Raw genomic sequence first — 108,383 nt, forward strand, 5'->3', positions numbered from 1 at the left:
TATGTTTAAGTGGTTTTAGCGGACACCAGCCGTGATCATATGTAGGGATTCATTGTCAGTTTCATGACACCTAAGAGTACCAGATTCAACCTTAGCTAAAGCAGCTATGGCGACGACCAACAAAACAATGATCGTGCTATTGATAGATTGCATATGTTTACGCGCGTAAGGCATTATTATTATATTAACATACCCTTGGGAAATATAAGTAAAACATCCCAACCATAACCCGCGCACCGACGGGGTCTGCGCCAACTTCGCACCGACGGGGGGGGGGGGGGGGCGGATGACCGCCCCCCTGAGATCTCGAGAACGAAGCAAGATAACGACAAGCGGTAAACGGCATCGGATACGCACGGACAAGGTCTACAATTTTTACAAAGGTCATTTTCAGGTCAGGTCAAACATGACGTCACAGGGGTCGAAAAAGTCAAAATGGCGGCGCTAGATATGGAGAGAGTTTTTCTCAAATTACTTTCGAATTAGTCAAGATAGGAACAAACTAAGGGCATCATCGTGATCCTCTCGTCAATCCGCATCGAATGATATATATGTTGACCTCGAAAGGTCAAGGTCAAAGGTTGACCTCAGGTCACGTGACCTCGAGGTCATCATGTATATAATTCGATGCGTCTTGACGAGCTGAACACAATGAGACCATCCGCGCGGCTGTATCTTGTTCCTGTACGGAGTTATTAGCAAAAAAACCTTTGGTGACCTTTGATGACGTCACATGACCTTACAGCTGCCCAACAGCAAAACAGACCTCAAGGTAGTGAAGGTTGATCATATATGAAGTCATGTATGGTATATGGGGCCATTCCGACCCGTTTTAGTGGTGAAAACAGGGAGTTGATTTTTCCCCCCATTGCATTGACTTATAATGGGGAGGTCGCGAAATTGACTTGACCTTAGGTCACCGATATCAAAATTCCGAGATGAACAAATTGTAGATACTAATGACCTTATAACATCCTGCGACTTTCAAAGGCCTCCGACATCTATTGTAGCTCTGGCACGGTGACAAAGTTGCAAAAAAGTGACTTGAGGTTGAGTCATTCAAAGTGACCTGGTGACCTGACCTTTAAAGTTTGGAGGTTCAAACTTGCACACCATGTGTAAAATTGGTGAGAAAATAGTCGTACCAAATTTGGCGGCGCTACGCGCCGCGGTTTTCCCGCTATCCGCGAAAAACCTCAGGGGGGGGGGCGGATATCCGCCCCCCCCGTCGGTGCGCGGGATAACATGTCTTGGGAGCTCAGGTCACTGGTCACTGGTCAGTTGTCAATAGTCTGCATAATATGATTGAAGTGTTTTGTTTGTGATTATTTCTTGTTTACTGTTCAGTCACCAATCGATCGATGCATAACTTTGAATGAAATAATAGTATGAATTAATCGTATAAAACAATAGTAGTAGTATAGGTAATATCAGTAAAAAATAATGAGCTAGTAACAAAAGGGGTTACCAGCTAGTCAGGTGCTGTTTCAATATAAACGGTAAGTACAATTCATCAGCCATTACAATACATTGGTAACGATGGCCGTTATTAGACCAATAATTAACCCTAGTGCATTTTATCATTTTCGCAACAGTTGCCACAGACTTCAGAAGCGGTGAACATTATGTCATGACGTCATCTGTGTAACGTCTTCTCGGATCTCAACACCACTCACGAGAGTTGCACCGCAAAAGTCAATAGTCGCACAACGCATTCAGTCACAAATGCCACAAATGAGCCACTGAGCCAGCGTAGTGGCATCAGCGAGACATAGACTTACTCAAAGATAGAACGAGATTCACTTTCGAATGCGACAATAACGTTCCAATGTGAGATGTACGATCGAGTTTCGATGACTCCCAAGATTAGGCGAGACTACTTTTACTTTTGCTGAGCTTTATACGGACGCGACATCATATTGTAACATAATATCTCGTAATATACCATTTTTGTGATTCAAACCGTTGTGAAATTCACGCGAAACTGGTTTTCACAACGCAGTTACCTCTAGCTAGCTAAGGACACACTCGGGCACAGTGTGCTTTGCATTGGACACCACACAGACTGCTGATCTCGATACCTCTCCATTGTAACGTCTCTGCCTCTCCATCACGCGTCTCACATCACCAGCCGTCGGTGAGATGGACCTGCTGGTGGCCTAGTTGAAGAAGTGGTCCTCCTCCTCCGTCAGTTGCGGCCGCGACGCGCTGTGCTGGTGGGTGACGACGCCGCCGAAGTTTCGGAGGGCCTTCTTCAGCTGCACCTGCTTGGCGTGGTCCTGGCGATTCTTCAGCTTGTCTCGCAGCTCGTTTAGGTGCTTTTGTCTGTGGGTGCACAAGATGAAGACACGCTAGGGTTAGAGGGCGATTTCATGCGAAAGTATACGCCCAGGGATGTCTTTGTATGTGAGCCTTTTCTTTCCTGTACAATGAACACAAACACGGACTAGGAATTCAACGTGAGCGAGCTCTGAGCACTGATTTGGAAATGTTAGCTTATAGCTACTCCACTTCTCAATGTATTCCTATTTGTTCAGTTAGATATAACTTGATAGTTGATTTAGTTTCAAAGATGGTATCTAGAAGCAGCAAGAGAGCTCAGCAAGAGAGAACTGTCAAACTATAAACGCTTTAAAGGGTTGGCAGAGCTACCACAGAACGATATTTCTGGTCACGTTTCTGTCCACAATGCAAAAGTCACAGCTTACAAATGAGCGTTTTACAGCACAGTGTGGTTCATGATTTCTTTTCAACAAAGCCTCAGGAGAATTGGGTGCAGAATCGCGTGCATAGTTTCAGCACTGACTGGGTGGTGGTTATTCATCATAAAGAACAGTTTTGAAGGCGTACAAATTCCCTAATCATGTCAACTTCAGGCTTACGGTGGCCGGTGGCGATTAACAAACTATCGCAAGTTGACAAATAGCTCACGTACCGTTTATCGAGGGCCGAGTCGATTTTCTTCTCTAGCTGCTCTCCCTTCTCCTCGATGCGTTTTTGTTTCGCCTCCTCGATGTGCTGCTGCTTCATCGCGATTCTCCTTACCCTCTCCTCTTCCGCGGCCTGAAGGTGTCGGGGTAACACACAAACGTTAGAGACGGAATACCAACTCGCAGAGGCCGATAGATGAGTTAAAAACACCAACAAGGATGAAAGGCGTCGAGATATCAATAAATACGACATACCTTCGAACATTACGCGCACGGAGCTTTTACAATGAATCAGGTTTTTATTTACATATGTAGTCATAAGGTTACGTTCAGAGAAAGTTGATAATTCTAATTATGGAAAAGGGTGGTGGAAATCTACATTGCCAGAAGGGGTCTGAATGTTGGCATATCCTATAGAGGTCGATATAACTATCAGTCATATGGGCAGCTACCTATATACGCAGAATCACGGAGCCTGTATCAACATATCCAAGGTCAGTGTATATTGACCCAATTGACCCAGTAATGACATATCCGTGGGTGGCGGTCTCAGGTCACCCATGTCGTGTCACCCGATAAGGAAGATAATCTCACCCCGGCCTCGGTGCCTGCTAGTTCTTACCACCGGCCCGATCCACGGACGGGGGTGATACCGTCAGCGGCATTGGCATGCAAGGTCGCCGGTGTCACGTGCCCCACTGGACGGGTGAGGGGGCAGGGGAGGGGATGGGGAGGGATCAATACCCCGTCTGTCCACCTTCCGAATGACCGCCCGGGCAACCAAAGCACCGGTACCGGCCGTACCTCGCTCCGACCGTCTGAAGGACGCGCCCGAATTACCCCCCCCCCCCTCCCGACCTTCCGCGCCGCCCCCTAATGGCCTTTGACCCATGGGACCCCTGCAGCGCCGGAACTGCGTAGGAAGGCTGCGGTTACCTTGTGTGGTGTTTTAATAGCGAAGTGAATAGACGAGATTAATTACAGGAGTGGTGGCTGGGGCTCCTGTGTGAAAATGGGGCTTTTACGCTGATGTTGTTTTATAATAGTGGAGCCTTAGCAGATGCAGTGATATACGCGCTTGCAGTTCTGCAATTCGTGTAAGACGTTCGATTTGTCATTCACGCTTTTCTGCTTGCATTATGCCCTTAAAGCCTTAAAGGTGAAAAGTCTACTGCGCAGTGTCTCTTGGAAAAAGTTCATTCATTGCCGTTGGCCTTTAGTCATGTTATACCTACCAAGGCAATGCCTATTTTTGTTGGGTTTGCAAAGGAAATATTAGACATTGGACTTTGGGAACATTCATGCATTCCAACGCTACCGTACGTTAGTTTTCCATGAAATAGAATTCCGCACCGCTTACAAACCGGCCGGGCGTTGATACTGTGCCGCCGCACACGACTGCTAGCCGGAACAGCCTACCTATCATACGGCTCGTCAGGCGAGGCCGAGCGAGCCTTGCTGCATTCCAGACACTCCAGACAGCACTAAGCACTGAGCAGTGAGCACAGTGTTCACTGTTCAGTGTTCAGTTTACTATGATACATCCAGCTGATGCAAGTATCAGTTTTCAGCTAGACTAGCATCAAACTTCTAGCAACATTAGGTCCTGTCCTGTCGGCTGTGACATTTCTTGCTCGTAAGGCTAATGTTGTATTATATCTCTACTGTGCCTAATGCCTATGACCCCATTATCTACCTTCATTCGCGTTTCTTGCTTGCATCATTGGCATTCGAAGTGATCAGTCTGTCGTTTTTATGCCTTACCTATTGCTCAGTGTTAAGCCTTCCAAATCAAACGGCATTATAGGCCACCTAAAACGTTGGACACATGTCCTTTATGTAGACATTCTGCGTGTGAAACTTCATGTTCAGAGTCAAACAGACGAAGAACAATAACTTCAAGAAAAATCGCATGCCATCGCCGTTTAACCACACATTTCCCATCAACCCCCATACTTTTTCTCGTGTGTGTCCTCCCGTCCTCCCATCCACGCACCTTCCTCCTCTCCAGTTTCTCCCGCTGGTCGGCGTCCGGGTCGAGTTTCTTCTGATGTGCCTGTCGCCTCGCCTCCAGATTCTGTAGCTGGATGGCCGGCAGCCGGTCCTGGACGGCCGACGGACCGCGACGCTGCACCCCATCCGTCTCCTTGATGTCCACGATATCAAAACTGGCGATGGACAGAAGAAGGGAGGTTAACACGTGTGCTATCAGATAGGAGTTTAGTTATTTGTCGACGACTTCAAAATTAAACATAGGGCGATGGGCGAACACATGAGCTACATAAAGAGAGGGTGTAGCCATGTGATATGTCTTGATCCAATAAGTACACTGAATTTCACTCAAACAGAGTGCATTAAGATGACATCCGAATAACGACGAAAGTTTTCGAAGTTCAGCATAACATCTAACTTAAGCCTCGTAAAAGCCACTACATAGTATCTGTTCGGTGGACCAAAACACAGTTTCGCGTTCGTCCAGCTCGCGTAGCCGGGCCCGCCGCGGTCGTCAATGGCCAGGTTTGTGCGCTGTATCGGCGCCCGGGCAGCCAGCGTCGTGGATACCAGCGACAACCGAGCCCGAATCCGGTATCGACCCTCCCCGTAAAGACTAAGGGCCACGGGCCCGCTCAGCGACACACCGAGCGACACAATGGAGCAGATTCAAACTGCACATTTAGCTGCATTTTTAGTGCATTTAATGTGCATTTTTACTTTTTAGTATCTGTGGGTAGTAGGCTTATCACTATCTTTGGTCTCCAAGATTACATGCAGCTATAGGCACTGATCTGAGACCGTTGTTGGTTTTGGATTAGAAGCTTACAGGCAGCTGTAGGCACTGACCTAAGACCGTTGGTGGCTTTGCCTTTGGGCAGCTATAGGCATTAGGCACTGACCTGAGACCGTTGGTGGCTTTTGATTACAGGCAGCTATAGGCATTGACCTGAGACCGTTGGTGGTTTCGGCTGTGGATAGCTATAGGCACTGACCTGAGACCGTTTGTGGCTTTGCCTTTGGGCATAGCGATCAGCCCCTCCTCCCTGAGTGACTGCAGGATTTGTTTCTCCTCCATCCTGTTCTTCTGGTAGCCGGAGAGCAGACGGGGCACCGCCTTGCCCACCACCTCCAACTCTGAAATAATGCCCAGTCAGATGCCGGTTGCACACACATTCATGAGAACACAACAGGGAGAGAAGATCGCGTGCTTTTTGGGAGAAACTTGCAATATTGGTGTTTATATGAGCACTGCTTAACCATCTGAACTTGCAACAGCTGCAACAAGAGTAACAAGACAGCATTTTCAGAATGAGAACCGAACAAGTAGCGCTTTGCATGCAAGCCGGTAAAACTAGTGACTAAAAATGAATGTGTTGTAAAGAACTACGTAATGGTGAGTGCATCTTAACTCGAAAGTGGAATGGAAACCGACACAGGTGCCGGTTTTATTTGCGAATCGGGGATCAGGAATTTGACCGAGAGGCACTCAGACTCATTGAAAATCGTCAATTGATGGCGGTTTACTGCAGGACAAAGTGCAAACTACATTCGTATATCATGTTGCATGAGCCTTACAAATTTTGCAGTGGCCATTGTTCCTTTGATGCTCCTTTACCTCGACACGACCGCGAATATACGACTCAATCTAACAACACGCAAGCACTGCATCGCCTAACAAAGTGGGCATGCACACACTAATCCGTGGGTATATGACCCCCTCCCCATCACCGTTCCTTCTAGTCCAGGTGCGGCCTCTAGACTAGACGCGCCTTGACCTTTACGGCTTGTGCGACGGTGCACCTAATAGGAGGTCGTGCACATTGATCGTTGCACAATGCACGGTGCACACGCGCCGACGAATCGACCCGTGGAGCTAATAGTCAGGGTGCAAGGATCGCTCACCGAGGGCTCACTTACAAGTTACAAGGACTGTTGCATGAGTTTTTTTCGAGGACTTACTTGCAAGGGTTCTTGCGTGAGTTTTCCCCTTTTGGCTGTATAGCAGCTAGAGGGATTACTCTCCTCTCCTTTGAGCAGCGCTGGTCTAATCAATTCTCACGCTTATATAGCTCGTAAGTCGTAGGTAGGGCGGCTGATAGGACCGCTCACCTAGCTCAAAAAGCGGCTAAACGAGACGCTCTATTTCATCCACAGTACGACTAAAAGTACTGCTCGCCTGGTTCGTAGGCCGTCTCTCAGGACCGCACATCTAACTCGTAGGAAGACTCCAAAGAATGCTCACCTGGCTCCTAGGGCGATTTGAAGGACACCTCACCTAGCTCGTTAAAGACCACTCACCTAGCTCATAAAGCAGCTTGAAGGACCGCTCACCAAGCTCGTAGGGCGACTTGATTGACCGCTCACCTAGCTCACATGCGAAGTCCGAACTGGAGTGACTGCTCAGTACTCACTTAGCTCGTAGGGTGGCTTGGAAGACCGCTCACCTAGCTCGTAGGGCGGCTTGAAGGAGCGCTCCACCTCTGCGATGACATCTGCCGGCGAGTGTTCGGTGATGACGTGGCTGTAAGTCTCGTCCAGATCGTAGATACCGCTGTCGGCACTCTCTTGTGACATGGCCGAGTGCGATTTGGCAGAGCCGAACAGCAGCGTGCCGTTCCGCGCGTCCAGTGACTCCTGTGGACGGGGACGGAGAGATGGAAGGTCAGAGATGGACTATAGGACAGATATGGAGACAAAGGGTTAGAGACAAGAAGCGAAAGGTCAGAGACGATAGGCAAGGGACGAGAGACCAGAGGGGGAGACGGGAGGTCAGAGAATAAAGGTCAGATGAGAAGGTGAGAGAGGGAACGAGAGGTCAGATACGAAAGGTCAGATAAGGGGATGAGTGATCAGAAGAAGCGAGAGTAACAGATAAGAAATGCGAGATCAGAGCCAAAGACGCCGGAGGTAGCGGGGCAGGTCTTGTGTAAAGAATGGCACAAGTAGTGTGTTTGAGAAAATGTGACCTTTCTAACAGCACACATGCGAACTACGAGTTCGATAGAGGACGAACGACAGCTAAAGTGAAGGGGCAGACAAATCAAGAGAATAACGGGAAGTCATTCGCTATCCGATCGTTGATCGGTCAATGGTGCTGTTCCGATGCGCAGCTGGTCGAGTCAAAGACCAGGAAACCTTTTCCGCTGGACAGAATCCATAAACCGAAGGTCATGCGCGCATGCACACGTGTGATCACCGCTGGCTGACTGAGGGCGTATGTCGTGACTGTCACCCTGTCAGCTGGCAGTAGTCACGCTCGGAGATATCTCCATAAGCTACTGAGTACTGACGTATACTGTCACAACAGTCATGACAGGGAAGGCGGTCGGGTCTGACCGATAGCCTTATTATCTAAAGCAGTGGTCGGCAGGCCCTCCGGGGTCGTGCCCCCTTTTCGGGCGCCAGGCAGGGCCATTACCCCCATCCTACCAGACACCATTGCATACACAACCGAGATCACTGAAATGTCATACCTTTCCGTGACTCTTTGGGTATTTCGGGTGTTATTATGTAAAAACGTCGGATCACGACACAATTTTACCCTCGAGCCGATCATTTTTTTTTATCTGCCATAAAGCATGTCATACGTTGACAGAAATAACTGTTGACTTGTTAGGCAGTTGTTTCTTGAGATCATGGTGGAAGGTCATAAAATTTCAATTCTAGGAGGTACAGTGGGTTCTGATCTACTACACAATTGTCATTGACCCTTTGAAAGTCTTAAGTCACCTCATGGCCAAGGAAGTTAACCGTCACCCGTATTGGTGTTTTGCCAGCCGCTTATTTATGGGGGGAGAAATTCGTGGGACCCCTCTTTGTCGTTCGGCCCCTGATCAAGCTTCGCGGAAAAAACGAGCGTGTTGCCCGTGACGAGAGGAAGCTGATGATACGCGATTTTAAGGTCCTAGGTCATTAATTGACCTTCCAGGTCGGCTCAATGACCCAAAAAGTCGGAAAATCGAGACATGTCAATGGGGTGAAACTTTGACATCACCATTGGGGTCCCAAACGTCCAAGGGGGCCTCCATTTAGTGGGGGCCTCCAAGCAATTAGGGGCCTCCAATTGCGGAAGCGGTAATTTACGAACCACGTCAGGGCCTCCTCTAAGAAATTTTCACTGGGGGACCAGAGGCTCAGAAGCCAAACCTAGGGTACCCCCAAATCCAGTTTTCTCATTGGATTTAGGCCACTTATTTTTCGTCACAGCCCGGGTGCCATGATTTTTTTTTTTAATATTAATAAAGAAATGGTAGGTCACCTGACCTTACTCATGGATCCAGGCCAGCAGGATGACATTGTATGTAAATATCCCCCGCGTCGACCGAAATCGACGAAAATTTCTGGCTCTTTCACTTTAATAAAAAAAAAAATTAACGGCACAGCATTGCGCAAGAAATCTAACCGACCCCAGAAAGTGTGAGGGTTAACCCTAGCCCGCACCTGGAGGGAGGGTTGCCACCCCCAAGTTAGTTTTTCTGCTCTACACCGAACATTTTTTAACCCTCGCCCTGGCAGGGCATTTTTCATAACACGGCCTGGCAGGGGGGGTCGATGCGACCCCCCCCTCGCGATTGGCTCCTATGGCACCTAGAAACACCAAATTTGGTAGGTAGATGGGCCCCCTGGAGTTCTCACCCCTGTGCAAATTTGGTTGCTCTAGGTTATTATTTAGGGGGGTTTTGGGGGGTATAAATGTAAAAATTTCGCTAAAAACAGGTCAAACGTTTTTCGCTTATAACTTTTGATCTAATTAAGATAGAGCAAAAAGAAAAGCACCAGTGAACTCAGCACGTCAAGGCGCGTCGAATGATATACTTTTTACCTTGCTTAAGTGTACTTAAATTAATAAATTAAGTTCAAGTTAACCAAATTGCGTCATATCGTATATCATTCGATTCGGCTGATCACCAGGAACACAATGATACCATTTTTTAAGCTCTAGCGTCATTATGTGCCAAGTTATTGGCAAAAACGTCATTTGACTTCAGTTGACCTCATTTGACCTGACCCATGGATAAGTACACCAAACAAAGAAGCACCAAGTGACCTGCTGTTAAGTACTGTGGTTTCAAAGCACAAAAATGATAGAACGAAGTGGATATCTCCAGTATTTTCCGAATTCAGTATTTTCCCATAGGCTTAACATTACGACGTAATGACCTCTAACTGACCTCAGGTCAGTGACCTCAAAAAACCCGAACTAAATGTTATACAACTCGGTGAACTTAGCACATCCTGAAAGTTTGAAGGAAATCAGTGAAAAACTGTGAGTTGGACAGGTGCAAAAAGAAAATTGAAATTTGACCATGACCTTGTACCGGTTTTTCTGACTTGGTGACCTGACCCAAGGTCACCCGGATCTGAAATTTTCAGGTCATATGTAAAAAGGTTGCCCCATAGGTTGTGCCAAATTTGGCGGCGCTGCGCGCCGCCGTTTTTACGCTATCTTCGAAAAACCTTAGGGGGGGGGGGTCGCATCGACCCCCCCTGCCAGGGCGAGGGTTAAGCTAGAAATCTGATTTTTGGATAGCTGCTTTTCTATCTTTTCTAAGCGTCCATTGACAATTTCAAGTTTCTGTGGCTTTTGGGTTTGGAGATATGATCTTGTTCTTCAGGTCATGTCATGACCTAAATGACGGATACCCAATATCTTGCGTTGACTATGGGCCTTGTGAGCTTTTGAGGCACCTTGATGTCGTTTTTTTTTTTTGCCAACCTTACCTCCCACCTATCATTGAACATGTTCTGCCGTCTGCGATGTACAGATGTCAGGGTCAGGGTACATCAGTACATACACAGACATACACAGACAAACACATATCATTGACCTTGACCTAACTTGACGTGAAATGACCACAGCCAGCAAATTAGTCGGATAGTGTGACAAAGAGCTGTTCTAGCTGGCTTGGCACCAATACGGCAGCGTCATCGGTATATGATGGGTTGGCCCGCTGCTTGTGTAGGTATTTTATTCGACATAACCACAATTTATTCAAACAAAATTTTAAGCTTCGCAGTCAAGAGCAACATATTCTTTGGGAAGAGACAAATCCAATGATACCAAATTTTACCTCATCAGGCAGTCATTGACCTTCCAGGTCAGGTCAAACTAAAGAACGTTGCTGTTTGGGGTCACCGTTGCCCGTTGGAATATCACGTGCGCTGCTCATCATAAACCGATGACGCTGCCGTATTGTGGTGCCAAGCCAGCTAGAACCTCTTTGTCACACTATCCGACTAGGTTTTTGCTGGCTGTGGTCATTTCAGGTCAAGTAAGGTCAAGGTCAATGATATGTGTTTGTATGTCTGTGTGTGTGTGTGTGTGTGTGTGTGTGACTGTGTGTGTACTGATGTGTGCACCGATTATGAATGTGTCCCTATAGCATGAGATCATGAACTGAGAAGCTTTTACCAAATATACAGTCAAATAAACTTCACGAAAGTAAATTCAGCTCGCCTAAAACGCAAAATTTTTAGATGACCTAGGCTGACCTTGACCCTGTCCCTAGCGTCTGTACATCATCGAACAACATGTTCCATGATAGGTGGGAGGTAAGACTTGCAAAAAAGGCCGAAATCAAGGTGTCAAAAGCTCATAAGACCCATAGCCAACGCAAGATATTGGGTATTTGTCACTTGGGTTATGACATCACCTGAAGAATAAGGTCATATCTCCGAAACCAAAACCACAGAAACTTGGAATTTTCAATGGACGCTAAGAAAGGATAGAGAAGCAGCTATAGCTATACGAAACATCCGGCTTCTAGCAATCAAAATGTTGAGTGCAGAACAGAAAAAAACCCTGGGGGGGGGGGGGTGGCAACCACTGCCCCCATGTGCGGGCGAGGATTAAATAATTTGAATATCAGGAAAACAATTTATTCAAACAGGTATTCCAACAGAGTCCCGCTTTTTTATAGGTGACCTCCGATTTGTGTACCTAGCCTCTAAGTTGCCCAGGGGGCCTCCATATTTGTAGATACATACAGTACAGAGAGCCTCCTACTTCGACTACTTGCACAGAGAGCCTCCTTCTTGTACAGGTCACCGCTGAAGTAATGTGGGGTATCCGTAGTGGTCAGGCGCGGATACAAGGGGGGGGGGCCATGGGGGCCATGGCCCCCCCCCTTGGCCGATTTTTTTCAAAAATAAAATAAAAAGTTAAAAAGTTAAAAAGCTGAAAAGGGGGCCTCCTGAAAATAAAGTGGCCGAAATCCGATGAGTTTTTTTTTTTTAACCTACCCACTTAGTTATTTCTTAGAAGACTAGCTGAGAAGACTTCTTTGTTAGAAGATTGGTAAAGCTTTTCATAACTTGGAGGTCTCTTATACTCGCAGAGATGACCACTTTTACAGGGCCTCCTAACCTGCACAGAGGGCCTCCAAGCCTGCACAGATGTTGAGATGTTGCCTGAACAGCTAGATAAGCTCAATAGACGCAGTTTTTTTTTGGGGGGGGGGGGCCCAACAAGTGGGAAGATGGGGCCTCCAACAGGTGGGATTATGGGGAGGGGCCTCCTGGTTTCTAATGGCCCCTCCCTTGGAGATTTTCTGGATCCGCCCCTGGTAGTGGTTAGAGTTTGCATCTGTATATTGGGAACCATTTGTCAAATTATCATGAAACTTGGAATGTAGCCTACATGTGCCATCATCATTGCAGCTGTAAGCTCGTATTATTTCACCTACCTTTAGATCACTCCGTATTTAAAAATCGTCGGTCAGAGCCATCTATTGGTGAGATTGGTAACTAAATTCCTGATTACGCCCAAGGCTATAGAACTCCATTACGCCACTGATGCCCCAACCACGTGACTCTGCAGCAAACCAATCACCGTGTTCGGAGGCAGCATGAATGGCGCCAGATGCCCCTGCGTCGAGGCTGGCGCCTCTCGGTTGTGGCGTGAATGACCGAGAGTCTGGTCGCGGAGCGAGGTCAGTGGGGTCAGCCTCGCCAACCGCCTCCGGGCTAGCGGAGCGCTGGGCAGTGCGGGTCTGTAAGGTTGGCATACCCTCCGCGGCACCGAGCGTGCCGATAGTTCTTTCTAGGAAAATGCGGAATGTGTTCGTGGCTGAACTAGTCACAATGCCGTTTACATGATCAGGGCAGGTTGCATAGTCACCGCAGCCAATGGACTTGTCTGTCCTTTTAACAACCTTCAAAATGGTCCTGACGAGGTCACATTTCTAGCAACTCACTTGCCAGTGCAATGACGTCAAGTGAGTTATATGATGATAAAGTGAGTCAGCTACTTTTTGCGAATTAGAAAAGAGATATTTCCATACACAAACATATAATCGGCTAATATCTTATGACCGAACAAGAGTTAACGAATGTCGATTGTATTCATAGTGCTCGTGAGGTCATAACCTCAAAAGATATATCTGTTACGGGCCAAGTGCGAAGGCTAGTCCGTTTGCGAACGGACTAGTCCATTCGCGAATGGACTAGGCCGTTTGCGAATGGCGGTCCGTTCGCAAACGGACTAGTCCGTTTGCGAATGGCCGGCCATTCGCGAATGGCCTAGGCCGTTTGCGAACGGACGGGTTTGTGGCGTTGCACTTAGCCGCCGGAAGCATGGATCCTCGGATTGGGGTACGATTCCGAATGAATGGGGGACCGCTGGTCGATGCAGGGGCGTCGCCGACGGGGGGGGGGGGGGGTCGGAGGGGTCCGGACCCCCTCCCCACACACACACATTCTTGAAAATATGCCGGTCCGACGCCCCCCCCTCCCCCCCCACACACACTTTTGGCCACAAAAATCGATCAAGAATAAAATAAAATATTTTAAAAACGATTTTGGTGCATTCTCAAAATAAAATTGTCTAAATCCGAGGAGTTTTCAGTATTTGGTGGGGATTACTTTGACTGACCGTCCGACCAGATCCCCTAGTCGAAAATCCGTGGCGACGCCACTGCGTCTATATGTTTAGTTTGTTCTCCGGAGCAGATATGCGAGCTGGCGCAACTCTGGGTTAAGGTCTCCACACACCTGGTCCATTCGGGATGCGACTTTCCGCTGAACCCTGCACAACGCGGAAATTATAGCAACGTGTTGCCGCTGGCCAGGCTTCGGCCACCGATCTGGATCTGGGGAGGTCAAATATCCCCGTGACCTTCGAACAGCGGAGAGTCGCGTGGTGTGCGGAGACCATTAGTACCGTGCTCCGGGCTCCCCGCTGATGACCCGACCTGACCATGGTCGAGTTTGTGGCGCTCGATTCATTCTGCTCTGGTGTGGTGTACCGGGACGGTGCGGCTTGTGTGTGGTGAGTGCGGTGCGGTGAGTGTTCGAAAAAACTGTTGTGTTGCATTGCATTGAACAATACGCGCACTGCAGGGGGGGTTGCTTTCAACCCCCCTGTGGTTTTTCACAGATCACGAGAAAACGGCGGCGCGCAGCAAAGCTAAATTTTGTATACCTTTTCTCCCATATTCTGCGCACATTGTGTGAAAATGCTGACTCCAGATGACCTAAGGTCAGGTCACCAGGCCAGGTTAAGTGACGCCGGTTGAGTTACCAATACTTTGCACGCATCATTTCACACGGGACTTTGCACATGCGAAGTTGACTTGCCAAGTTGACGTCACTTTGCTGGATATTTCGCACTTGGCCTGACTTCGCACTTGGACTGGGAGCATAAACGCCCGTCCATTCGCAAACGGCCTAGGCCAACTGCAATAACGCACATGGACTAGTCCATTCGCAAACGGCCTAGTCCAAGTGCGTTATCGCACTTGGACTAGGCCATTCGCGAATGGACTAGCCTTCGCACTTGGCCCGCAACATATCCATCTCGCCTGAGCCGGCCAGAACCAGTCTGTGGAAAACGGACAACCCCGGCGCGGACCGAACCCGCGACCCCGCGAGCTATAGCCTAACGCTTAACCGCTCCGCCACGACGTTTCTGGTGTCACGGCTGTCTGCACAGTAGCCGCGATGTGGTGAGTGATTAACCCTATTAGTGGCAGGCTCCTGGCTACCCCATATTAGTGGCGGGGGGGGGGGGCTGTTTACGACCCCCCCTTGATATCTCGAGATCTAACCGGCCGATTTTCAAAATTCAAACGGCATTCGATTTGGCTCAACGAGATCTACATTTCTAAAAAAAAAAAAAAAAAATGTCAATAGGGGGGTAGAGGGGGGGTAAAAATGGGCAAATTGCAGATACATTTTAGACTGTTTATCAGGGGCGTAACTTTGTATACTTTTGGGGAGGCAGGTGCCCCCCCAACTTGAAATTTTGCCACCCCAACATTCCGTTTGCCCCCCCAACCTTGGTGGGCGCCCCCAGGCCCGAAAGGCGCCCTCACGGGCCAGCGGCGTCATAGGAGCGCGTGCGCCATCTTTCAAGGGGGCGCCATCGCCTATATGGAAATGGGATGCGTGAGAGGGGAACCTCTGAGGCCGTGGGGGCGCCTGCATGCGAAAGAGGGGCGCCCATGAAGTCCTCAGGGGCGCCTCAATGCAAAACACGGGCGCCTGAGATGGCCACAGGGGCGCCTGCATGCGAAAGAGGGGCACCTTATTGGCCTCTGAGGCCCTTCGGGGTGCCTCTGAGGTCTATAGTATAGGGGGCGCCCACATGAAAAAGGGGCGCCCATTAAGGCCATAATGGCGCCCCAATACAAAAGAGGGGAGACGGCATGCCAAATGGGGGCGCCTCCGAGGCCCATAGAAAGAGGAGCTCCAGTTGAAGCCCAAAGGGGCGCCTCAATGGGAATTAGAGACGCCTGTGAGGTCTATAGGGGCACCTCTGATGCCCATGTCGAGAGAGTCGTCAGTCGTTTGTGTAACGTTCCTCAGGGATGGTGCGCCGCTTGCGGCAAGTAAAAACTTAGCTAAATAGCGTGCCCCATTGGTTAAAAAGCGCCCCTCGAGCCAAAGTGGTGCCCCTCTGACAACACGCACGTCTTATGTCATCTGTTTTGCTAATAACTAATGCCCCCGCATGCAGAGCGGCGCCCCATCCGTTTATCAATGTGACCCTTCAGGTGGATGAAGCGCCCCTCTGGCCAATACCTTATCATCATTGTTGCTAGAACAGCGCCCCCAGTCCGTAGACTGCCCCATTGGCTCCTGAAGGCGCCCCTCGTGCCCGTTTTGGCGCCCCTCTGCACTGAGTAATGAAATGTATGTGGCCTACCAATTCTTAAGGGCGCTCCTTGAGTCATAATCATCGCTCCTCGGGGAGGGGGGGGGGGGAGGCTAGAGGGCCTAGATACCATAGCACGCTATAGTGTGTTATGGCATCCCTGCTGCTAAAACGGCACACTTAGCTAGGTTAGCGCCTCAACGGTTTATACAAGCGCCCCTCGAGCCGAAGTTCGCGCTCCTCTGACTTACATAATTTCCTTGCTAAGTACGACGCCCCTCGCTGGGCATGGGGTGGCGCCCCACCAGTTTACCAACGCGCCCCTTTAGCCACATGAAGCGCTCCTCTGGTCAATGCGGTCAATACCTTATTTCATCACTGCAGCTAGAGCGGCGCCCCTATTTCGGTGGCTGTTCCATCGGTTCCTGAAGGCACCCCTCGAGACAGTTTGGAGGCCATCTGCAGTGAGTATTAAAATTGATGTGGTTAACTGGTTAAGAATGGCGCCCTCTGCACGGTGTCGCACCGATTCTAAAGGGCGCCCCTTGAGTCAATGTAATCGTCCCACAGGGCCTTGTGTGTTATGGTATCCCTGCTGTTAAAGCGCCACTCTTGCTTGGCGTAGCGTCCCAACGGTTCATAGCACCCATCGAGCCAATGTTAGCGCTCCTCTGACTATACTGGTATCCTACATCATCTTTTTTGTTCAAAGGGTGGCAAAATGTGGACCCGAGGACCCGGTCAAAAGAACCGGTCCGGACCCATATGGGTCCGGACCGGTTTCTGGAAATTTTCTGGCGGGTCCAACCGGGTCCTACCATAAACCATACATAGTGGACACTACATATGATTGCAAAATATGAAGTGAATGGAAAGAAAACATTTGCTCATGTATGTTCCTTTGCACACTGTAGTTCATAAGTATTATCAGTGGGAAAAGGGCTGTTTTACACGATCAATTAATGATTTCTACAAACGGTTTGTATTAGGTAATTGACTTTTGGGGAACGGGTCCAACTGGTTCCGATTCCAACTTAGACCGGGTCCGACTGGTTCCAGAAATGTCCAGCCGGGTCTGGTTCGAGTCTGGTTCCCAAAATTTTCACGTTTTGCCACCTCTAGATCAAAGCAGGAGTAATTTGTACCTATCATTTCGTGATAACTTGATATCACCTGGTGAGCCACAGATCTCTGCATGTCTCGGTATACAGAGGTATATGGGTGACCTAAGCTTGAACGCTCTCAGCCTGGGATTAACCCGCGCCGGGCTGGTGCTCCGCGACTTCCGCGCCGGGCGGTGAGGGGGGTGTCTGGTCTAACTCGGCTCCTGGGCCACGTAGCGACACGCAGTAAGCATCATTCGAAAGAGCGTCAAAAATAATGACGGAAACACTTCGGTCATTTTTTGGGTCAGGTCAAAGGTCAGGTCGCCTGAGGTCATCGAAGGTCAAATGTAGGCCATTTCAACAATTTTGGAAACTGCAACGGCTAACTCGGGACCAATAGAGCTACAGCGCCGCGGAAAAGCGCATTCGATAGCCCTTTTACAGACCTTTCTGACCATTGTTCTCAGATTTGACCTAAGGTCAACGGTTTAGCCTCCAAAGGGCAAAAACTGTAAAATAGCAGTTTTCACGAAAACTGTTTTTCGGCAATAACTTTTGACTTAAGAGTGCCACGACATTACTTTTGGCAGCATCATGTTCCTCTCGTCGAGACGCGTCGAATGAACAATTTTTTGACCTTGAAAGGTCATTTTTAAAATTTGACCTCAGGTCAAGGTCATAACCTGACCGAAAAGGGTCATGTTGCATATCAGTCGATCCGTATCGTCGAGCTGAATACATCTGAAGTGTTTTCATCGCTCTAGCACGCCTTTATCAAAAGTTACAGCCAAAAAACTGGTGGTGACCGTCTATGACCTGAGATGACCTCAAGGGCACACAGAGGGGTCACAGGTGCATTTTTTCCGATTCAGTGTATCATGTTTACCTATGAAACGATGTTTGAGAGGGTTCTAAATACCATTCGTCCAAAAAAGGCTCATTTCAATTTTCTCCCATTGACTTATAATGGAGAGGTCGCAAAATTGACCTGACCATAGGTCACTGATATCAAAATTCCGAGATAAACATTTTAGACATACTGTTACTCTTATCAATCGCTGAAAGTTTCAAGGCGATCGTTCAGTCGGTGTAGCTATGACGAGGATTGCAACTTTTTTCTGAGGTGAGGTCTTTTGACGTGACCTGGTGACCTGACCTTGAGAGCTCTGGGTCTGAAATTTGCACATGTGTAAAAAAAAAATGCATGAACAGGTGTGCCAAAAACGGCGGCGCGGAGTTTTGAGATATCTGCGAAAAACCGCAGGGGAGGTGTTCACTCCCCCCCGGCCCGGCGCGGGCGGGGGGGGGGGGGCAATTTTTTATTTTTTTTCGATGAGGGCAAATTTTTGCCACTGGTTTGCTTCTAGAACACGTGCGGAAAAGATGCAGTATGAAGTGTGTTCTTAACTTAAAAGGGGAGGCGTAAAAACGTCCCTTGCTTCTGCGTGGGGTGAAGTTCTACAGATTTGTTTCTTTAATCTCGCCTTTTTATCAGTTGTTTTTTTCTTTTCTTTTTGTCAATTCATCAGTTCGTCTCGTTTCTTTAGAAGAACTACCATATGCGTTGTTTAATAAGGCGTCACTACCCTGGTCCCCAATTCCACTACCCGCCCCCGGTCTCTGGTCCCCAAAGTGCTTTCAAAATGTATTTGGTTACAAAATAATTCCGCGCTTTTGGCGCGCTATTTCAGAAAAAAAAACTGCAACATAACGTGCCAAAACACGACGGCACAAAAACAACGTGCTATGGTAAAAAAAAATGCTGCCGTAAACTGAAATAAGACTTATTTCTAGACAGTCACGGGGAGGCGCCCCCATGCCCTTAAAAAGGCGCCCCTGACAGCGTTGCCCCCCCAACGAAAACCAAAAAGTTACGCCCCAAGGCCAGGTTTCTGAACCAAGCTTAACGCAACTTTTGCCGATCGATAGAGAATGAACCAGGAATTCACATGGATCCTAAAAATATGCATTTTCAAAAATCATAGGCGGATACAGATCATTGAGATTGGGGGTACACAAAAAGTATAGTAAATAAGGTTTTTGTTGGTACTGTTTCTAAAAAGGGTGGCAATGGTCTTGTTATGTTACAATTTTCTTATGAGAGAACGACTAAAATTGTATTGGTCATGCATAGGCGGTGTCAGGGCACCTATGTTGGGAGGTAAAAAATAACCCCCCTTTTTGGACGCCTGGATCCGCCTATTATAGCAAAAACGTGTCAAAAGAGGATGCACAATAACTTTGTATATGTCATCACATGATACCTTTCATTCACTGTTCGTAAAACTGGTGCAGCATCGTGATCTTCGCCCAAATGACTCGCTTCTCGAATAGGACCCCCCAATTCCCAGTGCTCTGGAGCCGCCCCTGGTAAAGTTATGAACTTGAAATTTTCAGGGAATGTGCCCAATTTAGTTTTAGGAAAAGTCAGAAAATTTCAGCATCGTAGCTTCAGCGGTTTCGGAGATATTCCCGAAAAACCTGAGGGGTGGATAAAAACAACCCCCCCTGCCACTAATAGGGTTAAAGCAGCATGGCATGACGCCTACCGCGCTCCGGGTCAGTCGGCTGGGCCTCCGGCGAGGCCAATCACGTGACCAGTCGGCGGTGAGGGACGGACCCCGTCCTGTAAATAAAGGGGAGGGGTCGAGGAGAGAGGGGGAGGTGGTCGCCGCCCTTTAAGATGACAATAAACGTTTGGTCAACGGAAGCCGTCCTACTTGCAAAACAGTTGTTTTTTATCGCAAAGCGGAAAAATTCAAACTCATCGGCACATGGGTGGCGCAATTCACCCAGGTATTTCAATTATTTATCCCGATAGCTTCAGATCGTGTACGGAATGATCACCAATTCATATTGCAATCGCTAAAAAAAAAAAAAATACCAGTGTGACTGCAATTACATCGCATCCTTCCATAAATATAAATTTAAAAAAGTATTGGCTCGCTTAGTAGTCAATTAGTCATATGCTTCAACGTTATTTTTCTCTTCGTCTTTTTTTATGAAAACGAGTGAACGTTGAAAGAAATGTTATGCTATTCATCCTCTGACCATTTTATTTTAGAAACTTATTTGTATGTCGAATTTCTCCCCCCACCCCATTAACTGGCAACGCCGTCCAGAAGGCCTCTTCCAAGTATAGGGTTATGGCGGTATCGTGCTTCGCTGTGATCTCACACGCAGCACGCACACTGAACTGACTGTGATTGGCGCTCACTGAGACAAACCAATGAGCCAATGAGCGCACTGTTGAGTATCCGCCGGGGGCGGTGGACGGGGTCAAGGGTGATTGATACGAGCATGACCTCTGGCCGGCCTCCACCTGCCTCGACCCAGTTGTTGGGCGCCCGTGCCTTTGTCATACAGCATTTCTACTCATACAGCTAGCGTAGGATTTTGCTACAGCGTAAATCTTGTAATACAGGTCATGTCGATGAGGCCCTCAATGAACAAAAAAGTTCGGCGGACAACCGAAGCCAATGCAAAAATATTTTACAGAATTAGACTATACAGGTGGTTAAAATTTAAGGTATTCTGATCGGCTATTGCAAAACATCAATTCATTCAAATATTTTAAATAAAATAAATGGTAAATCTGATATTGTAGTAAGTTACAACTGCTCATTACGAACATCTTCTCTCATATGCTGCTTTTTTCTATCTTCAAAACCGTAGCCTTGATAGTTATTTCAGTCAAAGCTCCCACGTGAATCCGTGACACGCTGGCTGCTTCACAAAATGGCATCGGGCATCGCTTTCGCACGCCTCGGGTCAAAGCTCACTGTTGCCCTGAGGCTGGTGTCCCTGTCACCCTACCTCCACCCACCCCTCCCACTGCACCGGCCGGTTGCCCCGCGGTCAACCCCTCCCCACCTCAGACCCTCCCCCTCCTCGCCTGTCAGAGAGCAGCTCCTATCGGCCGATGCTGTTGTCCGGATCATCAATGGCAGGGCTACTCTCTACTGGAGGGTCCAGCAATGACTCCTTACTATTGCGTAGTACGCACGCGCGTAGGTTTACAACTCTGTGTTCAGTGGCGGTCACAGAAACATGACTCCGGGGTGCTCCAAGGGGCTCGATATTTCAGTTTTTCGATGATAACGAGCATGCTGTGGCAGGTAGAATGGTGACACATTAGAGAAAGTTGTCAATCTGAAATACGAAGCTGTGCGATCCTCGCTTTTGACGATATATCTTACCGTCAAGGAATGGCGCTATGTTTTGTTCGATCACAGTAGAACCCCACATTACTTTAGCGGTGACCTGTACATACAGCTAAGCTTCTACAGGTCGAGCGCCGGCCTCCTATTTGTACGTACAGAGAGCCTCCTACTGTTACAGAGGGCCTCCTATTTGTCTAGGGGGCCTCCTATAGGTTAATGGTGCCTCCTATTTGTCCAAGTGGCCTCCTATTCGTCTAGGGGGCCCCATGTTTGTCCAGGAGGCCTCCTGTTTGTCCAGAAGGTCTCCTATTTATCCAGGGGGCATCTATTTTCCAGGGGGCCTCCTCTTTATCCAGGGGGCTTCCTACGTGTTCAGGGGCCTCCTATTTGTCCAGGGGCCTCCTATTTATCCAGGGGTCTTCTATTCGACCAGGGGTCTCATAATTGTGCAGGGGCCTCTTATTTGTCCAGGGGTCTCCTACTTGGGCCAGGGGAGGCCCTCCTTTTTTGAAGGGCCTCCTTTTTGTTAAGGGAGCCTTCTAATTGTTCAGGGGCCTCCTATTCGTACAGAGGGCCTCTAGCTCCTACTTGTCCATGGGGGCTCCTATTTGTTCAAGAGGCCCCCTATTTGTACAGGGGGCCTCCTATTTGTCCAGGGGGCCTCCTATTTGTCCAAGCGGCTGTTATTTTCCTAGGGGGCCTCCTATTTGCCCAAGAGCCCTCCTATTTGTCCAGCGGGCCTCCTACTTGTTCAGGGGGCCTCCTATTTGTCCAGGGGGCCTCCTATTGGTAAAAGTAGCCTCCTATTTATCCAGAGGGCTCCTATTTTAGGGGACCTCCTCTTTATCCAGGGGGCCTCCTTGTTCAGAGAGCCTCCTATTTATCCAGGGGCCTTCTATTCGTCCAGGGGGCCTCCTATTTGTCCAGGGGGCTCCTAATTGTCCAGGGGGCCTCCTTTTGTGAAAGGGGCCTCCTGTTTGTCTAGGTCTAGGGCCTCCTATTTGTCCAGGCCCAGGGGGCCTCCTATTCGTACAGAGGGGGCCTCGCCGCCTCCTATGTCCAATACTTGTCCATGGGGCCTCCTACTTGTTTAGGGGGCCTCGTACTTGCTCAGGGGGCCTCCTATTTGTCCAGGGAGCCTCCCATTTGTCCAACAGGGCCTCCGATTTGTCCAAGGGGCCTCCTATTTGTACAGAGAACCTTCTATATGAACATCGGACCTCCGTTTGTAAAGTAGCTGGTGCGTCTCGGGGGCCTCCACTATTGGGGTCCCAAAATGACAATTGGGGTCCCAAATGTTCGCACTGGGGTCCCACATGGGACCTCGAAAGTATACAAAGTTACACCCATGGACTCAGAACTTCGTAAAGTGAGGATGTTGTGAAGTTTGTCGGGGTACTGATCACGAATTTTATCTAAGTTTTGATCACAGATGTCTTCGTGCATTTAGGCCAGGTCGGGTCAGGTCAGGTCAACCAATAGGCGTCCTGTCGGGTATTTATAGTAGGCATCAACAACCACTGACAGCTTCGTAACATGTTACGAAGGCACCAAAATTACTTGGTATATGTTCAAATGGTTGCGAAATTCTAGGTACAATGTATAGAATTGATAAACCTGTACTGAAAATGTCATCGCGATCGGCCGCTTTTTGCGCGAGTTATTCGCGAAAACCCGAGAAAAAGGGGGGGTCCCCTATAAGTGCGAAGGTTAAAATTGGGTAGCAGCGTCTTCCTATCGTCACGGGTAGCACGTTCATTTTTCTACCGCAAAGCTCCAGATCAGATTTCAGAGGCCGAGAGGCTGGGGTCCGACCGGCCCCTCCCCGTTTACGTTAGCTGTTATGAAAACGCCAATAGAGGGGCAACGGTTAGCGTTCGATCTTTGAACCCTGAGACCAAACAGGCGTGATGTCTGTCCCATCAAGGGAGACATTAATTCTAAGATAAGGCTTTCTCAGAGGCCCCCATTACCCCCCGCCGAGGGGCTCCATTACCCCCAAAGGGGGCATGCCCCACCATTTGCCGACCCCTGATCTAAAGAACCTCCGTGGATATCGGCATAAGACCGGACACACACGGCAGCGACCCTGACTACCAGCCAGCGTCCATTATTGGGCACTGAGGTCAAACACTCACCCCGAGGTCACAGTTGGGAATGTCGAGGTCATCCTCCACCACCAGCTGACCGGACAGGGCCGGCGGCGCGCTGCCCGTGGACCTGCCGGAGACTCCAGAGACCCCTGACCGCGGCTTGGTCAGGTCCACGGCCTCCTCTGTCGGGTCACCGCGCCCGGCCGGACGAGCGGTGGTCACCTTTATCTTGGTGCGTGCTGGTTTACTCTCCCCGCAGCCCATGGCTGGCTATTGACTGAGGCCGGCTCCGGGCCGAGCCTTCAGACGAAGACGGCGCGCTGGTCTGAGGTTGGGGCCACCGGACGGTCCGGCAGGGTGTTAGGGGGTATGGCGATCACTGGTGTTCAGAGAATGGGGGTGACCGGTGGCGTGACCGTTAGAATGGACCGTCCCTGGAACAGAAACGGAAAAAAGGTCAATTAGCGGCACGAAAGAAACGTAGACAAACATTCTCACACGCACATAACAGCTTAGATCCATCCATTTATTCGTTCGAGGAAGGAGTAGAAGCATGCCTATACTGATTGACTTCAGGCTTTTGGAGGCAAGCGTTTATAGTATTATGTACATATATGTATGTCCTCGTTCTTAATTTATAAAGCATTTTAATGACTTTATTTAGCTCTAATACAAACACATCAACATAGCTAAGCTAAGCTCTTCACAAAAGAAGCCGTGCATTTCGCAGAATCTAGGGTAATCAAATAATGCCTTACTCGGAAATCAATGCCGCTGTACGGACTTATTAGCCATGCAGCGCAACGCAATATCCGGATCGGCCCAGACTAGCTACAGTCAGGGCTAAAACATTCAGGGATCCAGGCTGACAATCGAAACAATCGAGAACGTCTCAGTAGGTATCGATTTGGATGAATGAAGCATTAGCAGTGACCAGTGCCACTTCATTACAAACTAGCGATTGGAACATTCTGGGACAACGCAGTTTACTATATGAGGTTGTCGCTTGCAAGGGTGACACATTCCGTGACACATTCGTTCTAGAATGTACCTTAGTAATCATTTAAAACCTCTGAAGAAATCCAAAATAGGTTCGATCGTTAAAAGTAACCAGCAGAAAATTCCGTACGTATATAGATAACGCCATAACGAAACTACTGGTAAAGTAATTTGGATAACGCTAAATGAAACAAAGCCCTGCAGCCCGCGTTTTAACCCTCGCATGTGTGCGGCGTTTGCCAGCTTCTAATGTGTAGGGGGGGGGTCGGTTGGACCCCCCCTTGCCGTTTGGCCCCTGATTGAGCTAGAGCTTCGCGGAAAAAACGAGCGTGTTGCCCGTGACGAGAGGAAGCCGACGATACCCAATTTTAAGGTCCCAGGTCATTGGTTGACCTTCCAGGTCAGGTCAATGACCCGAAAACCGGGAAAATCGGGACCTGTTAGAAAGTCGTAAAGTGTGGCTGCTAAGGGGTTTTTCGGGGTGCTGATCACGAAAATCGTGTTAGTTTTGATCACAGATGATGTCTTGAAGCATTTAGACCAGGTCGGGTCAGGTCAGGTCAGGTCAACCAGTAGGCGTCGTGACGGGTATTCGTAGTACGTGTCAACCGCCTCTGACAGCTTCGTAACATGTTACGAAGTCACCAAAACTACTTCGTAAATGTTCAAATGGTTGCTAAATTCGAATTCAGCTCCAAAAACTAGCCTAGAAACATGTAAAACTCGAAAAAGTGACCCGAGGTCACCCGAGGTCACCAAAGGTCAATGACCTGACCTGACCTTCAGGTGACCTTGACACACACGGGAGTAACATCAAATCACATGTTTGAACGTTTGAAACCACGAAAAGCTTGCAAACACGCGGCTAGTGCGAGCCGACATACGCGAAATCGCGATTCCGGCCAAACATGGTCTCGGAAAAGAGGTCACAGGTCAAAGGTCATTTGGGTCAGGGTCATGAAATTTTCAGGGTAGGTGTAAAATTGATCAATGCGAGGGTACTGAAAGTTTCGTCGCGATCGGCCGCTTTTTACGCGAGTTATTCGCGAAAAACCATGGGGGGGGGTCCATCCGACCCCCCCCCCCTACACATGCGAGGGTTAAGTTCCCTGGGAGGGTAGGCTGTACCGCACGCCAGGCGTGTCGTGCGGAACAGTCTACGCGCCAGTGTCCACGCTACATTAGATGCGTGCAAAAACGGGCGAGAGTCCTAATACACCAAGGGGCAAGGGCTGATATAGGCATTCATAACTGGATATTTTAATTAAGGCTCTGTCTTACGCGCCTCTGCTGTTGAATTGTGCGCCTATGTGCGTTAGTGTTGCATGAACTCTTTACCAGCGATGGACCGCATTCTTTGAATGTAGGGAACTGTGCAAAGGCTTATTACACCCTACAGGGGGAATGCACGCTTAGTTTCGATCGACGTATTACTTAGAAAGAAACGAAGATACTGATAGGCGATTGCCGCTTGTAGATACAATAACCGAATGCATGTTTTTTTTTTCTTTGAGCACTGAGCAGTGTGGAAAGCTCACTGATCCGAGGGGCCGCGCCAAGGGTGCTAAGGGATGATACGACAGCCGGGACAGCCGCCAAATTGTATAGTCGGGTGCTGTTATATATCAAGTTAATGGTATTCCTGTGCTCTGCGCACTCAGGGCAGTCAGACTCAGTAATGCACACAGTCTAATAACGTCATGTTAGCCGTGTTACCCAAATACACTTTAAGCACACAGTAGTGGCGGAACACCCTCAATTAAGGGGGGGGGGGGTGGGGCACTGCCGACTTTTGGTCCCATGCTTTCCATGCAACGCCCATAGGGCTAATGTTAAAATGCCAAAATCAAAGAAAAGCACAGTGACCCGGTGCCCTCCCCGTTCCGCCGCCTATGTAAGGACATTTAAATGTGATATATTTCGTACTAATAGTTCTTATTTTATTCGGCCGTTTTTGACAACAGTCGACACCAGCAGAGTAATGCTCCAACCTACCTTCCCGGCTGTCCGTGGAATCCTCGTCTCTCTCCTGTCGATCAGCAGCACACTCTCACTGCGGTGCCGGTCCACGTCCTGCTCACTGACTCCGACTCCGACTCTGACTCTGACCCGGTCCCGTCCGTTCGCTGTTTACCCACAGTGTTTAGGACGATTGACATGGCAACCGGCCCGCCCCCCGCACGGGGTCGATGGGAGTGACGTCACTACCAGCGGCGGACCGATCGGTCGGACCGCAGGTTCACACCACGCCGGAGCGGACCGGAACGGAATCGGGTGAAATCACAGCAAATCAAATCTGAAAAAGATTTGTAGATAAATGCGTGCTTTAGCACTGGTAAGAAGAATGATTATGCAGATGGAATATTTGTCTGACAGCCAGTGGCGGCGCCACGAATTTTCGCCAGTGGGGGCAAGCTTGAGGTGACCCGACTGTTGTCTGATACCCCGATCTGCAAAATCCATGAGCACCTTGTTCCTAGATGTTGCCAATTAAAAATTATTATGGTTTCAGGTTTCATGCATATTGCATACGTATTAACCCTCGCGGGCCCGGAACAGGGGGGGGGGAGCGTTTTCTGCCTCCCCTGGCGAATATTTGCGATACCTCATGAACGCTTATAAGTAGAAAGACGAAACTTGCTGTACCTTATCCCCCATAAATTTGAAATCTTTTGAAGCAAAACAAATTGGACCTGGCCTTCTTGATAACGTCTCAGGGCCGATTTTTCTAGACTCCTGCACGGCAAACTTTGGTGTGACAGACGCGAACTTCAACCAGCTGCCAAAAACAGAGTCTTGGAGATAAAGATAAATAACGAGCACGGTCGTGTAGCATTTGACCTAGAAAAATACTTAAGTAACTTTGGTGACCTGAGGTCAGAGGTCAGGTCAACGACCCCGAGCTGAGGCTTGAGTTTTTTTTCGCAAATAACGTCAATAAAATGGTCATAGAGCTACGGCAGCGGTACCTTCGCAATTCGCATTCGTCTGGTCGAGACGCGTCGAATAACATATATATGGTTTGGAAAAGGTCAAGTCTTATGTTGACTTCACGTGACCTCGAATGACGTTTGGTTGACTTTGACACATGAAAGGTTGTTTGTGACGATTTCGTAGCCGCTGATCACGATTCTGGCATTCATTTTGCTCTAAGCATTAATTTAGAGCCTCAGGATGGCAAAACATGTCTTAATTATTATGCCTGACTTAAATAAGTGAAATAGCCTCTAGCAAGGATACTCTCTTGTGACTTTAACCTTCTAGCAGCCTGGTATCGTAAGCTAAAGCACAAATAGGGGCCCGCTAAGCTTCAAAACATTTCAAAACATCTCGGAATTTAGCATACAAGATATAAGAAAAGTGCGAAGTTTGTGGTAAATTTTGATCACGACCGTGACCTTGACTTTGAATGTTATGCACATCATCGGAATCCTCAGACTCTCTCCTTTCGTTTAGCATCCATTTTAGCCGGTTTTATGCACCATGCCGTCCTCTGGAACACGTACTTTGAGACCACTACAAAAGAGCCGGTTTTTGCCTTTGACCCTGACTTTTGACCTTGAAAATTGACCTAAGGTCAAAAAGTTAAGGTGCTATAGAATCTTCTCGTAGTTACCTTTCGTTTGGTACAGTCCACAGCAGAAGTAATGTGCGGTTTCAGTCATGGGTATGTTCTGCTTCTGAAGCTTAGGAACGATTAGCCAGACTGCAACGAGACTTTAACTGTAGCTTACATGTATCTTCACCCTTGCAGCTACAACTTTGTCTATTGACGTCTTCTTTTCAATCAGTCCGCATTTAAAAATCGTCGGTCAAGGCCAGCCGTTGAGATTGGTAAAACCACACATTACTTTAGCGGTGGGCTGTACCATTTTTGGTTCCGTAGCTGCCTTATTTACGGAGTTAGACAGGGGGAGGGCTACCCCCGGGCTGCGGTGGGTGGGATTACCCCCCTGGGCCCGGGCGAGTCGCGAGCAAATAAAACTATAAAACTAGATTGCGAGACACAAACCTGTGAAAATGTTATGTTGAGATGTAAAATGGTGCATTCCTCAAAACAATAATCAGTACCTAGTTCTCTTTTTTACCGTAGTGCGTATATGTGCGATTCTCTCACACACGATTGATACCAGAATAAGCTCTATTAGGGCGATTCACATACATTTCCAGCTAAATCGGATATACATGCCTACCTATCACATTTTGTCACACCTCCCTGAACTCAGTCTCAGTGACAGTCTAAGGGTCCCCAAAAGAGGATGATCTCTTCTCTGGGCGATTTTGACAAACTGCCTCTCAACCTTCTCGAGGTCAAGCTCGAGGGCAGCCTTCTGGTGAACGAAAATGAGTAGGAGAATGAGTGGGAGTACGAGATATGCGACAGACGATCCGAGAACGAACGTTCTGCTGATGCACTTGATACGGGGACCGTCAAAAACAGGCGTACAACTATAACCGCCTATCATGAATGTTGCACCGGTCTTCTGTTCCCATTTCAACATCAGCCAAATTTTGTGGGGGCAAAAACATAGTCTTGCCCCCACGGCCTCCTGCCAGTGGGGGCAGTCTGCCCCCACTGCCCCCACGGTGGCGCCGCCCTTGCTGACAGCGCATCTGCAGAATGAACGTTCTCAGTCAGTCAGGCGTCGACCATCGCGATTACCGTGTGCGGCTCAGAAAGGAATGCATCTCTATAGTACCTACAGCTATATAAAATTCGTTCAGGTCCGGCTGATCCCATTGACGACTCAGAGAAACTACGGGCAAGAAAGTGAAACGCAGTGGTCATTGAAGGTGAATAAATGCACCTTTGCTGCTCATACGCCATCGAAACGTTTCCTTTTTAGAAATTATTTTTACTTTTGTATTTCGTTAATTTTTTACTTTCATGTCCCAAAAGACCTTAAAACTACGAACCATTGCTGACAAACATTTCAGACATCATTTCACCTTTTTTAGTCAGAAATATAGGGACTATGAAGGTGGGGAAAATTAGGCTTAGGGATAGGGTAACTGTGGGGAAAACGCACCCCTGGGTTAAACGCCTCCCCTAAAAAAATCGTATTTCTTATCGACGGATAGGTGTTTTATCCTGTCTTTCAGAACAGTCAGCTGCTTGTTTACGTAGGTCCCTATTTCCGGTTCTGCGTCTTGAGGAGCAGCGTGGGTAGGTGCTGATGTTGGTTTTGGGTGTTATTTTTGTTGTTTTTACAGAAGATTCCTAAGATTTTGATGCCCTCTTTATATCACAAAACTTGCTATTGTGCACATCACTAAAAACTGCGTTTTATTGCCATTCTGGTGAATTTATTATGCTGCGGCGTTAGTGGCGCGTTTTTTGTCAATATTTTGTTGACCGGAAATGGAGTGGATGGGGAAAGACGCCTACTCGATGCATGGGGCAAGACGCCCCCAGTTTTCTGAAAGGGGGGCGTTTTGCACGGTGGTGAGAGTGCAGGGTAGCGCCCTGTAGGTGGGTGCCGAAAAGGCCTCTCCCTGTCCTTTTTTGCTGATATATCCTAAACGACTGCAGATATTGTCACCAAACTTTCAGGGCTCCTCCGGGCATCCATTTTACACATTGCAACACAATTTTATTCCAAAGGCTATGATAGGTTGACCACAAATGACGTCAGAATGACGTCAAGTTCTGCCATGTTTATCATTTTCTGTTGATGGATGGGGTGGGGGCGCTTTGCACATGGGTGTGGGCGTATTACCCAGGGTATGGGGCAAAACGCCCTTTTGTAAGGGTATGCGAAAACCTTTTTGGGGGGTTAACTACCACACGCAGGTGTCTTTTTTTGGTCTCAAAGCGTAGTAAAAAGAATGAGCTACATGATGGTGCCCAAAGGTTTGAGTAATCTGTGTTGGGTTGAGTGTCAGAAGGTTTCGCGCTTACTGGGGGCGTTTTTGACCTATTCACCCTAAGTTTAATATTTTCACGTAACATGTAAGGAAACGATTTCACCGATAGGATGATCTCAGCTGAAGTTAATGGTGACATGAGGGAGCCATCGCCGGCTTGAGGCCTGAGCGAGCCAATTCAGCTGTTTGAGAACAGCTCGGGCTGATCCGAGAGGAACCGTATATAAGAGTGCAAACTCAATATCACTGGCGGATCCAAGGAAGGAGGGAGCTCAGCAATTAGGATTCCAAAGTAGCACATTTCAATCTCTGAATCAACAAAGGGACATCGAAACATCTACCTAAGGCTCTGTTGAGTTGTGATGTGACAATTATTTCATAAATTGATGCGATATAGGCTGCAACAAAAATTACCCGACGTTTCGTTTATTTTAACCTTTTCAAGGGTAATGACTCTTTGAAAAAGTTATAATAAACGAAACGTCGGGTAATTTTTGTTGGAATATCTTGCATATTTATGAAATCTATGACTCCATTGCTGTTTCGGACTCTTGATTTGGTTTATACTTTTCAACCGGATGCGCTATGTGAGAGGGCGAATTTCAGAGGTTGAAGTATTCGTGCAAATGCAATTAAATACCTAACATCCACATTGCACAGGCTCTGACCAGCTTTATATAATCGTACGAAACTCTGGACGAAGCGGGTGAATAACATGCCCCAAATTTGTAAGGTATGCAACAGTACAAGAAGTAACGCTGGCCTTAGCACCGTCTCCACTCCATCCCGTCTATACAATATAACAAGATCAGTTGTACTGATTGAGACAATTTCTATCAGTGTGAATGGTGAACAAGTATCTATCATCAAGGCAAAACGCCAGGGGTGTAGGATCGCAAAATAGGTTGGGGGGGGGGGGGCTGAGCCACGGACGCCGGTGGGGGCGGCGACGAAAGCTGCTCACCGGGGGGGGGGGAGGGAAAAACCAGCAGTGGAAAAGGTGTTGATCAGGGGGGGGGGGGGGGGAGCGTGGACCGTGGTGGTGAAAAGCGGGTCTATGACTTGAGTGATATGACTTAAGCTCTCCCCTGGATCCAAGTTCAGGCTTATAAAATAAGGCGTAGGTATTTATATTCCGGTTCAACGTTTTACAAACACATGTCCACATTTATGCAGTGTATGTTTCCACTCTTCAAATGCAAAGTGATGCCACTAAAACAGTATATGTATGCTCTTCTTATACTTTATAATCCTCGCCCCGCTGCGGGGTCAATTTGCCCCCCTGTGGTTTTTCCTGAATAACAAGAAAACGGCTGCGCGCAGCGCCGCCAAATTTTTAGTACCTTACCGGGCATCAATTTGACACCATCACACAAAATTTCAAGTATTAGATCACCTTAGGTCCGGAGTTATTGAGGTCAAACTGAGGTCATATTCGAACAAAAATGAGCAAAAAACATGAAATGTTGAAAGGCTCACAAAGCTAAGCAATTTCAAAGTTCTTTATATGGTCATGTAGAAAAAAGACTGGCTACAAAACTGCTATCTCGGATTTTAAAAATTGTGGAATTTTGACCCCAAAATTAAAAAAGTTGATTTTTTTAGACAAACGCAAAAAAATCCCAAAAGTTTTTTTGACTTTCGAACAAACCGGAATATATGTAATATTCCCAGCGCTCTTCTGTCCACATACCAATTTTAGATCGATACCTCTTTTTTTGGCCGAGTTATAGCGAAAACACTGTTCAAAATTGATGACGTCAAATTTTTGAACTCAATTTTTGGCAATTCTAGAGCACGTAGCGCAAAACAAAGACCACCATTGAACTCCCCGTGACGAGCTGCATCGCATAATACCTATTTTATGCAAAAATATCAACTTTTAAATTTGACCTAATTTGACCTGATCTTGACCTAACCTTGACCAGAACATAATCTAAACTGACCTCAAAGGCTGCCTGACCCACAAAATCGCATTTGGCATATAAAATGGACCACAAAACATGCATCACATGATATTTTCATATTGTGACCCTCAGTGACCTGACCTCTGTGACCTGACCTGGTATCAGTGACATTAGATAGCAAAATATGTGTTTGACAAACAATACCCCATCGATGATTTTCAATAAAATGCACTTAACTCGATTTTACAACGCATTTCTTGAAATGCCTGTAAAAGGTGAAAATCCGACATTTGACCTGACCTGTGACGTCATCGGTTTGAATATAGGTCAATGAAATTGGGTCACAAGGTAGTTCCCTGTTGGGGCTATTCAAAGCCTTTTGCTGCTTGTCGCTAGGTTGCGTGGTTCTCGAGATCTTTGGGGGAGGGGGCAAATTACCCCCCCCCCCCCATCCAGCAGGGCGCGTTGCTCGGCAGACCCCAACGGGGCGCGGGTTAAGGCTGATGAGAGATTCACTTTATTGATTCATTCAGTATTTAGATTCCTATCCCCTAGTTTGGCAAACTGTTTAAGGGGCTCCTTAGAGGGACCCTCACTTTCCTAAAATCTAGGTACTCATTTTTCACCAATCACCCACTTCATTTCGGAAGAGTCAAATTTTTGTGTACATAAAGATTGTAGACTGTTAAATGGCTCTCTTTTGGCTGTTTCAGGGACCACCTCGACTACTTCTAGGGCCACGATAGCGGTACCGACAAAGTAGGCGATCGTGATCGGTAAAGCTGCAGGACCGTCACAGAACAGTTTCTGTTGTAGTATTTTGCAAAACCCCCGCATTCTGCATATCATCGGAAGCATAATTTTATTTTTAAAGTTGTAGGTCGTGTAGCCACACGAATACTCCCAAAATGCAAGAAACAATTGCAGGCACATACCTAGGATTTGGCCAGGAGGGCGGAGGATCCCGGGAGGCCTCCTCTCTACAGGGGGCCTCCTCTCTACAGAGGGCAAGGGAGCATCTAGGCGAAAGTTTTTTTTTGTGTTTGTGGGGGTGGGGGGTGGGGTTACAGGTCGGCCGACATGCCGGGGCTGATGGATGAATTCTGACGACCGGGGGAGGGGGAGCGAGTATGTCGAGATCAAAAGGCGTTTTGTCTTCGTCGTTTCGAAGATGAAGCTTTATCCGTTATAAGTCACTCGGCTCAGTAGTTTTAGTTAAATTCACCTATACAAGTGCGTCGCCACGGATTTCTCACTGGGGGGTTGGGGGGGGGGCGTATCGACCGACTTAAAAACCCTGAAGTTGATATTGTTACCGCACTTTTAGCCTAATTCATTAGAAGCATAGAGTAGCGATCTCTCTTATTAATACCTGATTATGAATCGGCGGCGCGAAGCGCGGCGAAAATTTGCAAAAAAAAATAGTTGTCAAAAGTTAAAACACAGCTCTAAAACACAAATTTTATGACCCTTTTAGCATGCTAGTACAAGCCGGAGTTCCTTAACAGTACACATATGAATTTTGGATTCAATTTGACATTGTTGGTTGTATTACAGTCACGATATTTCTTATTGTAAGAATCGGAGGCGCGGAGCACCGAGAAAATTTGCAAGAGCATTTGTCAAAACAAAGCTCCAAATCACACATTTTACAACTCTTTTAGCATGGTAGTACAAGCCGGAGTTCCTTCACACTCCACAGTACACATATGAATTCCGATTCAATTTGACACGGTTGGTGTAATTGCAGTCACGGTCTCGTGTTGACCTGTGCGTACAATTTGAAAAAAAAAAAACAAAAAAAAAACAAAGAGGGGCCTCCTCTCTACAGAGGACCACCGCTGTACTGTGGGCCTCCTCTTTTCACAGGGCCTCTCAACTACAGAAGACCTCCTCTCTACAGAGGATTGCTCTCTACTGAGGGTCTATCCCTTTCAGAGGGCATCCTTTCTTCAGAGGGCCTCCTCTCTAGTCTTTACAGGGGGCCTCCTCTCTACAGAGGACCTCATCTCTGCAAAGGCCTTCGGCCTCCGGCTTGCTAAAACCACAGTTGATTTGTATGTGTGTGTACCTTCCTGGTTTTGTTTTTCTAGTATGTTCTTTCTTATGACTCGAAAGTCATTTTATAAATTAAATTTACTCCCTCCATTGCAATGCACATTTTCAAGGCCACCAGTTACTTTTAAAGGAAATAGTTCACTTTCATGAAATTATTTTTTTTGCAACGATTTATGATTTTTTATGTTCAAAATAATCAGCAAAGAAAATAAAACCTTTTTATAACAAAATATTTTTTTTCTATATTTTGATATAGGAAGAACTTTTCAGTTTCTGTAAGGCACACGCGATCCAGTATGAAAAGAGCATGGGTCCCGAAAATTCTTCAGAAACAGAGAAATTATCGCAGCCACCGGCATTTGGGCGATCTGCTCGATCTGATAATGTTCCCCTGAATGTCCTAATTGATCAGTACGAGAATTTCTCTAGAGTTCTCGTAGATAATTTCTCTAGTTTCTGAAGAATTTTCGGGACCCATGCTCTTTTCATACTGGATGGAAATATATGCAAGGCACACATCCTCAACGCAAGACACCTTTTTCGGGACGAGAAATAGAATATCTTTGCCTAGGGTGATCGTTGGGCTGTAAAAGCTCCTGATTTATGCTCGTCTCAGCCCAAGCTACGGAACTGCTATTCCAGTTCAAAACCCATGTTAAAAAGTGAACTATTTCCTTTAAGGCCAAAATTGGGTAGTCGTAAAGCAGAGAGGCGCTATACCCAGACTCCAAAGATGCTTTATAATCGGACCAAACCAAACCAAACCTAACCAAACCTGACCTAACTTCACCTACAACCTACAACCAAAAACCTGCAACCTACAACTTAAAACCTACCACCTAAAACCTTCAACCTACAGCCTAACCTACAGCGTCTCAATGGTTGCAAAAAGAAGTATGACGCCTGCTTTACTACTACCCCAAGTCGTACCATTTAACCTTGCCAAGTTGAGCTTTCTTTGATTTGTCCATATTTTAAAATGTTGGGGGGGCTGACTGGCAAGTTGGGGGGGCTGACCAGCCAGTTGGGGGGGCTGAAGCCCCCCCAACTGTATAGGATCCTACGCCCCTGCAAAACGCTTCGAATCTGTCTCGGACTCTCGAGCACGTTGCACGCCACCGGTCGCCTTACGGTCGTCTGACGCATTTGGCTAGCAAGTGAGCTTCATATTTGGGATTTTAGAGACTAAATATACAATATTCGCCAGACTAATCGGTTTTCCGTTTCATGCCATCCGGATCTGGTCCCCCTAAAAAAAAACACACACACACACACACACACACACACACACAAACAACCAGGCCGGCTACCCCTGGTTGTTTACCGGGGTGAGCTTCACCGTTTCATTCATTCTTATTTAATTAAAAACTTCGCGAAAAAATGAGTGTTAGCCGTTACCTACGAGATGCAGTGGATGACCCCTACCCAATTTAAAGGTTTCAGGTCACACTGATTACCGTGGCTAATTAGCTGAATAGCAACCGTTTTAGGACCGTGCCGATATCCACGTTCAATTTAGGTACAAGGTCGTATGCTATGGCACACCTACGAATGTCTGCAGTCAGATTTCACTGTCTGACTGCAGTCAGACAACGAAGTGAGCTACCTACCTACCTGAAAATGAAATAGATGACGGACCGTTTATCACCGTGACAGAAAGTCGCCACCGCTCAGATGATCAAAGGTCTGAGATTGTCAAGCCAAAATTCAGCTCTCTCTTTACGTACATCTCCAAAAGATTCAGAGCAATCGCAAAAACACGTCATGGTTAGGTATCACCAAACCGGAACACTCCTCGTCCATTGCGAGCTGCGCGAATTAAATTAGCCTACGATAAAGCCTTGATCACACAGATCCACACTACTTATGAAGTTCTGTATGTTGGAGACGGAGTACCTGTGCCCATCGGCATCGTCAATGGTAGTGCCGCCTTAAAACTTTTCTCGTTTCCCTACTCCGCCGGTTGTCAATAGTCGAGTTCTAGGAATCAATCGATGGCACCATAAACAGTCACGCGACAAACGCGTCAGCTGCCGCCAGACTTCACCAGGCGCTCCTCGAGCTGGCATCATTCCGATGCACGGGCACCACCGCGATTGGCTGCAGGGTGTGACGTCATACCATTCACCGCCTCTGATTGGCCAAACGGCTATGACGACACAACGACCGCGCGCTTCTAGTGGACTGGGTGTGACGTCACCCTTATTACGCAACACATTCTCGAGCCTCGTCGAAAGCTCTGGCCAAACGCGAACCGAGCAAACAGAACTACTATAAAAGCTGAGCACACTCCGTCGAACAAACTTCCTGAACGAGGACGGGTCGACTTTCCGGCGGAAGAATCATCGCAGTATGGCGCTGCGGCTACAACAGCTGCGGGGCCCAGCACTGGTGCGGCCAGCGCTGAAGGTCCGTCCCGCCAGCACCAGCTCCAGCACCAGCACCAGCGACCAGTCGTCACCAGGCCCGCGCCGGTACCGTCTGACCGTGGACGCCGTCTCGGTGCGTCTCTACCCCCGGTCTTTGTTCTGGGACCCGCTACCCAGCGCCCTGAGTTGGTGGAGCAGCCCCCTCAGTCTGATTAGCGGCCCCCGCTGGCCGCTGGGGTTCGGAGGGGTGGCGCTGAGACCCGGCTGGTTACTGGAGCAGGTGGTGCTGAGCGGTGTGCTCTCACCTAGACCGGAAGGACAGAAGACGCAGCAAGAGGGATCAACCCCTAAGGGACAGGAGCTGCATACATCTGCAGGATCAGAGGCGAAATCTTCTGATACGCCGCAAGGAAAGTCAAACGGAAAAGCGAATCCTACAGCAGTTGGCGAGGCAACCAAACCCAACACCACAGCTTCTGAGGACAGCAACAGTCGCGACTCAAACTCCTCACCGAGTCAAAGCGGCGCCTCTGACTCCGACTCCTCATCCGGAGTCACCGACTCTCGGTCCGGAGTCACCGACTCTCAGTCCGGACTCCCCACCTCCACCGACCCGGCGTTTCGAATGAAGACAGACGTGGAGGGGTTTTCTGATGACGAGGTTAAAGTGACGGTGGCGGACGGAGCTGTGACGGTTCAGGCAGAGCAGGAGAGGACCACCGATGGAGGGAGGTTCAGCAGGAGGGTCTACAGGAGGGTCACTCTGCCTCCCGGAGTGGAGGAGGGCCAGGTCACTGTTAGGAGGGAGGGGGGTGCTGTGATCGTGGAGGCGCCACTGCCCCAGTGAGGCGGGGTTTGGAGAGAGGGCGGAGGGGAGGAGAGAGGGTGGGATAACATCGGCTGGGATGGTGGACAGTGACAGTAGCGTTGGCGGTAGTCTTGCGAACACTCGTTCATACGTATCTCGGGCATTCGATCGTGTGAGTGAAAACCACGAGCGGATAATGCAGAAATAAAACAAAAGATAAAATGATAAATCGACTCTTATTAGAAAGACAAAACAAAGATGATCACAACCGAGGCCTCCCGCTGACTGCGGCGAAAAACAATAAATAGAAAACTACATAGCAGAGCACGATGTTCGATGAATACACAAAAAGACAAATATAAAGCTCGACAGCTGAGCAGAGATTCTGCGTGGCAAACAAAACACTATCACTCTGCCACACATTCTATTTGTGACGACACACGACTTCGCATAGTTTTATCACAGACACAACATGCACAGACTCGTTTGTTTTGATTCTACGGGTTGTCCGTCATACGGACTTTGGAGGCAGCTAGCACACAGACTAGCACAACACGGCTACCATACGACCATCCTATAAAACTATTGCCACCGCTTTATTTGTACACAGATCCGGGCTGGAAGAAACTGAGGGCTCGTCACCGCTACCGACGCTGCCGACGACGCTACCGGCCGCGCACCAGCACACCCCGCGCTCTCTACCTCTGGAAGCAGCTAATGTCCGGCCTGGGCGCCGCGCCGCGGGCGGACACTCCGCGCTACACTCCGCTGACGGCGGACGCTCCGCTGGCGCGTCTCACTACTACACGGCGCCGCCGTTCTCGCCGCCGCCGCCTGTAGATGGCAGCACGACCGCGTCAGACTCGGCCAGGTGGCGCCACTCGCCGGCGCCGCCGCCGCCCGACCAGGCGGACGCGGCCTTCTGGTCCTGAGCGGCCCAGGCGGCGCCACTGCAGCGTCCAGAGTGCACGTGACTCGACATGTGGTGCTTGTGCGTGAACTTGCGGCCGCAGCCGGAGCACGAGAAGCGCGGCTCGACGCCGCACTCGTACTCGCGGTGCCGGCGTAGGTTGCCGCGAGTACTGTAGAGCCGGCCGCAGCGCTGGCACTGGGGAGGCGCCGAGTTGCCGCCGCCGCTGCCGCCGGTACCGCCTCCTCCTCCGCCGGCCGCACCGCCGCCCTCTCCGGCCAAGAAGTGCCGCAGCGTCGACAGGAACTTGTCTGTAACACAGTAGTCAATGAGCGCCGGTGTGAGACATTGTGAGGACGCACAGTACGTCGGGCGAAGGTTAAAGATCGCCGAGTATTTCAGGTGATACCTACCTGGCAGCTTAAAAGGGGTAGGAATAATGGTTCACGGATCGGTTGGAATTTACACAGTCGACATGGCGAGAGGACATAGCGATATGAAATTACGGTCATCTACACCAGGGTATACCTACACTTGCATCATCTACACATGCAGTTGCCACCGCTATTATCATCTCTAAAGGTCTTCTCCCCGAAGCGCTCCCGACTGCTGAGCTAGTCACTCTATTCATTGGCCCAGCTAACAGTATCCTTTCGATATCATGAGTTGAGTTTCACCATCGCCCAGGCGACGAACCCAGGAGCTTCATCGGTCTGCCCCTACAACTAACTAATAATCATCGTCCCTCAGATTCCAAGCTCTCCCTACGATTCACAGCCACCCCATCTCAGTCAGTACCACAGCCGTCTCACCAAACGCTCCGGCAGGGATTTGACTTTATTGTTGTATTTCTATGTTACATTATTTCCGGCAGCACGCCGCCCCTTCACCGACACCTACTGGAAGACTAACGGCCGCTCAGCAGACGACTCGCGCTCCCTGCGCTCTCCCTGCGCGCCCGCTGAAAGGGCGGCCGGGGTTCGAACCTCGAGCCGTCTTCCAGGGCGAGCTCAGGGTGTAGAACGTGATGGCTCAGCAGACACGAGTGCACACCCGGTATCGACGGCACTCTGTCCGCTCAGATACAGATACACGGCGGCGGACAGGGTGCGCAGGATGACGCCAGTTCCGCCGCGGACACGGAGGCGGCACAGGCGCCGAGTCGTTGAAACGTCACAAGGCGACAGGCGGCGGCCGGCCGGCGGGACCGCACCGCTCACAACGCAAACATGGCAGGCAGGCACCTTTTGATTTGGACACTTCACCACCCCTCCCTCCCCACTCTGCCGACCCGACTATCTACAGTACAGCGGCGGCACCACGGCGGTCACTGTCCCTCCCTCCCTCTACCCATCTGACCCGTCACAATCCACGGCCACAGGCCTCGGCACCAATTCTCTCTCACTCTCTCTCCCCTCAGGTAGACTATTTCAGCCCTCAAACAACGGCAGACGCCGACGTAAAATTACCAACGCTTCAATCACCTCATCACACCCGCGTACCAGTACATAGTAAAACACGTCATCGCTCGGGTGGTTATCTCTGAACACGGCTTTACACCTGTGCCCCATACACGCATGGTTTCCTGAGTGGGTTGATTGGGAGTGGGCTGGGGTAGTGGAGAGTGTAGAGCACCGAACTCTATAAAGGTGTAGAGTGACTACTCTAGTGGACGGGGCGGGGTGGCCGGGGCCACCTCTGATCAGTCGGGCAAGCGAGGGTTTGTACTAAGGCGATCAGGCCAGGGGCAGGCCAGCGTGCGCCCCAGGCGGGCCGTCGCCAGCTGCTGAGGTCGACATTGCAGGAACAGTCCACCAGACGGACTAAACGGGAACAAAACCTGAGACGTTATCAATATGACAAACGGGGCAACATTTCCTGAGACACGTTTCGCACGCGGCAAACAATGCCGTCATTCCTGAGACAATAGGTAATCAAAGTTCATCGAAGTCCCTGAGCCAATCAGCTACCGACAATAGTCGATATTCCTGAGACAAAACAAACACAATCGGACACAATCCGTCATCGCGCGAACGAACACACAGAGCACACAAACAGTTCTACAATCTAATACAAAATTTGCACCGGCACGCTTCCCTGAGGCGAATAAGGCCGAATACATTGGATATCCCTGAGACAACTCGAGAACACCCGAAGTCGCCGCTCTCACGCCGCGCCGGCCGGCTGTGCGGGGAGACTGAGGCGCCGGGCCGGGCGGGAGTCAGCCGCAGGGCCTCACCGCCACAGGGCAGCCCGGACTCTACGACTGACTCTGACCCGTCCGGCCCGGAGACCGCCGTCCTGCGTCAGCCGGCCGGCGCAGCGACAGCTAATCTCGCGACGCAACTCATCCCGGCGCCGGCCGCGGCGGCGCGCCGTCAAAATCTACAGAATCTAAAATAAATGCAATTAAAATCCCTGCTGGTAAGTAACCGTATGTCGCTAGTGGGCTTCTTGATTGGCTTGCGAGTGCCCTGCGCGGGGCGCGCCCGCAGAAGAGTCCGTTTTGCACTAAAACAACAACACTGTCGTGGTCTCCTGTGAAGGGCAGACCACACCACAGTCCGCCAGGCTCCGCGGGGTGTCCGTAGTGGCGGAGACCGGCGCCTTTCCGGCCTTTCTCCGCCGGCGATGGCAGCGCTTTCAGAGCACCCGCTATGTACTTGCATATTCCCTGAGGTGGTTGAACCAGCCCAGCCGGTCGCCAGCAGCGCGGCGACTCAGCGCGTCTCGTCCCGCTACATCAGATACTCCTTGATCAACTCCGGGTTTTCCGACTTGTGCGTGGACACCACGTGAATCTTGACCGAGTGCCGGTGCTGGAACTTCTTCTTGCAGACGGGGCACTGGAACTGGGGTTCGACGCCGCACTCGTATTTGACATGCCGCTTCAGGTTGCCGCTGGAGGCGTACTGCCGGCCGCACTTTTCACAGGCGTACTGTTTGCACGGTGATGTGGGCGACTCGCGTCTGAGCAGGAGCGGCAGGCCCATGGGCCCGGGACCGGGGCCGGGGCCGGGGCCGGGGGGCGGCGCGGCGCCGTGCGCCAGCAGCTGGTCGTAGCGCTGCTGCTGCAGCAGCTGCTGGAAGCGCACGTTCAGGGCGCGGTGCAGGAACGCATCTGCAACGAGCCAGGAGAACACAAACGTAAGCCGAACGCAACGCAGCAACCGAGAGAGAGAAAAGAGCAGAGCAGAGCAGAGCGGAGCGAGAGAGAGAAAACAAATCATAACGTCAGCGGCTGCACAGTGATCGAATCGAACACAAAAACGGGTGGCAGGGCGGTCTCAGAGCCGGACCAACTACGGCCCAGCTACGGCCAAACTACGGCCGCTACGGCCTAAACCTACGGCACGGCGGCAGCAACTGAACGCAGCAGCGCCAAAAACAAAACATACCGCCGTCTACGGCACTACGGCTGCGTAGGGTTCATCCCAGCGAGGCAACTGGGGAGGGGCTCGACTAGGCTAGGGCACCGCTAGGGGCTGGTCATGCAGCAGGCAGGCAGGTTGGGGTGGGGTGGGGTAACATGCGGCGGTTCATCAGCGCAGGGTGAGCCGGTGCCGGTCGGCGGTCAGTCGTACATGCGGCGGTCTACAGGTCGGCTCGGCGGCGGCTCGGGGACGTAGGGTGCTGACCGGACGTTCGGGAGAGGCAGAGAGTGTGACGGAGAGGACGGCGGTTGGTCGAGGAGGGCGGCCGCGCTGCTCCACGCCGCGTGGCACCTCGCTGTCTTCGGCCGCTCGTCCGGCGCCCGTCCTCTGCTGAAGTGCAGCACACAGACGCACACACACACCCGGCGGGCGTTGATCGCGACCGGCATACACAGGGGGAGCTCCGACGGCGGGCGGGCGGCCACATATCGGCGTCATACGCACCCCACACAACCGGCACACGCAGCGGAGAGAAGTGCGCCCGGAGCGGGCGGCAGAGGTGGTGTCACACCCATCGCCAGTGCTCCGAGTGAGACAACACGCAGTGAGAGTTGCAGCAGAGCACACCGTGAGTTGAGAGTGGGGGACAGAGTTAGAGAGGGAGGGGCGAGCTGCGGCGGCCACCCGATACGTGGCGCCACCTACAGCGGTGGTGGCGACGGCATCCTCCACCAAAACCTCATGACACCCAATGTGTTACACACACAGCCAGCACCCAGTGGAACCCATGCAGTGCAGCACACACCCGCCAGCACCCAGTGGACACCCGGTGCACCCATCACCGTGCTCAAACACCCACTCAGTCGCGCAGGGAGGGGAGGGGAGGGATGAGGGCGCTGGGGGGCACTGCCGCCACAGGAGCGCCATGGGAGGTGGGGTTTTGATTGGCAATTTGCCGGGGCCAGCTCCGGGGGACGGCCAGTCAGCAGCGCTGCTGCTGTTGTATTGTGTTCCAGACAGTTCCGGGAAATCGACACAGAAAATTGGCTGTCGAGCGAATTCGCGCAATGTCCCAGTAGAGTTCTGGGATGGTGAGGTTCTATGGGTATCGTACACACTATCCAGTACTGGTGGTTATGTTCCAGACAAGACAAAAATGGTTATCTACTATTACTCCCGTGCTTCTGCAAGAACTTTAAACTCTTATCTAAGTAGTCATGCGCACGACAATTGTTAGTCATAACCCAGAGTGTGTGAAGAATACTTCCCCGCACGTTGTGTTTAAATTGTTGAAAAAAAAAACACAAACAGGGAAGGAAAAGTGTTACTGACAAGCACTGTGTCGAAACAACTAAATCTTATTTCTGTCTATTTCAGGACAAAAAGAGAGAGCCAAACATCAATATCCTGCGGCCGTTTTCGACCTGGACTGAATCAATTGTCCGCCCCACTGGCATCTATTTCCACACCACTCCAATTTCAATTTGTGGCGTGCCCGGTCTTCCGACCTGCCCCCATTCCACTGGTCCCCACAGTCGGACCCGTGCGGCGCCGAGCCTGCACGTGAGCGGCGAGCAGGGCCGCGGCGCCGTCATCCCGCCCTGCCGGCGGCGGCGGCGGAGGCCGCGGTGAAGCCATTACCATGGCGATGGCGGCAGGGCGGCTTCTGCCAAGGCCGTCGGGTGCCGCGGCGGCAGGGCAGGGCAGCGCGCAGTGGCAGGACGCGCCCCGCGGCCGGCTGCGTGAGCCGATACCGGCCGGGACCGACCGGCCGGCCGCCCCTGTCACCGGCCGCTAACGCAGGGACCGGAGGCCGCGGCCATAGTAACCGCGCGGCAGGGCACGACACGGAGTGCCATGAAGCTGAACCGTACCCATCAGAAAAAGCGCACCCTCTATAGTCTAGACACTGATTTTGTGCCAGACCAAAAATTATTTCGGTGAAAGATGTTTTTTTTTTTTTAGAAATTGACAACTGAAAACTGCATCATATTTCACCATTGGATGGAAGCTACACAACTCGAAAAACTGTAGACCGCGCTCAAGATTAACTCCGGAAAGTCTAGCTAAAAGTTAATGAAAGTAAGGCATACAAGCTCTAACAAATAACCATTGTATCTAGTCCGACCAATGTGTACAGATGTTTTACAGCCCAAATCAGAGCCTGAGGAAACAGCTTGAGATGTTTCACAAGCGATAAACTGACCGGGTACGAGCAAAAAACAACCCCGCGGCGCTAACCATGCGCCCGATCAAATAAGCGACCGCAAAAACACCAACCCAAACCCAGCCTACAAAACCATTACGGTAAACATTGGTTATAAATAAGCTTCTTTTCTGGGGAACGTTTTCCAGCTGGGTGCGGCTGCGGCACCTGACTCAGTATCGCTACCTTATTCATACGACCCCATGCCGGTACGACTGTTGACGGTAAATAATAAATAGGCCGCTGCAGACGGCCCAGCTGTGTCTCGGCCGTGGGCGGTCGGGGCAGCACATGTGGTGTCCACGGCTGTGTGAGTACTGAGGTAGCCTGTGTACGGGGCGGGGCAGTGTGGGTGTGTGGGGCCACGGCGCGGTGACGGCACGCTACCTTGGGGTCCGCCGGCGTCCGTGGTCGGGATGAAGGGCACGTCCACGCCGCCGCTGTCGCCGCCACCCATCTGCCAGTTCATGTAACCTGTCGGCGGAGACGGTCCCGGTTAGAGCCTGTCAGCGCGGCTCACACGGCCGCCGGAAACGGCGGGCGGGGGGGGGGGGGGAGGGGGCACAGAGGGGCTGGGCGCCAGTAGGGTACACGACTGGGTCACTGTGGGGCGTGGAAGCTAATGCTATATGGGTAAACAGATTGGCACTGGATCGCAAGAGGTGCCACTTGGCACACCGATAAATAAGCCACACATATCCCCACTCGCGCTCCAAGGTCGTAGGGTATAAACGCGCAATAAGAACCAGACAAGCAGCCACACGAACGGATTAATTCAGCACCTACAAAACCGGATAGCCAGCACAGGCGAAACGAATATTTCGCCACGGGCGGTCGCGCACGGCGATTAAATCGCCATCAAATTCGGCCAACAACCGGGTGGCGCCGGCAGGTTCGGTCTCCCGACCGATTTCAGTAACGGTACCTCTCGCATTTCGGCCACTCCGTGCACGAGCAGCGGCGATTTAATGATACAAATGTGTGAATCCAATTTCGAGCGGGCCATCGTATCGTTCGGTACCGTTCCTCCACGGGCTCTCATCCTCAGACCATGACTTTAGCAGTCGAGTCACTTGTCGGCTAGACTGAAGGCACAGCCAGGTAACGCATGTGGTGGAACATTTCACTTCCGTAGTGCCACAAAGCAGGCGATGCCTGCCACAAGTAACTGTAGAGGGTCCCATTTGACACGCTTCGAGGTGGATATTTTGACATAAACAGTGTGTAAATCATAAATGCTGTGATAATTCCCAACAATTATGTTAATCTCGTTCGAAAGTGCAATGTCTTTGGTGACTGCCACTGTAACATCACGAGCCACGACACCCAGTTTTGTTCAAACACATCCAAAAAGACCTTTGGCTCCCCCCAAAAAAAAACTTCCCTCAAGCCTACAGACTGGCGAAAGCGCTAAAGATGCTGGTAGTTAACCAGCCTTTGGCTAAATCACGCCAAAGATATGCATCCGCAGACTACCGTAGACAAAAGGCTCCAACCACCCCAAAGACTGCCGCTCACATCACATACCGCGGCGTTTAATCGACAGTAGCCGCTACTCCCCAGCCAACACACCGTCAAAACCACTGCCGGCGTCATCTCAAACAGCCAGCCGCCCTTCAAAGGTGCTGCAAACAAGTCTCAGCGAAAAATGCCGCCGCCGCCGCCGGCCAGAGTCAGCAGGGACCGCTGCCATTGGGAACAATGAACGGTCGGGCGGCGGCCAGGGCCGAGGGTAAGGTAGGTCGTACACACCGACCCGGGGCTGGGGGGGGGGGGGGGGTCCGCGGTCACCTGCAGAGGTGCCGCTGCTGGGCAACAACACCCGCCCGGGACAAGGTGATGGTCCGCTGGGGACCGCTGCCGAGGGAGAGGGGGAGAGAGAGAGAGAGAGAGAGCGGTGCAGAGGGAGGGGAAAGAGGGGACGCCGCGCCAGCCGGCCGGCCAGACCTGCAGTGGCCCCGCTATAACAATGGTACAGCCGGGCCGGCCCGAACAAAAAAACATCATAGCCGGCCGCGCTCGGCTGCCACGCAGCGTGGTTCGGCCGGACCGGGCGGAGAGGTGCCAGGCGTGGACTTCGAGACAATCAACGGCAGTGGCGGACCGACTCATGGTCGGAGTCGGTCAGGGAAACAACTCTATCAAACACAACTGAAATGCGTAAACCGCTACCACCGCCCATAGCAAAACGTTGGCACCTCCAGGGATGCGAACTCGCCGGCTCCACTGGGGCGTTTTATCGTCCAGCCAAGCTACTGAGGCCGACAGCAGCTGCGGCGGGCGCCCACCGGCTGTCACGAACTGAGTGAGCCATCAGGCCACCCGGTCCCCGCGGCGCGATCCCCCAGCCAAGACAAATCACCCTCAGCGTAAAAACACACATCCGCTTTTTATCCGGGCCCGGCACGCGACTCAGTTTGTCGAGTACCCCGTGCCGTGAGAGGGCTAACGTGTACCAAGCGACGAGCGCAAATAGACCGACTCACACCAGGGGCGGCGGCCGGCGCGATCAGCAGTCGGCGCAAACCGGCCGTGTCAATATCCCCGCACCGGACGTTGGGTCCGGCTGGCCCAGCGGGCCGCCATGTGTGGACAGCCGTGACACAGCGCACCCGCCCCCGACAGGTCGGCCGGCCTCGCCACTGACACTGTATTCAGGGCAGACGGGCCGCCAAACTGTGACAGGAAGCCAGGGCCAGGGCCGCGCGCGCCGAGCGGTCAGCACCGCCCGCCTCCTCCCTCCCACCGCTCGCCCGGGAACAGACCAGAGACCGATCCCACTTCAGTAAAACAAACACTCCACAGGGCAGAGTGCTAAACGATCAGCAACGCTGCTTAGATATACATTTTTTACGGACACCGTATTCAGAGCTATGACCACAGAGTACAGTGATATTAAAAAGTTTAATGGCAGTGAATTTCAAAGAAATGGGCCACATAGCGATGAGTTGCTGTGTTTTGTTTTATTTTCCTTCTTTATTAACATCAGGGTTCTTTTTAAATCTCACTTTGAGCCACAGTTCAATCATGTCAAGTGTTTGGGTGCCTGGTACATCACCAAATCACCGCTTTGCTGTAGCGAATTCCCAGATAAGATCGCTGTTTCCATGCAGTATGAAGAAGGAAAGTCTTTACAAATACAACAAAAAACGTAAAACACGCTACGTGCTCTTAGCATTTTTACGTGCTGACTTCCATCGCAACATTCCAGACCGACGATCGTCTGGATGGATACCTCCCCAGTGGCCATCCCCCCCCCCACCCCCCAATCATCTGTTTCTAGCTGTCAGTGGACTGTGTCCTATGGCCCCGCGGTGCCGGTCCTCCTGGTGCACTACCGCCCATCAGCGGCACCCACTGCGGGCAGGGGCGGGTGTCCTCGACTCTGCCGCCCTGTGCCGCCGAACCCACGGCACAGGCTCACAAAAACAGCCGGCGCCGCCTGCCATCAGTTCGAACCCCCCCCCCCCTTCCCCCATCCTCCGCGGTGCGTAGGAATTTCCTGCCGGCCAGTTTTTTTCTTTGCCATGACTCGGCGGCGCTGCAGGGTCGGTCGGCGCGGGCAGAGTGGGCCCGGCGGGGCGGGAGAGAGAGGGCGCACGGACGGACGGGAGCTGGCGCGGGCGGGCGGGCGCCGCTCCCGCTCCCGCCGCACAGAGCTGGCTGCCCAAGGCCGAGCAACCCAAAGTTCAACATTCCCGGCGGCTCGGCGCAGCGGCGGCGCCGGGTGAACCCTCATGTCGCCGAGCGGACCGGCAGGCCGACATAGAAACTGGTGGCAAAGATCGGCCCCTGACAACACCCAGACCAGCCATGAATTATTCTCGCGCGTCATGTATGTTCTCTGTTCTGGCCAGTTGTATCCAACTGCGGAAAGACAGACCAGAGCCAGCACACCCTGTAATGTCAATTGGCGTCACAAAGTGACGCGAGCTAACGCCACTCGGTGTGACGTGACTGACATCACTTGGTGATTGGTGACGTGACGGTTAGCTCAGCTGGTGAACCACAGTTTTATTTTTTATCAGTGAGAGCAGAAGACCACCGTGGGCGTCGGTTTGCACCTGTTTCGCCTCCAGCTTTTTCTTTTGCGACCGAATGCTGCGAAACGGACTCGCTGATCCGTTTACTGATTTCACCGATCACTGCAAAACCCTGCGAAACGATCACAAAACAATCTGATCAGTGTCAGCCGTCATTCGCTTCTGCATTACCTCCAGTACACCGCACCAGCCATTGCTATCTCCAAATCACCCTGGCCAAAACCGTGTACCGGACGGACCACATTCCTCGTCTCAGTTCGGTCCTGATCCCACTCCCACGCCGGGCTGTGGCGGTGGAGTCGGCGGGGACGGGAGACACGGCCCCCGGTGTCCACCAGAGGTGACAGTTACCGCTCTCAGCGCGCTGACAGCAGCTCATGGCGACGCTAATACCCGCCGAGTGGTCAGCGGCGGCGCTGGGGTACGGGTGATAGCCATACGGGGTCGTTCCCAGTGAGTGCCAGTGCCCGGTCGCGGGGTCATTGGGTGCAACTGCACACCAGCGGCCGCAGTACGCAAGCCGGGGGTTAGCCCCCTCGGCTGCAGCGCCAGCCATTGGCCCCACTGCATTCCATCAGGTATTGTTCATCGCGAAGTCCCTGCCCCAGGTGGGGAGGCGTGACCAGGCGTCCCGGGACTGACCGAAGTCTGATGGACACACGCCCAGTCAAAATGGCACACAAAGGAGGCCGCCGGAAAGGATCAGTCCACCCGACCCGACCCGACCGGGCACTGTCAGTGCACGCAGGGAAACCGCTCAGGCAGAACGATTCCACTCAGCAGGGTATGGACGAGACTCTGTCGGGTGTAATCCCACGCACAGATCCGCCTGGTCGCACGGTCGGCGGGCTATTTTTAGGGTCGAGCCCTTTCCGGAATCAATGGATTTATTCCGCTGCAGAGGGGGAGAGCCAGGGGACAGACAGAGGGGTGAGCGCCGCCGCTCAGGACAAAACTGTCCGGCTGTCCATGACACGCGTGAGCGGGCTCCGGGCGGCCCTGACCCGATCCCGGCTGGTATTCACGCTGCTGCCGCTCAAACGGTCACCGCCGGCAGAACAGACAGTCTGCTTCACAAATCGAGCCTTTTCATCGCCTAATTCTGCTCACGTCCCCTTCCTATGTCCCCTCCCTCGTGCAGCGCAGTCAATTCATATTATTGCCACTCACGTCTCCCCATCCTGTGGAGCTTATCACCGTGAGTCACCAATTATTGTCCCCCGATTTCTCCTGAAGCCCCTCGAAACCAATCTTGCTAGGCCATCGATAAAAATCGACCTGTAACCACTCCTCTTCCCTCGCATCGCTCCTGCTATGCTTCACTTTCTGGCAATCTGTCCTTGCTTCCCCATTCCGCCGAGTTCCCTTAGCGCGCTGTCGCTCCATCTACCGTCCCACGCGCTCCCCGTCCCTGCAGACCCTGGCGGCGCCCATGGCGCGCTGCCCTTGCCAGTTATCGGCCCGCTCTCTCCCTCTCTCTCGCTCTGTCCGCCCGTGCAGCAGCGCGCCGGGCGTGACGCACGCAGCGGCTCCATGAGTGACCTTGCGCGCCGGACGGTTGCGGCGCAGGCAGGCGGCCGATCTGGCAGTGGTCGCCGCCAAGGCCAACACTCGGCCTGACAGCAGCCGCCGGCCGCCGGCCAAACCGGCAGAGGCGCCCGCCGCCGCCGCGCCGCCCGCTGCACGGGCACCCCGGGGCGGCGCGGCGGCCGAGCCTGCCCCAACAGCGCCGTGGGCCGCCGCCGCCGCCGCCGAGCCGCCGCAAATAAACAGCGGCGCACACACAGCTCGACACACCTACAGGATACCGCACTCGGCGAGCGACCAGCTCACATTCTGAGTGGCTGCACAGGGGACGAGAAGCCCTCATCTTCTGTCATCCAATTCGAGAAAAGCAAAGAATGGAAAAGAGTTGCGAGATTATTACCAACAAGAAAATGCAGCCTTTGAAGAAAGAGAACCCATATGCCTCAGCGAAATGCACCACTATGAGTGGGGGTCGCTCATGACAAGACATCCCACCAATACGACAAGACAGTTCCGTGGCCTACACGTCAACCGCCTTGACAACCGGCACATGCCGACAGACACGGTCATAGGCCGTTACCAACCGGCCGGCCATGTCCCCGGCTAGCTCCACATGCAAATGGCCGGACCGGGCGGCGCTGGTCGGTCCGATCGGCCGCCGGCCGTTCCCACCGTCCGTAATGGTCCCCTGTGGCGGGGCGGTCCAGCGTGCGAGACCAGCCATGGCAGGTCGGAACCTCTGCGGTCCGGTCGGCTGCAGTCCCGCCCCGCCCCGCGGACCGGGACTGCCTCAGAGGTAGCTAAGGACTGAGAGAACGGTGGGACAAGGCAGTTGCGGGGCGCGAAAGTCGCGGCAGGCAGGACGCGCATGGCAAGGGCAGCAGAGGTGGCAGCCGCGTGGCGCCTGGCTCAGTTTGTGTGACCTCATTTCACCCAACGCTTGCCACATGTGCCCGCCAGAGTCATGCTTTTTCATGACGTTCAGTACCGTTAGGTTCGATAAAAAATACACCACCGGTGGTTTTACATAAACGAAATTAACATCGCACAGATTCCGCTCCACGCCGAGTAGCGCACGGCTCAAGGCTTGTAAAAAAAGGCAAAACGGCACTGACCCCAGGCAGGCCGAACAAAAAGAAAATATAAAAACCTAGACCCTAGCGGTTCAGAGTGAAAACGAGTTACTAATGGAAGGGACAAACAAGTATGGGGCGATAGGTATCGTGTTCTATGCCATAACCACTGTAAAACGAGAGACCAAGAAGCCAGAGGCGACACCAGACCGAAAATTCTGGTGTGCGGCTACAATGAATAAACACATAGATGGATTTATATACCCCGAGGTCTATGATGCATCTTACTATCGCATCTCTAGGCTTCGACACTGTTCAGATCTACTACGAGGAGTCCAAGGCCCGCACTAAATGCGCGTCATTCCTTCGTTACGCCTTTTGTGCGCCAATGCCACGTTCCGCCGTGCGCGACAGTCTTTTTTTGTGGCGTCTTTCGTCCCCACAGCGAGCAGTCATCGTCCCTTGCCACGGTCCAAGTGGGCGTGAGCCGTCCTCTTCAAAGACGAGTCGCCGAACCACGGAAGGGCAGCTCTGCCACAACGCCGTCCCATCCGACGAGCCCACCCTTCACAGGGCTTGTCGGTGGCGGGCAGGCTTTACATACCTAAATCACCCGGCTACAGACTACCTGACTCAAATAATTACCGCGTGGAGGAGAGCGCTATGAGGAGACGGGACGGAGAAAGGGAGCCGGGTCGCATCGCAGGCTCCGAGCGAAACCGCTAGTCACTGGAATGACTTGCACGTCATGCAAATGTCTGAGCTGCTCGTCATCTTCACAGACACTGACATCTGACCCTGCGCCGCGGGAGTCATGCTCGGTCTGTTTGGGTCAGACTCAGTCCGACTCCGAGTCCGACTCGGAGTCTGTCTGCCGGCGTGTACCACCGAACCAATTACCGGTGAACTGAAGAGCGCCGCCGCGCCATAAACCGTCCGTTTCCTGCCATTAGACGGTGATCGCCGTTCGCCAGCCGCCGGGCGCTGCGCGATGCACTTCGCCCGCCCGCCACTGCCGGCGTCACGCCCGTCACCATGGCAACGGTTGGTCGTGTGACGGACGGCAGCCGGCACGGCAGCGATACGCCCGGCTCCGAAACACACAGACACACACACACGGCGAGCTGATGGAAAACAATCGACGGCGCGCCGCGCACCGCTCAAGGCCAGCCGGCACGAGCGGCGCACATGACGAGCCGCCGCCTCTCCTCTCGTCCCTGGCTCGCTCCGCTCAGCTAGCAGCGAGCAACGCGCAGAGAACAGAGAAGGGCGACGCGGAACGATGTGGCAGAAGAGACGACCGAGTATTAGCATTTGGAAAGCTCCAAAGAAAGCCGAGGTCATGAGTGGCTAGGAGGAAAAGATCCCTAAATTTCTAATAAGTCAGAATTCGTTTTTCTTTTGTCAACTGAAGACGGATATCGACAAACTGTTCTGAATGAGCAGCTCAGGACTAACGTGCATAGAACCAAAGAAAAAGCGACACAGAAATCAAAAAAGATTTTCCATTCAGTATCGACCATCAGTCAGCTTTGATATTTGTCCAAATGCTGCTGATCCACCCATATCACTGAACGGCAACATTCGGAGAAGTGCCGATGGAAGTCGCCGCTATCAGATACAGCGTGCCTGCTGCACAGTCCCGAGCCGTCCCGACAGGTGTGGCCGCGCCGGCTGATAGGCACACGCACACGTGTAAACACATACGGCAAGTGTGCGACGACACTAGCGGCAGGGCCGGTGATGGGCCCGGCGGCCCGTCCACCGCCTCTGCCGGACATCAATGAGACCTTGCCAGGTATCCTTAGTATCCCTTGCTGCCTCAGACAGCCACCTAGCCACTGCAGCAGCTCCAGCTCCTCAGTCTGAGTCACTGCCGGCCGTCTGTGGCGGTCCGGCCAACAGCAACAGGCCACTGTCCGACAGAGCAGCACGCCAGCCAGGTAGCAGAGCCCGCCCGTGGACGGGGTCACTGACCGGCACTACCAGCACGGCACGGCCCGTCTACCCATCACGGCACGGACAAGGGAGATACGGGGCCGGAGGACAGCGAGAGGTTGTCAGAGACTGAATGCATGGAGGGAGATGGGATCAGCGCTGCTGACCACTGTTTCCCAGCATCAGACACCAATAATACCTTGTTGCTTGGGCAACACATTCTACCCTTGACGGTTCTATCCTTCCTAAGTCATGCATGTGATGCTGGCCATTAAAAAAGCAACTTAACTTATCCGCACGCACTGTGTCTACTTAGCAGTCTACATCCCACACGTCAAACCAAAAACCACACCGCCGTCCGTCACCACGGACAAAGCTCTCATCAGCGCAGCGTGTGGCGGGGATAATCAACCGCAGACGAGGCGCGCCTGATCCCGCTCTGCGCCGGGTTCAAGGCAGGCCGGCTGGCCGGGTGCCGGCGCCGCTGACGGACGGAGCGGGCTGCGTCAGCGCTCCCCGTCCGTCCGTCCGGCCGGCACCCATGCCGAGGTCACTGCCTGGGGCGAGCCGCGCGGCAGCGCACGCCGAGGTCACCTGCCGGGCCGGCACGCATCCCGGGGAGGGAGGGAAGACAGCCAGAAGGGCGGCGAGAGACGCCTAACGCCGATCTTCTCTGAAGGTTTGCCAGAGCCGCTGTCTGTCGACACTCACTCCTCCCCAAAACTAGGGAAACTGAACCACGAGCCAACGGCAATGAACCACTAAAGAAACAGATGAGTGGAACAGAGAGCGGATATTTGAAAGAAAAGTGGCGCTAACAATCCTAGACGATCGACGATCACCATGGTATGCGGGAATCTGCCCGTCTGTCTACTGTCCTGAGGCTGCAGTGCACACATTGCATGACCGAGTCGCCGACGCGGCCCTGCCGCGTATGGCGCGGGGCGGTGTCCCGACCGGCCCACTGCAGGGCGGTATTGGCGCCCGTCGCTGCTGGCAGGACCGCGTCCGGAATGGGGCGGTGAAAAAGGAGGCTGGCAGCAGCGGCCGACAGCGGCGGCCACGGTCGACTGATGGAACACAGCACGCCACCGTCGGGACGCAGCCAAAACGGCGTGTCAACGGCAAACGGAAAACGGCGCCCATCAACCGGAGGTCTCGTATCAACCCAGCGCTTCAACTCTATTCTTGAATACACTGAATCATGATTGCTGATGAAAATGAGCTACGAGATTAACAAGGTCCCGAACAAAATAATGAGGTCTGAACAAAGTTTCTGGTTTAACGACATGCCAGATCACGTTACCAGAAATTCCTGTGAACTGATTCTGTAATCACATGGCCCCATCGCCCGGGCGGATTACGCCCGAGTTATACATGAACCCACCCGTCCTCTGCTGGATGGAACGGTGGCAATTTCTGCGCACTGCGTGAGGAATGCCGTCGGCCTTGGACGGTGCTCAGCGCAGGTGCAGCGCAGACCATCCGATGGACACGCAAACAAAGCGGGATGGCGACTGGACGGCACTGATATGGGCGGGACTGCAGCTGCCAGCACACTCGAGACTGAGGGGCCCCGATTCCGGAGATAAATCTCCGGCAGAATGTAATATCTCGCTTCATTGCCGCCAAATGGCCGACGAGCTCGACATGCTGAATTTCGAAACAGCTAAGCTATGCAATATACAAAATTAGAAGCATCACACAGCCACAAGAGAGCAAATAATTAGGGAAGATGGCGCCCACTGAGTTTCATCAGCCAAGCCAAGTTGGAGTTGACTTTAAATCCGCAGAAACCGCCTTCACAATGACCCTGCTCGAGCAGACCTAAATAGCTAGCAACATTATACCAGAAGACAGCAAGATACATTAGGGTCGCATTTTTGCCCTGGTTATTTGACTAGGGTATCTAACGGGAGTCTCGGGTGGCTTCCAAACAAATAGCGCGCACAACAGTGAACGAAATTTCCATTTGCGATTCAATTCAGGGGTCATCAGAGCAACCCACTACGAGCATAACTTTTGAAGGAGCACCATGAAGTAAACAAAAATCGACCACATCGGCGAAAAAAAAAAACAACGACGGACAACAGATGCGCTAAAGCTAAAACCAATACCAGCCGCAGCAGCAGCAGTACTGACAGAACCAGTAGCGACCCTCGCAATATGGTCTTCTGCAGCGGACCATGAGCGATACCTCTAGCAGCGCGCCATCCCATCATCCCCCCCCCGGCCCTCATCAATCCACTCATCACGACCTGTCCTCCGATCTCCTCCATATCTCGGCAGCATCTCCATCCGTCCCGCGCTGTCACCTCGTCTGCAGTCGCCTAATTAGCCTACCCGTCCGCCGAGCGAGGTGTCCTCAGTGCGCGACTTTTCCGCACCGCGGCCCAGCTCACCTCGCCCGTCCACCTAGGCGTCAAGGACACCCGTCCGTCTGTCTGTCTGTCTGTCTGTCTGTCACCTCGGGGGCACCCAGTTGGGGCCCATGGAGGCCCGCGGGTACTCTGATGGATTAGGCTGATTACCGTAGCGGTCACACGGAGCTCGAGAAACGCAGCAGGGGTTGAAAAACCCAGGCGAGATAGACAGATAGATTGGGTGGTGATTTGTTGGGAAACAACAAAGAAGCTTGAAACTTGTCCGACAAATTTCAATAAAGACACTCATGTGAATGTAGGCACCTATATCATGCTAGGTTCAAGTGACCATCAATAATACCTATTGCCCATAAGAGCGACTGGACAATAATTTCTGTAAAGGAGGACTCCTTTTCCAAGGAAACAAGAAAGGGGCGGAAACAAGTCCATAATAGCCCGGGCGGTTCACGCACGTGGAACAGAGTGGAGAAAAACAAAGATACTCAGCGTTGTGCTGGTTGCCTATCATCGTCCACTCCCTCCCACAACCAGCACAAGCTCGATGACTCAACAAAACACCCGTCGTGATCGTGATCCAGCCAGACTACGAGTGATGTGTAGTAAATACGAGGCGACGGCTGAAATGATACAGCGCAAAACCCAAGCAATGTGACCCTGCCGATTCAGAGGGAAATATTTGGCCTGGGTTTACTGGTTACAAAATCTGACCTCAGATTTGTGACAAACTCAACACCCAAAACGCCAAAGAGTGCCTTTCTATTATTCACTACCAGCAACCATAAGCAGATTAAGAATGGCCTGTTCCGATCACCCAGCTGCAGATGCCATCCCACTCTTCTCCAAACATCATCCCACCGTCTCTCGAAACCTACAGCCCCCATCCCCACCCACCCCCACCACCAGCACAGCCCCGCGGGACTCACCTGAAGAGTTGAGCATGCCGACATCGGGTCCCGGGGTGCCGGTCAGCGGCGCCGACGGCCCGGCGCGATCCTCGTCCACCGCCGGCTCCAGCTCGTCGCCGCCGTCGCCCGCGTCGTCGCTGCGTGGCCGCGGCCTCTGGTCGGCCTCGTCTCCGTCGCGCCCGTCGCCGGCCGGCTCTGTCTTCATGGTGGGTCGGCAGCTGAGGTCCAGCTCGGCCGGAGAGTCGGCCCGCGACGTCGCCAGCGGGGTGATGGTGGCCGGGATGCGCGGCAGGCTCGGTGACGAGTGTGCTGATGGGGGTCGCTCCGGCTGATCACCAGCCGGCGGCGGGCTGCCGCCGCTGGCCGGGCTCGTCTCGCGCGAAGGACGGCGCGCGCGCTTGGTGGGCGGTGGCGAGACGCGCCCGTTGAGCTGGTCGGCGACCGGCCGGCCCAGCGGCGAGCCGCGCGGCGGCACCGCGTGCGGGCTGGCCGAGCGGCGGCCGTGCTGGAACGGAGGCGGCGGAGGCGGCAGCGCCAGGCCCGGCAGCGGCGGCAGGGCGGCCAGCGGCGGCAGAGAGGCCAGCGCAGGGATCGGGGGCGCCGTCGGCGGCAGTCTCGTTGTCGGCAGGTTGGGCAGCGGCAGACTCGGCAGCGATGCCGGTGGGGAGGCCGGCGGCGGCGGCGGCGGTTTGCGGCTGACACCGTCGGCCAGGCCCTTGATCTTGAGCGACTCGGCCGACTTGATGAGCGAGGCCAGCTGGTCCTGGCTGACGTTCACCTCGCCGATGTACATGTAGTCGACCAACGCGCGCAGCTCGCTGTACAGCACATCCTTCAGGATGATGACTGGGTGGTTTTCAGTGTGTGCAGAAAAGATGGCCTGGAAAAGAACACAGATAAATGCCATTAAATATTATGCAGTTGAGTTCACCAACAAGAATAACCCAGCCCAGATCATTTTGTCTAGAAGCACCACAACTGAAGTTCAAATGTAGAAATCACATTATTCCCAGTCACAAAAAATGTAAATGACCAGTTATGGGCTCAGCATATCCCAATTTTTCATTTCGGTGAACATGAATGTTAAGTTCTGCTCTATTATTCAACTGCACTGAGTTCCAAGATAAGTGTCATCCACAGATCACAACTACCTGTGCCCACATTCATCAATGTTGGGTGCAACTGTGCACCTTCAACCTTGAGGCTAAATGGCAATAATACATCAGATATTGAAGGAGGGACATCTACCAATAAATATAAATAGGTAACACATGATAGATGAAACCAAAGACTTTATCTCACCTTGAAGTAGGGGCTGCATGCCGAGAGAACCACTTTGTGGGCACGCACTGGTCGCTCCTCTGCGTAAAGGGTGACATCAACCAGGCTCTCATCCTTCAGCAGCGACTCAAACACGTTGATCAGAGTGGTGTGGTGGTGGTTCCACCGCAGGCAGAACTGCTGGTCAGCCATGCTGGATCTGAGGGTGAAACAGAGCAACATGACAGCTTTGGGGATACAGTGGTTTTGTATCAAAGCCTGTGGGCTGTGGTCATTGGCACGCTTAGTGATGATCGCTTATCTAACAGATCAAAGCAAACTGATATAATGAACAATGAAACAAAAGCACTCACCACACTAAATGTCCCTTGTAACAATACACTGCACTGTGTGATTTGACCACCTCCAATCCAACGTCGTGGTGAGTTCAACGTCACAGACAAAAAACCAGTCATTTGCAGATGAGCGTAGTTTAATAATCATCATTCTAAAAATGTTAACTTCTTTTAAGCTTGACATGGATTTAAGAAGACAAATGTGACAAACAAAAAGCATTTCAATAACCAGTTATAGCAAGTATCTTAGCACAACACTCTCGTAATTTATCAACTTGATGTCAGGATAGAACTGACACAAGTGCAGAATGCTAGCTGCGGAACAAACCAATTGCAGACACAATGATGAAAGGAAATAAGTTTTGAAACTGAAAAAGTACAGTCTACTCACCAGGAGCAATCTTTTTTAACAAAACATGTCCACAGAAGCTAGGCGCCTGCAGAACCGACACTTCAACGACAGGTTTGGGTTAGAAAAAATAACTGGTGCAGCCGTAAAAAAGAAATTTCGCAAAAATATGCCAAGTTGCCACATGAAATGTGTAAAACAGCAAAAGTCTAACACAATACAGCAGCACAACACAAATATTTAGTGTTTGCGATCATGCCGTTCCGCCATTTTGAAACGTAGGTAGACAAAAACGACTCGACCCTTGAATCGCATTTGCAGCTCAAAGGCAAGCAGAGAAAAAAGACTGCACAAAACTATTACCATCAACAACTGTCGTATTGATACTTTCATAGAAATAAAACTAGAAAGTTACCTTACCTTCTCATGGGCCGACTTCATACAGTTGCAATTCAACGCATCTTCCCGTTGATTTCTTCGGTGCAATGGACCTTTCATCAATGCGCCCACTGGTTTCTGATTGGCTGTCGTTGCAGGAGGGAGGAAAAGCCGACGACCGAACCAATCTCAAGGACAAAGGCACTATACTGAGCGGATGGACCAGTAGCGTGTTCGGTATGGTAGTGACTTCGCCTTTTTACAGTTGTCTGCAATAAAGCAGAAGAAATTTGGAAGGAGGTGGGGCAAAATCAAGCAATATAACAACAAAAATTGCAAATTTTTGTTATTTCGCTGCAAAAAGAGCCAACCTACCTTATCTGCCTTTTGAATGGCATCTTTCTTTGATTGTTGCACACATGGCATGCGCGGAAGACGAATCCAAGGAGTGAGTTAAAAATAAAAAGGTGTCCATGCAATGTGGGAATTGCTCAAAAGCTGTGAAGAGAGAAGACAGCGGACGACCGTCGCGGGAGGAGGAGCGGGAAGGGAGCGGCTGCGGGTGGGCCGCAGCTGACGGAAAATGACAATCAAAAACATTGAATGAGAATCAAACCAAGGCTTAAGTGATTGAAGAGGAAGTGCAACAAATACTTATCAAGTAAGTGTTATGTCTGATTGTTGCAACGACCTTGCAATACCGTTGCAAAGCCGTTTCATTTTGGTTTCATGGCACATGTGTTGGTTAGAGCTCAAGCTTGTATGAATAGGCTGGATTGTTCGTCTTTTGCAAATTTCAATATTGCATTGTTGCATTATAATCTGTTGAATTCTTAGATGTTGCCTGTTGCATGCCACATACATGTGTTGCATGTTTCCTGTTGCATGCTTCCTGTTATTCGGGGGTGTCAGTGTCTAGAGGTTTTGTTTTGACTTTTGATCATGATCATTGACTGCGGAATATCAGTTTCTAGCTTGCTTTATGACTACCTTTTTAGCATTTCACATGCTGTTTATTTTTGTGCAATTTTGTAATTATCTGCTGTTGGAATATATTGGTCCTGAATTAAATTACAGTTATGCATAAGATTAAATTGCTCATCTCTTAGATGCCAATGCTATTTAGTTCTGGTGCGATGCATGCAATGATCATATAAATTATTATGGATTGTAAATGGTTTTGGCTATAGGTATAGGTTGTTTGGAAGTGCTCGGAAATTGGCTGAAGTATTGTATGCTAGGTATTAATGATCCTGAATTGTGCTTGACTCTACTCTTATCCTATAAAGATCTACACCAAGGGATGGTCAACTCTAAAAATGATTAAGTGATTGCATAATTTAATGTACCCTGGGCATTTTTTTTTTTTGAGCATATTCATGTATTCTGGGACTTGCCAGCATATGTTCCTTCACTAAGGCTCAAGTGGCATACTAGAACATTGAATGGTCTCCATTTCCCACCTAAATATAACTTGTTTTCAAGCATACCTACTTAAAGTGAAAAGAGTGATGTGAAGGATACCACTATTTCATTTGTGCCCATAAAGATACCATTTGTGAACTCATGTTTGCTACTCCCAAGTCCAACTCAAGCCTACCTACATGGGATCTTTTATCACTACCCATGGATCTACCTATTTGATTTTTACAATTATTGGATATGGTGTCTGGCTGTGACTTTGTCCAAGACTACAGTCAGGTTGTGTCCAAGGCTGTTCCCCATATCACTGACCTAACTCCAATTTTATTACAAGCTTAAGCCATTATTCCATGCTGATCGCATAGGGACTCGACTTGCTTTTCTCCATAAGGCCCTTGTTTTGTATCATGAGTGCTTACACCCTTCTGTCCCTATTTCAGAATGGAGGAGGACCAGCATTTCTGTTTGAAGTGGAATAACTACCAGTCGAACATGACTGCTGTGTTCGACCAGCTACGAGAGAATGAGGCGTTTGTGGACGTGACACTGGCCTGCGAGGGCTCCCAGCTGAAAGCCCACAAGGTGAGGAACGTGGCTGCCTGTCCGGCGGTGCACCCGACAGTCCTCGGTATGTCTGGGCGGGGAAAACTCGTCATAGATGCAGAGCGATGTGACCCCTCACCGAGTGGTATGAACAGTTTGCCGATAAAAGGACGTTCACATTTATTTTCTTCTCTGGTCCGGGATGATGGGACCTGCCGGGATTTGACGGGATCTGCCTTCAGCGATGGAAAGGAGCTAGCTTTTGTAGCTTTGGTCAGGACATATGTTTTGAGTGGAGTATATGGATAAGCGACATCCCTTATATCGAAGCCTGCGAGGGATTCGTCATAGGGCATACGATTATATTGCTGTTCAACATTGGTTGATATTTATTTGACGTAAATGCGGAGTAGTTGCTGTATCCCGAACAGTAGACGGTCCTAGGAATAAGGAAGTCGTTCCAGTGTCGACTGCCGTTCACCCTGAGCAGGAGGCTATTGATGGCTCTTCGTCAGTATCTGATTATTCGCAGGTGCGGTACAACGCAATGCATTGATAATGATTCGGTTGATTGTCGACCATACTCTCATGTTTTCCAACAGTTTTCGATGAATATGGATGCTCCAGGATTGGACGAGAAGCGTTCGTGCTCGCGATATGGCGCTGAACTATGCACTGAAGTATTGATTCGATATCGTTCTTGGTTTTGATACGGCCTTGGTTTTCAGTGTCACTCAAAAAGGGAACGGTGTCAGCACAACTCCGGCGCATTGCGTTCTATTTTTTCTTGATATATTATTTGCAATATGAAATCGATCGGTTGATTTGATGTAAGCGCGGTCAGTTTACATGTAATCAGAGTTCCAGGGTTCGTCCCTCCTTACAGCGCCAATTTAATATGTCGTCGTCAATGCGGCATGTCTGCAAATGTTCGATTTGCTCACTGGAATGTGCCCATTAGTTTGTCTCATGAGCGATAGGTAGGGGGTCCTAACCCTCCCACCCCACCGATATTACTAGACCCTTCCCTGTCAGAATTTAGGGATTATGTATGTGGAGCATTAACCTTTTTTTATTATAAACGGATTATCCTAAAGGACTGGCGAAATGCATTCGATGTCATCCCGGTTGTCGCATTTGTATTGAACGTTCATTTCATATTTTTATCTTAACAATAATTATCGTTCAGTACATTTACGTCGCACAATTATTTTGGCTTCGAATAGGCTATTCTTGGTCGGTTCATCAATTACCTGTATTGCTCATGCTGGCATATTCTCTGCCTCTCTGAATATCCATATGGTGCATGCCTGCTCTTTTTAGCTCGTCCGCTCTCTGCCGGCCCTTTTCGTTGTTTCCATTGCGCCGGGACTGAGACGGCAGGGAAAGTAGGTCGACCGGAGCGCCGCACCGCTCCGGCCGGGCCATGAACAGCGTGAAACACTTCTCCCGGCGGCCGGCCTCTGTCTGATTGTGCAGTGGCGCTGTCGAGCCGCTCTCTGAGCCGTGCGGATCGAGCATGTTTATGTTTTGCTACATATTCGCTTTTGTTGTCACTTTATCCAGCGTTTTAATTCATACCCCAATTATTTTTCCACAAAGGTTCTTTTTTCTCCAGTCGCTGAGGTGTTTATTTCAGTTCTTGGTTGCGTCTATCTCTAAGATGGTATTCTGCGGGCTATGTGAACTTCCCACAACTATATCTAGGGCGTGCAGAAACGTTCACTGAGCGAAGTCGGCTGCAAACTGTCACTGGGAACTTGCAGAAACTCTGCACCGAAATATGGTCCATCTTCCCGGCCATGACAAAACTTTTGTGGGCACGAATTCGTCGCCTCCGCTGCAGACGGAGGTGGGGCGGTCGGGGGCAGGAGCTGTGCCGAATTCGTCTTTCCATTGTGTCCGGCGGTGCCCTGGGTGCCCCGGCACGGCGCCCGCCGGGTGGTGTTACCGTCTCGGTTGCCGCTGTGTTGAAGGCGACACGTGGCACTGTGGGGACAAGGGTCGGACGGCGCCGCTCGCATGACGCGGCGCAACAAGAGCGCCTCGGTATCAGATCAGCGGCACCGCGGGCGCTGCACAAACTCTACTGAAACCCGGCCTGCGGCTGCTGTTTTTGGACGGCCATTGCGCCCGCCCCGTGTGCTAGTCTCGCAGAGATGAGCGGCTGGCAGCGTGCACAGAGAGCTGCGCGCTGGGCCGTTATCATGCGCTGGCAGACGGACCCGTCTCGAAAACCGGTCGGCTGAGGTGGGCCGCGCGCACACGGCCGCCCGCTGCCGAAGGCCACCGTCTGCAGTCCTGTGAGGAGCAGGTGGCGATTTCACGCCGTCCTGCTCGGCCGGCAGCCGCTGCTGCCGAGCGGCGGGCGGAGCTGAGGGCGGACCGGGCCGAGCTGCTCCGAATGTGGGCCGCCGCCGCCGGGCGGGCCGAGCCGCCGTTTTCCCGCCGCCATGAGCGGCTGCAGGCGCGCCGCGCTGCATGGGAATCAGCAGCGGCGGCTGTGCGTGGCCCGGCATGCGGCGCGCTGCCAGCGGCCGCCGCATGACCCCATTCTGGCCCGACCTTGGCCACAGGCAGACGGCGCTGAGTGCAGGCAGAGAGAAAAGGCCCTCGGCCGCTTCCCCGACGCTGATCAGATAGCCGAGTTGGCGGCGCGGCGGCGGCAGAGAACTCGGGCCAGGATAATCCCCGAGCGTGGACCTTGGCGGGCCGAGTGGGTCCGATCAACGGCTCACCGGCGGCGAAGGTCCCCGGCGCACGGGAGGAGGCGATACCTGATTAGGGGTCGGGCATCTCGACAGCAGTCGCACGTATTTGAGGGATTGGCGTAGCAAACCCAACAGGATCGCCTTTAGTTGCCAATGGCCAGGCAAGAGTTAAAACAACAACGTGGAATTCGATGCGAATTTCAGGAAGCAGACAGGGTTTTGAGACTTTGCATTGTCGAGGCCGTATCTTTGATGAGGCTTGTCACCGCCGTGATATCTGGGCCGACTATTGTCTTTGGAAGACTTCCAGAGCAGAGGTCAGCGCTATAAACACATCAGTTATAACAAACTGTCCCAGATTGATCGAATAAAAATGGAAATGAATGCCCCAGAACGCTGTGTGAATGACGTATGGCGCTCTTTCTCATGTCTTCTCATAGCCATTTCACAAAAAAAAGTAAACGAGTACCAAAGAGCTCTGGCCGATTGTCCAAAGCGAGAATATGATAGCCTGCCCTCTTTATCAGGCATGCGTTTGAAACAAAAACGCTATCATCTGCCACTACTCCGAACAGAGTGGTAACAGCGCCTGTGGCGGCATCTTCTCTGCAGCACTCGAGACCGCTTTCACAGAAACTGACAGCGGGATTCTAACCAAACTCATTACCGCCTAACTCCCACTCTGCTCTGTTTTACTTTCGAACCCTTTCGAACCCTTCTCTTTAGTTTCAGACTGCCTGCTCTTCTACTGCATTGGTGTAGTTGTTACTCTGGGCTCCGGGGAATGGTTCCATTATCCTAGCCATATGCACGATACTGATGGTGATAAAATGACACTATAAAGCCATTCAGCCAATCCCTGGCTTTGGAGAAGTGAACTTCAGTAACAAAGGACCAGTTAGCGCTTAAAGCATTGACACGTAATGCGATGGAAAACCTAGAAAACGGCGCAGCTGACATGGAACAAGGCAATGGAATGCACCAACTCATTCACATTCATTTATGATGCGAGAACAAAGTGTCATGCTTAACGATGATGAAAATCAGTGGACGAGACTGTCTGATCCTTCACACGCCTCGCCCTTTGAATCAGCCATTTCTCGTTCCTTTTGTTCCACTTTGAATGCATAATCAAGTTGCCTTGACGATACGCCTGGGTGTCGTTTATCTTTTCCTTTGCGCGCCTCCTGCAACCCACCCCGGTCTCTCTCCGCGCTCTCACACTCCCATTTCCATATCCCACTCCCATATCGATCCTCTTTACCACCTAGCTCGAAGGAGCTTTCTCTGTCTTTACGCGAGCGAACCCGTAATGTGCTCGGACAAAGTAACATCTTCAGTCGCTTACGATGTCTTCAATGCCAATGATACTCCTAAGTCCCAGCTGCTTACGATGCCCCTAGCTGCTATTGACACCCAGCTGCTTACGATGTCTTTAGTGCCAAAGATACTACGAGCTGCTTACGACGCCTTCAACTGCTTATGATACTCTCCATTGCTACTTACGGATTACGATGTCTTCAGCTGATTTTGGCACTCTCTGCTGCTGAAAACGCCCCCAGCTGCTACGATGCTCCCAGATACTACGATGCCTACCGCGTTCTGAGCTTTGGCTGCATAGTGCTTAGTGCTTTACGATACATAGTGCTTAGCTAGTGCGTCCTGCCGAGTCCCCAGTGGCTTGGCTTCGCCAGTGACCAGTCCGTTTCACCCATGTGTAACACGTGGAAGCAACAGTTGAACACCCAGCGTGATGCAGACAGCTGAGCTCATTACTCGGTAAAGTGCAGAGCCACCGCCCTTGTAGAATGTATGTAGAGTCAAGCTACCACCGTTCCAAGCCATCCAGACAACTGGAACCTGTTTAAATCAAAGCAGCTCTGTGGACCGGCCGAGTGGGCGGGCGTGCGGCGGTGTCGCTCCGGCCACCGCTCTACTACAGTAGTGGCGTGCCAGCCGTGACCTGTTGACATCGGCCCGAGTATACCGTGCAGCCTGCTGCAGACGGTCGCGGTCGCAGGGACGGCCCGCTGCCCCGCCCCTCCGCTCGGTGGGCGGCACGGCAACACGGTCCAGCACAGGTCACTGACTTGGGATGCATGGAAGAGCTCCTACCTGACTCGGAAAAATCGCTCTTATACATACCCGAAATTCCACGTCCCGTTGTGTTTACGTGGCAAAGAGTCATCTTCCGGTTGCAAGCTTCCATTTGGGTATGGGTTTTCGACCCCAAGGGCTAGCTCGTAATCGTCATGTAATGTGTATGTCATTACCCTTGACGGACCTTGCAACGTGAGCATCTCAAACCGCTTAGCAAGGACATGACGCAACATTGCACAAAAATACCGTGCCCCCGAAACGCATTCATCATAAAATCAATAATCTAGAGCAATGTCGCGGACCATCAGGATCGTCACGGACCTGTAACGGTACCGCCACGAACTCCTGGTATATATGACGGCGCTAACAAGTCTCTCTCCCTCGGTCTCCCGTATCTCCCGTGGCTGCGCCGGACGGCGATAATAGTTTCGGTAATGAGCGGCGCGGCGGGCGGCGGCCGTGGCCGTGGCCGCGGCTCCTCCGTTCTACCCCCGTGTAAACACCGAGCGCCGGCCGCTGACGGATGGCGTTCGCGAGCCGGTCACGAGCCGAGCGGCGCGTCCTCCCCCGCCTCCGCCGCCGCCGCCGCCACCAGCCACCTGACACTATCAGTCTGGTATGCCGAAAACATGCCCCCGCCGCGCCGGCGGACCCTGCAAACCGTCGCTGTTTGGTTTCAGTCGTCCGGTATTGCGCATGAGGAGTAGGTATTATGGCGGCGGGTGGTTGAGGGAGGGGCATGGGACGACCTGTTTACCCCAGCTCTGTTTCGCTGCAGTGAATCGGTCGCGTGGGTCGGCCGGCGGCGACCAAGTGATGACGCCGTTGAATATTACCAGTCACGACAGCCGGGAGGAGTGGGTCGGGCCCCGGCTCACGGCGCAATTACATATTTATCGCTCTGTGCCGAGCGGCCGGCCGGCCGGCTCGACGGACAGCCAGAGACAAAGGCCGCTGTCGGCTCGGCTGTTCCGCCCCAGTGAAGGTGGCGGCGCGATAGCGGGCGTAATCCCGTCCACCGGCGACTGTTGGACACGGAGCCGGTGTCGGGCCGACGGCAGTCCCGCGGGGCGCTGCGCCGCCCACCGGCCATGGTCGGCGCCGGCAGCCATGGCAGCCACACCCGGCAGCGGGGAGCGATGCGTTGACCCCGGCGATCGATGAGGTGCCGCCGCCGGCCGCCCTCGACTCGGATGCTGAGCCGCCGCGGCCGCCGGCGCGCCCTGTTGCACGCCCGGTCAAAGCCCGGACCGGGCGCCGTCGGCTCCGGCGGTTCCATCGTCGGTGGAGGCGGCCATTGACAGAGCCGGCCGCTGTCGCTCCGCGCGCGGCCCCGCCCTGCGGCCGAGAGCGGGGGCGGCACGCTCATAAAGACGGCGCGTGGCGCGGAATGGGGAGGCAGGTGGCACATCCGACCGGCATCCGCGCACGTGCGGCGGCCGATTGACCCACTCCGGTGACAGACAAACGCATACACTTGCCCTGCTGTCTCGAGATCGACAGAGGCAATCCATGCCCATGACCGATCCCAGAGCTCATCTGCGCCCATTGCAATCGCGGTCGGCGGCGCCGCTCCGTCTGACCTTTGGGAGGCTCAGGCGCGCCGTCCTGATCGCCGCCCGCATCGACGCTCCTTATTGCATAGTGTTATCGGCGCGGCGCGCTATTTGTTTGGAAAATCCTCGGCGCCGCCACCAAACGGCGCCCGTCGGGAGTGTTCCGAACGCCGCCTATCGAGCCGTCTGCATACCGGGAACGAGAAATGACGGGCCCATGTCCGACGGCGGCCACCGGGCGAAAACCACTCAGCGGCGCTCGTAAAGAAACAAATAATTGACAAGCGAACCGACCGCAACATGCCGGCTACGGTGATTTGCAGTGAGGGCTATGATAAGCCCTGTCCCTCATGGGCGCGCACCTGTAGCAGCGCCGGCTGGGCTGGGGGCGGCTGGGTCCGCGGCGGCTCCCAACTGTCCTATATCCTCCTCGGCAGTCCTTCCCTCGCCCATGACGGTCTGGTCGCGTGACCAGGACCCATGACGGTCGGCCGGGGACCGCCAATCCTCGTCGCCGCCTCCGTCGGCACACATCGCGGCCGCGTCTAATGACTGCTGTATTAAAGCACAGAGAAATCGATGAACCGGCTCCTTTGTCGGAAGTCGTTACTGCTAGCGGCTGGCGTCGGCTCTCGGAGCCCGCTGTGCTGACCGGACGTAATGAGCCATGATCTATGAGCTCTGTCTGAGTGTGTGGCTCCCCTGAGGGGCGGTGGGTACGCAGGAAAGCCCGCCGTATGGTCCCGAGTTCCGTCGCTCGAGCCGGGGAGGAGGGAGTTTCGTCGGTCGGTCGGTCGGTCGGTCGGTCGGCCTGGCTCGCCTGACGCGTCTGGCCTCGCCTGTCGGCCGGCTGGGCTCGGCCCGGCGCGGCTGCAGGCGTCATCGTAATTGAAGCGGCGTCTCGGAAATATCAGTCGTCTTTGTCCCCGGGCCTGCAGCGGAGGAGGCGGTGGGGAGAGGGCTGTGCTGACGACACCGACTCCGCCCCGATCAGTCGCAACGCCATCGGACCGCGCAACCCGCCCGACCCGGCTTCTCCGTCACAGATATGTGAGACAGTTGGGGCTCCAACAGAGCCAGGAGAGTCGGTAGGCAGGAAGGAGACATTTGAGATATAGACGGGAGAATCATAGACACAGTGTGGAGTATGGATGCATCAACATTGATCTCAGTCCTGAGACATTCGAGGCACATTCCTCATCCTGAGACATCAGAGTCACACTCCTGAAACATCGATGACACAGCCCTTGGGCATCGGAGACACAACTCTGATACATAAGTACCATGGCCAGGAGACGTCGGATATACAATCTAAATAGGAACATGTGAATCATTGAAGTCAAGAACAACGAACCCTTGGAACGTCTCACGGTCGCAGAAGGGCGCGATGGATTTCAGAGGGCTCAGAACGCCATACCAGACGACCCGAGTTTGTGCCTGCCTGCAGGTCATCATGAGACGCCAGAGGAGCTGGTAGGGCAGAGGGCACAGAACGGCCGGGAATCATCCGAGCGAGAGAGGCGCCAGACATCTGAGAGGCAGTCGGTCGAACAAACAGGGCAGGGCACGAAGGGCGCTTCAGAACCCCCGGGAGAGGCTGGCAAACTGCGCCATCGGGACTGGACCCACTGACTCGGATGGACGGGTTATCGGCGGAGAGGAGCGCGGACATCCGCGGCTCTCGCGCTGGAGCGCCTGCAGACTGCGATTCCGGATAGCCGGCGTGTTTTAGCTGGAAGAAAGTCGCGCTCGGCCAGTCTGCAGGGCGGTGCGGTGCGGCAGCGCGCCGCGGCGCTGAGGTCGTGTTGACAGTGTTATACTCTGCAGCCGCGCCGCGGCCGTCCCATAAATTCCCGACCGGCTGCTAGATCTCCTGACCGGTTCTTTATCGGCCCGAGTCCACCAACAAATTCGCAAGTTCTGAGCTCGTCCTCGCCCGCGTCCGATACGGTTCAAGTTTGCAGATATAGCGGACGGCTGGTCGCCGTTATCGACGCGCCGTATCGAGTCGCTGCCGCCGTGAATCATCGGCTCGTTTATAATGGTGGCCGCTGCCGCCCGTGATCCGCAGCCCGTTCGTGACTTCATCAAACGGCCTGCGCTGCTGATGGGCCTGCGGCGGCGGCGGCGGACGAGCGGGGAGGTCCCGCCGCCCGCCGCCGCCGCCGCGGTTGCAGCCCGCTCAGGCTCCGCTGTCTGGCTCATTTCAGCCTGTGGAGCAGTATATCGGGTCTCTCGGCATCCCGACTCGCCGCTCCCCAACTTTCTCTGATCGCTTTACCAGCGGCGGGTCAGTCATGCGCGGCAGCCGCCCCTGCAGGACCGGTCCGCAGGACGGCGGACGGCGGCCGAGCGGAGGGCGGAGTGCGGGTGAGACCGGTCCGGCCCGATCGGACGCGGCTTGAGACGTGACGGGATCATGGCGCCGCGCCGCGCCGAGCTGCTGACGGAGAGACCGGTGTCCAGTAGCAGCGGGCGTCCTCTGCAACGGAACACCTCCCACCAGCCACTGCGTGCCTCGGGGCAGTCGCCGCGCCGGACAGAGTTTCAGTTCTCAGAGACCGGCTTTATAGATCTACAGCGTCATGGTGCCGCTCTCTGCTGCTGACTCGGCGCAGGAGAGGGAGGCAGGTCGGCTAGGGCTCCCCGCGGACCACCCAGTCAGTGCAGAGACAGCAGCAGCCGGCGCGGACCAGCCGAGACTCTGATGACCTTTCTGATGTGGCCGAGTAAATCACGCCCCGGACGGCGCCACCGACGACCGAAAGGAAAATTGGCCGCCGGATCGCTGCGGAAGGCTTATTTCGGGTCTTCCATAAAACTTCCCGTCCCAGACACGAGTTATGACGCAATATGAGGGATCTGGGTTTTATTTGTAATGTGACAGATGGTCATTTGATGATCCATGGGGGTGGCGGCCGGCCTCGCTTTCCGGTCCTCCCGGAGGAGGCATTGTCGCAGAAACTCCAGCGAACAGCCTCTTGGCAAATCACTCGGCGAACTCGGCACTGGCGGCGGTGCCAGGCAAAACATGGCGCCGACATTTTACCTGAATCGAATGCCGGTGTGGGCGGTGCAGCGTTGCGGAAAGGTGTCGGCGCACTCGCTCGCCGCTGCACGCGCAGTGTTTATTTAGTCGGGATTCGGCTCGCGGCTGGCTATGCCGGTGACGCGGGGTTCGGTTGGCTCCATGGCAGGTGTCGGGGCCACTGACCCGCTGCTCCTCCGGTGTACGGCAGGCGCGCTCCACTCACGTTATTTCAGCGTGACGCTACCTGCTGTCAACTGTCAGCGACAGGTGATTGGTATGCTAATCGAATAACCCGAAATATCGCAGAGTCAATAGCGACGATCGTGGCGCTGACAGCCCGGCAGCGTCCTCGGCCGAGGCTCGCGATACGGATGCTGCCAATGTTTATTTTCAGAAGACATGAGCACCCATGAGTTGCACTGTGGAGGCGTTGCAACGTATCGCTTATCTGTCTAAACCACTCACCGTGTTGGCTTATGACATCTGATAAAAACGAACGTTTTCCTTCCTGACCTGTTTTCCCACTATTATCATTTACCACCAACCTCTACAGATCGGTCGGTCTGCGTCCCAACACAATAATACCACCAACAAAATCCACCAACAAAATGCCGCCAGGCTCTGTTATTGGGGTTTAGCGGTCGCCGCCGGTCGTCTCGTCTTACTACGGGTGGCCGGTGGCTGGCGTTTTTGTGCCCGTGAGTAGCGGGCGGTGTACGGGCACGTGCCCGTAGGATCTGTAGTGGTTTTTGTTGCCACACGAACGGGTGTGGCCGCCGAGCGTGCCTGATTACGGGGTAGAGGGGAAGGGGTAGGGTAGGGGGTGACTCCAGTGGTTTGCACTTATGTCATTTCATGGGAAAGAGAATTTCACGCTTGATTATTCAGCCTACCTGCGCTCTGAGCGAGTAGCTGCGCACGTCTTCTTGGTATGATTGGCACTCGACAGGCCTGCCACCTTTGGCGTTCCCAGCGCTATTCCCAATGCCACCAGGTTAGGTCTGAATGTAATCCGTTCACTGGGGACTATACCTTCCGGCGTGACCCGTTGTCAAAGGTCGTCAGGTGTAGAGAGGTGTTGAACGGAGGTCATCAGGTACGCCGGACCGGTAGTAGGTGGAGGTTGAGCTGACTGTCATGAGGACCAAGTGGCGCAGGAAAAGGGTTCCTCGCTGCCGCCGCCGCCTCGCTGCCGCCGCCGGGCCGCGCTGCCGCCGCCGCCGCCGCCGCCGCCGCCGCCGCCGCCGCCGCCGCCGCCCTCGCGTGTGCACAGTGTCGGCAGTGATGCACAGTAGCTGCCAACGGTACCCGAGTGGCATTATGGATCGTAAAACAAACCGAAACAAAATCACTCGCTCGGGTGCACCGTGCGAAATCAACAGTCGCTCCCGTCTTGGTCGGTAGTGGGGGTTTTCCTGGTGCGTTTTTGTGCACGGTGCAGTTGCAATAATGGAATTGATGTGACGTGAACGATAAGTCTTTGCTGAGTGGTTGATTTTTGTTAAAAATATTGCTAATCGTTCAACGTTTGGGTAGGTATTCACCATTCCCAAAGCACACAATAACGATATATGTATTGGAGAATATTGTGACATGTAGGGCGGGTAGCACAGTCCCAAGTTGCACTGCCACTCCTAATCAGTGCATGGAAAGCCCTGCCAGTCCATTTGGCGGCGTTGTTTGTCCGTGTGGGGTATACACACTGTGTTACACTGTGCAGCCGTCTCTGTCTGTGTCGCTGGTCTCGGGACTGTGGCGCTGCAGACGGCGCAGTGGCCCGTCCTGTCTGCCTGTCCGGCCGCCCGGGGCCCACTCCGGTGGGCAGGGGAGGGTGGCGCCCCGGCCCTGGTATGCCACCGCGTCGTTCGCTGTGCCCTGCTCCATGTCCAGAGCGGCGCGCTGTGGCTGGCCGCGATTCGCTCATGGGCTCGATGTTATTCTTACCAATGCGGTTTGCACTATAAACAACAGGAGTCGGGCTGGGCGGAATCGCTCCCAAACTGTCACAGCCAAGGACGAATTAACCGGCTGGTGGGCGCTGCCAGCGCGCAGCGGCGCTGACGCCTCTCACTGGCCAGCTGGCCCGGCCACGGAACAGACAGACTCCCTTCGCCAAAAACGACGCCGGCTTTTCGCGACAGTCTCCGTCTTTCCCGGTCTCACTAAAAATGACGCATGGCGTAGGCCCGTGCGGCGCTACCGCGCAGTTTATGCTGCGACGATGCTGCATAGTGCATAACTTGTAGGTTTTCCTTTGTGTACATCACATCACTTTAGCCTTCATTTGTCCTATTTATATTGTTGCTCGTTTGCAGTGCTCTCTTGCTTGAAAAGTCGCCGTGTTTGATGGTTTGAAATATTATAAGGCAATTGATGGTGTGCTTATGTGCATAAATCCAGTCACATGATGTGCGACCACTGACCAGTATGCTGAGCAATAACCCAAATATTTGGTGCGCGTTTGCACTTTGCAAGTAACCTAAGCAGCTATGTAGGCAATGAAACATCGGTATGACAACTCATTGGCTCATTTCGAGTGTTTGGTTTCTGAACTGCTATGGAGGCTTGGCATAGCATGAGTTGGTAGCCTAGCAATACATACAGTTGGTTCGTATGGCACCTTGAACTGTGCTGTGTACCGCTATGGCACGGATATGAATATGATACTTTTATAATTCACCCATTCAGTCTCGTGTAAATGTAGAACACCCCGCTTCCATGTAGGTTGTGTCACGGCTATGATAAGTGATAACCCAGCTAGTTATTCATACCGCACGTTTAGCACTCTGAGCAGCTATGTAGGCTGCCGCTCGTGGCCGCCCCCATCACGGGGCCTCCGTGATTTGGTTCGCGTCTGCGGTTCGCCGCCCCAAGGTGTCTGTGGTCACGCCGCCTCGCCCGTTCTCAGGCTTTCATGGTGCGGCGCGCGCTGCCAAACCCTGCCGGCCGCGCCTCGGCCCGGCAGAAATAGGGACGATGGCGCGCCACGGCAGATAAATGGCGCGACGGCCATCGCGGGGCCGTTATCCTCACCTGCTGATGAATGGCAGACGGGCCGGACCGTCACCTCCCCCCGGTCCAGAGGGGGGGGGGGTGTCACTGGAAGAGGACCGACCGACGCTCTGCTTCTGGCAGGCAGCGAGGTTCGACAGTCGGTGACGTAGAGTGGATTGGGAGTGGAGCAACGAACTGAGCGGAAGGAGCCTCGAAAGTGGAAGTGTGAAATGAAAGCAAAGATAGATGCGCGGAAATGCGGGCTTGCCACTGAAGACATACTGGTTTGGACTTTGGACAGACACTGTTGGATCCATTGTCTATGCATTCTGGCTGGAAGGAAGTGGCTGAGAACTAATCCATTGATCATGTGGTCTCACCGACTCGCCATGCAAAGAGTTGCAAAATGCCTATCGGATATGTAACCCCACCCCGTCGACAGTCGAGGAGTGGCTGCCGTCCCGCGCCGGGCGCTATGCAGATTATGATAAATGACATCTCGCCGACCGGGTGGGCGGTTCGCCACCCCACAGTGGGTCAGCCGGGCTCATCAAGGTCTCCGGTCCACTACCGGTCGCAGTCGATCCACTGCCGACCGACGGCTCGCGCCACAGGTGTGCCGTGATTAGTCCGGAGCGCCGCCGCACACAGGGCCGATCGCCAGGTCTAGCACGACATGGGTAAAAAAATCGAACTTTGTGGATGTGCAATGAAACCTATACCAATTTGTTCAAAAATGATCATACTACATTGCTGTGGTCTTTGTTTTCCAACACAATGGCTATTTCATGGCGAAAACTCAGCTTAAACACGAACTTCGGAATCGTTTGGACCGAACTCGTCCCCCGCACTCTTCGACAACGTATCTTTGATCCACGAAAACAATCACAATTTGAGGAGGAATTCCACATTTATATACATCAAACGATAGCTCCGGGTCTGCAGAACACACCTAACCACATGAAAATGGCGAACTCTTACTTGGTTATGATGTATTGGCACCGCAAAGATTTAAAGACGAAAATATAATTTCACATAATTGATGTCACACACAAATAGACTTTTAAAAAAAGTACCGCAGAGTACCGCTTCGAAAATCTCGCTACATGTCAATGATTCATTGCACTACAAGATCCGACAGTCATTTTTTGCGACTTTTTGCGACTTTGGATGTAGCAGCCAAACATCAACCCGCGCCGGACCGGTGCTCGGCGTCAAACGCGCCGGGCCGGGAGGTGTTGATTGAACACTCCCCTTCTAACTCGGCTCTTGGGCCACATAGCGACACGTAGTAAGTGGCATTCGAAAGAGCGCCCGAAATTCCAGATGGAGTAATTAGTCATTTCTAGGTCAGGTCAAAGGTCACGCCACCAGAGGTCATCAAAGGTAGAATGTTGCATTTATCAACATTTATCGAAAACCGGCTCTTACATCGGGGACCAATAGAGCTACATCGTTGCGGAAAAGTGCATTCAATTGCTCTTTTAGCGGTCTTTCTGAAATAAGCCCTCAGATTTGGCTTAACCCTCGCCCCTAGTGGTGTTTTTCCAGCCGCGAACGTATAGAAGGGGTCCGTTGGACCCCCCGCCGTTTCGCCCCTGATCGGGCTAGAGCTTCGCGGAAAAGACGAGCGTGTTGCCCGTGACAAGAGGAAGCTGATGATACCCAATTGTAAGGTCCTAGGTCATCGATTGACCTTCCAGGTCAGGTCAATGACCCAAAAGTCGGGAAAATCGGGATCTGTTAAAACGTCGTAAAGGGTGGCTGCTATGGGTTTTTTTGGGTGCTGATCACGAATATAATATTATTTACGGTCATAGATGATGTCTTCATACATTTAGGCCAGGTCGGGTCAGGTCAGGTCAGGTCAACTAGTAAGGGTTTTGCCGGGTATTTGCAGTAGGTGGCAACCGCCTCTGACAGCTTTGTAACATGTTACGAAGGCACCAAAGCTACATAGTAAATGTTCAAATGGTTGCTAGATTCGAATTCAGCTCCAAAAACTAGCCTAGAAACATGTAAAACTCGAAAAAGTGAACCAAGGTCATCAAAGGTCAATGACCTTACCTGACCTTCTGGTGACCTTGACACCCATTCTAATGCATGGGAGCAACATAATATCCCATGTTTGAACGCTTTAAACCAAGAAAAGACTGCAAACCCGCGGCTAATGCGAGCCGACATACGCTGAATCGCGATTCCGGCCAAACATGGTCTCGAAAGAAGGTCACAGGTCAAAGATCATGAAGGTCAGGGTCATGAAATTTTCAGCTTAGCTGTAAAAGTAGTTATCGCGAGGGTACTGAAAGTTTCGTTGCGATCGGCCGCTTTTTACGTGAATTACTCGCAAAAAACCAAGGGTTCCGTTCGAAGATTCAGGCCCTGTCGCGCTAGAATGGCATATCGGCCCACTGTGCGCCGGCCGACACCGGCACCTCGTCGGTCGGCGGGGCGGCGCCTCGTAAAGACGCACACGTCAAACTAATGCCGCTTTATGGCCAGTGTGTGACGATCTGACACTGCCTGGGCGGTGGTGAGTGATGGCGCCCCGGGGGCCGGTTTAGCCGCGGCGCCGGCCCCGATTCATTGTTGGTATTTGTGAACGTCAGCCGAGCCACTGCTGTGGATGGCCGATCATAAGAGAACGTCAGTTGGGAGAACCGACCACCGTCTGGCCGGCTGTTATCCTGCGCACAGACGCCGTCCAGTGATGGAGGCCGGTGGCCGTGTCATTTTTCTCGTACAGCCCGGCTTAGTGCGAGTTTCACACGTTGTTCTGCGCCTGCTAACCTTCACCGCCGCTTTTTGCGCCGGCTCTGGCCACTCTGTTGTGCTGCCTGCACGGGCATTTTGCAGGTTTTCCCTTTCGCCCGCCGCTCTCGGCGCCGAGTGGTCAGGCTTTGTGTAGGTACTTGTACCCTGAACCCGAGTCCGTCGCCGCGGCCGGCGCCGGCGCCGCCTGCTGTTGCCTCGTTCTATCGGCGGCCGTTGCTCGTGCTATCGTCGGCTCTCTTCTGTCTGTCTGCAGACGTCAGCCGGCGCGCCATGCTTCGCTCATGTCCGTCTCTTATCGGTCTCTGTGGACCGGCCGCCACCTGGGTCCCTCCCACCCGCTCGGTCACACGAGACTCTGTCCCTCTGTCTCTCGTCTTGAGCCTCATCGGCGCGGCTGTCTCGGCGCCTCTCCGGCCACCCCGCCCCTCCCCGTTTGCAGTCTGGGGCTTTATCCGGTCGTTCCCAATATACCGGTAGCTGAGAGTCGCGGGCGCGGCCCATGTTCGTCGTATTGGCTGCTGTGGCGCGGCCCCGCCCGGCGCTGCCGTCTCGCCACTGAAGCTGCGCGCGCGCTGATCTTCGCCCGCCAGCGCGTGCGGCAGCCATTGTTGCAGCGTTCTGATCAATGCCGCCGCTGCCGCCGTCGGCCGATGTATCGGCCATGGGAGGCGCCGCCCCCGCCCCCGCCCCCGCCCCCGCCCCGGCCCGGCCCAGCCGCTGCCGTCGAGCCGGCAGACGCCACGGCTACCTTTGTACCGGCTCCTGTGTCGACCCATTGTTTCGTCGGGCGGGCGCGAGCCATCGGCTCCGGTTGCAGAGATGCGCGCCGTGCCGCAGCGGTCGGGCCGTCCCGACCTTGGCGGACCAAACGGCCAGCCATGTGCCGTCATGCAGCCGAGCGCGAGAACGGAGCTCTCTGTATTGATCGGGCGAGAGTGGAGCACGCGGCGGCGGCGGCGGCGGCCGGGCGCCGGTCGAGCCGGCCGATCAGCCGTCACGGGCCGTGCATAATGCGTCCGGCGACTGGCTTTGTGGGCTCCTCAGGCAGCGCCGACCTGTTGCCGCCTCCGCGGCGCCGATCAATGACGGCTGCCATGACTGCCCTCCCATCCTACCCTCCCTCCCTCCCTACGCCTCCGCTCGCTTCGACTGCGTGCCATGACCGGCGGCAGCGCGCGGCGGTGCCTAATTTTAGATGCCGTCCGCCGAACCGGCACGGTGGAGGCGCTGTGCAGTAGCTGTGGCCGTGAGAGGCGCCCGCCGCGCGCGGCTGACGGCTGCGGTGTCCCGCTCCGTCGAGCGGCGCCTCTACTGAGCGGCCCGAGTGTGCATGTATCACAGAATCACACCCAGGGAGCCTGAACGGGCCCTGTGGGAGTCGGCAGAGCCGGCCGTACGCGCTATGGCCACACCGCCCACACGGCACGGCAGCCGGTAGACAGACCGAGCAACATGTGCCTGCACGGTTCGGGCGACGCTGCACGATACCTACCCGCCGCCGTCATGTGGCTATGGAAACAGCCGGGCGGCCGCCGTGCTGTCGAAGGTGAACCAGTTTCAACGCGCCGCCTCGGCAATGAATGGGTACGCATCGGCTGGCCGCGGCGGCGGCGGCGGCGTCAAACCACGGCCACGGCGAGCTTCGGTGGCTCGGTAGCTAATTGGCGCTCGGAGCCGCTGGGCCGCCGCCGCTGACCCCGTTCCCGGGTGGCGAATACCGCACCCGCTCCACGCACTGATGAATGAGCGCGTATCGGAGTTGACGATGGTGGCAGCTCATGGAAGCCCGGCGCTACCGCTGTCGTTGTTACCTCCGCCGCATTTGCAGTCGTTGCAGTGCACCCGCGGTTTTATCGGGTACATGGTGAGTCGGTAGCGGCGCCGACAGCCCTCTCCGCCCGGCCGCTGACCCCGTATTTACGTTGGACCGAGCCGAGCTGCTCGGCCTCCGGCTGGCTGCGTGTCGAGACAATGGAGAGGGAGGAACTGTGCCACAGCGCGCCACGGTGGCTGGCTGACCCGGCCTATGACGCTAGTCAGATGATTGTTGCAGGCTTTCATGCAGTCTCAAAGTCAAGATTGCCATGAACGCTGGATTGTCTTCGACTCGCTAGGACAAATGGTGGATGACATCGGCATTGATTGATTTTATTCTCCGCATTCTCTCTGTCTCTTGTTTTCTTTGTTCTGCCGGCTGGTTCTCCCTCTCCCATATGCATTCCATGCTCCTGACCGGACCCCAGAGGAGGCGGATGCCCTCTGGCGCGCGCCTTGTGCACGTATCAGTATGTGGTGAACGGCCGGCGCGCGTGCCGCGTTCCTGCTCCGAACCGCCCTCCTGTCCGCCTTGTCCGTCAGACCGGCCCAGAGCGCGCCGGGGCTCAGCGGCGGCTCGCATGACCGGGCCGGCCCCGAAAAGGCCGCAGCCCGCCTGTCAGGCAGCCGGGCGGCGCAGCGCATAGTTTTCCGGGAACCGGTCCCGGCGAACGGAGCGGCGCGCACAATGTATGCAGCGCCGCCGCCTGCACCCAGCAGGTTATGCTAAGCGGAGCCGGCCGGCGTGCATGGCTCTCCTTGTTCTCCCTTCCTTGCCGGGTACGGGGCGCGGGCGCAGCCCCGCTGCCGCCGCCGACACGCCGGCCGCAGGGCATGAGAATGTCATACATTTCAAGCAGGCAGAAGCAGGACGCGTGAAACGCGCCGCGGAATGGGAACGGTCACCAGATCCGGCTATTGCCAGTCGGCATGGCGAGAAATTCGCTGCCGAGATTCGGAGCCCGTTTGGCTGCGTTTGTAGTCATGGGACGGTTGTTCTGTATTTTCGGGTAATAGTCGAGCTGATTTGGCCTCATGTGGGCTCCATGTTACCTTGGTTTCTGTCGCGAGCAAATTGGATGTAGCATCTTGCAGCTTTCTCGTCACATCCTACCGATGTTATTTCTTTGCTCCGACTGTACTTCGGAGCGACCTATCTTATCGAAGGCACGGGTGCATTGGGATCGAATTCTTTCAGAGCTAAATAAAACTCTACCTATAGTTAGTTACCTTTTTGTCCTCGCATACCTACAAGCTGAAATTTGACATTTTCACTATCACATAATTTGTTCAAAGCTGTGCTCAATACATACGGTAAAAATCAAAAGGCCATTACATCTGAAATATTTGCGGTACCCAATATCTTATATAATTCACCAATTACCAAGCCCCGATTATGATTGTGTGTGGCTAGTCATAGTGCGTTTTATCATGTATCACTAACATTCAGACATCAAACTCTAACGTTACGCTCCTCTGTTCGGCAGGTGGTGTTGTCCGCGTGCTCGCCGTACTTTCAGTCTCTGCTGCTGAACAACCCGTGTAAGCATCCGATCATCATCCTCCCGCGGGACGTGCGCTACTCGGACCTGCGGCACGTCATCGAGTTCGTCTACAAGGGCGAGATCGACGTGGCGCAGGAGCAGCTGGACAACCTGCTGCAGACCGCCGACCAGGTGAGCGAGATAAACATGCGGGACAACCTGCTGAACATGAACACTGAATATGAACCTTGCACCTTGCTAATGCGTATTAGCAAGGTGAGGAGGACATCATGTTCGCTAGACAACATGCTGGCTAGCCTGGTACAGGCCAGGATGGCTGGCCAACATGCTGGAAAAGGCTGACGAGATGCTAAAAGTGGCAGCTTTGCATGGAAAGGTGGTTGACCCGCTCATCAGTGACAAAGGATGGATACTGGATATGTAGAGACTGGGTGGGTTTTGTAGAGACGCCTTCCCACCCTAGGCGGTACTGACAGACCAGAAGCTGATGGTGAAACTGCTGTCTGCCGACAATTATCAGCCAACCGACCGCCGCAATACTGTTGACCTCGCGGGGTCAGGTGAGGTGCTGGTACAATCTGCTTCAACTGCTCGCCAGCATGGCAAGACGTTTCAACAGGTGGAATGGCCGGTGGCGTCGGCTTTGCCATTGGGAGGCTAGCTGGCTACGAGTTGCGATTCGCAATGCGCATGGCTGTAAAATTCTGTTGAGCTTGTAGGATCCCTGGGCAATGTTTATGCTGATTTGAGGAGTTTGATGGCGTCTATTCGCCGTAGAATAAACTGCATATGGAGGGTCATTGACACCCGCCCTGCATCAAGTAACCTTCAGCCGGCGAGTATTTGCGTGCACGGCATCACATGACGCAGCAGTCTGCAAACTGCCCACCCGGCAACTCTCTCTCTGCCGTGCAGACTCACAGGTCTGCAACTGACGGGAGATTTCAGTGAGCCAGTGAAGGCATCTGACGGACGGTTCCGGCGGTGCACTGCTCAGTGCTCACCAGGTCTGCACGCATCAAACGCTGTGCTTATGGCCGATCGTTGATAGTCATGATGGCCATGGTTGATTGGATACCCTAACCGGAGGCCTGAGCTTGCCTGGATTATGTGATTAGCAGCCTGTCCGCCGGCCGGAAGTGTCGAGACGAGGACTGTCCACGGGTCATGAGTGGCCGTTGACGACCGACGGTGACGGGCTGGATGGCGTGTGTCATCGGTTGGTGGACTTGGTCCGTCACCACGGCCGGGTTAGGTTTCTGATAGTGCAGCTAATGTGTTCCTGCATCGAGCCACGGTCTATCACCGTGCCCGTCTCCTGACACATCCGGTCTCGGTCTGACACCGTGCTCGACTCCTGACACCGGCGCTAGTCTCCTGACACGTCTGACACCGTGCTGTGTCCCGTGACACGCCACTAGGCGGTGTCAGTCGACACTCCACACTCGCCAGACAGCTGGCTCGATGGCCCAGATTGCCGCGCTGATTAGCATAATGCATGGCCTCCGAGACGGCGGAGCGGAACAGAGCAGAGAGAGAGAGGGAGGAGAAAAAGAGAGAGAGAGAGAAAGAGAGAGAGAGAGAGAGAGAGAGAGAGAGAGAGAGAGAGAGAGAGAGAGAGAGAGAGAGAGAGAGAGAGAGAGAGAGAGAGAGAGAGAAGAGAGAGAGAGAGAGAGAGAGGCGCGGATGGGCGGTGCCGAGAGGTCAGCGGCGCCGCGGTTACCTGCCGGCGGCGACAGACCAGCCACTCAGCAGATCAACGAGCCGGCACGGCTCCGCCCGTCTGTGTGTGTGCCTCGCGGGCCTGCCTCCTGTCTGCTGGCTGGAGCGCTGACGGGCGCTGGGTGCTGACGAGGATCGCTGACGGCCTCTGAGTGCTGACGAGGAGCGCTGACAGCCGCTGACTGACACCGAACATAGCTGACAGAACTTGCAGGACAGGTGTCATGACCGACTGACGGTCGCATGTCGGGAAAGCGATGACTAGTCAAAAAGTAGCTCTGATAACCCCCCAGAGTTGAACAGACTCTTGACAGCCAATCCCGGCCGGGGACAATGAGACTCGGAGATGCTGTTGAGACAAGGGCAAACTCGGACCAAACTGCAGCGCTTGACTGACGCTCCACTGCCCTCCGGACGGCTCCAGGCGACATTATAATTCCACGGGAGCGCCGCCCCGCCACCCACGCCCTCCTGTGACCCCGTTCATTGCTGCCTGTTTGTCGTCTGGCTCCCGGCGCCACCACGGTGACCTTTGTGCAGTGCGGGATGTCCAAACACCGGTGCCCGGAGGCGCCCATGGTCCCCGTTCGCCGTCCCTCGGACAGTCGCCGCTGCCGGCTCGTGAGTTGTTTTTGCATTCCGGGCGGTGGCAAGGGATGGGGAGGGTTGGGGGAGGTTGACCAGACAGAGAATTGAGGTCATGGATGAGGACTGCGAACAGAGAGAAGCGCGCAACAAAGCGTCGGGCTGAGTCGAGCTGAAGCGTAGCTTAGTACGTGAGGTACGCGAGTTACGTGAGTTCCGTGAGCTAAGAGCGGTGTGTCCAGCCGGTGTCGGTCGAAATGACCACGCTCGGCGCCGTGCCGCGCCGGTTCTGGCCGGGATTTTGTGAGGGATGTCCGTCTCTGACCGGGCCAGTATTGGGCCAACTGTGATGGAGCTCCGGCGGCGTCAGATGGAAGCCAGTTATATTGCTGCCCGGCTGTCTGCGGCTTATCGAGCCGAGCTGCCGGCCGCCGGATGGCCGGGCGGATGGGCCTCCTCCGTCCGCGCCTGTGGGGATCAGAGGATCAGCGGTGTGATCCGTGTGGAGCGATCGGTGGATCATAGTTGGATCAGGTCACACGAGTCTGTCCGGTAACATTTGTCATTTTAGAATCGGTATTTGAATCGGTACCTCAAGAAAACAGAAGACAGTGTGGGGTGTTTGATATCTTCCGGAAATGTTAAACTCCCAGTCAGTATCGTTAGTTCGTAGCTCTGCCGGTGATGGACAACTCATTGTTGAATTACTGCTATCCGCCGTACCGGGGTCTCAGCATCCCGTCTGCCGGCTCTCCGAGGCAGACAGCAGTTAACCGCACCGCCTGGCTCTCCACCCTTCTCTCAGCGGCGGCTTTCTCATTGTTTGCCGGATCTGAGAGAGACAATGGCTGCCGCCAGTTCCCACCGTCCTCACTCTCTCTCTCTCTCCCCTCTCTCCATGCCGGTCGAATGGCCTTGTCCGCCGCTCCTCTCTCTCCCCTCTGCTCTCTCCTAGTCTATCTTTGTTGGTGTCAGTGTGTACCCGTGTTGTTGAAAGCAGCGGTCGGCCGTGGGATTAGGGATACGAATATTCTAGCATGAAATTAGCGGCGTGTGAAAATAGACGGAGATCGGCACTTGAGTGGCCTGAAAAAAGTGGAGAGCCGCGCTGTGTTTTTGCAAGTTGTACTGTTTACACATGCTTTGCATAATTTGAATATAATCTGGCACACCAATCTGTTATGATTGCTTTGATAGGCGAGCGGGTATTTGTACCGTTAAGAGCATGTTTTGGGGATAGGGATTAATGTCATTGACCGGGAAATTGCGTAGGATCTATTCAAACTCGTAAATGTTGACAAAGAATCCTTTTAAGAAAACAAACTGACGGCGCGTGTTCTTCCTCAGTTATCTGCGCTCTCATTCCCTCTCAGCTATCAAGCTGCTTTCTTTCACAACTCCAATGACCCCGCTCTCGTTCCAGCTGCTTGGTATCGTGACTCCAATCCATGCTCTCCTATCCACTCTCGGTCGGCTCCAGTCATAGCCCGGCTTTCTCTCGTTCGGCCCTTCGGCCTGTCTGTAGACGGGAGGGCAAACTGTCTGTCATTAGATAATGAGACTGACGGGAGAGCTAATGAACCGACGCGGCACAGTATGGCTCCGGTCGGGACAGGTCACAGTGACCAAAATTCTCAATACATCCACTAAGCTGCCTGCAACTGCCGAGGCGACTTTGATCAGTCAGGGTTCCTGGCGTACGCACCCGTCAAGAGTATGCAAGTATGCACTCTACGTTGCCAGATAGTTGATCCAGTCTGACTAGTTTATTCCTGGAGAGGCCAGTTATGCAGTCACTGAACTTCGAACCGCCCGGGAAACGACCGATTTGTGAAGTATGCTACTCAGAAAGGTGCGTCAAAATAGCAGCATAGCCAGTCGGATCAGTTATTATTTCTGTGCCCTATGCTGCTCGCTTCATTTTGACGAGCTGGCAAGATTTTTTTTATTGTGTGTCGGTAAGGATGACATGGTCCAATTAATGGGTTTTGTGCCAGGAACTAGGTGTCGGCTTTATCCGTCGGTTCCGTGTTTAGCGAGGCTTTACCTGTCGACTCCTTGCTTTGCTCTATATTCCGGCTATGACCGCAGGCACAGTGAAAACGCAGGGCTGCAGTGGGGTATGTTTGTGCGCCCTTGCGGAGCGGCAGCGCAGGAGGAGGAGGAAGGGTCGGCCGGCCCGCTGGCACAGTTGGCTCCTCTCCAAACACCTATCAGGGGCGCCGCGACCGATCCCACTGGGGCACCTGTCGCCGCTCGTACTCTGCGCTTACTATTTTTAGTAATCGTGTTCCAAGCCTCCGCCTGTCTGTCGTTTGTTTATCAATCTTCGTCCTTGACCACCTCTCCACGGATTGTCTGCTTCTATTATTCGCCTGTTCCTAGCCTGCCCTCCCTCCTCCCGCCTGCTGCGTTTTCCCTCCATCTGTCCTCAGTCTTTTCCTCCTCACGGCTCACCTACTTTGTTGCCTCGAATATCAGAGCTGGCGCTTTTGTCTGAACTCTCAGCCGCTACCCACCAGTTCCGGGTCATTGCCATTCCACGCAGCCACTCTGCGTTACAGCAGTTGCTTCCGCGAGCTATTCAATGTCCATAGCAATCACCGCCTGCCGGAGCAGACCGCTCGATACGAATTGGCCTCTCCGTTCGTTGATTTGACATTTCGAGAGGGCTCTTCTGATGACCGCATACGTCCGATTTGATGCTACTGGTCTGTCTATGCGATAGGCGGAAATGTCTGTCTTCCCTGGACTTTCCTAGGACTTGCGTCACTCCTAGTCTAGGACTGACGCTGGTAGGCCCGCACCTTCGATTAGTTCCTGCAGGCTTGCTGTACCCATTGCCTCCACTCTCGCCCTGCTCCCTCCGTTGATATTGCTATCCACCGGGCGTGTCCTACGCCCGTACCGCAGTTTCTCCCGCTCCGCCGTGGGAGTTGCGGCGGCCGCAGAGGAAGGGTTTCACACTCCTGGCTCTCACTGTGCCGCTCTCCGACTCTCTCCCTGCCGCTCCCCGCTCTCTCCGACCGAACGCCATGTGTCGCCGACCTTGTCGTGCCTCTGGTGGAGGCCGGGACATTTATTGTAGCGGAGGAAAAACGTAGGTGACTTTTGAAGAATATATTGAAGAATTCCGGACGATAGATGATGTTGAACGGTAGACGAGGGTGAAATTGAAGAACGCAGAGTAGACAGGTAGACCAGAAAACGCACTAGCACTATCGATGGTCACTGTTGTCCGCCGAGGCGGACACACCGGCGCCGCCGCGGACGGGGGCGCCGTCGGATTCACTCGCAATACGCCGGCGCGCGTCGGGGCGCCGGCGAAATCGCGCACTGCCACTGAGCTACGCGCTCAGCGGCGTTCACTTTGGCAGCCCACTGGGGGTGCCCGTTCACTTTAGCAACCCGCTGGGGGTGCCTGTTCACTGCGGCAATCCACTAGGGATGCCGTTCACTCTGGCAGCCCGCTGGGGGTGCCGTCGGAATCGTGCGCGGTGCACGATTCCGTCACTTCACTGACACCGGCGCACATCGGGGCGCCGGTGGAGCCGCGCACCGCCACCGAGGACTGTACTCGGTGGCGTTCAAGTGGAGACTGCCCGCAGCGACTCGAGGAGCCGCCGCGGGCACAAAGAACAATCAGTCGTACATCTAAAAGCAATTAGAATATGAAACGAGAAACCTGTGAGAAGAGCCAGAGCAGGCTCGCGCGGCACGTTCGGTTATACGATACGGCGGCGGCGAGCACGAACAGCCGTCAAGTGTGAAGCGATAGCGCGAGTGACAAATTGTAGGCAATTAGAACTTGAGACGAGAAACTAACACAAGAGCTGGTCCAGGCTCACGGGGCATGACCAGTACTGCGATAGATCACGCGTGGCTGTCAAATGTAAAACGAAAGAGAAGAACAACAGGGCAGTTCATTTCGTCGGTGACACACTCCTCCCCTGTGATCGACTTAAGACGGGAGATCACACAACCACTGAACACCGACGGAACATTCTGTACATCCACGAGATTCACGACTTCGCTACGCAGGTTCTCGCGAGTTCTTCCTAAACTACACAAGCACCTATACAGATTTATGGTACACTACCTATATCACTTAGTACTAAATCATAACGAATGCAAACACTTTCGGCACCTTCACAATCGTTCATTGCGCTAGACCTCGTCCCTGGTCATCTGCACATTAGTTCACTGGTCGCGTCACTTCGTCACTTCTGACGCCAGTCTCCGGTGCGCAGTGTTCGGCTACACCAGAAACGCAACGCGAGTGTTCACACGGCGGTTGCCGGTTTCGGTTGTTGTTCACCAGAGCAGCTGATGTGTTGTCCTTGCAGCAGTCAGCTGATCGGTCGCTGCTCTCAGTAGGTCAGCAGGGTCCTTCGTCGCCTCAGTTTCCCTCGGTACTCAAGGTCAGTGTCAACCGGCAGCGCGGCACGCGCCACTCAGCTGAGCTCCCCCACCTCCAGATGTCACGCGCGCCTAGTGGCCGGCTGCGCGGACGGGGGAGGGGAAAGCGGTCCATGTGGCGAGCCGGGCTAGAGGGGGACACAGGAAAAGACATAAATCTCGGCGAGTTTGGTGTCTGCTCCACGGGACGGAGGGTGAGATGAAGTTTCAGAAATGGTCTAAAGGCCAGGCTCAGTGGGTCAGTAGGAGCACGGTCGAACTACAGCTGACAGGATGTGGGAATGATGTGGCGACAAACCCGTTCACTACAGCTGAACTGCTTCTTCTAGGACAACGACCACGGTGACCGGCCGTGTGTGGGTCGCTCCATTCGCTGTGACGAGTCGTACAGCGCGCACTCGTCCGTCCGGTCCTGGCAGGGGCTCTGTTCTCGAACCAGGGACCAGAGTCCTTTCGATGTGCCAGGTTTTGGGATTTTTTCTTTCTTCCAACGGCTCCGGATGTGTCGTAGCATCCAGAGTTTCTCCTTGAGGATCTGCACCGTGATCCGATACGGAGCGGCGATCCTCACGGGGTCGAAGATAACCGCAGTTCTCCTGAGCGCTCCTCGTCTGGTCGTCTGCTTCTTACTGTCTCGGAACTGGGCACTCGGCGAGTCTCGCTCTTCGTCCCAGACAGCACCCAGAGCTCCTTCGGCAGGGAGATAGGTGTCATCGTAGTCCGCATCGGGGTGTGCTTTTCTCACATATGGTGTGCTGCTTTGCACTTCACTCGTGTTGTTCATCTGGTTTTCGTGCCGGAAGTCTTCCTTTGTGAGCAGATCGGGACAATCTCTTCTTACTGCTCTGGCGGCCTCTGACACGGTTCGTTCTGGTTGATGGACGTCGTCCATACAGACACTGCTGTGTCGCGCTTCCGTGGTCTCTGTCTTCAGTTTGACTTCTGCATCTACATAATGATCGGTGACTGTTTTCTGCGGCACAAGGTCAACGGACGCCAGCCACGATTCGGTTTTGAAGACGGCTTCTTCCTTCTCGTTCTGGTCTGATTCTTCTCCGGCGTTCAGGTCCGGCAGGAGGCAGTTTTGAGCCGTTCTTTCTTGTCGGATGAACTGTTTCTGATCACCCGTCTCCTGGATATCCGCTACGGAGGCCACAGCCCTTTCACGGAATCGTTGCGGGACGTCAGTTTGACCTTTCCGCATGTCTGACTCAGCGGGTGGTCGATTGCTGCACAAGGCGCCAAGCACCTGGGCACCAGCGTCGGAGATCACCTGGATTTCCGGGTCTTCGCTCGGTTTTCTGGCTGAGGGATGCTGCAGGGAATTTGCTGCCTCAGCTGTTTCACCTGGGTTCAGTTTTTGGAGGCGTCCTTCTTTCGAGCAGGATTCTTGAGTCGCCTCTTTCAGGTTCTTGTTGCTAGCGAGTTCTTTTTCCAAGTTCAGCAGGTCTGGCCCAGCGGGTAGCTGGTTGTCGAATGAGATGCCAAGTACCTGGGCAGTAGCGATGGAGATCCATCTGGTTGTCACTTTCTGGCTGTCCGTAACTTTCAAATTCTGGACACTTTCTGACGCCGGTATCTTATCTTTGGGTAACTCGTCGATCCAAGATGGTCTGCTTATCTGAGGGCTAGCTGGGACGGGGCTAGCTTGGAGAGGGCGGTGGAGTGATAGCAGAGGTTGCGGGAGTCTCGTCACTACCGTTCGCTGTCCCTCCCGTTCAGCTTTCATGAAGTCGTCCCTTCTGCCGGCGTTTCGACGATCATTCATCTGCTGTCGCCATTGTGCCTCCAGCGCAACTTGTTCCGCTTCGTCTTTGGCGATTTGTAGTTCAATTTGTCTTTTCATTTCATCTTCCTGACGCTTCAACTCCGCTTCTTGATTCTCTATCTCCAGTCGTTTCTCCAACTGCTTCACAGTCAGAGCTTTCATATGCGCTGTGAGCCGAGCCTCAGCAGCGGCGCGGGAGACAGACGAACTGCAGCTCACCTCTGTGATTTGCTGTAGTCCGCGCTGTATTCTTATTTCATCATCCAGTCTTCTCAGCTCCCTCTCCAGACGCCATAACCCTTGTAGCGTCTGCCTCTTCAACTCATCATGTCGGCGCTTCATCTCCAGTCGTCTCTCCAACTGTTTCACATACAGAGCTTTCTTGCGCGCTGTGAGGCGAGCTTCAGCAGCGGCGCGGGAGACAGATTCACTGCAGCTCACCTGAGACGCCGCGCGGCGGGCTGAGCCGTGACTCCGCCGCGAGTCAGGGCGCGGCCGCTGCAGCGTCGAAGTCTCCATGATTTCTTCTGTTTCTTTCATTTTCTGACCTACGCCGATAGCGCCTTCACGCTACGTTTTCTTTTTCTGTTCTTGTTTTTCCATTTTCGATGAAGTTTCCTCCGCTTCTGATTTCTTCTGGCCTGATCCGGCCCGGAGGACCATTAAATGTCGCCGACCTTGTCGTGCCTCTGGTGGAGGCCGGGACATTTATTGTAGCGGAGGAAAAACGTAGGTGACTTTTGAAGAATATATTGAAGAATTCCGGACGATAGATGATGTTGAACGGTAGACGAGGGTGAAATTGAAGAACGCAGAGTAGACAGGTAGACCAGAAAACGCACTAGCACTATCGATGGTCACTGTTGTCCGCCGAGGCGGACACACCGGCGCCGCCGCGGACGGGGGCGCCGTCGGATTCACTCGCAATACGCCGGCGCGCGTCGGGGCGCCGGCGAAATCGCGCACTGCCACTGAGCTACGCGCTCAGCGGCGTTCACTTTGGCAGCCCACTGGGGGTGCCCGTTCACTTTAGCAACCCGCTGGGGGTGCCTGTTCACTGCGGCAATCCACTAGGGATGCCGTTCACTCTGGCAGCCCGCTGGGGGTGCCGTCGGAATCGTGCGCGGTGCACGATTCCGTCACTTCACTGACACCGGCGCACATCGGGGCGCCGGTGGAGCCGCGCACCGCCACCGAGGACTGTACTCGGTGGCGTTCAAGTGGAGACTGCCCGCAGCGACTCGAGGAGCCGCCGCGGGCACAAAGAACAATCAGTCGTACATCTAAAAGCAATTAGAATATGAAACGAGAAACCTGTGAGAAGAGCCAGAGCAGGCTCGCGCGGCACGTTCGGTTATACGATACGGCGGCGGCGAGCACGAACAGCCGTCAAGTGTGAAGCGATAGCGCGAGTGACAAATTGTAGGCAATTAGAACTTGAGACGAGAAACTAACACAAGAGCTGGTCCAGGCTCACGGGGCATGACCAGTACTGCGATAGATCACGCGTGGCTGTCAAATGTAAAACGAAAGAGAAGAACAACAGGGCAGTTCATTTCGTCGGTGACACCATGCAATGGTGGCGATGAGAACGACCGGTAGAGCCAGTTATGATAATGACACTCGATTGTGGACGTGACGACGTGTTTGGATGGTCGTTTTCCGGACACAATACCGTACTGTCTCGGTTAGTTTGTTTCATTATTTGTGTCTTCAATTGAAATTGCCCCAAGCTTTGAGCGGAATGACTTCCAAATGACACGTTTGGACAATGTGTGGAGACCGTATGGTGTCTTGGGTGTGGGTGCGTTTTTGTCCTGACCGCATAGTCGTTATTTCAGCTCGGCTGAATATCGGGTCTCATGAAAGGTAGATTGACGCCTTGTCCTCCACTGCTAACCCTCAATGATTGCAAGGCTCGATGATATCGGGTTCATAGTTCTTCATGACTTGCAGCGTGCCCTGTCATATCTTACGACTAACCAGTGCTTCGTCGATCCATGCGCTGACATATCGCACCCTTCTGTTCACAGCTTCAGATCAAGGGTCTGTGCGAGGTGAGCGCCGAGCGGGCGGGCGGGGGCGGCGGTGGGGGCGGGGGCGGCGACCAGTCGTCGTCGCCCACCACTCCCTCGTCCCTCTCCACCGAGCGGCGGCTCAACGAGATCCGACCGTCCCCGCACAAGTTCCTGCGGCGGCCGGCTGGCGGCGCCACCGGCGCGCCGCTGCCGGCCCGCCACGGACCTGAGGGCCGGCGCAAGATTCACATCGGGGCCCCGCAGCGCAAACGGTCCGCCTCGCAGGTACGGACAGTGGTCACTGCCGGAGGCGGGGAAGGCTGGGTCGTGGGTCAGGGAGTCTGATCCTGGTGGGCCAAGCGATCAATTATGACCGACAGATGGCGCCACTTGGGGAGGGGCAGACGATAACATGGAGATCATGAAGATCATGAGCTAAAATAATCATGGAGCTACATTGAGGTCCTCGCAGAGCTATGTATATCAAGCGTAGAGCTCCGAACTTACGGCATGCAAAACCCGTGGCTGTGGAATTTGATGGTGAGCGTTTGACAGCGCTAAATGAGCGACGAGTCATACGAGTTCATTCTGCAGAGACGACAGGTTGGGACCGCGCGGTGTCGAAAAGTCAATGCCCTCGTCAAAACGGATGATTCTGGGAATGTGCGCTGCTTAGTAGTGGGACAGTTTTCATTCGTATGACATTTGTGAGGTTCAAATCCGGTGCTATAGTATGACTACTGTAAGTGCACAGTTGCCGTAGCATATTTGAAATGTCACGCGGCTTTGCTGCGAATGAGCGGCTTATAACAGTCGAGCTGGTATTCTGCCTTTTATTTTCCCGTGCTGCAGACATTCTCACTTTGAGTCGGAGAACATGGCGGACTCGCTCTATTTGCCACCCCTGAATATGGGATGATTCCGGCGTATAAAAGAATTACCAGTCGGCGGACGGCGGGGCGATTTTTGCCGATGGCTCCGTGCATGGCGCCGGGGCCGTTTCCGTAATTGGTCGGCCGTTTAATCGGTTTATAATCGCGGCGGACTGGACGACCGCTGGTCGTTCCGCCTCATTCTTTCCTGGCAGTCTGGCTGGCGGCTGGCCTGGCTCCCGGTTTTACTTGCCGGTGCCGGATTTACCGGGTGTGTGTGTGTGGGGGCAGCCGTGGGGACCGCGACACGTAGACGCTTCTGTCCGAGCCGATTCCTTACCTGTGATGTCATCCGGGGGGGGGGGGGGGGCTGTATGAAGAGGGGTGCGAAAGACGCATTGTTATGTAACCAACCAGCGGTGACCGACGCCTGAGTGATGGAATGATGACCGATTGCTAAAGTCAAGTGGCCTGTTTCGCAGCAGTCCCCTGCCGCCGGCTGTCCAGTCTAGACGGATGGTGTGTTTGTTTTCCTCAAGCGCCTTATGCGCTCCGTTAGCTCCAGGAATGTAGGAGGCATGCAGCTCATGTTGTGTGACCCAGAAAACACTTACGGGGCACTAGGTAAATCGGCGTTTAGCGCAGCTAGGAGCTTTTTCCAATCGTATACGAGCGAAAAATTTTGTGGTACCATGACTTCTCTGTTTGGCCCTCTAGGGGCAATGAACCAGCGCGCGGCCGCTGCGCAGCCAAGACGTCCGTCGCGGTCACGTGACTTAGGCTAGGGGACGCGCGCCCGCGATAACGCTGTGTCCCATTTCTGCCTGGTCTGTCTGCAGCGACACACGCGTTGCCGTCCGCCTCCCCGCCGCCGCCATGTCATGTTATTCGCTTGTCGCGTGTTATACCTCATCGGGCTGTCACCTCACCCAAAGACGCTGTTTTCGTGAGAATATAGCCCCGAATCACTTTCGCACCGTCTTTGCTAGCGCGTAGGAGCATTGGAAAATGTTATACATCATCATTCCAGCTTGGCCCTATTCTTGACTATGGTTACTAGCCAGCTGTTTTGTGTATGCTGTATATTTCTCTTCGCCGTCTTATGCCTCTTTGTTTGACCTGACCCTCCTGCCCTGTCCCACAGAGCATGCCGTCGCCCCCGGAGAGTCTGTTCCGGGGTCTGTCCACGGGCGCCGAGCCTCTCTCTCTGCCGGCGCCGAACCCCGACGCGCCGTTCTGTCCCGCGCCCGCCTCTCCTCCGGGCGGAAAACGGAGCCGACACGAGTCGACCAGCTCGGCAGCGGCGCTGTCTGTCAGCGGGCCGCTGTCCCAGCTGTCCCAGCTGTCCCAGCAGTCCCAGCAAGGACAGGGACAGCAGCAGCAGCCGCCGACCAGCCAGGCGCGACAGGCGGGCGACGCTGGCGAGCAGGGTGAGAGATTGAGGGGCGAGGGACGGGGATAGGAGAGGTGGAGAGGAGGGAAGGGATGGAGGTAGATAAGGGTGAAAGTAGTGAGGAGAGCAAGACATCCGCTTCCATCGTTGCGGATGTAATCCAGTGATTCGAGTGAAACTACCCATTGGTGCATTGAGTTCATTAATCAGCCTATCCACGTCCCTCCAATTCGTTCCGTAGTAATTTGATCAGACAGTGGAGCTCACAGCAGACCACTGATCCGCGGTTCAGAGTCTTAAGCCTACTGCCCGCCGAAGTCTACTGCCAAGGGTATCACACTGATGTGTGGCAGCCACAGACGAGCTGAGCCTAATAAGCGATTTTGGAGATTAGAGAGGATCGTTCTGTCTGTAATAAGACGGAGATGCAATTAGGATGACTGCGGTGGCTGACGTTTTATGGTATGCATAACTGTATGAATGCTTGTTTGACTGTGAGATGTTTCTCTATCAATCCATGTTATTCGTGTACATAAGATCATCCGTCGTTAGCTTTTCCCTCTAACGATCACAGTATATGACGAAGGTAACATCCGAACGTCAGCAGTTGCATGCATTTATTCCTAGGGATGACGTCCTTCCGCCCGCTCTCACGCCCCCTCCCCCGCGATGATAGGAGCGTCCCATACCTGTCCGGCCCGCACCTAAACCTCAGCCCTAGTGCTGCACCATGCACACTGGACAAAATTCCAGCGTGTCCATCCATCAGATAGCAGCAATTCATTCCCGTTTAGGCAGCAGAGGCTTTGCACGGTTCGTCAGCGCGCAGTCCGCCATCACGACCCGTCCAACAGGGCCGTCGCCTTTTTGACAGTCGCTGTGTGTGCGGTGTGTGGAAATTGGCCGCGCGTCCCCGTGAGAGAGCGCCGCCGCTCGTTAAAATGTTATCTCTGCAGTGGCCGATTGGTGGCCATTACTGGACGATGCCATCGGCGGGACTGTGGTTAGGTGTAACCGCAATCGGCTTCGTTCGTCCGCCGCGTCAGGCCGGTCGGTGGGACGATACTCGAGGTCATGGAGTCCAGACATGGGCATGGACATTCGGTGGGGAGTCACCAAAAGGCGCCTTCGAGAGGAGAGAGATATGGTCTTAGGCCGAGCGGGAGTAAACCGGTGTTTTCCGCCATATAGTTGGTGAAGGCGAGCTGATGGATCTCCCCGGGTACTCGAAGACTGCTCAGAGAAGCTCGGGTCAGATAGGTTGTCATTGCTTGGTAAAGACCATGATGGGAAAGGTAGAAAATCGTATCCCCTGCCGTGCCTCGTCCGAGGCTAAAGACCTGACAGCTGAGCTCAAACCGGCCTGCAACGCAGGCTATAAATGTACCCACATTTCTGAAATGTCCGCAAGTGAAACGATGCACGACCAGATAATACATTTCCCGGAACCTGCGCACTCGCTGGTAATTATACATGCAAGAACTTTTGCTAATGAATGAATGAAATTTAGCGTGTATAATACGGGATTAGGTGCGCGAGCTGTGCCGAGGCTTAGTTGAAGACAATGTCGGTGTCGTTGGATGATCTCACCCACAGCGATTATCGGCATACTGCAGAGATTTGACAGTCCCGAGCCCCGCTGATCATGGTGTTTGACAGGCGAGAGAAGACAGAGAGAAGTTATCCTCAAATCTGGTAGACAGAGAGTGCGATTTATGATCGAAAGGCATGGAGCTATGTTTGAAAACCGATGGGACTCAACGACGGCATCTATTTGATAGATTCACTTGGATGCTTGCTTTCTAGCAACTCGTAACGCTAGTTTAGTGTGAAACTGGTTCAGCTGATACCCATCGCTGATATCCTGTGCGCGTGATCCGGCTTCAATGCGCAGGAGTTTATGTAAAGTTCTGCGAGAGGAGCCTTCAGCCACCTCTAGCATTGGCACACGATGTAGGATATGCAGTATGTTGACGGCTCAGTGACGCGGGAACCTGCTTACGGAGTCGCATAGCCGAGTCCTACGCGGTTAGTAGCATAGCTGCATTGAAGGTCACGTCGGTTTAGTGATCGCTATCAGCATAGAGGACTGTGTCCAGCCGATTGCTATCAAAACTACACGTGCTCGCCGGGCAGACATTGTTTGCAATGACTGCAACGCTGGCAGTGTACTACCAATGGGCCCGCCATAGGGTATTGTTGCCAGGAGTTGCCAGTGGACAAGCGTGAGCGAACTATGAGCCACGACGGGTAGACAATGGCGGTTCTGTCAGTGGCAGTGGTGACTGTATTTGTCGGAAAGACATGTTGAACGGAAAACGCCGTTACCGATAGGGCTTGTCGATTCTCTTTTCGGGTCTTTGAGGGTCCGGAATACTACCAGACGTTGAAACTGTCTCGTTGAGAGTTGAGACGTCAGCTGACGGTCGATCTGGTGTTTGACTGGCTCTGTTTAATGTCAAACATTGACGACTCTCATTGATAGACGTAGCAGAATGGCGCCTCACAAGGCCGTCTAGCCCACAACTGCCAAATACCTACTGTTCTGTCTTTGCCACCTTAACTTCCTTTCCACAGCGCGAACCGGTCGTTTGCCTGGTTAGTGACTCTCAACCACTGCCTCTCTTGTCCTATTCAACATTCACCATTGCCGTGTCTCCCGACTGTCCCGATGTCCGATCTCTCGTCTAGGACAAAAGGCTGTCGTCCGTCCCCCTCCCGGACACTATGTATTATACAATAGGCTGGCGGGGTCGGCGGGGTCGCCGCTTGCCGTATTAGTATACCGTAGTATACCGAGAGGTCATCCACTTCGTGCTAGTGGTACTGGTAGGGGTATGTCACAGCTGGATCTCTCTCTCTCTCTCTCTCTCTCTCTCTCTCTCTCTCTCTCTCTCTCTCTCTCTCTCTCTCTCTCTCTCTCTCTCTCTCTCTCTCTCTCTCTCTCTCTCTCTCTCTCTCTCTCCCTCTCTCTCTCCCTCCCTCTCTCTCTCTCTCTCTCTCTCTCCCTCCCTCCCTCCCTCTCTCTCTCTCTCTCTCTCTCTCTCTCTCTCTCTCTCTCTCTCTCTCTCTCTCTCTCTCTCTCTTTCAGGTTTGAATTGAAAGAAGGAAACACGTCCATGTTAAACACATTAAAGGAAAAGTGCCACCTTCTTGAAATATGAAGATATCGTTGGTTTTTATTTTGACATTATTATTTTCCATTTTCTTTTCAAAGCCGGTGCCAGAAGTGCATAATTCGCTAAAAAGTATTTCAAACTATTTAACATATTGGTACTATGTTTATACTCTCTACCGCAGCTACTGTATGATGTCATAGCGATGACGTCACACTCAAGCCAATCAGCCTTGAGGAGGATAGACTCGTCGGACTGTAGCGGTTGTAAACAACTTGTCGCCCCGTGTGTCTGCCCGTGGCGCTAGTTATCTGTCGAAGGTAAGGGTGAAAGATGGATATAATGGCCATGGAACGCTATTTTAGGATTATTGGTGAATAGCAAGAATATAGTTTTGGTGGTTTGAAATTGTTTGTCCTCAGTGATTGGCTTGATTCTCATTTTGCGGCATAAGCGGCTGTTTGGTTACATTGCATTTTTTATGATTGTGTAATTATTATGATTATGTTCCTCCAAAGTAGGCATCACATATCAATCTCAAAGGCAGATCATCTTCTTTTCATGCCTATAATTTTCTTCAAGAATATTAATAAAAAATATTCCATTTACCCCTGCCTATCATATATCCCATGGAGCTGCCGGTGGAAGTAGGCATGGCGCATGCAACGTGACCTAGCATTGGCGATGTGGTTAATTAGCTTTAAAGTACTATGGAATGCTAAAGGTCATCATTTAGAATGGTTTTCAAAACATTCCACTAGGAAATATTCATTGAAACCTGAAAATTACTTACAAAATGTAAATGTATAGCCACGTCTCAAGAGCATTCAGCCGTCTTCTCAGTAAATATATAATGAAACATAATCTTACCTGACCTAGCCTTACCTACAACCTACAACGTACGGCATTGGTAAAGCTGGCATCACTGTCAGCGTATATTAGTTTGGTAGGTTGTGGGTAGGTAGGTTGCAGGTCAGTAGGTAAGGTTCGGTTAGGTTAGATTGTTTTTAAGATTCCTTTTATCTACACATTTACCGGTTAGCGCTGACGGTGACACCAGCTTTACCGATACCCAACCTACCACCTACAACCTACAACCTAAAACCTACATTCAATGGTGGCGGGTGGTGATAATTGTTATACCTATATGATAATACTGGAGATAAATACCATACAGATTAGCTGGTATCCATGACACACTTTCTTAAGAAGAAGGTCTTCTATTAAATCATGTCTATTTTATAGGAATGAAATGATTTTTGTTGTAGTCACATTCCCTACTCTGACCATCATGTCTGATTATTTCCAGTTACCACTGACAATGCCCAAAACAAGAACAACAAAGGCCCAAAGGTGGCTGTTTGGTAGTGCGCAAAGCTGCTGGTAAGTGGCATCAAAGGATAGGATGTTGTTGTTGTTATGGGTTAGGGCGCGTAGCAACTTGGCTCTTGCGTCCAACATTTCCAGGCACGTAGCCAGGATTTTGCTCAGGGGGGGGGGGGTCACAGGTTGTGGCCTAGTGTTGTACCCCCTCCAAAAAAGGAAAATTGCTCTGATTAGGCCCACTATTTTGGGGGGGTGTCACAGCTGTTTTTATTTTAAAAAAAATCGCCATCACCGAGGGGGGAAGGGGCACGAGGGCATGGCTCCCGTGCCCCTCCCCCCTCCTTGGTTACGTCCTTGGTTATTTCTGAGAGTTTGGATATCACAAAGCTTTAGATATAAATTAGAATGTAATAAGAAGCTTACAGCATTGCACCTTTCCAGACACTGATAATTCATTTGCCTTTATTGTTTCAAAAGTCAATTTTCAACACAAAAAAAGTTGAAATTATTAACTCAAATAATTGCAAATATATACTTTGGTAATTTGCCTTTCGCATCACTATCAACAAAATAATCAAGGGTGACTAAATATGAAATGTTCCTGCATGATCTTCATCGTGAACAATTGTCAAGGTATGATGTTTGCGTGTTGAAATGTTATAAAGAACTTATGTCATAAAAACACAACTTGTAAAATTGTGTCTTTCCATATTATTCTGCAAGTAAGCCTTGGAAGGAAGAGACACTATTCCGTCCTACAGAAGCCATTTAGAAATGTGTGACATGTTCAGCACTTTGAGTCAGTCGGTGCCCGGACCTCAGTCGGCTGTATGACCGTCTCCTCGTCCTCTTTTGTCGGCTCCGCCCCGTGCTGTTCTATAAGGGTGTCTGACCCGCTGCCGCTATCCCCACTGTGAGGTCTGACCCGCCGCGCGCTGTCACCACTGTCGGCCCTCTGTGTGCGCGGCAGGTGGTGGTGGACGTCTCTGCCCTGACGCGCGGCGTGCGTCTGCTCAGTGTGGAGGTGCCGCTGACAGCGGTGCCGGCCGGACCGGCTGCCTCTCCGGCGGCCGACATTGAGCGCGGCACGTGTCCGCCGCCGTTCGGGCCGCTGCAGCTGCTGCAGTCGGCGGCGCAGCTGTCCGTCTCCGTGTCGCTGGCCGTGCCGCTGGACCTGCTGCCGCGGCCGGCGCCGGCGCGCTGCGCCTACGGCCGCCTGCTGGCCGTCGTCTCGCAGCGCGGCCTGCAGCGCAGCGGCGTGCTGCAGCTCATCCAGCAGCTCAACGAGCCGCCCAGCCCGGCGGCGGCCGAGGGCGCCGCGCCGCGCCAGCCCGGCGACGTCAGCACACCTGGCATCAGCGGCTTCTGCCTGGCCGACCGTCAGCTGCACCTGCTGTTCGCCGAGGGGCGCGCCGACGCCGAGCTGGAACAGACGGCGGCCGCGCCGCGCGCTCTGCCGCGCCGCGACGCTCGACTCTGCCACCACTCGGGCCTACAGTGTTTAGGGAGCGCCTGTACCCGCGCCAGCCGGCCGCGTTCCGCGTGCTCGAGGACCGCCCGCTACGCGCCCAGCTGCTCGACACCCGCCTCTACACGTTACAGAAACAGGAGCCGGCGCGCGCCGTCCGCGCCATCAGAGAGTGCTTCCGCACGCAGTGGCTGTCGGAAAATGAACCTGCTTCCCAACGAGGCCGGCCTGCAACAACTGCTGGCCGGCTGTTGGCCGAAAAAAAACGCCTTCAACCGGATGTCAGTTGTCAAATCAACGCGTATTAATGCATTCACTAGGATGGGCTTACGTAAAGCTGTAGAATTGCAAATATATAATGGCACTGTTTTTGATCCGTTCGGTATGCATTGGTATCATATGATCTCTCATTCACAGACGATCAGCTGCGAAGACCCAGATCCGTAGTAGAGGGCTCATCGAGTCCGGGTCCAGCTCCCCGTACTTCCTCCACTTTTGAAACACCGCAGCGCAGATCACAGTTATACATAATATTTAGTTTTCATTCACTTCATAACCGAAGGTTGTTTGATAGGTGATATGCTGCTTGAGTTGCACCCCGGTATATCAATACGAAGCTTTCGTCCCTGCCACATACCAGTGAAGGAGGCGGCGGCGGCGGCGGCCGGGGCCGGGCTGCCCTGCCCACCGACACAGTCTGTGAAATGCCCCAACAACCTTTAAAATTCAACAGGCTTCATAAATGTTTTTTTGCACCATATTTTCTCGCGTATATGAAAGCTCTAAAATGTACAATATTCCTTTCAGCCACAAGCGATATAAAAGCTCTACAAAACGTCATGTCTCTGTGTGCAAGAAAGACACATATATTGTGTATAATCGAGCGTACATGATCTGCAGCGCTGCGGAGGGCTGCTCGGTTGCCGCTTTTTACCAGTCGGCTCTAGGTCGGACATATGGGTAAACAAAATGGAATAGTAATATTTAACAATGCTACCTGCTGATGCTATACTGGGCCTCTCATTGGTGAAGAACTGGCAGCCAGCCAGCGTGTTTTTGTGAGAACTGTTTTAACAGCAGCAACCGAACGGCTCTCGGGCCAGCGACCAGTGAGCGTAGACAGCACAGCGCTCCGTTAGGCATCGGCGGGCAAGCACGCATTAGCTGTGGACGGACCGGCCGCCCGAACATATTTGTCGGTATCGAAAGTATCGTGAACCAAATGACTGCTAGCGAAAAAAGGACTGCCTCTCGTATCCATGAAAACATGTGTTCTACAAAAGTACATAATTGCTTAGTTGTCGCCAGTCACTCATTGCACCATGGCGTCAGTGTGGGGCCGCGCCCCGAATCATCTCAATCGCCAGGCAAAGCATCTCAATCGACAGGCACATGGTAGTCCAGCTACGAATCCGAGCCGCGGCATCCCGTCTATGTATCTACATTACACCACAATCGAACACTGTCGGGCCACCCGAGACAGCAGTCTCCAATGTAACATCAAAACCCGCCACTCGTCTAATATCAGAAAAAATGAGCATTGAGTACCTACCGAATATCGACTACAGAAGATTACAATGGGGTGCAGATCTAGCAAGAGTGTCGCGGTTCGTCTCGGCACGGCTTACAGGCCGCCGAGCCCGCGCAGGTGACCGCCAGCTCCACCTGTTCCACCTCCGGCGCGGAAGCTCGATCACAAGACTGACCTCAGTCGGCGCTCTGTGCTCGGCACAGGGCGACCGGGTCAGGAGCGGGCCGCTGCCGCCAGGGCCGCGGCCACCAGCCACGCGGCAGCGCCCGCGCACCGGCCGCCACCACCCGCTCAGCCCAGATGCGCGCCACGGCGTCATTGGGGCTTCCCTGAGCAGGATCGAACCAGAGCTGCATGCACGGCTCCGTATCCGCCGTGAACTTCCACGAGTGATCCCACACCTGAAAAAGGCGCACGGTTTGCGTCACAGCTCGGCTCACTTTCACAGTCCACGCACCGGCAGCAATTAAGGGCTACTTAGATAGTGTGCTAATAGAGCGCAATCACTTAGCTTAATCCATATAGTCAACCATGAATTGTTAATTACGAGCGAGCGAGCGAAGCGAAGTCTTTTCAATGTCACGGAAAAAGCTCAGTATGAGCGGCCCGACCCGGCCCGGCCTGTAACGCTTTTGAGAGGCTTATATCTCAGCAACCGCTGGACCGATTGGCCTGCGGTCTTTTTTTTTTGTTGGCTAGCCCTATTCCCTCTACCCCGTAATTGACTACTCTTGATACATTACAGGGACCGTCGTGGCACGTGCCACGTGAAAAGTCAAGGGTGTTATTTGTCAAAAGTTGCAAAAGAAGTGATTTTGAGAGGCTCATCTCAGCAGCCGCTTGGGCGGTCTTGCGGTAAATTTTGTAGGGTAGCTGCACCCCTTCAACCAAAGGTCGGATGCTCTTGATCTATGTGAGTGACCCCCACTGCACGTGCAAAATGCAAAAAGAAGAGGTGCCGAATTTGTTCCCATTTCAATAACTCTGTAATTACTGGGGCGATTTAGCTGAAACTTGGCATACAGGTAGGCAGTAGGCACCCACCAGGCAATGCATTCCCATATGTTGCGGTTAGGGTGCTACTGCTTAGTGTATTATGTGTAAAATAAAGGACGCTTGAATCTTACCTGAGTGATGTCCATTTCTTGATCACTTTCATCTGTGGGTGACCGAGCAGCGACAGCAACCCAAGGCGTATACAGAATCTGTAAAAAAATCAGCACACCGTTACCACATGTTTTAATAAAACTTACCTATAGGGAGGTAGCATAAAATACAGATCAAAACAATAACATACAAACATACAGATATTCGGTTAGGTTGAAATGGCTAAAAAATATAAAAAATAAGGGCAAGGTACTAGGGCTGTAAAGCTGTAAGGGCTCGGTACTAGTAATAATTTTTGGCTAAAAATATCACAAATAAAGACTCTGCACTAAAGCTGTAATGTCTGGTACTAGGAATAACTTTAGAGTGAAGTGTTACAAAAACAATATTCAAAGTCTTTTGATAACTTTGCAGGCATTTTCATCACTTTTAAAAAATAACTTACATTCTGATCCGGCACAGCACTGTTCTTTAGACGCAAACGTTTTTGACTGTGCTTATCATGGTGCGCACTACTTGTTAAGTTTAAGTGGTCATGTGGTCTTGGCTCATTGGTCATGCCACACGCCCTCATCCACTTTTCTCTGTACTTCTTTTTTTTAGCGGGAACCTAAAAGTAAAAAAGGGTCAACACATGCTTAGTCCATGCAACACATACTGTGTATTAAGCTGAATAGCTCCACTGAGCCCAGTTTCACCAAGTGCGGTAAACTTAATTTTGGGGTAGTTTTTGTAGTTAAGTAGTGGGGTAGTTTGGTAGTTTACCCCAAATTGAGTTTACCGCACTTGGTGAAACTGGGCTCTGGTGAGCTTCCTTTTCTTGTCAGCACATAAGTGAAAGAAAACTGTGTAGACAAGAGATGAACCAAACCCCCATGGAAAGGTAAGTGTTACCACAACCAGGAAACGGGATTTGAAGGGCTGGATAAATGTGTCTGAGTTCTGCCTTTCAGCCAGACTGGAAAACATCCATACACTACGCCGGATGCCCGTGAGCCCCTCATGCGCCAAAATTTGAAGCAAGCAATTTTGAGCTGAAATTCCAGTGCATGATTTCCACTGAAAGTTGGGTGCCTGTTTGCACCAAAATTAAGCCACTTTTACATAAAACACATGTGCATATCTACCGACCAAGGCTATATCAACCAGACAGATCGTTCCGGGGCCTCGGAGTCAGACGCTCTTCCCTTTCTGAGCGTCTGAATTAGTTAATGTTCCCATGAAAACCCAATACCACAATTTGTGTGGCACACTGTAGAATCTTAAGGTGAAACAAGGCCCAGGCCGGAAGTTCCGACTCTCTTCAGACCTGCCAGCGCCCGCAGGGCAAGTCTGCTGCTAGATTGACCACAGCGTGTCAAAAAATTTGGTGACAGCCATTTGCATAAACATTATGCGCCATGCGGTCACCCTGCGCCTAAAAATTCAGCTGCCACCATGCGCTGAATTTGACGCATGCAAAATTATGCTGGATGTGCGATGAAATTTTCGGGGCAACGCCGCAATCACGCCACTTCGCATGACATATTCGGCATAACTTGCGTTTTTTTATCCAGTCTGGCATTTCAGTTGTGAAAGCCTGAACAGTTCAAAAGGGTTTGCTAATCCAGGGGAGAGTTCTGTGAAAACAAAAGTAATAGAAGAGCCATTGCAATAAATAAGAATTTAGGTACCTACCTAGGTACCTAGGTACTTACTTGTGCACAGTCACACGCATATCAGTCCCGACCCGACGTAGGTCGTTTGCTCCGCGGATCACGCACTTCATCGTTATTATAGGTATTTGTTCGAACAAAAATGCCCTGATTTCGGATCAGAGCCACGGTATAAAATATGGTATACTGCCTTGCGTAAGATAAAAATGCATTTTAGCAATTGGCTACCAAACGAGATGTCATCTGTTCAGGGCATAGCATAGGTTTACTTTCATAGACCTCATGAAAGTAGCTCATGAAACTCATCACCAATCAGCGCGACGGATTTCAAGATTCGATTGCGGATGTTCATCCGCCGGCCGATTGCCAGAACAGACAACGAAAAATAACGCAACTACTCGTGGTCTGCTCGCTAGTACAGGGATCCGTGCCTGATCAGTACTGCTGCAAGCTGATTGGTTAAAAACCAAAGCCTCGCCGCGGGTGGCTGTATTGTCGGATAAGAACGCATTCCTGGGATAAGAACGCATTCCTGGCATATTTTCTTTTAAAATTGCCGATAACTACGAATGGAGGCCGAAATCGGCCGTAAGGAGGTAGACAGAGAGGTTTTCGGACACGGGCTACAAGATGGCTATCTCAGTTTCAATCCCCATGTTAAAGGTGGCCCTTTTCCTTTAACAGACATGTGGAGCCCAATCAGATCAACGGGCATCTTCAGCGGACACAGCCCCAGCGATCCCTGTTGCCATCCTGACCGCTCACTGAACTCGCATTGAACCAGAGGGTTGATATCCCCCATCCTATGTCCAGTGCATTTAACGTTTCTCTTTGTCTGCCGGAGTTGAACTGGGACGCTGTGGAATTATAGAATCGTGTTCGACATTCATGACATTCGTCCGCCCGCTTTGGATGCCGCCTGTGAAAGCTGAGCGCAGCTGTCTGATTGGGATTGCGGTTGTACACTCGGGGGCAGAGTGATGTTCCACCACTCCCTACCTATCGGGCTCCCATGGCTCAGCACTGGCTGCTGCCAGCACTGGCGGTCGCAGCCGCTAGCAAAAGGGGGGGCCAAAGTCACACTCGCGGGACATAACATTTATCCGTCACCGGGAGGGAGGGGGGGGGGTGATCGGCTAATTGTTTACGTCCACGAGGCGCCGCACAGTTGGCATTACTTTGCTTCATCCATCTCATTCTTGCGTGAAATCTTTGAGCTCAATTTAAGGCAAAATCACCAGTTCCATTTACCGTCTCACGGTGTGCCCACCAGTCGGGCCGCTGCACCATGACGACGGATCGGTGTAGCATAGGTATACTGGAAGGTCAGGCACGCGGATTCATGACCTTACCACTATAAAACAATTCGGAAAAGTACAGATACCTCTTGCTAAAAAGTACAGATACCTCTTACTTTGAACAAGCATGTGAAACCCAGAGAGTATTTTAGACTATGACATTTACCCATATAGGTACCTAGTTGTGTGGCGGCGGGAGAGAGTAGGTACACCGACCTCTGGAGACCCCCACAGGTTCCGAGCTTTCAGAATCGGCATCTGAGGGCCGCGCGCGACTCCTGCGGGGCTTCGCAACGGCTCTGTTGGGGCTCACTCAACCTGCCTAGTCCTACTGCTAAAAAGACTGGCCCTGAGCCCTAAGGACTTCATCAGTCTCTGCCAGCCCCAGGACCCACACCGGCTCATGGGGTCCCGACGTCGAAATATGAGGGAATCAGCGCGGGACCATCAGGACGTAAAGCAATCTCGATCAGGACCAACGTAAGGCTGTGCCGGAGACTGCGTGAGCCCTCTGATCTTCAGAAACCCACCCATGTATGTTTTCATGTAGAGGCCAGTTTAGGGCCCTCAGAGACCAGTACAGGGCCTGCAAACTACAAAGGCCAGTAGTTTGAGACCATCAGAGACCGAGTTGGGCTCTCAGAGGCTAATGTGGGTCCTTACTCATTACAGGCCAACATGGGCCCTCAGAGGTCAGCGTGGGGCCCTAAAAGACCGCCATGAGCCGTCGTTGGACCCCAGAGGCCAGCAGAGGGCCCTCAAAGGCCAAGATGGGCCCTCCTCAGAGGCCAATGCAGACCCTTAGAGGCCCGCATCGGGTCTTCAGCAGCCAGTGCGGGGCCCTTATTGGCACCTAAAGGTTCGTCTTGGGACACCAGAGACAGAAATAAGGCCACCAGAGACCGGTGTGAGACCCTCAGACGCCGGTTGGGACCCCTGAGGCCGGTTAGGGGCCCTCATAGGCCAGATGTGGGGCCTCAGAGGTTGATGTAGGCTCTTAGCGGTCAACGTGGGCGCTTGACCGCCACTGAAGTTCCCTCAGAGGTCAGTGTAGGACGCTCAAAGACCGGTGTGGGAGCTATATTAATAGCTTGGCGTGTTTTTTTTTAGCCTCGTGACGATCGAATAATTGCCAGGGCCCCCATACACCTATATGGGAGCCAATTGGTTGTTTGAGGGGGGGGGGGGGTCAAATGATATGATGGCCCCCTTTATTGACCTTTGGGGGCATGGCCCTGATGCCCCCCCCCCGGCCCCCCGCGAGTCGCGACCGCCACTGTGTACACATTACACACATGCCTCTGAGATTACATACTAGCGCAGGCAAACTCTATGCAGGCCCCGAAGGTCCCACGCTAATCCTTAAGAAACCAACCCGGCATACGGCATCACCACCGGGCTTCTGAGGTGCACAGCACCAACCCATGAGGTCTTACTTTAGTGTCTTGGAGCCAATCTCCTTTAGCAGGGCCACTGCCACTGCCGAAGAGGGTCTCATGCCAGCCATTGCTGAATGCTGGGCCTACGAGAGCCTTAAGTAAACCCACGCTGATATTCCATATAAGATCCGGCCATACTCGTGAACCGGTGCCAGCGACGCTGACCGCCAAATTGACAGAATGCGATGAACTGAGCCCACTCATGAGTGAAATTTACGTCCTTTGATGGCGCAAGAAAGAAAATGAAACATACGAAAAGCTTTTCTAGGACTTTTGTTCGATCTGAAAGGTGGGGCCAAAAGATAGTATGGCCCCACCTTTCAGCACCAAAGGGGGGGGCCATGGCCCCCGTGCCCCCCCCCCTGCGACCGCCAGTGGCTGCCAGTGGCAGCACTGGCAGCACTGGCACTGGCAGGCAGTGCTGATCAGTGCTGAGGGCAGGCAACACTGGCAGCAGCCAGTGCTGAGCCATGGGAGCCCGATGGGTGGGGAGTGGTGGAACATCAATCTGCCCCCGAGTGTACATGTACATGTAGCTCCATTATGTGGAAGAAATAGGAATGTTCTGCAGCCTTTTGTTCATGTATTGCGCCTCGGTAACTGGGAAGTGTGTCAGCGGGGTCATGGCATACCCGTATTACTGTAGACATGACCTGACCCTCCGGTCCACCCTTACAGAGCCTGTCTGGACTTATAATAGCCCCTTGGACTTCCCTTTCCTGTGCTGATTTGACCTTACCCCTACCCGTCGGCACAGGAACTTGACGAGCTCTGTGCCGCTGCTCTGACCTGTCTGTGACCTGACCTGACCTGACCTGTGACCTGACCCTCTCTGTCCACAGACGCTCCTCTGGACCTGGCCAGCTCTGCTCCCCTGCTCTGACCTGACCTGACCTGACCTGACCATCTCTGTCCACAGGCGCTCCTCTGGACCTGGCCAGCTCTGCTCCCCTGCTCTGACCTGACCTGACCTGACCTGACCTGACCTGACCCTCTCTCTCTCTCTCTCTCTCTCTCTCTCTCTCTCTCTCTCTCTCTCTCTCTCTCTCACAGACGCTCCTCTGGACCTGGCCAGCTCGGCTCTGACCTGACCCTCTCTTTCCACAGACGCTCCTCTGGACCTGGCCAGCTCGGCTCCCCTGCTCTGCGAGCCCTCCCTCTCCGTGTCCGCCGGTCGGGAGGAGGCCCGTCTGGGCGGCGACCCGTCCAAGGTGGCTGCTGCGGCAGCGCTCAGTGTCAGCGCCGAGCTGGAACAGTTCCACCACAGTATGGCGCTGGCCAGCCTGCCGGCGCCGCCGCAGGCCGCTTACGAGGTGGCCCTGGCGGCGGCCGTGGCGGCGGCCACCTCCACATCGTCCATGTTCCAGCAGCACACCACGCACAGTCCAGGTTAGTTCACACCATAAACACACCACTATACACACCACACACAGTCCAGGTGGGTGAGAGTTGTACGGACGTCGGACACACATCACTATACACACCACACACAGACAGCCCAGGTAACGGGGAAGGATGGGGACAGGTGTACATCAGAGCTGGTCGATGTTCCTCCAGCACACCACGCACAGTCTAGGTGAGGGGCGGGGTGGATCTGTGATCAGAAAGACGCGTTCATTGTTCATTTATGAAACAGACATTCCATACTCAGTTCAGGAGAGAGTTTGCATAGTCTTCCATCAACAGAAGATTCAGAAGAGCTGAGAATTAGATGGACCACGAAAGCCTACCCAGTGTTGTAGGCGAATTTTACGTCGTTGCTCTTATTCTTCGGTCTCCTTGTGGATCCCAATTCTTTATTCTCTACTTCGCTTGGCCAGGGTGATGTTATCCATTACTTGAATTAACAACTTCCTTAGCCATTCCTTCTACTCATCCTTGATTCCAGAAGACGTGATCCCATTTCTGCCTATTTCCGTGACGTACCTGCAGCATGCTGTGTGGTCTCGTGTTAGCAGACTCGTGACCACTCTCTTGGTAAATCCTCTCGCCGGCGGATTCCGAGAGATGTACCGTGTTTGTAGAACATCCGTCCGATTCCGTGATCCGCGACCTTCGCCCCATGCCTCACGGTGTGGCTCAACGTCCCATAAAGGTCACGACGTGACTCAGAAGCGCCACGGATCAGCGAGCTTCGGAAGAATGAGACACACGGGCACACCATATCGCTTACTCAAGACACGGAGCACTGGGCAGAGAAAGGTCAGACATGCCATGACTCGTGCGACGCCCTTGGGCAAGATCGTGTGCTGGCGAACGGGCGGATGAGAGGTGTGTAAAGGGATCTCGGTTTCCTGGAGATTTGTGTTTGTTGTTTTTGTGGTTAGTTGCTGACCGGACTTAGTGGGACTAGGCCACGTCTTTCGCTCTTATCCGGTCTGTCCGTTGCGGTTGGTGACGCGGCTTGCTGGCTGCGAACTGAGCTGCGACAGCTCCCTGGCCGTGGTGACTGCTGCTCCGTCTGAGCAGCAGTCACCACGTCTGACTCCGCTCCGTCTGACTGTCGAAAGCAATGGTAGTGGTAGGAGTGATAGAAGTTTGTGGTGATTGCTGGCCACGGTTCGTCTCACTCGACTGCATTGGCTCCCTTGGAGCAATGCTGACACAGACCGGAAACTTTTGCTCCGACTGGGCTCAGTGCTAGCCACTGTCCGTCCATTTGCTCTCATTTTACCTGTGTTTCGCTTCTTCTGGAGCACGGTACAGTCGGGCCTAGTCCACTCTGCTGGGAAAGGTTGAATGGCCAGCAAACAACACTAATACACCGGCTATTTATTTTTGCCGTCTTAGAACGTCTCGTGTGGCGTATTACGCCAGAGTCTGTGTTGGCTGCACCGTGCAAAAATGCCGTGACTCGCTGAATGTTGGGGATGCCATTTGCCCGGTTTGTTCTATTTTGCGGCCGACGTAGGCGTCTTGTTACAAGACGGAGGATAAAGCAGCACGCCAGTCCGGTTGGCGACTAAAGTCGAAATAAAACGTAATAGCTCCGTAGCACAGGGCTAGACAGAACACACTGAACACTGTGACAGAATAGTGAACACATTTCTGTGTTCTGCCTGTCGAGTGTATGTTTAATTCGTTCGAACCTTCTTCTGACATGTTCCACAGCCCCGAGAACTGGCTCAATATTTATTCTCGCCGGCATTAATATTTATGAATGCATTCAGTGAATATGATTCCGATATAATCCAGACGGTATTCGTGCCGTAGGTGCAAAGCAATACCATTTGGGTGATTGAATGTGCCATGAGGTAGGCGCAACCCGTTCCACTGTTCATATGAGCTGCATTATTGAGCTTCGAACGTTGAACTCGTATGGACATTGAACGACGCTACTGTTTTCGATAGCCATAAGCCCTATCGGACTTGCGCACTGTGGTCCCACTTCTTGGAGTTTATTCTGCCGGCTTATGCTTCCACGAACGAACGCTTGCTGATATGCTATCTGACATGTCTCCTTCAGTTTTGAGTCGCCTCAAATCCATCAACAGGCGGCTTTGTTAGCATGTCGCCATGCACAGGAGTTTCTGTGTGTCTCGGTGTGTTATCTGTCGGCCCTTCTGTCTCTGTGTGTGTTGATGCATTATGTACGGTCTGTCTTTTTCTGATTGTGTGATTTGCGTTTGGCTTTTCTACCATTGAGCATGTGTGATACTTACGCATTGTTTCTTGTTAATAGTGTCTGTCCGATCTGGGTGTTATTGTGTATAGTCTCTGTAATCTGTATATATGGAGGTGTGTGCCGGGAATGTATCTGCTCTAATGTTTGTCCCCCCGGTATCCATCCGTGGCACGTGGGAGCGGCTCGTTACCGGATCTCTCCTCCGTCTCTCTCTCGTCCCCGCTCATTCAGTCCGCGTCTCCTCTCCTCTCTCCTACCCACGTGCGTCTCCCAATATCGACCAGCTCGGCTCGGTTCACCGCGTCTAAGGCCATTCACCAGCAGCCATTCCTATCATCGGTGCCGAGTGCGGAAATCTCCCCTTCTCCGCCTCCACTGCTTCCAGCAACAGGAGCTACTGCAGCGGTGGAGCGACGCATGGCTCGTCGGACTTTCGCCTGCAGATCAATACCGAAACGACGGCGACGGCGGCGGCCGTCGGGAGGGTGCTACCGG

General features: G+C 52.9%; 3 protein-coding genes and 2 long non-coding RNA genes across 9 annotated transcripts; 2 read left to right on the forward strand and 3 right to left on the reverse strand.

The window, feature by feature from the left end:
* Positions 1 to 1,225: 1,225 nt before the first annotated feature.
* LOC122389739 (stress response protein NST1-like) lies at positions 1,226 to 26,476 on the reverse strand. Its single transcript, XM_043382062.1, has 7 exons — positions 26,377 to 26,476; positions 23,428 to 23,816; positions 7,370 to 7,559; positions 5,918 to 6,059; positions 4,927 to 5,098; positions 2,936 to 3,063; positions 1,226 to 2,325 (listed from the first exon to the last, which is right to left on the reverse strand). Exons 2-7 carry the CDS (start codon positions 23,644 to 23,646, stop codon positions 2,160 to 2,162), a joined length of 1,017 nt encoding a protein of 338 aa, XP_043237997.1. The 5' UTR covers positions 23,647 to 23,816; positions 26,377 to 26,476; the 3' UTR covers positions 1,226 to 2,159.
* An 11,132-nt stretch (positions 26,477 to 37,608) lies between these two features.
* Positions 37,609 to 58,348, reverse strand: LOC122389740 (protein bric-a-brac 1-like). 5 transcript variants are annotated; one of them, XR_006258018.1, is made up of 6 exons: positions 58,137 to 58,348; positions 57,054 to 57,231; positions 55,770 to 56,631; positions 44,269 to 44,355; positions 40,632 to 41,422; positions 39,126 to 40,482 (listed from the first exon to the last, which is right to left on the reverse strand). XR_006258018.1 is itself a non-coding variant. In XM_043382063.1 (5 exons), the coding sequence occupies exons 1-5, from the start codon at positions 58,142 to 58,144 to the stop codon at positions 38,194 to 38,196; spliced, it is 1,554 nt and encodes a 517-aa protein (XP_043237998.1). In that variant the 5' UTR covers positions 58,145 to 58,348; the 3' UTR covers positions 37,609 to 38,193. The 5 variants fall into 5 exon arrangements, 4 of the variants coding, with proteins under 4 accessions (XP_043237998.1, XP_043237999.1, XP_043238000.1 ...); XM_043382063.1 differs by lacking the exons at positions 39,126 to 40,482; positions 40,632 to 41,422 and adding an exon at positions 37,609 to 38,612; XM_043382064.1 differs by lacking the exons at positions 39,126 to 40,482; positions 40,632 to 41,422; positions 58,137 to 58,348 and adding exons at positions 37,609 to 38,612; positions 57,759 to 57,979.
* On the forward strand, positions 57,992 to 105,652 carry LOC122389744 (protein bric-a-brac 1-like; the record flags this gene model as incomplete). The annotated part of the gene is made up of 6 exons (XM_043382068.1): positions 57,992 to 58,755; positions 59,957 to 60,098; positions 78,529 to 78,717; positions 89,074 to 89,343; positions 91,075 to 91,360; positions 105,371 to 105,652. Coding segments are annotated over exons 2-6 (1,168 nt in total), but the record flags the coding sequence as incomplete, so codon positions are not given.
* Positions 94,631 to 97,607, forward strand: LOC122389742. Its single transcript, XR_006258020.1, has 3 exons — positions 94,631 to 94,759; positions 95,749 to 95,822; positions 96,736 to 97,607. It is a non-coding gene; the product is annotated as an uncharacterized LOC122389742 (long non-coding RNA).
* LOC122389741 lies at positions 98,071 to 101,915 on the reverse strand. The gene is made up of 4 exons (XR_006258019.1): positions 101,569 to 101,915; positions 100,317 to 100,481; positions 99,892 to 99,969; positions 98,071 to 99,165 (listed from the first exon to the last, which is right to left on the reverse strand). It is a non-coding gene; the product is annotated as an uncharacterized LOC122389741 (long non-coding RNA).
* Positions 105,653 to 108,383: the final 2,731 nt, after the last annotated feature.

The sequence above is a fragment of the Amphibalanus amphitrite genome, unplaced genomic scaffold (assembly GCF_019059575.1).
Source record: "Amphibalanus amphitrite isolate SeventyFive unplaced genomic scaffold, NRLGWU_Aamphi_draft 000369F_arrow, whole genome shotgun sequence".
NCBI classification, from domain to species: Eukaryota; Metazoa; Arthropoda; class Thecostraca; order Balanomorpha; family Balanidae; genus Amphibalanus; species Amphibalanus amphitrite.

Bases quoted from the DNA above. Each gene is read 5' to 3' on its own strand.
- LOC122389739 (XM_043382062.1), bottom strand. From the start codon at position 23,646: ATGGGCTGCGGGGAGAGTAAACCAGCACGCACCAAGATAAAGGTGACC. The intron at 5,099-5,917 runs GTCAGTGCCTAT...GTCCATCGCCAG, and splicing joins AAAGCCACAAACGGTCTCAG to TTTTGATATCGTGGACATCA. The intron at 3,064-4,926 runs GTGCGTGGATGG...CGACACCTTCAG, and splicing joins AGAAACTGGAGAGGAGGAAG to GCCGCGGAAGAGGAGAGGGT.
- LOC122389740 (XM_043382063.1), bottom strand. The intron at 44,356-55,769 runs GTGAGTCCCGCG...CTCCGCCGACAG, and splicing joins CGGCATGCTCAACTCTTCAG to GTTACATGAACTGGCAGATG. The intron at 38,613-44,268 runs GTAGCGTGCCGT...ACTGTGTTACAG, and splicing joins GGACGCCGGCGGACCCCAAG to ACAAGTTCCTGTCGACGCTG.